The following is a 144179-nucleotide window of genomic DNA, read 5'->3' as shown; positions in this document are numbered from 1 at the left end:
AAATTTTAAATGACATTTTTAACCCAACATTTGGGTTTGTCCATATTTGACCCAAACTTGGTTTGAAACAACCCATCATTTTTTAGAGTGTATATACAAATTCTTTGCTGATCTGAAAAATGATCAGATCCGTGACCATAAATGATCCGAACCGTGAATTTTGTGATCCGTTGCACCACTATTTGTGGAGTGACCTACAAAAAAATTACCATGGCACACATGGGCATTCGGCTATCAATGATATGCCACGGTTTTTGTGACTTGTTGCTTGATTGCGTGACTCTTGTGACATCTGTCTTTGTCTCTGCAGTGCCCACAGTGCCTCCGACTACACCCGCGGCCTCCACCACGCCTTCAGACGAGTGTGACGATGACCAGGCAAACTGCCATAGTGGAACAGGTGATGACTACGACCAGACAGGTGCTAACACTCGCCTGCAGAGACTGCACCCTTGCTTACTGCATCCCGCTCCCTTTGCTATGCTAATCTCACTAGAACCACACTTACCATACTACTCATGCTAGACATGAAGTATACGGTGCATGGGATGCAAATTTTCTGTATGCATCTCATATTGAAACAAAGTACTGCATTTGCCAAATGTGCTCCACTTGACCTTCCATTTCATTATAAAAGCCAGACAGTGATGAATGAACGGCGAGCGATATCAAATGCAATCTCAACATCTACTTTGTGACTTTGTGGTCTGCCAAAAGTTTGCGGTTTTTAATGCAAAATTGGATTAAAAATGCAAATTTACTGCATTTATTTATGAGATGTCCCACAACAGCATACAGTTTAAATGGTTCGTTATCCTTGAATACTACATACCACTTCACATTCATTTAAAAACAGCTGTATACATATTTGTATGTAGAATTCAATACTTACAGTAACTAAATTTACTGTTTGCTTACTACTTTACATAATGCTTTACATAATATTGAGGAATTAGTATGCACTATCCAGTATACAGTAGAGGACGTTATTATTCGATTCCACTTCATTTCATTTCATAACTCATACACTGTAAAAATGAATATGCTTTATCTAAACAATAGAACTGTGGCAACAGATTTAAAGCAATATTATTAATTACATTTAACAAATTCGAATTGAGTATTAATTAATCAAATTATTCCTTAAAAGTTAACCATTTAAAATGAGTAAAGTTTACACCAAAATATTGAACAAAAATATCTTACTAACAGACAGGCGTTAAAGATTAATTAAGAACTCTTTATTTTATAAAGCCTGATGTTAACAAGCAGAATCACTGAAGGAGAAAACCGGCATTTTAAAACAAACACTGATCACCATAATGGTGACTTAAATGTATGTTTTTTTTGGTTGTTGTTGTAAGTTTTACTCATTTTAAATGGTTAACTTTTAAGGAATTAATTTGATTAATTATTACTCAATTCTAATTTGTTCAATTTAATTAATAATATTGCATGTAATCTGTTGCCACAATTTTTTTGATTAGATAAAGCATATTCATTTTTACTTTTACAGTGATATCATAAAGTTACGAGTACCTCACCATATGTAGTATACGGTATGATAGTGTCCATTCACCACAGCCATAGCCTGCACTACTAAATTCTTCTTCTCCTCTTCAGTTGCTAAAACTAACAATAGATTTAACATTCTGCCTCTAATCTTCACATCAGTGCAGTCTCACAGAGTGTGTGTTGCACAGAATTACACTTCCCTCTGTTAAATGCTCAAAGTAAAGGTTCCACATGAAGAAACATGTACTGTATTTGCATGTCTCATCTGGCAAAGCACAGTTAAAAAATGCTAAGCACTCACAAAGAGGGGAATTAGCACAGTCGGATCCGTTCCTCCTGATAATGCCTGAATAAAACATTACCCAGTGTCTCGCTTTAACGTTTCATCTAATGGCCTTCACTATGTCCACACTACAGGAGGAACCACTGCGCCAGAGACGGCCACAGAGATGAGCACCATTCCAGGTGAGAAAGGTACTTATCTTATAATACTTCCCCTCTTTGTGCCCTCGCAATCTGTAATTTCTTTAATCATCTCACTCTCAGAAAAAAAGGTACAAAAGCCGTCACTGGGGCTGTACCTTTTCAAAAGAGAAAACTTTTGTCCATTTTAGGTGCTAATATGTACATTTTAGGTGCTAATATGGACATTAAGGTGCTAATATGGACATTAAGGTGCAAATATGTACATTTTAGGTGCTATTATGTACATTTTAGGTGCTAATATGTACATTTTAGGTGATAATAAGTACATTTTAGGTGCTAATATGGACATTTTAGGTGCTAATATGGACATTAAGGTGCTAATATGTACATTTTAGGTGCTAATATGGACATTTTAGGTGCTAATATGGACATTAAGGTGCTAATATGTACATTTTAGGTGCTATTATGTACAGTTTAGGTGCTAATATGTACATTTTAGGTGATAGTATGTACATTTTAGGTGCTATTATGTACATTTTAGGTGTTATTATGTACATTTTAGGTGTTATTATGTACATTTTAGGTGATAATAAGTACATTTTAGGTGCTAATATATACATTTTAGGTGCTAATATGGGCATTAAGGTGATAATATGTACTTTTTATGTGCTATTATGTACATTTTAGGTGCTATTATGTACATTGTAGGGGCTAATATGAACCATTAAGGTACCAATATGCACCCTTTAGGTACTTTTGAAAAGTACAGTCCCAGTGACAGCTTTTGTACCTTTTTTTTCTGAGAGTGTGGGTGTTGCCAATGCAAACTCTCTTAAAGGTGCGGCGTGCCATTTTTGAATTTGCAGAAACCACTATAAGAAAGCAGATCATCGGTCACTTCCATGAATAATTATTTTAAATAGTGTTTAAAGTAGCCTGTGTATTCATTTAAAAAAGGGATGCTGAATTGATTTGACTTATTTGAGAATTACAGAAATGACACACTGCACCTTTAAGAACGCAAATTCTCATTGTATGTTTTGTGTGTTCAGTTTGGTTGTTTGGGCTATTTAATTATAAGTGAGATGAGTATGTAATCTTGTTTGTGAAGTGTTCTTGTGAAAATCTATAAAGAGCCCCTTTGATTTGCTCATTCAGCATAATGACTGATTAGCCATTCAAGACTGCTCACTAATGGGCAAATGAGAACTGCCCCTCAACTGACCTTGCCTAATTAGCCAGTGTGTGTGTGTGTGTGTGTTTGGCCCTGTCTGAGCTTCGTCACAACATCAAAACAACTGAATAGAGTGACGGTTCTAATAAGTGTGTGTGTGTGTGCGCGCGCGTGTGGTCCTGGTTGGTTAGCATTGAGTAGATGTGTGCGCTTTCTATTATTGGATGTGGTTTACTTGCTATGACAAGCATTCAAAGCTGGTATAGCGTTCTGGACTGCGGTGAAACGGACCCTCGCCCTGTCCTCCACTGCGTCAGACACAATCCACTTCAAGATGGAAAAGAAGAAATACCGTTTAATTGGAAACTGGCATTTTTTGCCAAAGCTGCGGCTTTTAATGGGAAATTCTTTCCTCCGCATTCAGTGAGCAAATACCCTCCGAAACTCGCAGAGAGTCCTGGCATTATTAAGCGAGGCTTTATTAAACTGTCTAGAGAAGAAGCGCTGAGGATATGCAGACACCGGTGTAGCTGACATACTGGACGAGCTCTCTCTCTCTCTCTCTCTCTCTCTCTGGCTCTGTATCTCTCGCTCAATCTAACGTTAAATCCCTCCCTCGTTTTTTTCACGTCAATCTCGATTTCAAAGCTTTATTGTTTTGTACGGTGTGTATTCTCTCTCAAGATCTAGCTATATTTGGTGTATATGTGGATTTGGCTCAGGCATAAAAGAAGTTGGAATGGATTTAGAATGTTGGGATTTTCTAATTGTAAAATAACTCTCTATTGCCATCAAGTGGCCAAAATAAAACATTACGTTGTGGCCTGTGGAGTCGAATCAGCCATATTCAGCCACAAGTTCAGACCGCATTCAAAGATCAAGTTAAGACAGTTTCTTGAAAAATGTTACAGAAATAAAACCAAAGCCTCGTAAATTTCCTGCTCATTCAATTGAGATTTAAAAAAAGAAACCGATCATGACTATTTTTTTTCTGTCATACATAAACCACTGAAATGATTAGCCTACTTTTTTGTTTGAGAGACGCGAGCTAATGCTTACGATAATTTCACAGTGATAAAACAACTTAAAAAAATCATAATGGTATTATATAGGACACAATCGTTCAATATTATTCACATATATTTATATTGTTACAAAAGATTTTCTTTTAATCAAATAATCCTGAAAATTTAAACGTATGAGGGTTTCCTCAAAAATCTGAAGCTGTTTTCAACACTGATAATTTATTGAGTTTCTTGAGCATCAAATCATCATATTAGTGTGATCATGTGACACTGAAGACTGAGTAATGATGCTGAAAATCACAGGAATAAATTACACTTTACCATATATTCACATAGAAAACAGATGATTTACATTAGAATAATATTTCACAGTTTTTACCATATTTTTGATCGACTAAATGCAGCCTTGATGAGCAGGAGACTCTTTCAAAAAATTTAAACGATCTCACCAAACCCTAATTGTACACAAATTGCATCATATTTATTCATATATTATATTTCAGAATAGTAAAATATATTAATATAATTATAAAAAATATTATCATTGATTAACTATAATAAATACAAATAATAGTTATTATGAAATATATTATAAAAAATATTCTGTTAAAAAAAAGAGACTGTTTGAGACCTAAACTGGGTAAACAAACTTATAAATCACACAGAATTATTATTATTATTATTATTTTATGTAGAAATGCAGAATGTTTCCTGTGATGGGCAGGTTTAGGGATAGGGGCAGTGTAAAGGAATAAAATATACAGTTTGTACATTATAAAAACCATTACGTCTATGGAGAAAGTGAACCAGACTGTGTGTGTGTGTGTGTGTGTGTAGCGTTCCTGTGGTTTGCCTGTGACTTCGGCTGGGCCAGCGATCCCTCGTTCTGCGGCTGGAAGTCAGAGGACAGTGGCTTCAGGTGGCAGATCCAGTCCAGCGGCACCCCGACCCTAAACACCGGCCCAAACATGGACCACACAGGTAAGAGAACAAGTCAAGCGGTCTTACAGCACAGAGAGAGTGAATCCTTCAAGCTCACACACTCTCCTGCCTCAGGTGGATCGGGGAACTTCATCTACACGCTGGCGACCGGAGCGCAGGAGACAGAAGTGGCTCGGTTAGTGAGCCCGTCGGTGTCGGGACAGGACTCGGACCTGTGCTTGTCTTTCTGGTACCACATGTTTGGGTCCCACATCGGCACGCTCCACATTAAACAGCGCAGAGAGACGAGCCAGGGCTCAGCGGACGTCCTGCTCTGGACCGTCAGTGGACATCAAGGCCACCGCTGGAGAGAGGGCCGTGTGCTGGTCCCCCACTCCAGCAAACCCTACCAGGTATTCAAGGATATCCAGCAACGATTCCCTCATGTCACGATTCGACACATGTCACCATACTGAACTCACGATCCCATATATTTCAGGTGGTAATTGAAAGCGTAGTGGAGAGGAAAAGTTGGGGAGACATTGCCGTGGACGACATCAAAATCTTAGACAATCTGAAGATGGACGACTGCAAGGGTGAGTCAATACAGAGCAAAACTTTACAGTGTCCTTATTACATGCACTTACCATAGTAATAACTATATTTTCAAGATTTGTTATCACAACATATTTTATTTTGTCAAATCAACTTTATAATAATTTATTTAGTTGAGATAACTTATTATTTTGAGTTTCTGATCTCCTTCGTTGTATTAACTCACTTTTTCCAGTTCAATCAACTTAAAATTTTAAGGCAACCAGGTTACTTACTTTTTTAAGTTAAACCAATATTTTTTTTACAGTGTAATTACAGTACAGGCAACTAACCCTAAACCAAACCCCAATCCATATCTCTAAAGTACATGTTGTTAATTAATATTACTCTGTACTTAAATGTGTAATAAAAGACACCTAAAATAAGTGTAACCCAAAACTGACAAATTTGTCAAAATCTTAAAAAAAAATCTACATTGTTATTTTACTCCTATTATGAACAAGGCAAAAGAAGTTACAACATGTTAAAATATTTAAATAATATGAATTAAATAAATTCAATTAATTAATTTAAAAAAAATCATTTCTAGTCGATTGTGATGTGATTGTTTTGTTATTATTATGTTTACTAATTTATAACTGATTACATCATTTAAACATTGACATAACTAGAATCAAAACATATTATATGGCTAACTTTTCTGGGTCTAGAAATCACACTTTTAAAGTTCACTCATAAATAAAAATGGCAGTTGTTGAGGGAACGTATTAACATAAGAAATATTAAAGGCAAAAACAAGACTTGTTGTAATGTTAATGTTAATTTGGTGCAGCTGAGAGATGACTACATTTGTCTATACATTTCCTGACTGTTTTACGTCGCCCTGTTGCAGACCCAGATGTTCCCGCAGAGCCGATTCAACCCGAGGACACCTTCAATGAAATCAGTAAGTCTTCTTCACAAATGCTGAATCACTGATGATTGGACATCACTGAACCAACCTATATACATTCATTTCAACCACCAAAACTCATTTTTATAGGTTTAATCAGGTAGAAATTACGGAAGCCCTGAACCACAATGTAAAAAAAAAATCCGTAAAAAAAATATTATAGTCGAAATATTTTGAGAATAAAGTCGAAACATTTCGAGATAAGAGTCGAAATATTGCGAGAATAAAGTCGTAGCATTTCAAGATAAAAGTCTAAATATTGTGAGAATAAAGTCTAAACATTGTGAGAATAAAGTTGAAACATTTCGAGAATAAAGTCGAAACATTTCGAGATAAAAGTCTAAATATTGCGAGAATAAAGTCTGAATATTGCGAGAATAAAGTCGAAACATTTCGAGATAAAAGTCTAAATATTGCAAGAATAAAGTCTAAATATTGCGAGAATAAAGTCTAAACATTTAGAGAATAAAGTCTAAACATTTCGAGATAAAAGTCTAAATATTGCGAGAATAAAGTCTAAACATTGTGAGAATGGAGTCGAAACATTTTGAGAATAAAGTCGAAACATTTCCAGATAAAAGTCTAAATATTTCGAGAATAAGGTCGTAGCATTTCAAGATAAAAGTCTAAATATTGCGAGAATAAAGTCTAAACATTGTGAGAATAAAGTTGAAACATTTCGAGAATAAAGTCGAAACATTTCGAGATAAAATTCTAAATATTGCAAGAATAAAGTCTGAATATTGCGAGAATAAAGTCGAAACATTTCGAGATAAAATTCTAAATATTGCGAGAATAAAGTCTAAATATTGCGAGAATAAAGTCTAAACATTGTGAGAATGGAGTCGAAACATTTTGAGAATAAAGTCGAAACATTTCCAGATAAAAGTCTAAATATTGCGAGAATAAAGTCTAAACATTTCGAGATAAAAGTCTAAATATTGCGAGAATAAAGTCTAAACATTGTGAGAATGGAGTCGAAACATTTTGAGAATAAAGTCGAAACATTTCCAGATAAAAGTCTAAATATTGCGAGAATAAAGTCTAAACATTTCGAGATAAAAGTCTAAATATTGCGAGAATAAAGTTTAAATATTGCGAGAATAAAGTCGAAACATTTTGAGATAAAAGTCTAAATATTGCAAGAATAAAGTTTAAAAATTTTGAGAATAAAGTCAAAACAATTCGAGAATAAATATTTATTCTCGAAATATTTCGATTTTAATCTCGAAATGCCACGACTTTATTCTCCGAATTATTATTATTTTTTATGGATCTTATTTTTTTGATACGTTGTGGTTCATGGCTTCTTTAAGAAATAGCTGTTTGCGGTAAAGAATCCAGGTTTGCAGGTACTCTCACAAAGGCTTTGTTTTAACGCCGGTTCTCTTCTAGTTGTGGACATCACTGACTTCCCTGAGATCGTGGAGAACCATGAGATCAGCGGAGCCGGGAACATGCTGAAGACGTTGGACCCCATCCTCATCACCATCATCGCCATGAGCGCGCTGGGAGTGTTTCTCGGCGCCATCTGTGGTGTGGTTCTGTACTGCGCCTGCTCACACAGCGCCATGTCCGACAGGAACTTATCCGCCCTGGAAAACTATAACTTTGAGCTAGTGGACGGTGTCAAGTTAAAGAAGGACAAGCTCAGCTCACAGAACTCGTACTCGGAAGCGTGAGGCATCAACCAATGAGAGGGAACCTCTCCTCAGGGAGGGCGGGGCTAAAACGGACTGCCGATGCCATCCGATTGGAGGAGGACAAGGCTCTGTGGTTCAGTGAACCAATGGGAGGACGAGGGACTGAGCCGTGCTTTTCTCAGGAGCTGCAGTGAACGGAACCTACCAGTAGGGGGACACTGTGTACAAAACATTGAATTCAAGGATTTAAAAGAAACAAACGAAAAAACAAACAAAATGAAAAATAAGAATATGTACAGATGATTGAAATTATTATTTTAATTTTTTATTTTATTGTTTTGTATTATTTTTAGTTGATCATTTTTACAATCGGATGCTGGTGTTGAGACCAATATATAATAATGTTATAAAGTATTTATCTTTTTTTTTTCTAGGAGGAAAAAAAAAAATCATTTATTTTTTATTTTAAAAGATTGTTTCGCGCTTTAAGGAGATGTGTAAAAAAATAAAATAAAAACCCAAATGAACCATATACGACCAAGGGACGGTAATTACCCCATGGTAGGGTAAGGATCAAAGGGGGTGGAAGATCATCCAGCCCTGATGCATTCTGGGTATGGTTCAGTCAGTGCCTTTGGTACATCTTTTTTGGCCTCCTCGGTTGTTGTTGTTTTTTTGGGTGTTTTTAACCCTTTAGTTCTCAAAAAAGGCTGTCGGTCGAATCTGCAAAACAAAACCCGGTGAATTCATAAGCGCTTTAATGTTGAAATCCTGCATATTGTACATAAGTTTTAATATATTTTAATGCCCTTTTCAAAGAAACGAGTAAAAGGACAAAAAAAGAAAGCTGCAGTATCCCTTTTTTCTTGGGTTGTATGTTGTAAATACAATCGTCGGACTGTTTTGTGAAAGTGAAACGTGTGCTTTTTTTCCCCGTCCTGTTGGGTTATTTTGCTACGCTCCCAAAAGATGCAGAACAGATCCAGTGCACATTTCATCACATCCATCATATCAACGTTATAATCACAACAAAAAGAAACAAAAAGCTCATCATTGCCTTGCTTTGTATTGAAGTGAGCACCAAATATCTCATCGAAGTGCTCACTCCAGCATCCGTCGAGCTTGAATCAGCTCTCGCATCAGTATACAGGTGGTGTGTACTGTCACTTTAAGAGTGGTGCTATTAAAGTACTGTTTTTTTCTCACTATTCTCATGCGCGCGCTTGATTGCGTGATGATGTCATAGTGGAGTTCTGTCGTTGGCCTTGTGTCTGTACCAAAGGACTGTTGCCTCAAACTGCAGGGTCCAATCACAACCACCCATCGTCATCATGTGACATCTCCATCTCATCTCATTGGTTCTGAACAGACAGCTGGTTTCGTGGCTCATAGGCCTGTGTCACACGTCCTGCTTCCGGAACGCGGAGTAGGGATTCAGAACTTCCGGTCAACGGTTTCATGCGAAAAAATATCGTAATTCTGAGATAATTAACTCGTTAGTTCAGAAAAAATGATTTTTTTTTCATGAAATAAATATCTCGTAATTCTGAGATAATTAACTGGTTAATTCAGAAAAACAGAGAAAAAATTTTTTTCATGAAATAAATATCTCGTAATTCTGAGATAATTAACTTGTTGATTCAGAAAAACAGACCAAAAACTTTTTTTCATGAAAAAATATCTCGTAATTTTGAGATAATTAACTGGTTAATTTAGAAAAACAGAGAAAAAAAACTTTTTTCATGAAAAAATATCATAATTCTGAGATAATTAACTTGTTAATTCTGAAAAACAGAGCAAAACTTTTTTCATGAAAACATATCTCGTAATTTTGAGATAATTAACTGGTTAATTCAGAAAAACAGAAAAAAAAACTTTTTTCATGAAAAATGATCTCGTAATTCTGAGATAATTAACTTGTTAAATCTGAAAAACAGAGAAAAAATCTTCATGAAAAATGATCTCGTAATTCTGAGATAATTAACTCGTTAATTCATAAAAAAAGAGAAACAAACTTTTTTCATGAAAAATGATCTCGTAATTCTGAGATAATTAATTTGTTAATTCTGAAAAACAGAAAAAAACTTTTTTCATTAAAAAAATGTATTGTAATTATGAGATAATTAACTCGTTAATTCATAAAAAAAGACAAACTTTTTTCATGAAAAATGATTTCGTAATTCTGAGATAATTAATTTGTTAATTCAGAAAAACAGAAAAAAACGTTTTTCATGAAAAAAATATCTTGTAATTCTGAGATAATTAACTCGTTAATTCATAAAAAAAGACAAACTTTTTTCATGAAAAATGATTTCGTAATTCTGAGATAATGAACTTGTTATTTCAGAAAAACAGAGAAAAAAATCATGAAAAAATATCTCGTAATTTTGAGATAATTAACTGGTTAATTCAGAAAACAGAAAAAAAAACTTTTTTCATGAAAAAATATCTCGTAATTCTGAGATAATCAACTCGTTAATTCAGAAAACAGAAAAAACTTTTTTCATGAAAAAAATATCTTGTAATTCTGAGATAATTAACTCGTTAATTCATAAAAAAGAGAAACAAACTTTTTTTTTATGAAAAATTATCTTGTAATTTTGAGATAATGAACTTGTTATTTCAGGAAAAACAGAGAAAAAAAATAATGAAAAATTCTCGTAATTCTGAGATAATTAACTCGTTAATTCAGAAAAACAGAGAAAAATGATCTTGTAATTCTAAAATAATTAACTCATTCATTCAGAAAAACAGAGAAAAAAACTTTTTTTCATGCAAAAAAAATCTCGTAATTCTAAAATAATTAACTCGTTAATTCAGAAAAACAGAGAAAAAAACTTTTTTTCATGAAAAAATATATCTTGTAATTCTGAGATAATTAACTTGTTAATTCAGAAAAACAGAGTAGATTTTTTTTTTCCTCGAGTGAATGCAATACGCTTCCGTATGAAGGACTCAATATTGCGACACTTTTAACTGTCTCTTTTCCAACGAAATTTGCTCCATTGCGCTGAAAGAAGATTAAACCTCACATATGACGACATGTTTAGGATGGTAAATGAAAACTCTCCAGTGGAAGCGTCAAAACTGAGGAAAGAGGACAAGTGTTGTTATCGCCATTGTAAAAAGCTAACCGGAAGAGCCGTATGATCCCTACTAAAAGACGTACTTCCGGTCTTCAGTTTTCCGTGACAGGCCTATATCATTTTCGTCTGCACTGGTGTGTGGATCTGACTTTAGCAATGACATCACATATAGTTTAACCAATAACAGGGCTTCACTGCTGGCAATGTTTTCTACAGGTTTCTTGGTATGTTCATGTAATGTGTTGTATACTGTGGCAAACACTTTATTTTTACTCCCATTTCTTTCGGATGACATGAATCCCGTGCTACATGTGTGTGTTAATGGTGACTGGCTTCAGTCGGGACTCTGTGAGAAAGCAAACTGTAGCATTAACTAAAACGAAACAATGTTGCACTGATCAATATATTTGATGAAGTTTATGTGTTTATAGCATTCATTTGTACAAAAGACAACGGAGATGAAAAAAGACAGTGTTCATTTTTTTTTAAATATAGTTTCAGGATATGTAATACGATCCTGAAATGGTCAATTATCGAGATGTTTTCATTATTGAAAAAGGTATACAGATTTCCTATAGTAAAGTTCACATTTACCTGACCCTGGTTCTCTTTTCGTTTTTGTACTGTTGTTTAAATTTTGTGCCGAATTTCTTTTCTTTTCTTTTTTTACGAGAAGATGCGGAAGCAAAGAAAAAACTTTTATTTTCAATACTGCCTCTGTAATTTGCTGTTGTAGGAAGGAAAAAAATGAATAAAAACAGCAAGGCCTTAAAATGGATTTCAATGTTTTGTATTTGAGCGTCTGCATCTCTGAGTCTCTGATCGAATCAGATCAGCTGACATCCCAAAGATTCAGCTCCAATAAATGTTTCTCAAACTCATTTTATTTTCATTTCTCTCTTTTTGAATGCACTTTTGTTTTAGTTTGAATAATGCATGCAGATGTAGAGAGAGGGCGCTGTTGAGCAACTGTTGAGTTCACGACTGTTTATATGTTTATCAGCACATTCGGCCGGGTGTTTCACCGGCAATAGAATAAGTAATTAAGTTATTAGACTGCAATTAAGTGTCCATAAACATTACATTATTATAATAGCTATATTTTTCCTGTTATAATACTTCAAAGTTTGCTTCGGTCCGTGTTCTGAGGTGATGGCTGCGTCTGAAAGGTACTTATTTTGATTTTCTATATAATATGAATGTGTGTACTGAATGTAGGCTAATCCGCATACTTTATAAGCCATGTTCCTCTTTGTTATGTGACCTATGATGCCAGTTATGTTGCTTTACACCAACTTTATACTGTGAATTCAGGCATACTAGCCTACTTTTGTCACGTTACTGTTTTTATTTCGGACGCAGACAGATGCACTGGCTTGAAAAATGCAGGGTTTTGTCATGATTTTAGAGTTTAGAAACAAAATGTATGAGACAGTTTTTGTCAGATTTTTTTAGTGACTTAAAATATGAAATTTAATCATAAGCTTTGGAGATTTTGATGTTTCCCCATTCTAAGAACTGTATGAGGCGTTTCAAAGATGGCCGCCGACCGAAACGACTTAAAGGGACTTCGGACTTGGACTTTTATGGTAGCCTATACAGTCTTTGTGACAACTATAGTCAAACCTTTGGATTAAGCTCTCAAAACACATTTGGAAACAGACATAAAATATGACGACACTGGTCTTATTTAAAAAGCAAATATATTGTCCTTGTCTGCAGTCTGCAGGGATGTTTGCAGTTCAGCACGAAACACCACGAGAGTAACACAAGCTGTCTTTCATTACTCAACACAGCTCCTCAATGCTTGAGTTTATCGATCAAAATAAAACCAATTGCCGGAATAAACAACATGGAGAGGGTTGAGATGAAAATCAATGCAATATTTCAGTTAAAACAACTTCAATCAACAAAAACACACACGCTATTAGTTCTGCGCTCAATCCGACAGACGCACACAAGCATGGGAAATGTCTGTTTTATAAGACATCTCCTCAAATTATAAGCTGTTTCATGTACAACATTGCACATATAATAATTAGCAAAATAATTATTTTGAAAAGCTGGATTTTGAAGTAAATGACTGTAAGATATCCTGATCTTGTGACAGTGACAAAAAAAAAGTTCAAACTAAAACCGCTGCTCATCACCCTGTTAGCAAGGTTAGCATTAGCATTTAAGGGTCTATCATGTGACTTTTCTATAAATAGTTGAAAAGCTAATGTTGTTTATGTCTATTTTATGTGGTGGGTGTGTTATTTTTGATTATAGGCCATAAAAAGGAAGTACATTTTGTCAAATTTACTCATGTCATTCCAAACCTCTATTATTTATGTGTGTGCATGCATGCATGTGTCTGTGTGTGCATCATAAAATAACATATTTTGATCATTTGATAAGTTGTTTTTTTTTTTTTTTTTTTTTTGTGCTGCTGAGTTCCTCATTCACAGCAGAAATGTTAAATATTTCTATCAATCAAAATAAATGAGTCACAAATGCTACCGGTGTTTTATGACAGATGGCGAAACAAATGATCGGCGCACTCCCGCCACCTACTGGACTGGATGTGGACCATTGATGGCATGGGAAGAAAAATAAATTCAAAAAACATTCTTTAACCTTCTCAATCCTATTAAAAAATATCTATTTAAAGTATCTCATTAATATATATTCTATAAGGATTCAATTAATAGTGTTTTAAGTTTAAGATTTTATCCTCATTTCTCGTTTTTTTTTTTTGTTTGTTTGTTTTTTTGTTTTTGAACAGAAATATACCCTTTCATTTTCATAAGCAGTATAGAGCATGCTCTACAGTGTCTGCTGATCCACATAAACTACAACTACCAGACTCACGTTATTTGTTTTATCAAGGGAACAATTTCGAGCTGTGCTCAGTCATGAAGTATTCAAATGCTCCTCTTGATGGAACACATTATGTAGTTCATATCGATGACCACCAGAGGCCAGTGCTGGACACGCAATGACCTTTGATGACCACCAGAGGGCAGTGCTAGACACGTAATCTCAATCACAATCACAGCAAACTACATGCATCAGCTGAAACTAGGAGAAAGAGCTTTTTTTTAATGATATGAATAAATGTGTGTGTGTGTGTGTATATATATATATATATATATATATATATATATATATATATATATATATATATATATATATATATACTGTATATATCACATTGATCACTGCAATGGGATCTTCCAAATCAGTCCAAATAATAGCCTACACTTAAAACCAGCAAGAGTTTAGTTACTCCTGAATTGTAGAGTTCAGGAATTCGTTGTGAAAGCTGCATTGCCTCTTTTGGCCGTCTCGTTTTCTTGTGCTTATGTAATCATAGCAACCGAGGTTTTCTGGGTCTATTTTTTTTTTTTTTTTTTTTTGTACATGTTTTTCCATCATTCCTCTTTGTAAGGAATCCACCCAAAACTTTCAACATTTAGCCTGGTTCCCCAGAAGAAGAAAAAAACTTTTTTTTTCTGATTTAGTAACAGATCTGATTTCAATATTTTTTTAATCTCTCTCTCTCTCTCTCTCTCTCTCTCTCTCTCTCTCTCTCTCTCTCACTTCTCTTCTGTGTTCCCATTTCTTTGGAATTTACAGTTTAATTAAAGCTATTTTTTTAGATTCCAGGGATCTATAATTACATTTTTCTTCATAACTCCCAGATTACTACAAATCTACTTTTGATCTTTTGCTTCAAGAAACATTCAAATGTGTTCAAACTGTAGCAACAATATCATTATAATGAAAAAACAATATATAATCCTAATACTGAATTAAAAGTGGGCTTGTCAAGAGCCATGGGCAGGGGAAAAAGATATGAATGTAAACTATTCTGCCTATTTTTTTATTATAATAATGACCATTTATGAAAGTTAACACCTTTCTGATAAGATGAACTTAAAATATTGTTGTTTACCCCTATTAAATTAAAGTTGTATCTCCTTTGAAAATAACATAGTTCAAAGATTTACATGCTGCCTTGTTACTTTTAAAGAAAAAAAAAAACAATGTATACCAATCAATCAATAAATAACACATAGAGAGATTGAGCAATAAAATGTAGCCTAAATATTCCAGAAAATAACTTCTAATTCATAATCGTTTTTCCATTGGCTTACATTTCTTTAAAGACAAAATTACTGAGGCAAAACCATCTTTTCTATTTATTGATCGTTTTATTTAGATAGCATAAAACATAACAAGACATCCAACTCACCTGAAAGGACTGAGTTTACAATAGCCTAGGCTACAGGGGAAACGTTACATTGGGGAGGGTACATCCACAAAGACCTCCAAACAAGTTTAAGCATTATTTATTTTACTTTTATGAATATGAAATTTATCCTCCTGATCTATCCAGTGTTGGAGTCAGAGGGCTCGTGACGTCATACGACAGCTGTGGTGACGTTGTGAGTGGGCGGGGCGTTCCGGAGCCTCTGCTGACATCATACTTTTTCGTCCAGCGTCCATCAGCTCTCCGTTCTCTCCGACGCAAACGCGAGTTCGTGGATATCATTTCACAGCGGGCGGGCGGACGCGGGATGGATTGTTTTGTGTGATTTGTTTCGCCTGAAGGATTTAAGAGAAGCTCTTTAAGGGTTAAAGAGAAACAGAAGGATACACGTTGACAAAAGACCCCTATGAGGCTTCGAAAGTGAAGAGAGAAAACTAGTAATAAAAGCCATAAGGTAAAGTTATGCGGACCGCCGAATGAAAATACGCTGTTTTTATCGTGCTTTTATTTAGTTTTGATTATAGCAAATGTGTTTTTAAATCAGGTGTGAGTGCGAAATGTGAGAAAGTCTTGAGTAACGGGTCCTTCTCAGATATTTTGGGTGGTTTATAAAAAGATCGTGTAGCCTATGTTCTTGAGTTGAGTTAGACGCCTCGCTGGCACTTTACGTGTTTGTGTGTGTGATTTCTAGCACATCGACACACTTTTCTGGTGTTTTGTTCCATCTGTTTTCTCTATCATCCAAACTTGTTGCTATTGGGAGAATCTTTTTTCCTAGCATTTTGTCCTCGTGTCCTATATTTATTTATTCGGCTGAGCATTTCGTTTACAGTGATTTATTATTATTACCAGTAATCAAAATATCTGTTTATGTATTATGTTGCACACAGTTGTATTTCAAAATGGAAAAATGGAACGATGACGTATAGAATGTTCGAACGTGTATGATGTCATCATTTGAATTTCAAATGTAGCGAGTATTTCAGGCTGCAGGTTTGCGTGGAACTTGATTTGAACTTTAGAATTGTTCTTCAAGCCATATACTTGAAATCATATACTAGTAAGCAATGGAATAAGAAATAAACAATGCAATTTATTAACTTTACATTTACATTTTAATAACTTACACTAGGTGACATTACAGTGTAATTTTGCATTTATGAACTGAGCATATGAATTAACAACATGTACTTACTATAGACTCGAGTTAAGGACTATTTGGCTGAGGGTTAGTTGCATGTAATATGCATAATTTACTGTTAGTAGTACCTACATATAACATGTTTAACAAGGATATTGTAAAATAAAGTGTTACCCACTTTATTGTATTAGTGCTACTTGCCATAGCAATAACAGTAAACTGTGTATAATTGCATGCAACTATACCTCAACCAAACCCTAATCCTATATTAAGTACATATAGTTAATTAATATTACTCAGTTCATAAATGCATAAATATGCCAGCTTAAAATGAAGTGTAGCTTACGCTAAAGTGTTTTCATAATGAATGTGCTCATCTAGTTAAATGTAACTAACTTCTATCCAATATTTAAACACAGCCGTTGTATTGGTCTGGACTAACTACAGTACAGAAACAGAATGATATGATTCACAGATATTGTACTGTAGCACTAGTTATAGGATTCAGAACATATTGGACACAAATGGAAAACATGAGTGAGAGCAACATAAAAAAAAACATCTGTTATGGTTTCTGTTTACGATCAATTTCTCAAATACGACCAAAGCAAGTCTGCTTCCTAAAGCGGACATGTTCCTTTGAGATGTCAATACTGCAGGACACACTGCATTGATGAACACCCTTGTACCCACTCTAATCTGAAGAGGACGTCCGGCTAACCTTGCGTCTGACAGCAGAGGAGCTTTTCTAATCTAGTAAATGTACGTTGGGTTCCAGTAAATCAGGTGTGTGGTCTGTTGCATGTGTTCGCTGACGACACATGACCTCTGACCTTCACAACAGCTGCTGGACAGAAGAAAACCTTGTTGTTGGACCTTTAATAGTGAATCCTTGTGGATGTGTTTCTGCTTTGTTGGTTACGTTTGAAGGTATCAGTAATGATTATAACTTCTGTTAGAGGTTAGTTTGAAGGTTTTGGGAGTGCAAAGGAAAGTGTTGAAAGAGTTAATTTATCCCATTTATCTCTGGTCCAACACATTAAATTGCATACATATGCTTATGTGTTTCTACTAAAACTAATTTACTTCAAGTGTTTAAGCTTTTAGATCAAAAGCTCTTTAAAGATCATGCAAAACAAAGTCAAGTGTGTCCAAACTTTTCATTGGTACTCCACATGTGCATTAATTACAGAATCATATTAGTGTGATTATTTTTCATGCACTCTTGTCAATAGAAATCTTAGAAAAAGGACTGTTAAGTGAGGACAGTCATTTGACAATTCAATTCTCTGTACTTCTATGCATGCATATGTTCAGAGAAATGCAAATATATATGATCCAGACTAAAAAGCAAAATATTTCATCATTTACTGTACCAAACCCATATGATTTTCCTTTCTTTCTTGTTTTTTTTTATATAAGTTTTTTCATGTTGCTCTACTCCATCCAGTAGAAGTGAATGTTGTTCTGTCAAACTCCCTAAAATGACAAAAAAGTACCTTAAAAGTAGTCCATGTGACCCGTGCACATTATATAAGGTTTTATATAAAAGCTGTGAGTGAGAAACACGCTGAAATGTAAGTATAAGCTACTGGAAATCTTCCCTCCCTTCGTAGCTCATGAATGAATATTATAAATTAATAATAAATTAGTGATGCACAATAAATCGGTATCGGACGATATCGGTTTATTTTTAATGTTATCATTATCGGCCCAATAGAAGAATTTGTCTGATATATTATAGCCGATAAATAGTGTATTATCTCCTTCTGCTGAGACTCTTCAGATGCGAACTGTTCAACATAATGGCTTTGAATTGCTTGAAATATGATTGGAATCACTTCAAAAAAGGAAAATATGCTTCAGTCTTTCATATCGGTTACATAAAATTATAAAATGGTGAGGCTTTTGTTTTTGTAATCAGGCTCTCAAAAATAACACACAAATTTGGATCTATATTTATCGGCCGATATATCGGTTATCGGCTTTCAAAAATAAAGAATTATGGGTTATCGGTATCGGCCAAACTGTTCATATCGGTGCATCCCTGGAATAAATATGTTCATATTCAAATTGGACACTCTACAGCCAGTAATAACACAGTAATCAATGACATTTGGCATTAGTACAGCAATAGTGTTACATTCTTGAAGCTTCTTATTAGAATATAGAAAAACGTGAATGAGATCTGAGAAAAATAGTGGAGAAGATCAGTGATACGCTTCTATAGGTTCACACAATGTCACCTGTGGTCATTTTTGGACATTTCTGACGCTGATGATTACCATGAAGCAAGCGGCTTAGACATTTTGGAGATATTTTAGCATCTCTACCCATATTTTTTTTTCTTGTAGGCCATTATTATGCTTTTTTTTTTTTCTTTTTTCCACATATGTTTCATGTTGTTCTGAGCGTCTGTGTATTTATTATAAGGCTGTTGTGAAGCTTTCAGACTTAAAGGGATAGTTCATTCAAAAATAGTTTATCAAAAAATAATAACAGTCATCGTTTACTCGCCCTAATGTCGATCCAAAGACTTTCGTTCATCTTCAAAACACAAAATTAGAGATCCCCCTGTGGTAAAAATCAAGCTTTTAATTGTTTATATGTCTACATGGTGTTTTTAGTATGCTTTAATAAGTCTCATAAGTCAACAACACCATTGTTGAGTATTTTCTTTGAGCCAAAGATAGTCTCAAGATTGCTTTAAAAAAGATTAACAGATTGAATTGAGGCTTTTATTCACATATAAACATTGATCAATGCACACATGATATATCTCATGCATGAGAACCAATGAGTTCATTACCGTGTGTCACGTGTGTGGTTTGAACCAATGAGGTTTGTTTCTACGCATCAAGTAAGTATGGTTTAATGTTTATTATATGAATAAAAGCATTAATAAAGCGATTGAGTCTCTTCAGAACATTTTTACTAAATCATTTGATCTTGATTTAGTGGATTAATATCTTTATGACCTTTTTAAAGCAGCAACTTTTGACTTTAATGTTTCGAATATGAACGAAAGACGGCGACGTGTAATGTTAAAATTGAGTAAAATGAAACTTTTTTCACCTCAAAATCTCCCAAAAACATTTGTATTTTAGAGAAGTATACTTCAATAGTCCAATTCAGGATTGATAATTTTTTTATGTAATATTTCCCCCCTTAAAAGTTTCTGTTGCGATAAAGAGTGTGTGTAAACAGCTGTTGCACTGGTCATATCTCTTTTATCAATTCAGGATTGATAATTTTTTTATGTAATATTTTCTCCCTTATAAGTTTCCTGTTGCGATAAAGAGTGTGTGTAAACTGCTGTTGCACTGGTCATATCTCTTGTTTGATGCTGGTCTGGAAAACAGACGCCTGTCTAATCTGATCTTCTTTTGTCCCCTCCCTGTTTTCTTCGAACAGTTCTCATTGCTCTTTCTGCCAATAAGATCATTCCTTTTTTTGCCGGTGTACAATATAAGCAGTATCCACGTGAGCCAACAGAGGTCACACAGTAAATTAGCTTGAAATTGACCTGGAATGGCATGTGGTCAATGCAGTATTGTGCAGCTGGTCTCTCGTATGTTTTAACCGTTTTTCTTGCCAATCTGTGCTAGAGGAGCCTTAATAAAAAATGCTGAAAGCAAACAGTTGTTATGCATGCTTTAAAAAAAACTGAGTGGAAAGACAGCTGATCTGTTATACCATTAAAATTCACTTAATATCTACACTAGCCATGAGTCTAATGTATTAAATGCAGATGCAAAGGATTCCTGTTAAAAGCTATGTGTTCTTACTTGAGCATTAGTTCTTTGAAATAAATAGATGGCCTGGTGTTAGTTTGGGAATGTAATGAATCAATGAGAACAGCTGGTGTTTTACAGGGAGAAATGCAGAACTGAACCATCTGTCAAAAAAAAAATTTGAATAATAAAATATTCATATCATTTTACATAGATACAGTAGATTATTTACATTTTAGGCCACATTCACACGAAACTAGAGCTTTCCCTATCCGATCCTCGTTCTAAAATTTTTTTCCATAAACACAGTGTTGTCTGAAGAAATATCTGCATACACATGAAACCGATGTCGTACACATGCCAGGCCAGTATGTGGCGCTGTAATTCTGCCACAGAGATACACTAAACAAGGAGAAGAAGACTTATAGGCGGTATACCGGGGCCTTAGATAATGTCAAATCATCAATATTGTATGTTTTAGTGTCTCCAGCTTTTGGAATATGTTGAACATTGTTCTAAATAAATAAATACAGTTATTGCTGTTGTCCCAGGGAATCAGTTCTAGTTTGTAATCACGTCTTGTATCCTGTTTAGTCATGTTAAAAGATAGAGATCAATGTGTATATAATTCATGTCCCAGTGCAGATCTCCCTGTCTGGATTGTGACCAGCTGACTGCTCCCTTACTTGTTCAGTTTGTTTTCCTGCCCAAAATGGGACCAATCAAGAGACCAACACAAACCATAGATAAAATCATTCATTTCCTCAAAACTATTATAACCCTCCTTTTCTACAGAGACTTCGACAGCTAAAGGTACTTTACAACAAGGGTCTGCACGTTAACATTAATTTTTGCAATAGATAAAAAGAATTAACCTCAACAACAGTGTTGCACTATTTTTTGACCTATTTTACCTAATAAACATTTCAAGTTGGATAAATTAACTGTCAATTTTTGAACCAACATAAACTTCAAACCTTATTGGCGCAGTGAACACAATGGCCAATCAGATACATATATATGTTAAGCGTGTGAACGCAATGGCCAATCAGAGACATATGTGTTGAGCGTGTGAACACAATGGCCAATCAGAGACATATATGTTGAGCGTGTGAACGCAATGGCCAATCAGAGACATATATGTTAAGCGTGTGAACACAATGGCCAATCAGAGACATATATGTTAAGCATGTGAACACTTTAGCCTATCAGAGACATATATGTTGAGCGTGTGAACACAATGGCCAATCAGAGACATATATGTTGAGCATGTGAACACTTTAGCCTATCAGAGACATATATGTTGAGCGTGTGAACACAATGGCCAATCAGAGACATATGTGTTGAGCGTGTGAACGCAATGGCCAATCAGAGACATATGTGTTGAGCGTGTGAACACAATGGCCAATCAGAGACATATATGTTGAGCGTGTGAACACAATGGCCAATCAGAGACATATATGTTGAGCGTGTGAACACAATGGCCAATCAGAGACATATGTGTTGAGCGTGTGAACGCAATGGCCAATCAGAGACATATATGTTGAGCGTGTGAACGCAATGGCCAATCAGAGACATATGTGTTGAGCGTGTGAACGCAATGGCCAATCAGAGACATATATGTTGAGCGTGTGAACACAATGGCCAATCAGAGACATATGTGTTGAGCGTGTGAACGCAATGGCCAATCAGAGACATATGTGTTGAGCGTGTGAACACAATGGCCAATCAGAGACATATTTGTTGAGCGTGTGAACACAATGGCCAATCAGAGACATATATGTTGAGCGTGTGAACACAATGGCCAATCAGAGACATATACCATATACTTTTGACAACACTAGTTGCATTTGGATCTTACTCTTCATGTTCTCTGAATCAAACAGATTTACATTAGCGCTGTAACATATTGGCCTGCCGTTGAGCTGGTTAACCCTTGTGAGACTCCTGTCCTCTGAATCACTTCATTACAGTCGATGAATCACTCGGGTCCAATAATAAAAGTGATAGATGAGCATGAGACTGTGTCATTTTCCTACATCTTAAATCATACGGATGACTTCAGCGATGCGTCAGCCACAGTTACACCAGGGGGAAGATGAGTCAGATCAAGCCTGAAGGGGATTCACTATGAAAGAGATACAGTACATAAAAGTGGAACTCATATTCAGTCAATATGCTCATGAGTGTTATTGAACAATATAATACATAAAAGGCAGCTAGATGTGCAGTGAAAATAATTCTCCAACTCTTAAGTTGGAGTATTTGACATGGTAATGGGTTTTACAATATTGTTATGTTTGGTCTTGTTGGAACAGATCTGCTGCTGTTGTTGGTTATTGCTGTTGCAGAGCAAGTACAGGACCAGCTCCTGCCAATAAATACACGACACACTGCTGTCAGCATGTTAGACGCTGTATGTAAGGCTGATGATGATATAGGGGACATGTATTACCCACAGCAGATCTGTACAGGTGGAGCTGGGGAAGGAGGAGGGTTTCCGAATGCACTCTGCAACTAATACAGCAAATGCTGACCCGTATCTGATGGTTGAGCTGCGAGCTCATTGGCTACTGATACAGCAGGAACCAATCAGAAAATAGCATCATAGTCCAGCTTAAGTTATGATCAGTTATTAATTTAGTTCATTTATTTATAGCAGCAGCTGTGGAGAAAACAGTGATGTCATTGTCCAGCTTAAGTAAGTTCGGTGATGGTTTATTTTTGTTGTAATGAAAGTTATTAATTTAGTTTATTTATAGCCGCTCTGGAGAAAACAGTGATGTCATCGTCCAGTTCAGTTCAGTGTCAATGCAGTGTCAATAATATTAAATGCGTTGACCATTTCGTCATCATCTATATGGTAGGTACAGATAGATAGGCCTTGCGTTGGATGAAGGGGTGGGCTGTGGTTTTATTAGCTTCACAGCGAGGGGTTTCTGGCTGTTCTCCAGACTCAATGTAGGTTTACTGTGAGATTCCTGTAAAGCGAGGGAGTGAAAGCCAACACGGTTAAAAGGGACTAGTCAGGCAGAAACAAGAACATTACAACAGTCTTGAACCCTTTAATGTCAGCCACAGGTCTCAGAAACGTCCTATATCATGCTCAGTGTAGTCTTTGCATTATGTGTGTGTGTGTGTGTGTGTGCGCTAGCTTTCATTGAGGGCTGACTCGCACCCAGCCTTCAGTTTGATTCATTTGCGTTGCATTCAATTGATACCAGTGGAGATGCTGGGAACGGGGAGTAAAAGCCTTTCTTCTGGTCAGGGAAAACACATCTCAGGGATTCCTGGGATGTTTTAATGAGGATGGAGGAGTTTGTGGTTGAGGACAGAGGTTGGAGAAGATGAAATGAAGGGGTTGGGCTCCGGGTGGAACCAAACTAGATGAGTTGAGCCATATATATATAGCAAAACTATATTTAGCCATATATATAGCAACACTTTTTTTCATGCTAATAATGATTACAGGGGCAGAAGACTTGTTTGAATGTAGTTCCTTCCACAATACTATGTTATTATGACCTCAAAACACTTTTTTCATAGTGCATGATTTGTAAAGATTCTTTTTAATGTCTGCATCACATAACCATCTCCATATGTTTGGCTTTTCTGATGGAGTAAACTTGCTCTGTCACTCTCCTGATACAGCATTGCTCTTGTGATGTGAAGCATTCGAGTCCTGTGATACACGAGTCACAATAAAGGAGCTACAACACTAGTTTGCCTGAGCTAATGTGTTTTAATCTTTAATCTAAATCTTTGGTTTTGTTAACACTGGTTTAATGTAGGTGTTTTTTCAAACGCGAGAGAGACGTCACCTATTAGCAACACTCACTGGACATTTCACTTCTGAACTGCCACAAAAACACCCTCGTGACTTAAATCTGACTTTATATCTCACAATTCTGACTTTATATCTCACAATTCTGACTTTATATCTCACAATTCTGACTTTATATCTCACAATTCTGACTTTATATCTCACAATTCTGACTTTATATCTCGCAATTCTGACTTTATATCACACAATTCTGACTTTATATCTCGCAATTCTGACTTTATATCTCACAATTCTGACTTTATATCCCACAATTCTGACTTTATATCTCACAATTCTGACTTTATATCTCACAATTCTGACTTTATATCTCACAATTCTGACTTTATAACTCACAATTCTGACTTTATATCCCACAATTCTGACTTTATATCTCACAATTCTGACTTTATAACACAATTCTGACTTTATATCTCGCAATTCTGACTTTATATCTCACAATTCTGACTTTATATCTCACAATTCTGACTTTATATCTCACAATTCTGACTTTATATCTCGCAATTCTGACTTTATTTCTCACAATTCTGACTTTATATCTCACAATTCTGACTTTATATCTCACAATTCTGACTTTATAACACAATTCTGACTTTATATCTCGCAATTCTGACTTTATATCCCACAATTCTGACTTTATATCTCACAATTCTGACTTTATATCTCGCAATTCTGACTTTATATCTCACAATTCTGACTTTATATCTCACAATTCTGACTTTATATCTCACAATTCTGACTTTATATCTCACAATTCTGACTTTATAACACAATTCTGACTTTATATCTCGCAATTCTGACTTTATTTCTCACAATTCTGACTTTATATCTCACAATTCTGACTTTATATCTCACAATTCTGACTTTATATATATCTCACAATTCTGACTTTATATCTCGCAATTCTGACTTTATATCCCACAATTCTGACTTTATATCTCACAATTCTGACTTTATAACACAATTCTGACTTTATCTCACAATTCTGACTTTATATCTCGCAATTCTGACTTTATCTCACAATTCTGACTTTATATCTCACAATTCTGACTTTATATCTCGCAATTCTGACTTTATATCTCACAATTCTGACTTTATATCCCACAATTCTGACTTTATATCTCGCAATTCTGACTTTATATCTCGCAATTCTGACTTTATATCTCACAATTCTGACTTTATATCTCACAATTCTGACTTTATAACACAATTCTGACTTTATATCTCACAATTCTGACTTTATATCTCACAATTCTGACTTTATATCTCGCAATTCTGACTTTTTATCACACAATTCTGACTTTATATCCCACAATTCTGACTTTATATCTCACAATTCTGACTTTATATCTCGCAATTCTGACTTTATATCTCACAATTCGGACTTTATATCTCACAATTCTGACTTTATATCTCACAATTCGGACTTTATATCTCACAATTCTGACTTTATATCTCACAATTCTGACTTTATATTTCGCAATCCTGACTTTATTATATCACACAATTCTGAGATGTAAACTCACAATTGTGAGTTAAATTGTCAGTATTATCTTTTTGAAATGTTTTATTCTGTGGCGGAAACAAGCTTCCTTACACAAAACATGCAAGAAGAAATGCAATATCATTTTGCAGAAATGTCGCCAAGTGCACATTTTTTCCAGTTGCATATATGATGAATTTTAACATCAAGCCAATTGCTTGAACTATTGCGATATTTTTATATGTTGAGCAGTTTGTGCTACTATTCAGTTATTCCAGGGGTGCTTACAAAGTCAAGATGATAGAATGAGAAAAATCGTATTGATATGCATTATGCACTGAAGGAGGAACCTAAGCCTTATCTAGACACTCGGCAGACTTGTTCCAGAAACACATGAGTAACAACAACATAGAAAATAACTCAGAGCGCTTTTAGCAACGGCATCATGGAGTGACTTTTAAATTAAGTTTTTGCTGAAAATGTAAAAAATCTTTGTTTTCTGTTGCAATGACCGATCTCCATGTGTTTCGTCCACTGGTCTCTTTCTCTCTCTCGCTCTCTCTCTTTTTCTCTCTGTGATTACATACATCTTGCTCTATTTGTGGCGCTGTTGAATTGTGGTTGTCTAAGTAATGTCCAGTACAGCTGAAAGTGGTATTGATCTGGCATGACTGTGAAGGATGGGCTTGAACTCAAGCATTATGCTGGTCAATATTCCTCTAAAGGTCCATTTTATACAAACTCTTTGATATTTAGCCATATTCACAATTTGATTTTGTCACTTGAAATACATTTTTGCAAATGCATTGTCATGCTTTAAAGAAGAGAATTTTAACTGTAAATTGTTATTCGATGTTACACTTAAAGTAAATAAATACATTTACTAAATTGCAAATTTGTGATTAGAAATATATTACAGGTTTCAGTAACACTTTATTTGACAGATTCCTTGTTGCATATGTTACATGGACATAGTAATAACATAAATTATGCATACTTAGAAGCAAATAAGCCTTAACCAAATCCGTACATTAATTAATAGTAATCAGTACTCAAGAACATCTTAAAATGAAAAGTAACTCAAGTTTCTATAGAAATTACATATATTTTAATTTCAGTCAGTACATTCAGGACTACACTTAACCATATTTCAACTAAGTAATACAATTGCATAGATGTACTTAAGTGGTTTAAAAAAGCACTCAAAGTTAATACCTAAGCTATAAAACATTTTTGTTTAATTTCAATGCAATTAAGGGTCTGGAAACATTACATTCAGTTTACACTTAAGTATAATCTTTAAGCATATAATTTCTGTAATAAGTGCTCTTTTAGTGAAGCTATATGTACTTCTTTTTCACAACAGAAAAATATAATCTGTTGCTTTTCAGAACCAGAGATTATGAGTTTTATTCCCTGGACATAAGTAAAAAAAAACAAAAAAAAAAACAACTTCTGATATAAAAAGAGTTTTGAGAGCTTAAGAAATCCAAAAATAGATCTTTAAACGAGCAACAGAAGGAGTGGAGAGAGACTTTCCTCAGATTGTTAAAGCTGGACTTCATTACCTCTCCCCCTTTTAAAGGGATATTATATCATGGTTGTGTTTGGCCTGCGTTTCAGGACGGCGGGTGGGTTTTCTGATCCCTCTTTGCAGTCCAGAATGGAAAAGAGAGCAGAGGAGAAAGAGGGTGGTCTTTAAAGGAAGGGTTTGAAGTTTCTGTCTGGATTCAGTGTCCTGGAGAGAAGGGACGCCCTTTCCTGTTTTTCTCTTTGCTCCTTTTTTCTCTTTTTTTTTTTTGCCTTTGCATTCATCTTTGTGATATCGTAACGTGTCGGAGAAAAACATGTCGTTCACCTTAACATGAACTAAGAATGAACAATACTTTTACAGCAGTTATTAATCTTAGTTAATATTCATAAAAATCAAAGGTTATATTTGTTAACATTAGTTAATGCACTGTGAACTAACATGCACATACATTACATAATGTTAACTAATGAACCTTATTGTTAAGTGGATCAGAAAGTGAGTGAGGATGAAGAACACTTTCATCATTTGCTGAGTGTTGTTGAGACAATATCTGTGTCTCAGAGTTGTACCAGGGTCTATACAGGAATGTGTAGATAGATAGAGATATCATTCCCATGATGCTCTCTGTTCAGTATTCCTGAGTCCAGCTGTGAAACCTCACCAAACAGTGTTTTCAGTTTGAAACCTTAATGGTGTTTCGTTCACACACTTAATTAGGACCTAAAACGTGTTTTTTGTTGTTTGTTTTTTTTGCTGGATGATTTAAAAATGAATGTTGACTAATATTTTAATAAATTTGAAATATTTTAATAATTTTGATTTAAGATTTAAAATGAAGTATTAATTTAGCTTAAGTCTAAATCAAATATTTGGATTAAGTATATGGTCTTTATAATAAATACTTTTGGCTTTGTCTTTGGGAAAATAATTATTTTGATCCATAAATATAATTTGAGAAAAACAAATTAATTTTAAAGTTTTACTCATTTTACTAAAACTACTAGTAAAAGTTCTACTACTAGTACTAAAACAAGTTGTTTTATTGTTGTCACAAAATTGGAGTCGCTGTTTATGGAAGCTGGTTTGGGCATAATGTTTTTTTGAGCTATGAAATATCTTTTTCTTCTGTCACTGTAACGGGAAGATTCAGTGTTTGCTAAACTCTCAGTGACACCCGGGCTAATCTGGTCGCTCTGCCCGACATGCTGTCTGCACTGTGTGTATAAAAGGCACACTGAGAGAAACAGTTTTTAGCGCACACACACACGCTCACTCACTTTCTCACATACTCACACGCAACAACACACACACACTTCTGTTCTCTTAACCTACACATCACACAAAACTTTCTGAATTTTTACATTTAAAAAAAAAATTTAATTAAAACATTTTCTTGTTTCAGTGTATCAGTGTTTCAGTGTTTCAGTGTTTCAGTGTCTCAGTGTTTCAGTGTCTCAGTGTTTCAGTGTATCAGTGTTTCAGTGTATCAGTCTTTCAGTGTATCAGTGTTTCAGTGTATCAGTCTTTCAGTGTATCAATGTTTCAGTGTATCAGTCTTTCAGTGTATCAGTGTTTCAGTGTATCAGTGTATCAGTGTTTCAGTGTATCAGTCTTTCAGTGTATCAATGTTTCAGTGTATCAGTCTTTCAGTGTATCAGTGTTTCAGTGTTTCAGTGTATCAGTGTTTCAGTGTTTCAGTGTTTCAGTGTCTCAGTGTTTCAGTGTATCAGTCTTTCAGTGTATCAATGTTTCAGTGTATCAGTCTTTCAGTGTATCAGTGTTTCAGTGTTTCAGTGTATCAGTGTTTCAGTGTTTCAGTGTTTCAGTGTCTCAGTGTTTCAGTGTCTCAGTGTTTCAGTGTATCAGTGTTTCAGTGTTTCAGTGTTTCAGTGTATCAGTCTTTCAGTGTATCAGTGTTTCAGTGTATCAGTCTTTCAGTGTTTCAGTGTCTCAGTGTTTCAGTGTCTCAGTGTTTCAGTGTATCAGTGTTTCAGTGTATCAGTCTTTCAGTGTATCAGTGTCTCAGTGTTTCAGTGTATCAGTGTTTCAGTGTTTCAGTGTATCAGTGTATCAGTGTTTCTCAATGTTTCAGTGTGTCAGTGTCTTAATGTATCAGTGTTTCAGTGTCTTAGTGTTGTATCAGTGTTTCAGTCTTTCAGTGTCTCAGTGTTTCAGTGTATCAGTGTTTCAGTCTTTCAGTGTCTCAGTGTTTCAGTGTATCAGTGTTTCAGTGTATCAGTGTCTCAGTGTTTCAGTGTCTCAGTGTTTCAGTGTCTCAGTGTTTCAGTGTTTCAGTGTATCAGTGTATCAGTGTTTCAGTGTTTCAGTGTCTCAGTGTTTCAGTTTTTCAGTGTATCAGTGTTTCAGTGTATCAGTGTTTCAGTGTATCAGTGTTTCAGTCTTTCAGTGTCTCAGTGTTTCAGTGTATCAGTGTTTCAGTGTATCAGTGTCTCAGTGTTTCAGTGTCTCAGTGTTTCAGTGTTTCAGTGTCTCAGTGTTTCAGTGTTTCAGTGTATCAGTGTTTCAGTGTTTCAGTCTTTCAGTGTTTCAGTTTTTCAGTGTATCAGTGTTTCAGTGTCTCAGTGTTTCAGTGTATCAGCGTTTCAGTGTATCAGTGTTTCAGTTTTTCAGTGTATCAGTGTTTCAGTGTATCAGTGTTTCAGTTTTTCAGTGTATCAGTGTTTCAGTGTCTCAGTGTATCAGTGTCTCAGTGTTTCAGTGTCTCAGTGTTTCAGTGTCTCAGTGTTTCAGTGTCTCAGTGTTTCAGTGTATCAGTGTTTCAGTGTTTCAGTGTCTCAGTGTTTCAGTTTTTCAGTGTATCAGTGTTTCAGTTTTTCAGTGTATCAGTGTTTCAGTGTCTCAGTGTTTCAGTGTCTCAGTGTTTCAGTGTCTCAGTGTTTCAGTGTCTCAGTGTTTCAGTGTCTCAGTGTTTCAGTGTATCAGCGTTTCAGTGTATCAGTGTTTCAGTGTATCAGTGTTTCAGTGTATCAGTGTTTCAGTTTTTCAGTGTATCAGTGTTTCAGTTTTTCAGTGTATCAGTGTTTCAGTGTCTCAGTGTTTCAGTGTATCAGCGTTTCAGTGTATCAGTTTTTCAGTGTATCAGTGTTTCAGTGTTTCAGTTTTTCAGTGTATCAGTGTTTCAGTGTCTCAGTGTTTCAGTGTCTCAGTGTTTCAGTGTATCAGCGTTTCAGTGTATCAGTGTTTCAGTGTATCAGTGTTTCAGTGTATCAGTGTTTCAGTTTTTCAGTGTATTAGTGTTTCAGTTTTTCAGTGTATCAGTGTTTCAGTGTCTTCAGTGTATCAGCGTTTCAGTGTATCAGCGTTTCAGTGTATCAGTGTTTCAGTGTTTCAGTGTATCAGTGTATCAGTGTTTCAGTGTTTCAGTGTCTCAGTGTTTCAGTGTATCAGTGTTTCAGTGTATCAGTGTTTCAGTGTATCAGTGTTTCAGTGTATCAGTGTATCAGTGTTTCAGTGTATCAGTGTATCAGTGTTTCAGTGTCTCAGTGTTTCAGTGTATCAGTGTTTCAGTGTATCAGTGTTTCAGTGTATCAGTGTTTCAGTGTATCAGTGTATCAGTGTTTCAGTGTATCAGTGTATCAGTGTTTCAGTGTATCAGTGTATCAGTGTTTCAGTGTTTCAGTGTATCAGTGTTTCAGTGTCTCAGTGTTTCAGTGTTTCAGTGTTTCAGTGTCTCATTGTTTCAGTGTTTCAGTGTATCAGTGTTTCAGTGTCTCAGTGTTTCAGTGTTTCAGTGTATCAGTGTTTCAGTGTATCAGTGTTTCAGTGTTTCAGTGTTTCAGTGTCTCAGTGTTTCAGTTTTTCAGTGTATCAGTGTTTCAGTGTCTCAGTGTTTCAGTTTTTCAGTGTATCAGTGTTTCAGTGTCTCAGTGTTTCAGTGTATCAGTGTTTCAGTGTCTCAGTGTTTCAGTGTCTTCAGTGTATCAGCGTTTCAGTGTATCAGCGTTTCAGTGTATCAGTGTTTCAGTGTTTCAGTGTATCAGTGTTTCAGTGTCTCAGTGTTTCAGTGTATCAGCGTTTCAGTGTATCAGTGTTTCAGTGTATCAGTGTCTCAGTGTTTCAGTGTTTCAGTGTATCAGTGTTTCAGTGTTTCAGTGTTTCAGTGTTTCAGTGTCTCAGTGTTTCAGTCTTTCAGTGTCTCAGTGTTTCAGTGTTTCAGTGTTTCAGTGTATCAGTGTCTCAGTGTTTCAGTGTTTCAGTGTTTCAGTCTTTCAGTGTCTCAGTGTTTCAGTGTTTCAGTGTTTCAGTGTTTCAGTGTATCAGTGTTTCAGTGTTTCAGTGTTTCAGTGTCTCAGTGTTTCAGTCTTTCAGTGTCTCAGTGTTTCAGTGTTTCAGTGTTTCAGTGTATCAGTGTCTCAGTGTTTCAGTGTTTCAGTGTTTCAGTCTTTCAGTGTCTCAGTGTTTCAGTGTATCAGTGTCTCAGTGTATCAGTGTATCAGTGTTTCAGTGTATCAGTGTTTCAGTGTATCAGTGTCTCAGTGTATCAGTGTATCAGTGTATCAGTGTCTCAGTGTATCAGTGTATCAGTGTTTCAGTGTTTCAGTGTATCAGTGTTTCAGTGTCTCAGTGTATCAGTGTATCAGTGTTTCAGTGTATCAGTCTTTCAGTGTATCAGTGTCTCAGTGTATCAGTGTATCAGTGTTTCAGTGTTTCAGTGTATCAGTGTTTCAGTGTATCAGTGTATCAGTGTCTCAGTGTTTCAGTGTCTCAGTGTTTCAGTCTTTCAGTGTATCAGTGTTTCAGTGTATCAGTGTTTCAGTGTATCAGTGTCTCAGTGTTTCAGTGTATCAGTGTTTCAGTGTTTCAGTCTTTCAGTGTCTCAGTGTTTCAGTGTATCAGTGTTTCAGTGTATCAGTGTTTCAGTGTATCAGTGTTTCAGTGTATCAGTGTATCAGTGTCTCAGTGTATCAGTGTTTCAGTGTATCAGTGTTTCAGTGTATCAGTGTATCAGTGTTTCAGTGTATCAGTGTTTCAGTGTTTCAGTGTTTCAGTGTATCAGTGTATCAGTGTATCAGTGTCTCAGTGTATCAGTGTTTCAGTGTATCAGTGTTTCAGTCTTTCAGTGTATCAGTGTATCAGTGTATCAGTGTTTCAGTGTTTCAATGTTTCAGTGTCTCAGTGTTTCAGTGTCTCAGTGTTTCAGTGTTTCAGTGTTTCAATGTTTCAGTGTATCAGTGTCTCAGTGTTTCAGTGTATCAGTGTTTCAGTGTTTCAGTGTATCAGTGTTTCAGTGTTTCAGTGTCTCAGTGTTTCAGTGTTTCAGTGTATCAGTGTCACTGTGTTTCAGTGTCTCAGTGTTTCGGTGTTTCAGTCTTTCAGTTTCTCAATGTTTCAGTGTCTCATTGTTTCAGTGTTTCAGTGTATCAGTGTCTCAGTGTTTCAGTGTATCAGTGTTTCAGTGTTTCAGTGTATCAGTGTATCAGTGTCTCAGTGTTTCAGTGTATCAGTGTTTCAGTGTTTCAGTGTCTCAGTGTTTCAGTGTTTCAGTGTATCAGTGTCACTGTGTTTCAGTGTATCAGTGTTTCGGTGTTTCAGTCTTTCAGTTTCTCAATGTTTCAGTGTCTCATTGTTTCAGTGTTTCAGTTTCTTAATGTTTCAGTGTTTCAGTTTCTCAGTGTCTCAGTGTTTTAGTATCTTGTTGTCTCGCAAGTGTTATGTGTTTCGCAAGTGTTCGCCCTCCCAAACCTCAGAGCCTCATCATCTCTGCCCATTGAGTTTAATGGAAACCACATGCATCACATTCAGCTGGGAAGTAAAAGGCTGTTTAGCCTGGACTCTGTTTCTGTTTCCAGTAGCCAGCACTGGTTAATGTGTGTGATTCCTTAAGGACTATCATTGACGTCTGTGTAATTTAGAGGAAGCTCACTTGCAGATTCAGACGTTTCTTACATCGAACCAGTACCATGTAAAGAGTATGTCAACACTTTTGGATAATGATATATTTTTAGATTGTGGTGGCAGATCTTCAAATCATTACACTACAGTTTTGTTATGCTGTGTGTATGTTAAACTATTTTATAAGTCATTTGGTCATTTATTAAAGATCTCATGAAGCTTATTGAGTGTGTTTATACGCTGCACTGTATAAAATTATAGGATCAATAAGTTATGACAACTTGTTTTACATTGCTTTAACTCATTAAAATAAGTTTAGCAATTACATTTTTTATACGTTATTAAAAAGATTCAACTCATTTTTATAAAGGCAGTTCAATGTCATTTATGTTGATATGACTTAAACATTTGATTATAAAAATGAAGGATGCAACTTCATTTTACATAGGATAGCCTACTTCTAAAACCTAAATGATTGAACTTGAGGAATGCATGGGTCAAAAACACTCTAAAGTTGCATTTAATATATATTTAAAATATAATACATTTTTATTTAATTGCAATAAAGTGTTAAATTAAAATCATTGCATTCGGTTCATGCTTAAGCATATTCTTTCTACAATAACTAAAAGTATGCAAAAGTACTTGTTTTTCACAATGTTGGTATTTCAATTAATCATTCTGTTTTGTTAGGAGATATATGTAAGGAAACAGGAAAGAAAACAGAAGCTATTTGTCAAAGCTTCTCACTTCAAATTCAGGAAACTTATTTTAGCACTACTGTAATAATGTTATCCACTTATACTGTACTTTTGAATAGATTTCACTGAAGACATCAGTGCATGCAAAGCGCTTTTTTCAGCCCCTCACTGACACGTGGAGCCAAACAGGGGATCATTTATTAACCAGACGCAACACACACTCTCATGGGACACACTGATCAATAATGCTTTACCTGCAGGACACACAGCTTTCAGCAAAAGTGCTCTGATCTAATGACAGATCAATGTGAGCCAGTGTTACAGGAAATAACCTTACCACATGACCAGTGATTTTTATAATCATATAATGTACTTATAATGGCATTGTGTTGTACCAACTTTGGATAAAATTATGCATGGTTACAAGCAGAATAAATAAATAAATATTAAAAGTTATTTTTGTACTCTTCAGCTATTGCACATTATATAAGATTTGCTTACACTTTATTTTAAGGTGTCATTCACTGTAAAAAATATATTTTCAAGATTTGTTTTTTTTGTCAAAACTAATAATTAAAAAAAATAATTTATTTAGTTCAGATAACTCATTATTTTGAGTTTCTGATGATTAAATCAATCTCCCTCATTGTATTAACTCACTTTTTCCAGTTCAAAATCAACTTCAAATTTTAAGGCAACCAGGTTATGTCATTTTTTAAGTTAAACCAACAATATTTTTTACAGTGTTGTTACAGTAATTGTATATTTAATACTGAGTAATATTAACTACATGTACTTACTATAGGGTTAGGGTTTGGTTGAGGGTTTGTTGCATGTAATAATGCATAATTTATTACTATGGAAAGTAACATATGTAACAAGGACATTTATTTAAAATAAAGAGTTACCTTGGCTGTTTCCTAGTATATTTCTGTACAGTGCACTCCTGTTGAGGATATTGTTTGTCCTCTCGAGTAACGAAAGTCACACTATTTCTGTCCGAGGAAAGAGCCGCTAGGAAACGGTTGGACTGGTGAATTATGGTTCTGAGAGGCTGTATTTAAATCAGCCCTGCAGCGGTTCCTTTTTCAGGAGCTGAGAATAGATGAAGGTTTATGACCTCCCGTGAACTTAAGGTCATCACTTTTTTTTTAAGGTCAACATCTTTTTCAGCATTTCAAGGTTAGAGATGCACTCTTAAAGGGGTGTTAAAGTATGATTTCACTTTTCTAACTTTAGTGTTGCTGTTTGAACATAAACAACATTATCAAAGTTACGACGCTCAAAGTTCAAAGCAAAGGAAGATATTGGCTTTTAAAGAAATCGTTTTTTAAGGACTACAACAAAGGGACTACCCAGTGACATCACCAACCCTAAAGTGTACATAAACCCCGCCCCCGGGAACATGCAGTCCATTTTGAGAAGAGGAAGTGCGGTTGTATAAGAGTACGTTTGTGAGTCTAGTCAAACTTTAGCATCCATCTTTTCACATACAATAGAAAGTCACTCTGTGTGCATTTCACAACAGTTCCTACACAAGCGATTTATAGATGATCATGACAGAATATGCTAATTGAAGATAGTTCACTTCAACTAACCATTCAGAGACGTCCTGTTGTATTCTACATGTTGTCACTTCTTCTTGACTCTCTCCATCTTTGACTGACTCTGTTTTAACATTAAAGGGAGAACAGTTTCTGTCATTTTAGTGTGTCTGCGTGAGGTAATCACAGCCGCTAACACAAACCCCGCCCTCTGCAGCAGCTAATTTGCATTTAAAGGGCCAGGCACAAAACAACCTCTGGAATCTTTATTTTTAATAGTTAAAATTGCAGTTTTTACTCTTTCCAGGCATATTGATTATCATATTCATATGTAGTATGCTATTTTTGTAGTTGTCAAAGTTATTTTAAAGATCCTGGTCACAAAAACTGTCATTGATACGGATCTAACCCTTAAAATAAGATTTTTATTGGCATAGCCCAATGATGTTGGTTTTATTCAGTCAACATCTTAGATGTTACCCCATTCATTGTTTCCCAGAATAAACTGTGCTTGTTTTGAAAGTGAATCCACTGCTTATGTTATGTTTTATGTTTTTGTTCTAGATGGACCTGAAGCTACTTTTCATATCAACGTTATTAGGGATGATTTGTTGCGGCTGTGCACAGCAAGGTAATGTGAACTTTCAGACCACTGAAGCTTGAAATGCTGTAGTGTAACTCATCAGAATGAATAAGCGTTTGGAGGCGGCACAGTTAAATACTGCCTGCTGTCATTACCCAGAGGTCGCCTCACCAGCGTTATCCTCATGGAAAACAGTAGTCGTCTGGCTCCAGTTACTGTATCCCAGAGCCGTGTGAATGAACCGACTCTCGCTCTGTCTCTTGTGTTCTGCAGAGGGCAACGAGTGCATCAAAGCCAACGCGTTATCCTGCGGCGAGTGCATACAAGTGGGGGCTAAATGTGGATGGTGCACTGATCCTGTGAGTAGCGTTACAATGCCACACGCATTCTTTACTTTAACTCTCCATTGCTGAAACACACACATTTTTTGCCCTGATATACTATATATGAAGAGTTCAGATGCAAAAGCCTCTAAATGCCATTTGAAATTTTCTTCTTTAATGATAATTTTTATCAAGCTTGTATATTTAAGTTCAGTAATTTCACTTAAATGACAATGATAATTACCTATTAATTGTTATTTAAGTGAAATTACTGAACTTAAATATACAAGTTTGATCAAAATCATCATTAAAGAAGAAAATTTCAAATGGCATTTAGAGGCTTTTGCATCTGAACTCTTCATATATATAATTCAACTAAAAAGGTGAAACTAGTATATTATATAGACTCATTACATGCAAAGTGAGATATTTCAAGCCTTTATTTGTTCTAATGGGCTCTCGGCGTTTTTTCCGGTGAAGGATTAAGGATGCTCGATAACTTCCGCCGATCGTAGAGTCCAATGCAATACAGAGAATTTATATTGAATTTTATACTCCATGGTTATAATAAAGAAACATTTAAAATTATATTAAATAAACATAACTATATGTAAAATTACATCTAAACGTATGTACGTTTCGTTTCAAAGACGGGAGGACGGTAAATTTTGAAGACTCTGCCATAATCCCGTTTTCCTCGGTTCTCCTCCGCTTAAATCTCCACAACCGGAAATAGACGAGCATTCTTGCGTCAAATGCGGAACTTATGCGTGCATATAGCCCATTGTGATGATTATGGATTACAGATATGAAAACCTTTTCACAATATTCTAATTTTGAATTTGGGGTTTTCATATCTGTAAGCCATAATCATCAACATTAGAACAAATAAAGCCTTGAAATATCTCACTTTGCATGTAATGAGACGAGTCTATATAATATATTAGTTTCACCTTTTAAGTTGAATTACTGAAATAAATGAACTTTTGCACGATTTTCAATTTTTTTGAGTTTCGCCTGTGCTATTTGTGTGCAGCATCACACTCATAATCAATTCAATTCAATTCAAATTGCTTTATTAGCATGACTGTACATATTACAACATTGCCAAAGCTTGTAATACATAGTATTATAGTGAAGACATCAATAAAAACAAAGTATTATAACAACTTAAATTAAAATGTCAAAATTAAATTAATTGCGAAAAATAACCGTGTAACAGATTATAATTTCTATGATCATAATAAAGAATATAATTTAATAGAATATAATTTCTATGAATAATCACAGCTGTACTGTTATTCAGACCAACGGCTTGATTATGATATTGCCTTTATACTTCAGTTTGTGGACCAACAGTATTGTATGATACTGAACAAAGTGACTCAAGACTATTAATAAGTCATTTGATATTAATAGTTATGGCAGATTTGCCAGGAACAGTAATGGCGGATGAGTGTTGCCATTCCATTCATGTTTGGGATCTCGTTCCTCATGGAAAGATCGTGCTGATATCTGCCCTTATAAGGAGTTTCAGGCATCAATGATTATAACAATAGATTATGGAGTCATAGGGGACAGTGATGACGCCATTACTATTGTCTTATTAATTACTAATTAGATTTTACCTTTATTTCCGTTACACATTTGTTTCTTTAGATTAATTAACTACTAAAATTAAATTCTAAAATGTTCTATTTATTATGATTTTTTATATTTTTAGTAGTACTGTATGCTTCATTAAATGTTTTGCATGAGAAACGTACACTAGCATTAAAAAGTTTGTTGTTTTTTAAAGAAATATTCATGCATGACATTGATTAAAACATGTCAGTAAATACACTTACATAATAAATGCTGTTCTTTTGAACTTTCTATTCATCAAAGAATAAATAAAATGTATGATGGTTTCCATATAAATATGAAGCTGTTTCCAACACTGATAATAATCATAAATGTTTGTTGAGCATCAGATCATCATATTAAACTCATTTCGGAAAGATCATGTGACACTGAAGACTGGAGTAATGATCACAGGAATAAAATACACTATACTGTATATTCACATAGAAAACTGTCCGTTTACAAATATTGTAGGGCTGGGCAAAAATTAATTGCAATTAATCGCATCCAAAATAAAAGTCTGTGTTTACATAATATGTTTGTGTGTGCTGTATATAATTATTTTGTATATATAAATACACACACATGCATGTATATATTTAAGAAAATGTGTTATTCAAACATAAAATATTTATATAAGATAGATTATGTATTTATATATATATACAGAATTTAAGCGCAAATAATTCTTAAATATATACATGCATGCATAGGTATTTATATATACAAAATAATTATACACAGCACACACAAATATATTATGTAAACACAGACTTTTATTTTGGAAGCGATTAATCGCAATTAATTTTTGCACAGCCCTAAAATATTGTAATATATTGTACAATATTACTAATAAATTAGACTTCTTTCAAACACATTACCAACCCCAAACTTTTGAACAAATCTAAATAATCTGACACGCTTAACACAATCACAAATAACAGCTGAATATTTTCTCCTCACGCAACAGGAGTTTCTGAAACAGGGAGAGCCGACGTCGGCGCGCTGCGATGAACTGGAGTCGCTCAAGAAAAGGGGCTGTTCGAACACCAAGATCGAAAACCCTCACGGCAGCCAGAGGATCCTGAAGAACAAAGCAGTGACCCACCGCAAGAAAGGAGCGGAGAAACTTCGACCCGAGGACATCACACAGATCCAGCCTCAGAAACTCAGCCTCAAACTCAGATCTGGTGCCTGATCTCTTACAGCCGTTGGATTCATCGATCTGTGCAAGTAATTGTGGCGATACATACGAACACATTTTGTTTTGTGAACGAATTGTTATTTCTGTAGGGGAACCTCAAAATATCAAGCTGAAGTTCAAGAGGGCTGAAGACTATCCCATAGACCTGTACTACCTGATGGACCTGTCCTACTCCATGAAGGACGACCTGGAGAACGTCAAGAACCTCGGGACTAGTTTGATGAAGGAAATGTCCAAGATCACCTCAGATTTCAGGATAGGTGAGAGTTATAAATTTCTTTAAAACCTTGCTTCTGTTAGATAGCAGTTTTAACCCTGTAAAGCTTGATGGAATAACGGTCATACATTGAAAAATAAAGTAGAGCCCGACCGATAAAAGATTTTGAAGGCCGATACCGATACAAATATTTTTGGGTTTTAAAATCCGATATATCGGACGAAATTTTTTTTTATTATTAAATATTGTTGGATTTCACACACGTGAAAAAGAAAAGCTAACTTTTCTGCACAAGATGCGTTTGATACTTTTTCTCTGTCTAAATGTTCACTCCTCGCAAGTATAACTTGCATTTTACAATGCAGGGACTGTAACTAGAGATATGCTAGTTATAAATACAGTAATCATTACTTTATTTAGGCAGAAAAGTTCATTGTGGTTTCCAAGCTCATTAATGTTAACGTTAGCGGTCTTCCACTGATGATAGTGGCATTAGCTAGCTTTAGCTAGTCTATGACGAGCCATAATTTAGCCATAGATAACATCATACTGCAAATTGTAAAACATACATTTTCAATATAACAGGCCAAGGAGAGATGATTGACGTGTTTCGTCCATTTTTTATTTTATAATTTAAATATTAATTTATCGGCCATTATAACTGCCGATACCGATATTATGGAAAATGCCTAATATCGGCCGGCCGATATATCGGTCTGGCCCAAAAATTAAGTAAACATGATTTTCTGGCTCTGGGGTGTGTTTCCCGTACAATGCTGCTTCACTATCGCAGTACGATACATCGTTGAAGAAATCATCTAGCTAGTCTCGACTGTTTCTTGACACCATACTGTCGCTGTCACGAAACCCACACAGGAAACAGTAATCCAATTGCAGTAGTCTTTAATAGGGTAATCCAAACTCGTAGTCTTCCAGGCAGGGGTCAAAATCCAAATAAACAATCTAAACACAAGGGCCCTCATTTATCATTGTTGCGTAGAAACGGGCGTATATTTTGGTGTAAGATTATGCTTATTACACTCCTCTCACCATGTGTTTGTTGTAACGATGGTTTCGGGAAACAGCGACTAGTTGAAATGCTGATAACGACGTAACTCGCGAACATAGTTTGGCTTACGATGCTTTCGGGAAACACCCGTGGATGAGAGCTTATTACTTATGAAACCAATCATTTATTTTTTTGTATTTTAGTTTCATTTAGTTTTTCGTTTTTGTTGAAATTTCTATTTTATTTCAGTTTACGAAAATGTTTTTTGACCAAAAGTCTTGGTTTCGGTTTTACGGAAATAACCTTGTTCCGGACAGGTTTCGGCTCTTTCGTGGAGAAGACGGTGATGCCGTACATCAGCACGACTCCAGCCAAGCTCCTGAACCCCTGCACAGGGGACCAGAACTGCACCAGTCCCTTCAGCTACAAGAACGTGCTGAAACTCACCAGCAACGGCAAGCAGTTCAACAGTCTGGTGGGGCAACAGCAGATATCCGGAAACCTCGACTCGCCCGAGGGAGGGTTTGATGCCATCATGCAGGTTGCCGTCTGTGGAGTGAGTATTAAACAGGACGGTTTGCTCTGTTTGGATGCGTGATATATCAGCCACCAAATCGGTATCATATCGGTTCATTTTTAATGTTATTGTTATCGGCCTGATAAGAAAATTTGGCCGATATATTAAAGGGATACTTCAGGATTTAGCATTAAGCTTGTATTAGTAGGAAACCTGTAGTATTTTCGAATTAGCATGCTTTCCACCCTCATATCCCCCTGAGACGAGAGATTTGTGTATTTTTCTTGTCTGGAAATCATCATTTTGTGTCATCGGAGGATTGTTTATCCAGAGGCTAAAGACTACAGTCAGTAGTCGGGTCTGTCCCGCATGTCCTCAACCCGCCCATAGAGGGCGATCTCACTCACAGAATGAACACATAGTGTCGGCCATCTCTTTTTGGAAGCTAAGCTAGCAGGCTCTTGTTCTGTGGAGAAAGCTGAGTAGTAGCGGTTACCATCCTCTTTTTCCTGGACATGTCCGGCTGTTGATGTCCGGGGTTCAGCTTTTGCTTTCTGCAGTTTCCATTAATTGTTTACATACACAGCTTTTGTTTCAATCGAACTGAATTCATTCCGATTGGTGAATCCGTTCTCCCGCGGCCCTCACTCATCCCGCTCGCCACAGTAAACATGATTCGCGCTGTTTTATCCACTTTTATGATGGACAGATGCACTTTTATGATGGACAGATGCACTTTTATGATGGACAGATGTACTTTTATGATGTACAGATGCACTTTTATGATGGATAGATGCACTTTTATGATGGACAAATGCACTTTTATGATGGATAGATGCACTTTTATGATGGACAGATGCATTTTTATCATGGATAGATGCACTTTTATGATGGACAGATGCACTTTTATGATGGACAGATGCACTTTTATGATGGACAAATGCACTTTTATGATGGATAGATGCACTTTTATGATGGACAGATGCACTTTTATGATGGATAGATGCACTTTTATGATGGACAGATGCACTTTTATGATGGACAGATGTACTTTTATGATGTACAGATGCACTTTTATGATGGATAGATGCACTTTTATGATGGACAGATGCACTTTTATGATGGATAGATGCACTTTTATGATGGACAGATGCATTTTTATCATGGATAGATGCACTTTTATGATGGATAGATGCACTTTTATGATGGATAGATGCACTTTTATGATGGATAGATGCACTTTTATGATGGACAGATGCATTTTTATCATGGATAGATGCACTTTTATGATGGATAGATGCACTTTTATGATGGATAGATGCACTTTTATGATGGACAGATGCACTTTTATGATGGATAGATGCACTTTTATGATGGACAGATGCACTTTTATGATGGACAGATGCACTTTTATGATGGACAGATGCACTTTTATGATGGATAGATGCACTTTTATGATGGACAGATGCACTTTTATGATGGACAGATGCACTTTTATGATGGATAGATGCACTTTTATGATGGACAGATGCACTTTTATGATGGACAGATGCACTTTTATGATGGATAGATGCACTTTTATGATGGACAGATGCACTTTTATGATGGACAGATGCACTTTTATGATGGATAGATGCACTTTTATGATGGATAGATGCACTTTTATGATGGATAGATGCACTTTTATGATGGACAGATGCACTTTTATGATGGACAGATGCACTTTTATGATGGACAGATGCACTTTTATGATGGATAGATGCACTTTTATGATGGACAGATGCACTTTTATGATGGATAGATGCACTTTTATGATGGACAGATGCACTTTTATGATGGATAGATGCACTTTTATGATGGACAGATGCACTTTTATGATGGACAGATGTACTTTTATGATGGACAGATGTACTTTTATGATGGACAGATGCACTTTTATCATAGACAGATGCACTTTTATGATGGACAGATGCACTTTTATGATGGATAGATGCACTTTGATACAGTGCACTATTATTTATCCACTATGCACTATCACTATATATTATAGTAATTTTTTTCATCTTTTCTCTCTCTCTCATTCTCTCTCTCTGTCAGAACCACATTGGCTGGAGAAATGTCACCCGGTTGTTGGTGTTCTCTACTGACGCAGGTTTTCATTTTGCCGGAGATGGCAAACTCGGTGGAATCGTGCTTCCCAATGATGGGAAATGCCATTTACAAGACGGCATGTACACGATGAGCCATTATTATGTATGTATATCACATTTTCCAGCAAGGCCGTTTTACACAAATATTACACGAATCATGTAAATGGCTATTGTCAATCCCTCTCAATGTCTACGGTCCTGTTTTCTGGGGATTTTCAGACCAGATGTATTATATGTTCGACTCACATCTTTCCTGTCCTTCCCTGACTAGGATTACCCCTCCATCGCCCACCTGGTTCAAAAACTGAGCGAAAATAACATCCAGACCATCTTCGCAGTTACAGAAGAGTTTCAGCCGGTTTACAAAGTAAGTCCATAGATGATTATCTTAATGATGTGTGTGTGTGCATGACCGGGAACACTCTCTATTTTTGTCTTCCCCTGGTCATTTGTTCTTGTGCTCGCTCAAAGAGAAGGTCTGCAGTCTCTTTCCACACTATGAAAGTGTGTGTGCTACAGTAGCTGGATTTAATCAAAGCCTCAGTGCTAAGTGTTAAATTTAAGCACATAACATGCAAGTGTTGCATGAGTGATTCCTCAAACCCTGTTGAGAGCAGGCATGCTATTACTTTTCTAAGTGATCAGACTTACAATATTCCCCTTCTGGATGATAAAACCATGCATTGAAAGAGCCATAACTAGAGACAAGACTGTGTGTTACAAATGGATGAGTTATTGTAATGAAATACCATCTCAAATATGTCACTCCCGAGAGCCTGAAACTCTCCTGAATCCAACTTCTCTGTATTTGGAAAGCCACAACCCCAAGATAGTTTCCCGGCTTGGAATGATCCAGACGGCAAAGTCATAATTTAGAGTTCCTGTCTGCTGGTTAAAGCCCTGCTGTAAAACAAACACCCTTTGCTTAAGATTCATGAATGTTTTTCTCTGTGTTTTTTCCACAGGAACTTAAAAACCTGATTCCAAAGTCTGCAGTGGGAACACTTTCAGCAAACTCCAGCAATGTTATCAATCTTATTATTGATGCATACAATGTGAGTAGATAAAGTTTCTTTATACAGTAGTGGCCAAAAATCATAGGTTTTTTAATGACCCTACGGGTCTGATTAAACCATTCAAATAAAAGGGAAATGTTTTTGAGGCAAGAACAAAACACTAAACGTATATAATTGGAGAAAATCCAAACTAAAGCTACTGTGTGGTTTCTGTGTGCATAGAAAAACAAAAAGCTCTCCAGAAAAAGCAAAAGCAGTCGTTTATCATTTCTTTGTATGATAGCCTGGCCAAAAATAATGTTGGACAATTTGGTTTTATTGCACTATTATCACAAATATACGGAGGCGTATTACATTCACTTGAAGAAAAAAAATCTGCTCTGTTTTTCTGAATTAACGAGTTAATTTTTCATGAGAAAAAAAAATTTTGCTCTGTTTTTCTGAATTAACAAGTTAATTTTTCATGAGAAAAAAATAATGTTGCTCTGTTTTTCTGAATTAACGAGTTAATTTTTCATGAGAAAAAACTTTTTGCTCTGTTTTTCTGAATTAATGAGTTAATTTTTAATGGAATTTTTTTTGCTCTGTTTTTCTGAATTAATGAGTTAATTCAGAAAAACAGCAAAAATAAATTTTCTCATGAAAAATTAACTCATTAATTCAGAAAAACAGAGCAAAAACTTTTTTTCTCAAGAAAAACTAACTCATTAATTCAGAAAAACAGAGCAAAAACTTTTTTTCTCATGAAAAATTAACTCATTAATTCAGAAAAATAGAGCAAAATTTTTTTTTTCTCATGAAAAATTAACTCGTTAATTCAGAAAAACAGAGCAAAAAAAATTTTCTCATGAAAAATTAACTCATTAATTCAGAAAAACAGAGTAGATTTTTTTTTCTTCTAGTGAATGCAATACGCCTCCGTACAAATAGGTCTTAAACACATATTTAATAGTATTTGAATGAAGGTTGAAGATGTCAATTTCTCACTTTTACAGTTTTTTACAGTCGCTAGGACACATTTCTCAATGCTTAGGTCACTTTTTCTTCATCCTTCCCTGTGAGCTCAACAGAAGTGTATGTGGGCTAAACTGGGGATCATTTATCATTGCTTTGGCACAAACTGCACTCAAATTACATTAATTCTTTTCTCACTTCGACACAACAACCGACAAAGCTAATTTGCACATGCTTACACACTTCAAAACAATAACATAATGCAAAACTATAATGAAATATATTTCGAATCTAATGGTGTAAGAACGATTGGACAAACCACAGCCGATTCATATTGTGTCTGAACCGGTGGATGGTGTGTATACAAATTGTTGCATTACTCCAAAAACATAAAATATATAAAGTATTGAAGCATCATGTCTACTGTAACTCATTCTAGTCACATATATTGCAGTGAACTCTAAACCGCAGAGAGGTAGAAAAAAGAACGCATTTACACTGTATAAAGTTTCTTGTTGTTAGTGTTTATTAGGTCATTGTTTTGTGGGTGACAAAGTGTGTGTGTGGGCTGTCAACCTTTACTAGTGTTATGGAATAATGTGTTGTTTTAGTGCATTTTGAATGTGAAATGAACTGCTGTGTCGAGCTGAAGTTGGTTAGGAGAACTGCACTCTAAAAAATGCTGGGTTGTTTTAACCCAATTTTGGGTCAAATATGGACAAACTCAAACATTGGGTTAAAAATGCAATTTACAGTTTTTTTTTCCAATTGCTAACACACAATTTTGCAAACTAGTCTGGTTTTATCAAAATACTTAACACAATTCACAAAACCACACACCCAAACTGCAAAATACCTTATATATCTGCAACCGAAACTACACATAGCATTATCGAAATCAAACTTTTGCATGAACTGGCACACTTTTTTTTGAATAGACATGGAAATGCTCATTTCAAACTTAAATGGTTGTAATTCAAGAATGCTTTGGAATATAGACGTAAGATTGGTCTCGTTTTAAAGAAGACATTTGGCAGATTTTTCTCGAAGTGAAATAAATTAAGAAAGTGAAACATAAAAAAAGTTATAGAAGTTTGAGTTTATAGAAATGTACAATGTAAATAAAACAATTATTCATATTTTATATAATATATATATTTTCAAAACCTGGGCTACTCTAAAACTGCAGAAAAATCAAAGCCAAAAATCTGAACAAGTTGTGTTTCAGATTTTAGGTTGAGATCTCAAAAAATGAGCTTTCAGTGAGATTTTGTTTGAGCGCAGTACCAAACTTTTTCACTAGGGCACAACCAGACTCCATTACTGCCCATATAAGGGCGTCTCCATTTCCATATGTGTTTTGAGTGATATGAACCATCATTTTCACACAATTTATGAAGTAGAAATCCTATTCTGAAGTAGTATGGGTAGTTTGGCAGATTTTGATATGAATTCAACCTCTAGGAATCATATACAAAGAACACGTATACGCGTTGTAGCTTATTGCCATAACACAAATGGTGAACCTATTTTTTTTTCGTAATATTTAAAACATTTTCAGACCTTTTTTTCTAAAATAATTGAATGGATGCAATCTTTTGAACTCTTGGCATGAAATCAAACTGAGGTTTCTAACTTTTTTCATGTTTTTTCATGTTCATTGCTATTTCAAAATAAAGGTCTAAACACGCTTTATGAGTATGAAAATATTCTTGTTGCAAATTGATAAATTACGGCTCGTGTGTAAATTATTTTGAGAATGACTCACCAAATATGGAAAGTAGAGATTGTAAGCTTTCAAATGATATATAGTTTGTCAATATTAAGGTCAATTAAGTGGCTAAACATCTACACACTGTTGGGCATAATGAAAAGCATTCATATCTTTAGTATGCTTTGCCATAATACTAAAATATGTATCAGATTGTTCACATGCACAGAAATATTTGCAGACACACACATGCTGTTGAAACTTCATTTTTTTCACTACAGTAAACAAATCAGAGCAACGTATGCACAGCAGAAATATTTACATGGGACTGAAAAAAAAAAATTCTTACAAAAAACGGTAAACTGAAAAAGAAACTTCCAGAAAATATGTGGCAAGAAAAATAATTTTTTAATAGTTTTTATAGTGCTTACATCCTGATTGAAGTGTTAACAATTAACCATTGAGGTGTTTGGCCAGATGGCACATGTAATTGGCCAATTAGCTCATTGTCATGGTAGTGTTTTGAAATGGCAAACATGTGACTTTATGTCAGATTATTGCTTCTTATGCAGAGAACTGTGTTCAGTGCATTTAAAAAGTGGCATTTTGACATGCAAAATGTGTGTAAAGCAGAAAATGTGTTTAGACTTTTGGAAACTTGAGAAGAAGTTTTGCTCTCTGTGTGTCCGTTTAAATAAATAATAAATAATAATATCTTTATTGTCCACCAGGGTGGAAAATTGTCTTTGGCTCAACCAGAATAAATATACAGACATATAAAAACACAGTATTAAAAAACACACAGATCACAAGTTCATTAAAAAAAAAAAAAAAAAAAATAGATGAGTCACATTTCCTACTGTTGGGACAGCCTTGAGACAGCCTAAAGAATTGTGCTGTGCATGTCATTCATTTTAGTGTGTTAGCAACTGGAACAAACTATAAAAATGCAACCCAATGACTGGGTTTGTCCATATTTGACCCAAAATTGGGTTAAAACGACCCTGCATTTTTTTAGAGTTTTTAAAAAGTATTGAGAGATGTGTCCTAGTGACTGTAAAAAACTGTACTATCTCCAGTATCTGAAGGACCTGGACTGTTTTGTGTTTTGTCAGTCTCTTTCCTCAGAGGTGATCCTGGAGAACAGCAAGCTTCCCGAGGGAGTGACGATCAGCTATCAGTCCCACTGTAAGAATGGCCTCGTGAATGAGGGAGAGAACGGCCGCAAGTGCTCCAACATCTCCATCGGAGACGAGGTGAGTTCACGAGCATGATCTGATGTGCTTCGGAAACCTGTAGGCTGTCGTTCCTGAGTCTGTTCCTGTTTCCAATGAATCCTCAGGTGTCCTTCAACATTAATATCACAGCTCAAGGCTGTCCCAAACAAGGCAAACCAGAGACCATTAAGATCAAGCCCTTGGGCTTTACCGAGGAGGTCGAGATCGAACTCAACTTTATTTGCGAGTGTGATTGTCACAAGCACGGCATCAAGAATAGTGAAATGTGCCACAACGGCAATGGGACGTTTGAGTGCGGAGCCTGCAGGTGAGACGGTCCTCAGGTCACTATCCTGGGTTTGCTTAGGCTTATAGAAATGCTTATAGAGTTTTGGTTAAATGCTAAATTACGTGTAATACAGGACTCATGTTTGTCTGCTTTACAGAAAATGCACCCAGAATCCACATTACAATTTAGACTGATCCGTTATCAAAAGTAACTGTCTTAGTTATGTATATCACAAAAGTACAAAATCTAAGTTATTTTTACTATTTTTGTCTTGTTTCCAGGCCAAATATCTAAAGCTTCTTAAATCAACATGCATTTAATGCCATGAGATATTAGGTCTTGTTTTCTAGGGAAATAAATCAAAATTAAGAGAGTTTTTGCTTTAAAAAAAAGCAAAATTGTCTACCAATGGGGTAAGAAAAGTTTAACATTATTTTTCTTACACTATTGACAGATCATTTTTGCTTGTTTCTTTGTTTGCCTGTTTATGCAGAAGCCGCAGATATTAGCCTATTTTTCTTTTTAAAGAAAATCTAGTACATTTTACCCAACAATTCTCATTACATATACAATAAACAATGCAAATAATAATTAACTCTTTCTCCGCCAGTGTTTTTAAAAAAGGTGCCAGCCACCGCCAGCATTTCTGATCATTTTCCCAAAAGTTTCATGGCCCCCGAGAATATTTTGTTGTATGAATATTTAAACATGCAATATATACTGCGTTTAAACAAACAGTTTTTTTCAAGCTTCATGCATTCCTTTTTTTAAGTTTTATAGATTTTAGAATTGAGAAAGCTGAGAAAATCGTGTTTTTTTTCCCAAAGATTTCGTCCAGATCGTATTCATAATGATAATAAACACAGATCTCCATCAACACCTCAAAGCTTCACATTTTATTCTGTAACGTTAGGCAGTTCTGATTTATATGCTGTTTAATGATGGTGATCACGTTATTTTACATCTGCTTACTTATGCTATCGCTTGTTTCTGCTTGTTCTTCGCCTGTGTTTTGATCAGGAAATTTAACCCTCTGGGGTTGTTCGGCCCAAATGGACCCGAAGAATTTAAATAATTTTTTTTTTTAAAAATCGCAGCTTCCTCGGAATGGTCCGAAATTTGGTGACTTTGTTGGTATTTGGTATTTGAACACCCCAAAAAATTGGGGACAGGATGTGAATAGTCTAAGTGGTTGTAAAAAAAAATAGTCACACTTGGGGTGTTCGGGTCCAAATGAACCTGCATGGAAAATGAATGGGAAATTGGCAAAAATGTGAAAATTAGTTTTTTTGTGCGTACAATCTACAAATCAGCCACGATCTTGAAAAAAAGCACACAACAGTGAAGGGGTGAATCTATAAAACAGACACATCCAGACACACACACACACACAAACACACCAAAAAATTCAGATTATACATGTGTTTTGCATTTTTAAAATGCTCAGTTTGTCCACCAGATGGCATCCATCTCATTTCAAAAATTGCTTTTATGAGGCCTAGGCTTGACTCTAAAATGAAATACACCTTTAAAAAATATATATATTTTTGTATGTTCAAGGGGGGGGGGGGGTTGTCATAATTATTGCATTAATACTAATTATATTTTTTTTTTATTTTTGAAATTTTCTCAAAACACCAAAAAAGAAAAGAAAAAATATTATAAAAAACGAGTAAAAAAAAATCACGTTTTTTTTTTTTTTTAAATATGAATCCCGCCCTTTGGGACCCGAACACCCCGAGTGTGACTCTAAAACGAACAACCCCAGAGGGTTAGAAAATGCATTATAGCGCCCCCTATCGTATAACAGTGAAAACACAGAAAGCTGTAAATTTCCATCAATGGCGAGGAACATCTCGTTCACATTATCATAATGCTCAAGATAATTGTATTACTTAGTATCGTTGTAATTCTCATTATAATACCATGATTTATTGCATTACTGTAAAAATATAATACAGTGATTTATTTAAACCAGCATACATGAAATACAATACAAAGTCAAAGAAAATAATAACATTTGCTTTATTGAGAATAAAGATAATTTTAGGGTTAAACATGACACTGAATCTTTGATGTGAGACATCTTTTTGTACCTGTTTGGTGTCAGAATCATGAGTGTGTTGTTTTGTTCAGGTGTAATAAGGGCCGTGTGGGCCGGCAGTGTGAATGCCGGAAAGACGAGGTGTCCACCGAGGACCTGGACAAGAACTGCCGCCGGGACAACGGCACGGATATCTGCAGCAATAACGGCGAGTGTGTGTGCGGGGCCTGCGAGTGCAAGAAGAGGGAAAATCCCGAAGAACGTTACACCGGAAAATTATGCGAGTGTGACAACTTCAACTGCGACCGCTCCAATAATAAACTCTGTGGAGGTACTGAAACGGGAAGCTTTTGCTTTTTTTGGACCACTCAGAAGACTATTAATAGAGGAGAAAAGGAGATGGCTTTTCTTTCCAGGCCAAATATCGAAAGCTTCTTAGATCAAGATGCATTTAATGCCATGAGAGATTATGTCTTGTTTTCTAGGGAAATAAATCAAAATTAAGAGAGTTGTTGGTTATCTACCAACGGGGTCTTGTTTCTGTTTAACATTACACTATTGGCAGATCATTTTGCTTGTTTTAAGCAACACATCTCTTTGTAAATGCATCTTGATTGAAGAATTTTTAGATATTCGGACTTGAAACAAGACAAGGTTTTTTTGGGTTTTTTTTTTTGTTTTTTCAGTGCAGATACATTTAATTCAATTCAATTCACATTTAGTTGTATAGCGCTTTTCACAATACGCATCATTTCAAAGCAACTTTACAGAAAATGCACGAGTCCACATTACAATTTAGACTGATCTGTTATCCAAAGTAACTGTCTTAGTTATGTATTTCAGAAAAGTACAAAATTTAAGTTAGATTTAGTATTTTTGTCTTGTTTCCAGTCCAAATATCTAAAGCTTCTTAAATCAAGATGCATTTAATGTCATGAGATATTAGGTCTTGTTTTCTAGGGAAATAAATCAAAATTAAGAGAGTTTTTGCTTAAAAATGGGGTAAGAAAAATAATCTTTTTTCTGTTTAACATTATTTTTTTTTACACTATTGGCAGATCATTTTGCTTGTTTTAAACAACAAATCTCTTTGTCAATGCATCTTGATTTTAAGAGTAAATGCATCTTGATTTAGGAATTATTAGATATTTGGACTTGAAACAAGACAAGTTTTTTGTTTTGTTTTTCTCAGTGCAGATACATTTAATTCAATTCAATTCACATTTATTTGTATGTTAATGCACGAGTCCACATTACAATTTAGACTGATCTGTTATCAAAAGTAACTGTCTTAGTTATGTATTTCAGAAAAGTACAAAATCGAAGTTATTTTTTAGTATTTTTGTCTTGTTTCCAGGCCAAATATCTAAAGCTTCTTAAATCAAGATGCATTTAATGCCATGAGATATTAGGTCTTGTTTTCTAGGGAAATAAATCAAAATTAAGAGAGTTTTTGCTTATTTTTCTTACACCATTGGCAGATCATTTTTGCTTGTTTTAAGCAACAAATCTCTTAATTTTGATTTCTTTCCCTAGAAAACAACACCTAATATTTCATGACATTAAATGCATCTTGATTTAAGAAGCTTTAGATATTTGGACTTACAAGATATACAAGACAATAATACAAGTAAGAAAAGCATTTTTTGTTGTTGTTTTTTTTCAGTGCAGATATATTTAATTCAATTCAATTCACATTTATTTATAACGCTTTACACAATTAATTCCGAAGCAACTTTACAGAAAATGCACGAGTCCACATTACAATTTAGACTGATCTGTTATCAGAAGTAACTGTCTAAGTTGTGTATTTCAGAAAAGTACATACATACAGTAATTTTAAGGAGCTCATTGATGTAATGAATACTTTCTGATGTTTCTAAAGCTGTAGCATCTGTGCATGTAGATGGGGAGTTAAAGGCGTTCGCTGTGATGTTTCTCCTGTAGGACACGGGCGCTGTGAGTGTAGGGTGTGCATCTGTGACGCTAACTACACCGGGAGCGCGTGCGACTGCTCTCTGGACACCTCCACCTGCTTAGCCTCCAACAAGCAGACCTGCAACGGCAGAGGGTTGTGCGAGTGCGGGACCTGCAGGTGCACCGACCCCAAGTTCCAGGGGCCCACCTGCGAGATCTGCCCCACCTGCCCCGGGGTCTGCACCGAGCACAAGTCAGTCACACACACCACCAATATCGAGCGACGTGTGCAATTTAAACATGCACATATGCTAATCACCAAAAAATAGCAGGTTTCTATACAGAATACATGCTTAGGATATGGTGTAAACAGCGCAGCTTAACAAAATATATTTTTCACATTCAAAATGTATTTGACTGAATGCAAAATATATGTTGGACGATATAAATATTATTGCATTAAAGGAGTAGTTCACTAAAAAAAAAAACTTTTGCTGATAATTTACTGACCCCCATGTCATCCAAGATGTCCATGTCTTTCTTTCTTCTGAAAACATTACAGGATTTTTCTCCATATAATGGACTTCAATGGGAACCAAACGGTTCAAGGTCCAAAAGACAGTTTCAGTGCAAACTGTTCAAAGGGCTTTAAACGATTCCAGACGATGAATAAGGGTCTTATCAAGCGAAACGATCGCTCATTTAATAAATAAATAACAAAGTTTAAGTTTTATAAGCTCAAATGCTCGCCTCGAACTCAAATCATGAACATCAAAATCAACAAATGAGTTCATTCAACGAACGAAATGACTCGAAAAAAGATTCATTCATTTTGAACGAGTTCGAACAGTCTCGAACGCGCTTTACAGAACAGAGCAAGGCGAGCATTTGAGCTTATAAAACTTAAACTTTGTTATTTATTTATTAAATGAGCGATCGTTTCGCTTGATAAGACCCTTATTCATAGTCTGGAATCGTTTAAAACCCCTTTGAAGCAATTTGGACCCCATTGAAGTCCATTATATGGAGAAAATCCTGGAATGTTTTCATCAAAAACCTTAATTTCTTTTCGAATGAAGAAAGAAAGACGTGGACATCTTGGATGACATGGGGGCGAGTAAATTATCAGCAAAAGTTTTTGTAAAAGTAACTAATCTTTTTAAGACTGACACAGTCGGTCACATGGTATCTGCATTATATCTGAGTTTTATTCATACCACACACATTAATACTTTTTTAACAGTCGCTATGTAGTTCAAATGTAGCACAAATGTAGAGATTGTTTGTTTACGCTCTTGTTTCTGGAAGTCAGTCGCTAGTTGCGCCTTCTCAATGACATCACACACATCATTAAAGACGGATATTGATGGAACAACAAGAATTTAGGAATCAACATCACATAACACACAAAAGTGTTATGTAGTCTGAACCCGGCATAAGCAAACGGTAAAGAATGATTGGTTGAACTTTAAAAAAGTATGTATTCTGGTCGCCTTAAAAGTTTGATTTTATTAAAACTATTTTAGTTGATGTAAATCAACCGAAACTCAAAATATTATGTTATATGAACAACGTTAGTTGGTTTGACAAAAGAAAAAAAAGATTGTTTTTTAGTGCGCGTATTAGTATATATTTGGCCAATGTTGTTTTAAAAACTTTTTTGAATGTTTTTGAAAAAAGTTTCTTCTGCTCACCAAGCCTGCATTTACTTGATCAAAAGTACACTAGAAACAATAATATTGTGAAATGTAATTTATTCCTTCCTTTAATTCCAAATTTATTCCTTTGGTGACAAAGTGGAAATTTCAGCTGCCGTGAAAAACTGTACTAACGGCAACTATTGTGGACTTTTTGTCAGAGTTAGTAGACTGTTTGTCAATATCAGCCCTGTTTCTTTGTGAGATTGTAAGCAAAGCAACATGCTACATTTAAACTCTCAGTAATAAATATGTTTGGTTCGGGTCAAAGGTTTCCATCTAAACACGTTCACGACTCTTTTCCCGTGGCAGGGAGTGTGTGCAGTGCCGGGCGTTCGGCACCGGAGAGAAGAAGGACACGTGTGAGCGAGACTGCAGCGACTTTAAGCTGATCGTGGTGAAGGACCGGGATAAGCTCCCTCAGCCGGTGCAGGCCTTCCCTCTCATGCACTGTAAAGAGAGAGACGCCAACGACTGCTGGTTCTACTACACCTACGCCGTCAACAACACCGAGAAGGAGGTGCACGTGGTGGAGACTTTGGGTGAGCTTTCACACACAATTTTTTGGGGGTCAGGGATCAGGGGGGTTAGTGAGCCAAGATCATCCATCCACCTCCATCCAAAAACACAAGTGTTGCGTTTATGCGTTTATAATTTTGTTCAGTGTAGTTTACAATGGTTTTCTTGTATGATCACAATGCCAGAAAAGATGCAAAAGAGTCTCTGGTTGTGAATTACAGAAAGTACATTTCACAGCTATACTTCAATTTTGACGCAAGGAAAGTTTTAACAGGATAATACAGATGAATAAACTTAAAATTAATCTCTTTTACCAATAGATACTTGTTAGGAATCATCCAAACCTTCTTCCTCAAAATATTTTCCACTAAGTTGTTCCATCTTGAAATGTATGGAAGCTTGTTTCTGCCACAGAATGAAAAATAAAAAAGGTAATTGCGACTTTATATCTCACAATTCAGACTTTTTTTCTCACAACTGCGAGTTTACATCTCGCAATTCTGACTTTATTTCTCACAATTGCGAGATATAAAGGCAGAATTGCGAGATATAAAGTCAGAATTGTGAGATATAAAGTCAGATCACTTTATATCTCACAATTCTGACTTTATTTCTCACAATTCTGACTTTATTTCTCACAATTCTGACTTTATATCTCACAATTCTGACTTTATATCTCACAATTCTGACTTTATATCTCGCAATTCTGACTTTATATCTCGCAATTCTGACTTTATATCTCGCAATTCTGACTTTATATCTCACAATTCTGACTTTATATCTCACAATTCTGACTTTATATCCCACAATTCTGACTTTATATCAAGCAATTCTGACTTTATGTCTCACAATTCTGACTTTATATCTCACAATTCTGACTTTATATCTCACAATTCTGACTTTATATCTCACAATTCTGACTTTATATCTCACAATTCTGACTTTATATCTCACAATTCTGACTTTATTTCTCACAATTCTGACTTTATTTCTCACAATTCTGACTTTATATCTCACAATTCAGACTTTATAACACACAACTGCGACTTTATTTCTCACAATTCTGACTTCATATCTAGCTATTGTGAGATAAAAAGTCACAATTATTTATTTCTTTTTTTCATTCAGTGGCGTAAACAAGTTTCCCAAATGACATGAGGAGTGGAAACACAATCATTAAGAAAAAGATAACGAATATCTGTATTATTTTTGTATGTGTTTTGTGTGTCAGAGTGTCCGGCAGGTCCTGACATCATCCCGATCGTGGCGGGTGTGGTGGCAGGGATCGTTCTGATTGGTCTAGCTCTGCTTCTGATCTGGAAACTGCTCATGATCATTCACGACCGCCGCGAGTTCGCCAAGTTTGAGAAAGAGAAGATGAACGCCAAGTGGGACACGGTATGTAAAAAAAAAGAAGAGTTTTAACTTTATTAAAACTGGACCAAGATGCCAAGAAGTTTTTAATCCGTCCAGAATCCCCAGATTGTTTCATCAGGTGTTTAAGAGCATGTTTTTAGGAAAGCTGTCCTGACATTAAGGCAGCCGTGGAACTGCAAGGAAAGGCTTTTGGATTTTCAAGGCCTCGTTGTTCTGGGTGTGTCGTGGCCAGTTGAGGTCGGTGTGGAAGACTCAATGCTGCCCTCTGCTGGCTCACCGGACATGATCACCCTGCTGAAACAGAAGTGTGCTTCAGTGAATAGAGAGTTTAGAATATATATATATATATATATATATATATATATAGAAAAATCTGTACTTGCAGATAATTTAATATTGAATAAATATTGAAACAAAACACGATTTAAAGGGATAGTTCACCCAAAAATGTAAACTCTGTCAGTAATTACTCTCCCTCATGTTGTTTACAGAGATGACTGACTTTAATCAGAGAGTAATTGAGAAATTTGCTGGCCAGAAAGAAAGAAGAGCAAAATTTATGTTCAAGTAGGAAACATGCTTTTTGGTGCTTCTTTACTAGTACGAAATGTGTATATAAAAGAGAGCAAAATTTATGTTCAAGTAGGAAACATGCTTTCTGGTACTTCTTTATTGGTATGAAATGTATATAAAAGAGAGCAAAATTTATATTCAAGTAGGAAACATGCTTTCTGGTACTTCTTTATTAGTATAAAATGTATATAAAAGAGAGCAATATTTATGTTCAAGTAGGAAACATGCTTTCTGGTACTTCTTTATTAGTACGAAATGTATATAAAAGAGAGCAACATTTATGTTCAAGTCGGAAACATGCTTTTTGGTACTTCTTTATTGGTATTAAATGTAAATAAAGATCATAAATTTAAGTAGTCAACATGGTTTTTGGTACTGCTTTGTATTTATTTGCCCTCCTCAATAAAAAAAATACAAAAATACATATCTTAATTTGTGTTCTGAAATTGAACGAAAGTCTTACGGGGTTTAACAACATGAGGGAGCGTGACAGTTTTCATTTTGTGTGAACTAACCCTTTAAGTGCACTTAAATAGAGTACACAATAACACTTTATTTTTTACAGTGTCCTATGTTTTATTCTGTTACCTCATTGCATCTTTATTTATACTTTATTCTGTTGCTGATATCATCATTCAGTCTGCATGCTTTCCTCATTTTCCTTTCTTGCTCATGCAATCATGTGATCACCATCTTTTGTCCATCATTTGTTGTCCATCGTTTCATCTCTTCTGTTGCTTCATCTGTCCTCGATCTGTTATCTGTCCCTTTCCACTCTCAGACAGAGAATCCAATTTACAAGAGTCCTATTAATAAATTCAGCAACCCAAACTATGGACGTAAAGCTGTGGCTCTATAAGTTTGTATATCTCAATCCTCTTTCTGCATGTGTGTGTGTGTGTGTGTGTGTGACAGTTTCTTTACAAGATCACCATTTTTCCACCATTTCCAGCCATTTTTGTATTATTTATGTGCAGTTCAGTCATGAAACTCTAGAGGGCGCTGCTGATCGGTCCATCATTAGCTCATAGCACAAGCTGATTGGCTCTGCTGATCCTGCAGCCAATGAGATCGCTTGCTCAACATTTGAATAGTCTGGTTGAGTGTTTGCTCAACGCTCCACCTGCCTAGATCTGATACACGATTCATGTGTGTGTGTGTGTGTGTGTGTGTGTGTTTATGCAGCAGCCGCAGATCTTACATGATCACAGCAGCAAGTCTGAGGATCTATTAGCAGTAGCAAGTCAATTCTTGCAGATCAAGTCCCCCAAGACCAAATACATTATTAACATTGCCACGTTCAATAACATATTAAAACTATTTTGAGAGTTGCCGTTGCCATCTTGATACAAAAGGTTTAAGCATTGGGTAAAAATCACTAATCGACTACAGCATGAGCATTGTACAGTGTTGTGCAATATTTAATCAGAGTTTGACTTAAAGGAGTTGTTCACTTTTAAAAAAAAAACTTTTGCTGATAATTTACTCGCCCCCATGTCATCCAAGATGTCCATGTCTTTCTTTCTTCAGTCGAAAACAAATTAAGGTTTTTGATGAAAACATTCCAGGATTTTCTCCATATAATGGACTTCAATGGGAACCAAACCAAACCGGTTCAAGATCCAAAACACAGTTTCAGTGCAAACTGTTCAAAGGGCTTTAAACGATTTCAGACGATGAATAAGGGTCTTATCAAGCGAAACGATCGCTCATTTAATAAATAAATAACTAAGTTTAAGTTTTATAAGCTCAAATGCTCGCCTTGCTCTGTTCTGTGATGCACGTTCGTGACTCTCCTGTTCGAACTCGTTTATCAAAATGAACAAATCTTTTTCCGAGTCAATTCGTTCTTTTCGTTCGTTAAATGAACCAAATGACATGAAAAAAGATTTGTTCATTTTGATAAACGAGTTCGAACAGGAGAGTCACGAACACGCGTGCTCTGTTTCTGACGCACTTCACGTTTGCTAGGCGGGGGAAGATTGATGCACCGGACCGGAGTTACGTTTTTGTGGAGTGTTTTAAAAATAGTATTAGTAAAAAAAAAAAATCACTCGTTCGTTCGCCACTCATACCCCAAAAATGTTACCTTTAGAAGCGAGGACCTCTTGGATAGGCCCCTCCTCCTCCTTTGGGTCACGCCAGCCACCAATATTGTTCCTCGTCCAGCCTTTTATTTAGCCACTCTCCCTTTTTCTCTTTCTACTGTCCTCCGACAAAATTTGGCTTCTTGGTTTTGCTCGCTGCTTCAGCCATGACAACATACCGAGGGGGAAAAACGCTCGTTGGGCTCTCGCGTCGGAATTTGAGGAAGTGGGGGAAGTGACGTATGGCGTAAAGCAGTCGAATTTTGTAGTTCTTTCTGTGCTTGGGTTCCTAAGAAAAGGTTCTATCAGCGCTACGTATTTGGAACCCCTAAAAGGTTCTATACACTCTTAAAAAAGGGGTTCATCTGGGTTCTATATAGAACCCTGGGGTTCCGTACCTGTCCAATAGAACCTTTACCAAAAAAAATGGTTCTATATAGAACCATTTTGGAGTTCCATATATGAAGCGGGGGATGGAACCATTTCTGGTTCTAAATAGAACCATTTCTTCTAAGAGTGTACACGCTCCCAGAAGTTACAGAGTGCCAGTAAAAGCGATACAGACACCGTCAGACACCTTCAACCGATTGTAAGTCGATGACCATCTCAAGGGTTTTGGAAAAATATTATAAAGGTTGAAAAAGTTGCATAGTGCTGCTTTAAAAGTGAACTACTCCTTTAATATTTCGCTTTTTCTTCACTGGATGTCAATGTGTTCTGAAATGCTGTATATAAATGTTATATAGCTGCATGTGTTGTTTTATCTGCACTTTCTTCGGGTGTAAATGCATTTTGAGGTTGAACTGTACTGTTACTGTACTTTTGTTGCTTGTTTTTAAAGATATTACTTTTATTGCTTTCGCAGGGAGAGAACCCCATCTACAAGAGCGCTGTCACAACTGTGATCAACCCCAAATATGAAGGAAAATAATGACATTGGTTTCACATGCAAGAGTGTTTTGGAAGGGATGAGTGTGCAGAATTCCCCAGTTTTCCTTTAAATGTTTTTTTTTTTTTTCTCATTGTAACGTCATTCTTTGAGATCAGTATTGTAGCTCTGTTTAAGGAAGTAGTGTTTATGAAGAACTGGCTGCCTCTCGTCCCTTGCAAACGTGTACAGGTTGTATAGTCTTTTTATTTACAACAGTATTTCTTCTTTTTAGCCCTGCGTACATTCACACATCCTCTCTTTTCGGACAGAACAAATCTTTGTGCCTTTGCATAAAGTGTTTAAGGGTTTCACTTTAAATTTGCAAAGATTGCAAAATAACATGATTTTTTGGTTTATATTCTATCTGCATTCAAACTGCTGATGCTGTCAGTCATATGTTGGCATAAGAAAACTATGTGACCAGTGTATATGTGATTTTATTTTGGGGGGTTGATAAAAGTTTGGTTTCATATGCTGATAATCTATGCATATTCATTTACTGTCATGCATTTCATGCCTTTGTTTTTAGAAAGTAAAAAACACAGTTATTTCCCATGTATTCTTGCTCTTAGAGACTCATTATGGCATGTGTTTTGTGGTCAGCTGCAAATGTTTATGTCGTGTGTTATGAAGGATTATATGTTGAACTATTATGTGGCTCTTGACGAGTATCAGTGTATTCAGGTGAAATCCTGTAGTTTGCAGTCAATCGGTGTAGAAAGCCAAATATCCTTAAACGCTCATTAGAAATGAGCATAATTATTGGTACCTACAAATGAAATTTTAAATGTTTTCAGAGAGTATATTTAAAATAGAAAATGGAAGTTGTAATTCACACATTTGAAATCAGAGATAAGCTCTTTGCTATAAAATACATTATGTGGTGAAAATGAAGTTTTTTTTTTTCTAAAGTTCATATATGGTCAAAGGTACAACAACCCTGTATTTGTACTTATTTTATTTGGACACAATAAGCAGACCCAGTCATTTAAAGCTGTTGTAATGCTTGACAAAATAATAAATATCAAGCTGAAGGATGATAACCTGCCGCAACACCCAATGTAGCTTGTTTTTAAGTGCCTTTTTTCTGGTATTCTCAATATTGCAATTTTGAATTTATTTATTAAAACAAAATCTAAATGATTGTTATCTTGTCTTTCTTTCAAAGTGGTAAACGCATTTTTAGCATTATTTAGGGTCACTGATATATAACAATACTATCAAGAATCATAATCTTGATGTCTATTCATGATCAATTAAAACATCACTTCACTGCTATTATGTTGTTTATTATTATTATTATGTTAGTTTATTCTCAAATACAGTATAACTTCAGCACTGTAAACTCTAACGGTCAAAATAATGAATTGGTTTGAGTAGGACAAACTCATCAGGTTTTACAGTGTACCATGGGCCTACTATACTATTTTTGCAGTATGCAAACTGTGCTTATTGTGTAAATTATAAAATTGCATAGAATAGCAAATCAGGATGAGCAACAAGATGCAACAAAACTACTCAGTAAACAAAACTACTGTCCACATGATCTCAACATCGTCTCCCGTGTGATGATCGTCGTCATCATGCGTCGGGTCAGAGGTCACTCTTCCACCGGAACTAGACTCGCGGACGCCCGTTACAGGAGGTCAGTGATAGATAGTTTTTTCTTACAATAACGCATCGTTTCGATTCAGAAGTCCTTTATTAACCCCCCCTGTATCCATATGGGTTACTTAAAAGATAGATGTGCTGTTTGGGGCTTCAGAAATTTGTACTATTCACTCCCATTAGCTTGAAAGAGGAAGATGATTTTTTTTTTAAATAACTTCGATTGTGTTTGGCTGAAAGAAGAGTCATATAGCTACACCTGGCTCGAGGGTGAGTGAATTATGGTATGGTTTTCATTTTCTGCTACACGAACTCTTTAAGTGCAGAAACGGATGTTAACCAACAGAGGGCAGCAACAGATTACAAATACACTCACAAAAGCGATTGCCAATATCTAAATAAAGTGCGTATATTGTTAAGTGAAAAATACATACATACATACCAGACGCATATAGGCCTATTTGTTGATAATCAAGGCATTCGTAGAGAGAAAGAAAAATAAAGAGTCCATATAGGCCTATTTGTTGATAATCAAGGCATTCGTAGAGAGAAAGAAAAATAAAGAGTCCTTTCTCCCAGAAACAACCCGAGACAGTGGACAGTTTTACCACATCGACTCGGAGAGCTGTGGGCTTATTGTACACCACATTCATTCATTATACTCAAGTCTAGACTATGGCCACTCACAGCTAACTTAACGTCCACAACACACTGACAAGGGTACGTGTGTTCTGTTCATTTACAGATGATGGTTTATCATTTATAGATTATTAGGCTACCCTGGAAACAACAACACGCCATCGCATTTATGCTTTACAATAGACTTTAATGAAACACACACACTTGTTTGTTCTTTCTTCTTACCCATCTAAGCAAAGGAAAATGAAGTTATTGCAGTTCAGCTCACGCCTCAAATGACTCAGCTGCAACAACAACCACATATTTACCATCCATCTCGCTGAGTAATTCATCTGAGCTATTTCATGCTCCATTGTTTGTATAGTCATGATTCATGCACTAACAATTGAAATAATTATGATTATGGTTATCATGAGGGTAATGCACATGTGACTCAGCTGTTGATGTTTCTTACTAATGATTCAGATTTGTTGAGGAGGGAAAAATCCAAGAGTCTGAATCTCCTAAAGGTGTATCTCATTCAAATATAGGTCATATCTCAAAAGAAGTGATATAAGACGCCTTCACTGTCCTGGCTAGAAGTGGTTATCTTCTAGATAATCTTACTATCCACACCAGATTTGTTATTTGCATGTGTTACAGGCCTGTCTGTTCACTTTGTCACTGTGATGTTCATTCACAATCACAATTGTTCAGAGATTCAACAAATTACAGAAAACATTTCATTTTAAATAAGTAGCCCTTTATTGAGTGTTTTTAGCAGCTTTCAGAAAATGAAACCTTTACAAATCTCTTGACGAATGCTATCAAATAAAAGACTTAAAGACTTTAAGATCTTGAGACATTGTTCTGTTAATGCCCTTTAAAGTGCAAATGCCCGTATTTTCCCTAGTTTTATTGAACCAAGATGGTCTCTTGAAGTCAGATGTCGATTTTCTGAAGGAGTCTGGGACTATGTAATATTACAAGGACAGTTCACGTTTCTTTCTTCTGTGGAAGCAACCTATGGACGCTTGTTTCTGCCACAGAATAAAACGATTTAAAAGATGATTGTGATATTTTATTACAATTGTAAGTTTATATGTCACAATCCTGACTTTCAATTGCAAATTTATATGATGCAATTCTGACTTTATATCACCAGACATTAATTCTGAGATTCTGAGATAAAAAGTCACAATTGTAAGATGTAAACTCGCAATTACCTTTTTTATTTTTATTCTGTGGTGCAAACAAGTCTTCATAGCAACCAATATATAATTTAAAGTTGTAATGTTTTGAATTTAACCATGTACAATGTACAGACTCTAGACATAGACAACCAGCTAAAGAGCTTTTGTAGAAATCAAAACATAAATCAACCCAAACAAACATCATTCATGAAAACACCAGCTTACCGTTGTACAGTGACAATAATGCATCTCCTTCATGTGATAAATATTATGATAGGCTATATATCATGTAGTTCTTTAATTGACAAGAACATGGTACAGCTCTGTAAGAAGCAACAGGACTCGCCATATGTGTCTCAAAAATTAACTGCCTTTGAATGTCAAAATTGTCAGTCTAATCTAATCTTCACGACACATAGGCGAACTGTTATTGATGTTGTCGCCTATGAAGGCCATTTCAAGGTTGCACTTAGATGTTATGTAGACCAGGCGAGCCCAATCCTGTTCCTGGAGGTCAACTTGCAGGGTTCAGATCCAACAATAAGTGCTCATAATTAGCTGGTTCAGTCAAGTTTGATCTGTACTCTGCAGGAAGGTAGATCTCCAGGTATAGGATTGGGCATCTGATGTAGACCGTTAATGTCAAAACTACTTTTGGAGGGCCTCCATCCTGCAAGTTTTGTTCCAGCACGCTTGCCCTGAAGTTCCTAGTAATCCTGGAGTGCTTTATTAGCTGCTTGAGGTGTATTTAATTAGGGTTTCAGCCCCTTTTCCACCAAAGTATTTTGAGAGCCGGTTTGGAGCCGATGCCTACTAGCAAACCAGTTCTTTGTGTTTCGATGGCCAAAGAACCGGTTCCTCGGCCAGCAAAATTCACCTTTGGCTAAGCCCCGCCCCCCATAGTTACTGTTGCTACATCCGTCAAACTTCGTCTGGGCTCTGGTTTGGTATCAACATGGCTTATGCTGTGACAGCTCTTCCTGCTGAAATGTTATCAAACTTTTACAAAGCAGCAAATAAAGTGTCCTGTCCAATAGACGTTGGCAAAAGGGGCTGCAATAAGCGTTAGAAGGCTATATTCAAGACATACAGGTGAAACGCTAGAAACAACAAGGCATCCAAATAGAGGCAAAAGCATAACGTTACCGGTCACAGTCAAAAAATGAACCACCGCATTTCCTACTAATCGAGACGGAGGCTGGGACTAACAATATCAGGGAGCAACACTGTTCATGCAAAGCTGGGTAGGTCTCTATTCACTTCTATAATCGCTATTACAAAGGAAACTGACTACAAGAGTATAACGTTGTATTTATTAGCATGTGCTAGCGTATCAACTACCGGTATGAGAACCGAAATCATAACCTAAAACACTATAAAACGGTCTAACTAGTATAACTTCACAGTAAGGTTATAAGTAAAAAAAGATGTGCTTGTTGATCTTTGCGGGGTTTAGCTGACTGAGGACGTCCATACAGTTTAATCCAAAGACGACACTTGTCAGGATTTGACTTCGGTTTTGGGAAGGGAAAAAACGGACAACCTCTCTGGGAAACGCGTATCTGTGTTACAAATGCCCGAGGCACAACGTTTAACCATATTTTTGATACAACTACGACGGTAATAGCCTGCCGCGACCAAAAATATGAGACGCCTATGTTGAAAGTCAATGGAGCGCTGTGAAAAATGTCTCCGACCTCTGTGGGAGCTCATTATTGGCTGCGCTGTGATTGATGAATCTGCATTCTAGGGCGTGGCTTAGCCAAAGGTGAATTGGTTGCAAAGTGGCACCAACTCTTTGCTGGACTAGAACCGTTCTTTTACCACGTCATGCTTATTGCTTACAGTGGGAGTGGGGGTTATTGTGACGAACAACACGACGGGAATGGGAAAGCCAAGACGTATGGCGGCATACACAGTGACGTAACAACGTTGTTCGCTGGGCTCTCTAGTCAGTGGTAAAACAAACCGGATCTGAGAAGGTTTCGCAAGTTGCACCAGTTCCAAACCAGTTCTTTTTTGGTGGAAACGAGTTGCTCAAGAATTCCAGTAGACAGCAAGTCAACTCAATGGGAATAAAAAGCAATTTTTTTCTTAAGGTGACCCATTGTACCCTGTTGGTGAAACACGGCTGTATAGACATTGAATCGACTCACTAGGTCAACACTGTTAAGCAAGTTTTAACCTCAACTTTAATTAAACACTCCTGAACCAGCCAATCAAAATATTGAAGCTAAACTCTGCTGGGGTGTGTTTCCCGTACAACACCGTAACCCGCTGCTTCACTACCATAGTACGATAAATCGTTGAAGAAATCTTCTAGCTAATCACGACTATTTCCCGAAACCATACTGTCGCAAAATGGTCGTTCAACCACATTGGTTAATGATGTCATGCACGTGGTGGAGTAAAAACTTATTTTAACGAAACTGTTTGAGATCGAATTAATGCTAGATGTTTTGATATAACTTGCGGACATGCATCTGAGGAATATATTGTTTTGCTTTATTTCCAGATTCAATCATAGGCTCGTTCTTGCGCACTAGTACACGTTCACACATGCGCACTCTCCAAAAACGGTGCTTTAAATCTCTTAGCAAACTAAAAGACGTAATTTACAATTGTATTCTAAATAAAAGATATAGATTGTACTGAATGTCAGCTTGCTTATTTTGCTCAAGATGTGGATCTATTAAGTCCAGATGTCATGAAAACAAGAAACTGCTTCTAACCACAGGCTAACCACACAAATCTGCGACGCTGTTTGCGAATGATGGTTTCGGGAAACATCGACTCGTTGAACTGTTGATAACGACGAAACTTGGGAACATAGTTGGCTAATGATGCTTTTGGGAAACACACCTCAGCCCGGTGGCCCTCCAAGAGCAGGATTAAGCACCTCTGCGCAAGGTTTTGAGACACATCCGCCATGTTGCATCTTTTCAGGCAGTCGTAGGAATGCAGAAAGTATAAACATCTATTTTTCAGAGGTCGACACCCCGTCCCCTCAGTAGAAAGCAGGTATGGTGTGCTCGATTACACAGCGTCTGCAGTGCTGTCGGACGAGTCGAAGCGCCTCAGGTGGCACATCACACTCCTGTACGTTTAGTAGCTGTAGCTCGGGGCATCCCGCCGCTAGCGCCATTAGCCCTCTCCCCGTCAAACTCTCACAACCCCTCAGACTGAGCCTTCGTAGGCCTTCACAACCGCGTGCCAACGCTTCTAGCCCAGCGTCCGACACCAGCGGGCAGCGGCCGACATCGATAGAGCGCAATCGGGGGCAGTTGCGAGCTAAATGGCTCAAACCCTGGTCCGTTAGCCCCTCGCAGCCCCGCGCATTCAGGTAGCGTAGCCGCGGACAGTAGCGTGCTACATAACGCAATCCAACGTCTGTTATGCGCATACAATGTGCTACGCTCAGGTAGCGTAGGCGTCCCTCGAGTCGAGCGACCTCACGCAAGCCGAAGTCTCCCACCAGATGGCAGTCGCTGAGGCTAAGCTCGCGTAAAGCGGAGCAGCGCAGTGCTAGCTGTCTCAGGGACTCGTCTGTTATGCGACTGCAGCGACGCAGGTAAAGGTGTGTGAGATGCGGACAGTGAAATGCGATGGTCCTCAAGCCTTCATCCTCCAGTGAGACACAGTCCGTCATGTCCAGGTGTCTCAGGCCGATCTGCTGTCCGTGAAGAGGAGTGAGCTGGAGGCATGTCTCCTCTGTCAGGCTGATGCACGTCACTTTAGGGCAGCCTGAGGGGAAGGCAGGGAATATCGTTATTATGGTTTATAAAGTTCATCAAGCAAACTTTAAATATCTGGATGTTAAAGGGGAACTTGGCAACTCTAGTCATTTATTCGCTGATTTTCACTTTTGTTTTCGCATGTTTCTCATCAGCTCCCCCTACAGCGGTGAGCCGTATATTTCACAACACTGTCGTAAAAAAAAACTCACTTACGGCACCTCCTCCCCCTTTCTACCACTGCTCATGTGCATTTGTTATTATCGGAGCCGGACAACTTTATCGTGTGGAGCTATGTCTACCGAGGCGGGTAGTACATCATCCACATTGAGTGTATCACTGATGCACATTGAGTGGCGTGTGTCGAATTGCCATTTAGCAGTTTGTGTTTCTAGCTCGGTCTCTTTCTTCTCCATGTTGCAAGGTTGGTTTTCCGCCAGGGAACGTTGGGGAAAGTCACAATTTTCACAGGAACAGGTTATTAAACCAACCAAATGATTTCTAAACCGTTTTATAAAGTTGAAATAGTTGCCAAGTTCCCCTTTAAGACTGGCTTTTCACATAACAGTACAGGGCTGCATTGGGATTAAGTCCCGCGGGACCCAACACAAATCTCGCGGGAGCGGGCGGTTTGAACTTTGCTGCGGACGGGAATGGGCGGCTAAAAAAAAAAACTGCGGGATCGGGAGGTAGCCTAGCGACATGATGGAGATGTCAATAAATGATGTGGAAAAGAACCTCAAACAAGGTATTTACAGCACAAAACCTAAGCAGGGCAAGTCTGACATTTATGTGTGTTTTGTCTTTCTGTGTTCTCCGAGGCTAGCTGCTTTCAGACATGCTTTCTGCACCTTTACTCCTGGACCAATCATAAAGCCTATGACGGAATACTTCAATAGCTAAAATCAAAGTACTTGAAGTCTAAATAAATGCGCGGTAGCCTGCGCGTTTTAGATGTCCCCAATAGCCTAGCCAGGCTACTATTCATCTTCCTGATCAGTGCGCCAGACTACATGCAGGCCAGGGAAACATAACAAACAACCCCATGAATCTCTTCAACAATAGCAATACAAATACGTGTTTTTTCCTGCGGGATGGGAGAAGACACAAAATCAATCTCTATAATTGTGCGGGATTAAATTCTCAGAGTTTTACAGGAGCGGGCGGGCGCGCCATGCCACGTCTAGGACAACTCTAGGTATCGCACACCGGACGCGCACATTCTAATCGCGTGAGCTCAATTTTGAATCAACTCGTGGTAGAAGAGCTGCACAATGTGTGGTTTTTAATTTGATTTATTTTGATTTATTTATTTATTTTTTTATGTTGATTGAATAATATCTGATGTTTGAACATTAATCGAGTAAAAGTGTCTATCGCGTTAAGTCTGGTATTTTGTTGTAACGTTGCAACTATGTCACAAAATACAATAGTATTTATTTAGCTAGCGTTTCGCTAACCCGTGTGAAAACATCACAGGTTGAAGGCATGTACATTAATGACGATTTGAGACAAGTAAATGTAATTTGATTATAAAACTATGCAAATAGGCGCTCTGTGGCGCGGCAGGGTTTTGAACAAGGTCCTGAGCCGTAGCTGGGCGCCGCGGACAGACGCCGAATGCCGCCGCCGGTGTGTGTACACTCATAGAGAATAAAGTGTTCGAATTTTAAAGACATGGCGCTGCACAACGCGGCGCCGTGCTTCTCGTCCGGTGTGCGACCCCCTTAACTCATACGTTGCGAGAAAACAGTCCCGCGCAGGGCTCTACATCACAGATTTAAAGAGTGCTAATATACAATCACTAGTACTAGAGGCAGGCTCCAAAAGAGAGTCAATTGCATGTTAATATGCCCAACTTTACAGCAGAAAAAAAATATATGTTTATTGTTTACAGACTGGAACAAAAAGTGGTTTTGGTCTATATAGCTAATTTTGCACATCATTACAACTGTGAGGGCAACATGACATCATGACTTTTGCGTAAACATACACGCCACTTTCGAGTCAGGTGGCTTGTTATCTCTACGCATTTTGAGCTATCGCTATCTGCGTGTATCCGCGTGTATGCCTACGCCATTAACGTCTGCGTCATTCCGCGTGTCTGTACACGCAGTCAAATCTCCAGTCATAAATGCCATTAACCCCAGTGACGGTTAAGTTTAGGGATGGGGTTGAGGTAAGTCATATCTTTTTTTTCCCTAGGATGGTAAGGGAACAGTCATAAATGCCATTAACCCCAGTGACGGTTAGGTTTAGGGACGGGGTTGAGGTAAGTCATATATTTATATATCGTTAAGTCAACGGCGTTCATAAACACGCTGAAAGGCGATTATGCGTCTTGATAGCACGCCAAAAATGGAAATACGAATTGGCGTGGCATACACACGCTACTTCATGAGATCAGTCTGGTGAGGGGGTGAATTTTTTTTTATAACTCATCCGTTTAAATTATATTAAGCCTTGAAGTTGTGCATACTTAAGGGCGTGGCCACTTGAGTGACAGGTGGATTGCCGGATTGCCTGCTGTCTGTTAGCGTCACGTCAGCTAATCCGCCTCTTTAGCCATTTTCGTTTATCCAGGAATGACGCGCGGCCAAGATGGCGATGGCCGGCTCCGCCCACTTTTGGCTTCGAAAATGCTCTTTAGAAACCTTTGGGTGACGTCATGGACACTATGGCCATTTTTTTTTTTTTTTAAATCTATGGTTGTACATTTTTCTCTATTTTAAGCTCTGTTTTTTTTAAGTGAAACAAGCATGGATGAATAATTCAAAAATATGTATTTTTTAGAGAATAGAATTTCCATTTTATGTCGACTTTAAAGCCATACATTAAATACTTAAATTCTTGATAAGGTGTTAAATGGTATATGTAGCCAGTTATTTGCCATGTGCTAGATATTTCTTGGCAGCTGCTAATGATTTGCGAGGGTGAGTTAGTTATTATAGTAAATGAGTACAAATTATAGCAATATAAGCTATGTTTTGTCCCTATAACTATTCTGACCTTTTTAGACAAGGGGACATTAGTCTTATTATAACTTCCTGTCTAATATAGAAATAAAAAACAGGCCATTTCTTGATATTAAAGATGTCAACGTGAAACTACTTAGAATTACTAAAATCTATACATCAGGTTTTCAGATCGAGGTGAATGAATGAAATAAAGGCCAGAGAAAATAATAGAGAAATAAAATCCAGAAACCTCATATGGAACCAAAACCAGGTAGTATCTGTTTTTGCTCCTATTGCAGTTTTACTACCTGCTTTTAGAAGTAAATGTAACCACAAGAAATTTGGGATACTTTTTGCAACAAAGGGCGTATTACTTGTGGAGAGCAGAACGCATGCTGTGCCCTCTGCATGATGAATAACTGTGTGGGACTCGTACAATGAACTCAGCAGACGGACTCTTACACTTTGGTTGAGGTTAGCAGTCCATCTTTCAAACCGAGCAGACCTCACCTTCCCCCAGAGAAACACTGAGAGACTGGCAGTGATTCCTACATCCCATAATCTTTTCCCCAGCCTTCCCAGAAAAACATCACCACTATGAATTACTCCCTGAATAAATCCACAACCAAACATGCTATTCTGATGCATAATGTCGGCTAATCCATCACAAAAGCTCTTAAAAATAATCAAGACTTGATATGTTTTATTTGTTGACCAGGTCTCACGCATAATGGATGTGTCACAGCCCACCTGTGGCACTTAACGTTACATTTACCTCAAGAAAGATATTCAATGTCCATGAACTCATTAGTAAGCTAGAAAAAAAAAATATATATATATAACTTAACCATTAAAAGCCATGTCACAATTATAATGATGCACTTATTATAATTTAATGTAGCTTATATGACAGACTTATGCTGCACATGTTGCACTGAACTATATTTTCCTTTTTAAAGTGATTTCAATCATATTTCAAGGCAAGCAACTCAAAACCATCATGTTGATGATATCTAGCATGCTAGATATTTTTCTGGGCTCGGCGACGCGGCTGCGTTGTTGGCTCTTTCATACTAACGGATTGGCAAGCGTTCATCGTCAGCCAATCCCCCGCGATTTGCACGCGATAACAACCTGACCTGTCGTCGAGCTCAACGATTTGCAAATCAGGCTTAAATCGGACTTAAAATCATGTAGTGTGAACTAGGCTTAAGGCACACCTGTGCAATAATCAAACTGTCTAGTCGGCATCTTGATGTGCATTCCTGTGAGGTGGTTGGATGATCTCGGCAAAGGAGAAGTGCTCACTAACACCGATTTAGACAGATTTGTGAACAATATTTGAGAGAAATAGGTCTTTTGTGTACATAGAAAAAGTCTTCGATTTTTGAGTTGATTAAAGTGTAGATCAAAGTGTTGTGTTTATAATTTTGTTCAGTGTATATATATATGCATATGTATTAGAGCCCGACCGATAAAGGATTTTGAAGGCCGATACCGATAGAAATATTTTTTGGGTTTTAAAATCTGATATGCCGATATATCGGCCGATATTTTTAACATTTTTTATTTCAGAAAGGCGCAACAAAACATTAACAGATTTCCCTAACATTAGTTATTTGTAGTTATTTATGAGTTTTAACCAAAATAATATGATAATGCCTTTTTTAAAAAGAAACTTTCTAAAAGTTTCTTTTATTGTCACAACAGAACAGACTGATGATAATAGCATTAGCTAGCTTAATGGTTAGCTAGTCTATGATAGAACCATAATTTAGCAATGGATACGTCATACTGCAAATTGTAAAACATACATTTTCAATACAACAGGCCGAGGAAACTTCCGCCGGCCACAAATTTTGTCCTGCTTATTTGAGTTTAGAGAACTGATGGGGATGTTCTTTTAATTGTTATTCAAGCAATGTAGTATGTATCGTGACCAACTCAACGAGTGTTGCCAACAGGAATGGTGTAGAGTGCCCTCTGGTGGACAAACTACACAACACTCATGACATGGTTCAAGCGTGTTTCGTCCGTTTTTATTTTATTGTTGAAATATTCATTTATCGGCCATTATAACTGCCGATACCGATAGTTTGGAAAATGTCTAATATCGGCCTGCCGATATATCGGTCTGGCTCTAATATGTGTATATACTGTATAATATGTGTCAACACTTTTTACAAAGTAATAAGAAATTGAAATACTGAAGGTGGAAGTTTAGTTGTTTCATCATAAATAATTGTCACAATGTAAAAATGTTTCTAAAACCACCTTCATTCTCTTTTAAAATGTAATTTCTCATTTTCTATTTTAAATTGGAGTAAATGTTTATTTGATCACATGTTCTTGACAGGTTTCATGAGATTCACCCAATGGCATCAACATTTTACCTGATACGTCTAAATGCTCCAGATTGGGACACTTGGACACCACATCAAACACCGCGTGATTGGACACATTATAGCAGCCTGCGACCTCCAAACACCTCAGTTCGGGACAGCACCGGGCCATCACACGCAGCCCGCGGTCCGACAGCCTCCGACAGCCACTGGCCACCACCGTCTCCAGCGTCAGACACACGCTGGGAGTGTCCTGACACAACCGATGGGTGAGCACCTTCAGGGCCCGGTCCGCGTTCAGCGACTCTCCGGTCAAACGAATGCAGCTCCAGAGCCGTGGGTCCCAGGACAGGTTATACCAGCGGCGACACACTCGAGCGCAGCGGCACAGGTGAGGCGTGGACAGGTAAGACAAGACGTGGAGTAAAACGGGGTCGGGGAGGATGTCAATGAGGGCGGTGTGAGGGGCTTTTGAAGGCCGTGAGCGAGTGCCTGGAGGCGGGTGAACCATAGCCACAGTTTCCCCCGGGATGGGAAAGGAGGTGGAGGAGGTTTCATGGCCGTTTGGGACTGATTGAGGGGAGACGCGGGAAGGGTTTGGGCTCAGAATGAGGGCCGGACTGGGAGTACTAAGCGTCCTCATGCTAAGGTCTGAATCTGGAACAGAAGAGAGATGCATAGAATTACACAAAGGAAAGAAAGAACAACCGTAACACTTTACATTAAGGTTCATTGGTTAAAAGGGTTAGTTCGGTATTTTACACTTAGAGCCGTGTTTTAAGATTGTTTCTGATGAAATAGAACGGTTAAGATTGAAATTTGGACAATTTTAAATAAAATAAAATAATCAATGATGAAAAGCCTAACATTAACAAAGATTAATAAATACTGTAACAAATTTATTTGCTCATTGTTAGTTCATGTTAGTAAATACATTAACTAATGTTAACTAATGAACCTTATTGTAAAGTGTAAACCCTAACAGTCAAAATAATTAATTGGTTTGAGTAGGACAAACTTAAATTCAATGAATTAGTTCAGTAAAATTAATTTTTATGAGTATTTAGCACTTTCTTTTTCTTTCAAGTTCACAGAACTGATATATTTTAAGTTAACTGAACTGTTTCATTGTTTTGAGTTTTATGAAATTATTTGTTTTAATTTAGACGAACTTAAGTTTAACTGAAACGGCTGGGATATCTATTTCCCAGCATGCTTTGCCAATGGCACAATGCTAAATGCTAAAATTAAGTGCAATATAATGTTTTTTTGTGTACGATTAATGTTAAGTGTGAGATTTAGTAGTGTTTTGTTTTGTTGTGCTAATTTAGAAGAATTTTTGTGCTTGTAAGTGCTTATAACATACTGTTTCTAATATGTTAGCATTTACTATGTCAGCAGATTAGCTTTTAAAGCTAACTAAGTTTATACTAAATGTAATTTGAGTTCTGCCAACTTATTCGGGTTTACAGTGTACCTCATAGATTTAAGTTATAGTAACTAATTAGTACTATTAACTTTATTTACCCAAGTTATAGTAACTAATTAGTACTATTAACTTTATTTACCCAAGTTATCTTAACAATAAGTTATTGAGTTACTTGGAAACAAATCAAATATTTTTTATGCTTAAATTGTTTGAGTTAATAAACTTAAATGATTTAAGGCAATCGGTTTCCTCAAAGGGTTTGAGTTGAACTAACTCATCAGGTTTTACAGTGTACCAAAACGTCCTCAATTATTTCAACTAGACATCAATGAGATTAAGTGGAGCGTCCAGTGACCTTTAAACAAAGCAGCTTCACTGTAATAAACAGGAAAAATAACAGAATCAATGATGAAAAGCATCAAATATGAGACAAATTTAAATTCTGCTGTAAAGCAGCTCTAAAAAGAGTCATTCAGAATAGATCAATTCAATGATGATTCAGTTCAAGTTCATCAATTATGAATTAATGTTTAATTCAGCCTTAAGCGGGTCTACAGAAGACAAGAGTCTCCTCTTAAGTCGGTTCAATGTTGATTCAGTTCAGTTCAATAACAGTGAATTTAAAATAAGAGTCAATTATGAAACAAAGTCTAAAGAAAACATGTATCATTATCAGTTCAAGTTTTGTTCTCATTCAGAGTCAGAGCAGTCAAATCGATGATATTACTGAACGATATTAGCAGTCAAAACGATGATATTAAGCGTCTTTTAAACCTAAGGAGAATCCAGGCTCAGTTTTTAAAATAAAATTTGAACATGTGATTCTACTATAATAGGGAAAGCAAACCTGATTCCCATTTGAAGAGAATCTGATATCAAGAAGCACAAAGGACCTCAAATATGGAAGCCATCAGTTGTTTTAAGAAACACGTTTAGCACAAATGGTGTTAACTCATCCGCCGCTCTTGGGCTCTTTGTTCTCAAGACTGCAGAGATGTGTTTCTGATATCTTGTTATTGGACGCTGATAAAAGTGCTTGCCATGGTTGAGACTCCGTTAATGGCGAAGCTTTTATTCTTCGCAGATGGTTCACTGATTTAGATGAAGGAGTATGGGTGGTACAGTAGAGCGTTTCTCTGCTAGATCTCATCGAAACAGTGGCTTACCCCTATAAGACTCCTCTGTTTTTGTTTTCTATTTGACACACACGCTGGCTCGTAACGGGCTAAAATGTTTAGCTCCAAACTTTTAAGATTTGTTTTAGTAGCTTGACCACGCAAGACACTACCAACACCAAGGTTTGAAACACATAGAGTGAATGTGCTGCAAGTGTCTGCAAGATTTAATATATCCCACAATGCAATATTCCATTTCCAACTTCTTAACTTGGATTGTCAAGAATTCAGGTTGTATACTTTCCATACATAATACGTTTTTACTTATAAGTTGCTAAAAATGATCATTGTTTGGCAAATTTTCATGATAAAATCCAATCATTTCTATAAGGCTTCGCATGATTGAGAATTAACGTTGGTGACAAAATATTTACCCACGCAGACTTTGCAAGTTGTTTTATTCCACTCGGTTTTGAAGAAAGCAATTATACGAATAGAAAAAGAAAATATATTACATAAACTGACTTTAATTCCAATTTTTCTCTTTATGTCAGTGTGTTGATAAACAGTTTTACTCTCTGGATTTCTGTTTAGGAAACGGGGTCATAAGCCAGTCATAAACTGAAAGATAATGAGGAGAAATATTAAGGGGAAAAACAGTTTATAATAAGCTCTTGTCTTCCCTTCCTCTCTATTTCATGTGCTTGTCAAGCCTCCTCCACAAAAATGAGCGCAAAGGAACGAGAGCAAAACATTTCCAAAGTCTGTTGGATTCATCCCTAAGCTCTCGATTAATCGCTCTTTGCTAAGCTTCACACTGAGGAAGTGAGGGTTTATGTGCAACGGTGCTTTCTGTACAGGAAACCTTCTTTAGTAAGGAACTTGGGCGGCTCAGATGCCAGTGACGTGATGGATCAGCTTAGGCAGAATTTTCCTCTGCAAGCAGGTTTGCATTTTTAAAACGCTACATTAACAGTCCTCGGTGTATATTTTTCATTCCAGATGAAGCACGGCAAGAATAATTGAATATACACTATGTGGCCGCAAGTATGTGGACAACCCCGTTTGGCTATTCCAGCTACGTCGATTACCAACAGGTGCATAAAATCTCCTTTCACAAACATTTACCAAAATCAGTGACTATCAATGCAGGAAGCCACCAGCTACCATGGTTTACTTTATAAAATAGCAGCAACAGAAATATGATGAAAGAAACTAGTGTTCAAATATACCTCAAAGCATGCAGCCATTATTGGGGCTCAAGCCCCAATTCACATTCATATAAATATAAAGGTATTTATACTTTTTTATATATACCATTCACATTCATATAAAGGTTTTTTGTTTTAAAGAGTAACTAAACACCAAACCAACTTTTTTTAGTTAATGATCTGTAAGAATGGATCTATTAATACCATTATTATTAATACTATTAAAACTATTATTAATACCAGTCATTGATTCGAGTAACTTTTTTGACATTTGTTTATAAAGTGTTTTATTTCTACAATATATAGTGTAAAAACGTCTTAGTGCTGCCCTCTTCAGGTTGAACGGTGGCTACTGCAGTTGAATTTTCCTATTGGATGTTCCGCACTTCGTGACATACACAGGTTTCAGCTCACCCTTGGCAGTATAAAAACCATCTTGTGTCGTCAAAACCACTGTAGGGAGTCAGGAATTGGAATTGCGAGTATTGAAAACTATCAGGATAGAGTGTTTAACCATCTATTTTCGTCCCCTCTATCTCCGCTGGGGTCTGCCTACTTTTTCAGCATTTTCAAATATTGCCAGTGGGTGGAGTCAGGCTCAGACCAGGGGTTGACTTACCCTTTAAATTAGCAAGCATGTAACCAATTAGATCATAGATTGGATCAAAAGACAATTTACTTTTAATTTTAAGGAAATACAGTAGTTTTAAAGCTTTTTAACTGTTATAAATGTTTTCGTGAAAGTTGGTTTTTGGAATAATCTCCAAAATTTAACGATTGACAGTGGTGGTCCTAGAGGCAAAGTTGCTCAGAATGAGGAGCTTGACCATGTGGTATGAGTGTCTCGCCAATGTGCGAAAAGTTACGCATGTGAAAAACGCGAAGGCGCCCCCTGGTGACAGGTTATTTATTAGGGCCCGGGCACCGATGGTGGCCCCTTTTTAGAGGGCCTAAACATGCTCGAAAACTCATGAAACTTTGCACACACTTCAGAAGTGGTGAAAATTTACGTGTGATATGGTTTTCCAAATTGGATGGGGCAAATTCTTTAAATTATTGCCCCCACATTTTGCCCCGGCTCTACGTTTCACGTACAGGTATGACATTTGGTACATACATACATAATGACCCAATACCTACAAAAAATAGCCCTAAGATTTTGTGCATTTTTCGTAATTTCCTGATGTTGTACTTTAACAAACTCCTCCTACAGTTTTGATCTGATCCTCTTCAAGTTTGGTGAGTGTAATCTTATGGCCTTTGCGACGTTAAATTGCGAAGATCTTGAGTTTTCGTCGAAGGGTGTGCCCTAGGCGGCCTGACAAATGTACACCCAATTTCAGCCTTTTGGGGATTTGTGCATGAATGTGTCATATAGTTCAATATTGCTTGCAGTTCCGATGTTGCTAGGCAACCACAGACAGCCTGCAGTAACTCAGGCATACAGTGTCCGATCTGCCCCAAACTTCACATGTTTGATAAGAGTCCTGTCCTGAACACATGACCATGCTCATATTTGGTTATAGCGATAGCGCCACCTGCTGGTAGCAGGAAGTGTGGCAAATACAAATCCTTTGAAAAAGTCCTCCTTTATTTATTATCATTCCACACTGCCCACCGTGCTCTGTTTTCCTAAAAGCGCCGGGTGGTGGCGGCATGGGTGCGAGGGCCCTTTTCATCACTGCTTGCAGCTTTAATTTATTTTACATTTGTCACAGGCCTCTAGGGCCGGGAGTCAAACAGCCCAGCGAGTTTCGTTCCGATTGGACCCGGTTAACCTTGTCTGACAGTCGCTCGAACGGCCGTGTTTTCAAAATACGCGAATATCCTCATAGATAATCATGGCACCTCGGACCAAGACACTGCATACCAGTTTTCGAGTTAGTCGGACTGACTGTTGCGTATACATTTTTTTTATAGTGCCACCAAGTGGCCACTTACCACGTCCTTTTTTACACAACCACAGACCGAGCCCATTCATAGGTGTATGAGTTTAGCGAAATTATCTCATTCCATTTTAAGAGGAATAGCTGTTTTTGTAAAAGTGTCCACGACCGAACGGTTGGGAATCAAAATTTCAATGATTTTTGGATAATGATTGACATTCAGATCTTTCAGCACTGGTTTGGTTCTGATCGGGTTAAAAACCTAGAACCAAAAAATCCCGAAAATGTATGAGCCAATGCATACTTTTGACCGCTGTAGCGCCACCATCAGGCCGACCGGGGTTTCAAGTCGCTACGACTTACGGTTTGTTCACTTTTGGGGGAGAATGCTGATCCTTAGAAATCCTTACAATCACAATAGGGACAACTCCTAAGAACCATATTTTCAGTTACTTGCATGCAAACAAATGAGTGTACACACATACACACGCGAGTTGATAATTCATCACTGACGCTCATTTTATTTTGTCCAAATTTATTACGTTATTCATTAAAATAAATGTAAAAAAGGTCAATTTCAAGAACAGTAATGGCTTTGGTTCAGCCAATTATATATATATATATGCTATATTAAAATGTTATTGTAGTGCATGGGCTGGTCTTCAGATCAATTACAGTACGACTATGATTCGCTCTATATGCTTTTGCTCCAGACACTGGCTGTCCACATGTCTATCAAACCTTAATCATTCACTGCATAGACACTCTTCTCCATGTGAGAATGAATGACACGCAAATGTTTTTTACGTGTATGTGTGTGTGTGTGTGTGTGTGTGTGTGTGTGTGTGTGTGTGTGTGTATTTGCAAATTCAGCAAGTCAAGGAGATGTGTATTCCAGGCTTGACCTGAGATCTGTTTGACTCATGGTCAGGTCATGATGACATACACAGACACACACACACACACACACACTCCTCTCAAGGGAGCAAAATGTCTTTGCATAACAGTAGACAGCATGAAACCCCATCCGATACGCTCACAGACACACACACACACACTCTACACCGTTACGGGAATGATCCAAGACTAATAAAAACAAATTGGTTAAATGTGAAAGAATAAATCCGGCTCGTCCAGGTTAATGTGTTCTTCTCTGCCAGTCCAACAGCACTGTAAAAATGAATATGCTTTATCTGATCAATAGAATTGTGACAACAGATTACAAACAATAGTATTACAATTACAATTTGTTTAATTTAATCAATTTAATTAATCTGACGGCACAGGCGCTTCGGTCTGCGCATGCGCCGGAAGTGATCTCGCTCACTTGTACGTCACTCATTGTTAAAATTATTCATGCCTTAAAACAGCTTGAATGTAACTCGACACCCTTGCCTCATTTAGTATGTGCGGTTCTATGAATATGCAAATGAGCCCCGCCTCCACTCACTCAGAGATCCACTGGTTGACAATCACACGTTGATCTGATTGGTTACAAGGTCGTTTATGACGTCAGAAACACCAGCGATTTCAAACCGTGTTTTTAAGACTGTCTTGGATTGTCTTATGCTTGTTTCAGATTACATGATTTTAGCCCGATTTTGGCAAGATCCGTTTGACGTAGGGTGTCGTGGGGATTCGTAAATGACAACGGGCGTCGGGACGCAAGATTCGATCGTATCATCTCGTATAGTGTGTCATAGTGGGCGACAACCTACGTCGCGTCTGCGATGCTTCACGACAAAAAGACTAGCATGTTTAAAATTTTTACGGTTCCGTCACATGTGTGAGGCTGACCAATAGGAGCACAATCTTTTCCGTACACAACTTTCAAAAATGCTGAAACGAAAGAGAGACGATGGTGCTAACGTTAAAACTAAAAGTAAAAATATATATATAAAAAAAAAACAATATTTTACCTCAAGTTCTCGTTGGAGGATTGACAGCCCATACTGTCCAGGAACGTGTCCAATATCGGGTTTTCTTTCATTTTTTACTTTTTTCTGAACACAGGACAGCCAATACAACACTCACCGCTTCATCCATTGTTTGTTTACGTTTGTTTCCTGAAGTCACTCGCTACTAGTTTCGCTTCTCGATGACATCACGCCCCTCGTTAAAGACGGCATGCGACGACTGATCAGGAAGTAACGTGTAGTCTGACATGTTTCTCGTCCACGACGCGACAAGATTTTAGGAGTCAAAATCACGTAATCTGACACAATGACTATCGTAAGAGACAAAAAAAATCGTGTAATCTGAACCAGGCATTAAAGCATATTAAAAACACCACACAGGCACATAAACAACATTAAAAGCTTTAAATCCCTAATCTAGTGCCAGCTTTAACATGCAGACTATTGTGATGGAAATCATCGTCTCATCTATTAGTTCATATTAGCATTTCTTTTGGAAAGTCTAATGGTGACTTTAGTATTTGGCACAATGATAGTGATGTATTCATTTCTTATGATTATTATTCCAGTCTGTGACAAACGTGGTATTTGTGGAATGGCTCCCACTTTTGCTCTATAATACAATGTTTGCATAATATCAATATATTGGCCTGTTTTGATTGTAAATTGCTGGCTGGCAAGTTGACAGACCAAGTAAACAAATTTTACAGAAGGGCTTTCTGAGCGGCAGATTCAATCAGCTTCAGGCTTAAAGAGGAAAACACCGTAAGATTAAGGATTCAAGAACGGCACCAAGGGAATTCGCTAGATCCCCTGCTCTGCGCTAAAGCTAGCCTAGCCTAGCCTCGGCAACAAACCCTCAGATAGTGGGTGGTCCGTTCATATTGTGTTTCCCCGAGGACACGTAGCGTGCGATACACTCAGCATCGATGGATTTGGTGCACACAGCTGGAATGAATCCCGGGAGGTTTTTGTTCCCGGCTCATTACCAAACTACCCATCAAATATCACTAAAGCTCAAGGGACTGGGACGCATTTGCAGATCATTGCCTTTCATACTTGAGATTCCTGTGCAAAAAACATGAAGATGACCATTGATCCCGGAGGCGCTTGTGTTTACTCAAGCGCTCCGTAAATAATGGAGCAGACTTTGGCTAATATCCAGTGTTTATGGATGTGTCCTTGGCAATATATCGACCCCTTGACCGTTGATCCTGAATGAAGAAGCGCTTTCATGCCACGGGTCATTTTTGCAATTCAACCACGTCTGTCACGGAAGAGCTTTACATCATGATTCCTCATATATGAGTGAATGTTTTGTTTACTTGACATTTTGGTCTTTAAAGTTGGCTATTGACTTTTAGTTTCAGAGGGTATACTTCTTAAAGTCTCCCTGTGGTAAAAATCCAGCTTTTAATGTTGTTTATGTGTCTATGAGGAGTTTTTAGCCATGTGTAAGTTGATAAGTGGACAGCATTGCTGGGTATTTCCTCCTTAAAACTGCAGTGAACCAACGACAGTCTCAAAAACACGCTTTGAAATCGCTGGCGTTTCTGACGTCACAAACCACCTTGTAACCAATCAGATCAACGTGTGATCGCCAACCAGTGGATCTCTGAGCTGAGTGAGTGAGTGGAGGCGGGGCTCATTTGCATATTCATAGAACCGTGCATACCAAATGAGGCAAGGGTTTCGAGTTACGTTCAAGATATTTGTGTGATCGTCAACCAGTGGATCTCTGAGCTGAGTGAGTGAGTGAGTGAGTGGAGGCGGGGCTCATTTGCATATCCATAGAACTGTGCATACTGAATGAGGCAAGGGTGTCGAGTTACATTCAAGATATTCGTGTGATCGTCAATTAGTGGATCTCTGAGCTGAGTGAGTGAGTGAGTGAGTGGAGGCGGGGCTCAATTGCATATTCATAGAACCGCGCATACTGAATGAGGCAAGGGTATCAAGTTACATTCAAGATATTTTAAGGCATAAAGAAAAAAAATCATTTTCTATTGAAATGCAGTGCAGGGACCTTTAAATGTGGGTGAATCATTGATTCACTTATATGAATCATCTAAAAGAACTGATTCAATTGAATCAACCGGTCTATTCAGAGGCAGAGACAAATGGCTAAGTTAAACTAAAACTTGTAACGCTTAAGTTTTGCAATGTTTCCCACATCTCTTAATGAATACAAGACCCACTGCTAGCTGTTAATTGCCAGTAGCATTTAATAAGCTATAGCTACATGTCATGTGTCACTGATCAAGGCAATGTTCTCTATATAGCAAGAGTTAATTAACTTCCATTTCACAAATGAATTGCAATTGAATCGTGGTCGCCCTTGCATTGTTTTGCCTGTTTGATCCAAGGCCTAGAAACTAAGATCAAATTCACTATCAAAGCTGAACTATCCGATTGTGAACTGTAACCAAACTTTGAACTACAGTAAAACAAATACACACTCGCTAGACAAAACACAGAGGAACAGCCAAAACATATTTCTGGCTTGGAAAAAGCGTCATATATTTAGCCAGTGATTCGCACAGTCAAAACATTACGGGAAGTAAAACACTGTCCGACTATAAACTGTTCATCTGTAGGCGAGTTTTCGGAAGCTTGTGTGATGTTTCAGTTTTGGCGAATTTCTCCGCTTTTTCCAATCTGTTTTTGAATGTATAATTAGACTCGTATCTCTTCCAGCTGCCTGACCTTGACGTGAACTGCCAAAGTCTGCATATGGTGGAGGAATCCACAGGCTTGAGATATCAGAGAAACAGGTTAACCATCTGCTCTTTCGACTTGGACATATGAAAGCAAAGTATGTGCATTTAAAGTGGGAAACCACAGCGAGATGATATTTCCCAGTGATGGACAAAACAGAACTGATCAAAATGTTCATGATCAGTCATTAGCTAATCACTGGATGCAACTCAATGCTTTGACGAAAATGAGATCATGAACATCTGTGCTATTGCGTGTTCTTGAATAGGACATCCACTGGGATAAAGTCCCTGAAACGCCTCCATTGTAGTCTTGAGTGAACAAACACGTCACAACATTCCTCATTTAAATAATTAGTACGCAGAATAAAGGGGCGGGGCCTGGTTGAGTTAGTTAGTATGGCGGTTATGGAAAGGGGCGGGACATTTCCCAAACACACTCGAAACGCTCGACCAATCACAACGCACTGCTCCAGCCGACCAATCAGAGCACAGTGTGCTTTTCAGAAAGAGGGGCTTCATAGAGACAGGAAGTAAACGGGTGTGTTTCCCGTACAGTGACGTTACTCGCTGCTTAACGACCGTAGTACGATTCATCATTGAAGAAACCAACTAGACTAGAGTCACGACTGTTTCCAGTCGTTGGTAAATGATGTCACGCACTTAGTGGAGTAATAACTCCACTAATAATCCATCTTTTTGTGATTGAATTAATGCTGGATGTTTTGCTATAAATTACGGATATGGCAGTTAATTTTGGGCGGTTGCTTGGCTGATCTTAGGTATTTTGGTTGGTTGCTAGGGTGTTCTAAGGAATTTTGGTTGGTTGCTATGGTGTTGCTAGGGTGTTCTAAGGTATTTTGATAGGTTGCTATGGTGTTGCGAAGGTGTTCTAGGGTATTTTCGGCGGTTGCTTGGCTGTTCTTAGGTATTTTGGCTGGTTGCTAGGGTGTTCTAAGGAATTTTGGTTGGTTGCTATGGTGTTGCTAGGGTGTTCTAAGGTATTTTGATAGGTTGCTATGGTGTTGCGAAGGTGTTCTAGGGTATTTTCGGCGGTTGCTTGGCTGTTCTTAGGTATTTTGGCTGGTTGCTAGGGTGTTCTAAGGTATTTTGATAGGTTGCTATGGTGTTGCTAAGGTGTTCTAAGGTATTTTGGGCGGTTGCTTGGTTGTTCTTAGGTATTTTGGTTGGTTGCTAGGGTGTTCTAAGGAATTCTGGTTGGTTGCTATGGTGTTGCTTGGGTGTTCTAAGCCTAAGGTATCTTATTAGCCCGGTTCTTTTCAATGTGGTTTTGGAAAACACAAACTAGTTAAATTATGCTGATAATAACGAAACTTGAGACTATAGTTGGCTAACGATGCTTTCGGGAAACACAGTCCAGAGCGTTACTGACAGACTGGGGAGAAAGGAGGCGCAACAATGGGGAAAATAATCAACATTTAAGCATGTAAGCCTATTCTAGTAAAGCTCAAAAACAACATCAAGACTTTGTGAAAGGGCATAATATGGCATATTTAAGACAAAACAATTAAATGTTCTTATTAAGAACATCTCAAAAACTGTTGGTCTGACTGTTAAGTAAAACAATTGAATACTTTTCCTATCATTGATGTCAGTAACACAAACACTGAGGTTTAATACCTAAGAGTTTAAAACAAACCCCTAACCTTTAATACGAGCAATAATAATATTGATTCTGCCTTTGGAAACACCACTAAATATACTTTCTGTGAAACTTGCTGCACATGCTGTGAGGAAACAGAGGGCAGAAGTGAATGATAGAGCAGGGAATAGAACAAGTCAGAGGTAATTATTAAGAAACGCAGATGATGAAGGAGAACGAGTGGGGGAGAATAAATTTGGCACTACAAAACTAATTTTCCCAAGGTCTAGGCAGCAGTAAAAAATCTGTTAAGTTGTTCTTCAGGGAGTCTGGTGATGAGTTAAAACCTTTCGGGCCAAGATGACTAAATTGTGTGAAGGGCAGTCGGTCTTATTCCTGCCAGTAGCTTTAATGCATGCTTGGCTTCATCAAGTGCCCGTTTGATGAGATCCTTTCCATCCGATCTTTCCACATGTGCAGTGCTGCCAAATGAAAACTGTTGGTAGAATGTGAGAAACACTATTCTTTACTCAATCGAAATTGGCAATGTCACGCCACTTATTCAGAATGTCTGGGACAGAAACGGTTGGTGTCGCCGTGATTGAAAATCTTGGTAATACTTTATTTTAAGGTGACGTAGTTGCACACTACTACATGCACTTATAGTAATAACAGTAAATTATGCATAATTACACGTAACTAACCCTAACTGTAACCATAACTCTATAGTAAGTACATGTAGCTGATTAAATGAGTAGTTCACTTAAAAATGTCTATCGAACACAAATATTTAGAAGAACGTCGGTAACCAAAAAAGGTACAAAAAAGGTACAAAAGCTGTCACTGGGGCTGTATCTTTTCAAAACCTTTTGTACCCAAAGGTTGCATATTGGTACCTTAGTGGTACATATTACCACCTACAATGTACATATTAGGACCTAAAATGGAGATATTAGCTCCTGAAATGTATATATCAGCACCTAAAATGTATATATTAGCACCTAAAATGTACATATTAATCGGTGACAGGCATTGCTTAGCTTACAGAAATATAATATATAAATCTGACATTTGGATATTTGACTTACCAGTGACAAAATGTTAACTCTACACGTGGTGTATTTTTAGTGCATGCTGGGTGTCAGGATCCCCAAAATTTATCCATTCGTTCCAGTTGATGCTTTACATTTTATTGCCTGTATCCACTTTTGTCTCCTTAAACGCTGGTCGACAGCTTTTAAAACTTATTTCTGGGGGTTTTAGCTTGTCTGGTGTACACCTTCGCTGTTTCTATTTGTTATAAGTCAGAAATGACACACTCTCAGAAAAAAAGGTACAAAAGCTGTTTGTATCTTTTCAAAAGGTACACTTTTGTACCCAAAGGCTGCATATTGGTACCTTAGTGGTACATTAGCACCTAAAATGTACATACTGTACAAAATGTACATATTAGCACCTAAAATGTACATATTAACAACTAAAATGTACATATTAGCACATAAAATGTACTTATGAACAACTAAAATGTACATATTAGTACCTAAAATGTAAATATTGCAACCTAAAATTGACATATTAGCTCTTGGAATGTACATATTAGCACCTAAAATGTACATATTATCACCTGAAATGTACATATTAGCACATAAAATGTACTTATGAACAACTAAAATGTACATATAGTACCTAAAATGTACATATTGCAACCTAAAATGGACATTAGCTCATGAAATGGACATATTAGCACATAAAATGTACATATTAGCACCTGAAATGTACAAATTGCCACCTAAAATGTACATATTAGGACCTAAAATGTACATATTAGCTCCTGAAATGTACATATCAGCACCTAAAATGTACATTTTAACACCTAAAATGTACATATTAGTATCTAAAATTTATATATTAACATCTAAAATGTACACATTAACACCTAAAATGTACATATTAGCACCTGAAATGTACACATTAACACCTAAAATGTACATATTAGCACCTGAAATGTACATATTAACACCTAAAATGTACATATTAACACCTAAAATGTATATAACATCTAAAATGTACATATTAGCATCTAAAATGTATATATTAACACCTGAAATGTGCATATTAGCAAAAGGTACAGCCCCAGTGACAGCTTTTGTACCTTTTTTCTGAGAGTGCAAGGAGGCAACTTCATGCCATACAAAGTCAATGAAGACGGTTGGATTGGCATGGTTTTCAGGTTATGTCGCTCTGTCTCTATTGAAGGTTTAGACAATAACATGGAAAAGCATTTTCCCAATTCCCACCCTGAAGCACAATATAGGCGACATCTCCCTTCACATCCTCATGGGAGAAGACTCTTGGGGAAATGGGTCTTTACTGAGCATGTGCGACCCGGGCTTGTCCTCCTTCTGGGGAGTTCAGCAAGAAAACAAAAATACCCAAAGGACTTCCTCCAAGGCCTACAAAATCTGCTACAAGGACATACGATCCGTCCCCGTCTGCTCTCCACAACTCATAGATCTCAACATGCTGCAGAGATATAAGGGCAAAAGCTACAGCACAGGCGAACTATTGTGTTTCATTTCCCTCCCAAACCGTATTTCACCAGTCAAGAGACCCGTTCCCACAGATCTGCTCTGTTTTACACCTAATCATTGGCTTAACACCTCAAACACCATCCGATTTCCATCATGGCACTGCGGTATCGTTTAGCACCTTGAAATACAGGCAATCAAAAGTTCCTTTGGACTCGTGAGCAGCTTGCCTGGAATATCAAAGATTGAAACTTAATGATATCTACCCGGACATGTGCACAGCAGACACGCTCGAACCCTCGCAGATCACACAAATCACAGACAAACAGTCGTAATGTGTTGCGAGATGTTCTGGGAAGGCCCCCCCTGCACTATATAGTTATGACAAGAAGCAAATTGTGGTGACTGCTGTAATGTGGTCATGGACATCTGGAGAGCTGACGGACTAAACCCGATCTGGAAACAGAGCCGTTCATGAGGTAATGTTATACTGTCCAGATTCAGTCCGTAGATTCAGTGCTCCAACATTCCTTGAACTATTATCCCCAAGCACATCGTAAAAGTTTGTTGTTTGGGAACCTCGCGGTTAAAGCTGCGTCCCTCTATGGAGAGGTGTTGGATCATTCGTTGGGAGCTGTGAGGTTTCATCAAGCCCAGCTCCGGGTCGTGTAATGGTTCAGTCAGAGGGTAAGGACCTGCATGTTTTTAATGATTGAGAGGTTCATACCAACAGGGTGCCTCCTTTGAGGAGAGCCCAAACACGACAGGTCTTGGCCAAACTCTGATTCTTGACTCAACCAAAAGAGCCAAAACCACAATTTTGACTGAATGAAGCCTTTACTTTTCCTTGCCCTGCGCATTTATAATACAGATATGTCAAATTTGACGGCTGATGGTAAAATTGTTTGGAGACTCGTAGAATTGTTCACCCAAAAAAAATATATATATATATTTTTAATGGAAGTCAATGGGTTCCAATGTTGTTTGGACCCCAATGTTCCTTAAAATATCTTCTTTTGTGTTCTGCAGAAGAAAGTCTTTTAGGTTTGCGCTGACATGAGGGTGAGGATCCTATAGAAGCTTGTTTCTGCCACAGAATTAAAAATAAAGAAGGTTATTGCGACTTTTTATCTCACAATTCTGACTTTATTTCTCAGAATCGCAAGATATGAAGTCAGAATTGCGTGATATAGTCGCAATTGCATGATATAAAGTCAGAATTGTGAGATATAAAGTCAGAATTGTGAGATATAAAGTCAGAATTGTGAGATATAAAGTCAGAATTGTGAGTTATAAAGTCAGAAATGCATGATATAAAGTCAGAATTGTGAGATATAAAGTCAGAATTGTGAGTTATAAAGTCAGAAATGCATGATATAAAGTCAGAATTGTGAGATATAAAGTCAGAATTGCGAGATATAAAGTAAGAATTGTGAGATATAAAGTCAGAATTATGAGACATAAAGTCAGAATTGTGAGTTATAAAGTCAGAAATGCATGATATAAAGTCAGAATTATGAGATATAAAGTCAGAATTGTGAGATATAAAGTCAGAATTGTGAGATATAAAGTCAGAATTGTGAGATATAAAGTAAGAATTGTGAGATATAAAGTCAGAATTGTGAGTTATAAAGTCAGAAATGCATGATATAAAGTCAGAATTGTGAGATATAAAGTCAGAATTGTGAGATATAAAGTAAGAATTGTGAGATATAAAGTCAGAATTGCGAGATATAAAGTCGCAATTGCGTGTTATAAAGTCAGAAATGCATGATATAAAGTCAGAATTATGAGATATAAAGTCAGAATTGTGAGATATAGTCAGAATTGCGAGATATAAAGTCAGAATTGTGAGATATAAAGTCAGAAATGCATGATATAAAGTCAAAATTGTGAGATATAAAGTCAGAATTGTGAGATATAAAGTCAGAATTGTGAGATATAAAGTAAGAATTGTGAGATATAAAGTCAGAATTGCGAGATATAAAGTCGCAATTGCGTGTTATAAAGTCAGAAATGCATGATATAAAGTCAGAATTATGAGATATAAAGTCAGAATTGTGAGATATAGTCAGAATTGCGAGATATAAAGTCAGAATTGTGAGATATAAAGTCAGAAATGCATGATATAAAGTCAAAATTGTGAGATATAAAGTCAGAATTGTGAGATATAAAGTCAGAATTGTGAGATATAAAGTAAGAATTGTGAGATATAAAGTCAGAATTGCGAGATATAAAGTCGCAATGCATGATGTAAAGTCAGAATTATGAGATATAAAGTCAGAATTGTGAGATATAGTCAGAATTGCGAGATATAAAGTCAGAATTGTGAGATATAAAGTCAGAATTGTGTGATATAAAGTCAGAATTGTGTGATATAGTCAGAATTGCGAGATATATAGTCAGAATTGTGAGATATAAAGTCAGAATTGTGAGATATAAAGTCAGAATTGTGAGATATAAAGTCAGAATTGTGTGATATAAAGTCAGAATTGTGTGATATAGTCAGAATTGCGAGATATATAGTCAGAATTGTGAGATATAAAGTCAGAATTGTGAGATATAAAGTCAGAATTGTGAAATATAAAGTCAGAATTGTGAGATATAAAGTCAGAATTGTGTGATATAAAGTCAGAATTGTGTGATATAAAGTCAGAATTGAGATATATAAAGTCAGAATTGTGAAATATAAAGTCAGAATTGTGAGGTATAAAGTCAGAATTGTGTGATATAAAGTCAGAATTGTGTGATATAAAGTCAGAATTGCGAGATATAAAGTCAGAATTGAGATATATAAAGTCAGAATTGTGAAATATAAAGTCAGAATTGTGAGATATAAAGTCAGAATTGTGTGATATAAAGTCAGAATTGTGTGATATAGTCAGAATTGTGAGATATATAGTCAGAATTGTGGGATATAAAGTCAGAATTGAGATATATAAAGTCAGAATTGTGAAATATAAAGTCAGAATTGCGAGATATAAAGTCAGAGCAAATACTTGACATTGTATAAACATTTTTATATAAAAACAACACAAACTATCTGTGAAATGAGATACTAGTAACACTTCCGCGGATATTCGTATCATAGCAAGCTAAAAAATGCTACGCTGCCAAAACGCTCTCAAGCGCCCACAGCTAGGTGTTTTCAGCAGAGCAACTAGCGCTTTCAGCTGACTAAAGACGCTTTGGTGACCTTAAGTTGTATATTGTTCGGTACAATAAAGCAGAGGATTATCCAGCCCAGGTTCATTGGAAAAACGTGTGTGGTGACATTTCTTCTTGCACATTTCACAACACTTTTTAAAGCGAAATGTCCATTGAGTGGCACTAAAAGCGTGTTCAGGTTGATCCGAAACGGATGAACGTGAATCTGATGTTTTATTACATTGGTTGTTGTACGTATCGCAGCAGTTCTGAATTGCAATGGCTGATGAGTGCTCTATCGGGTTACAAAATAATTTTTGTATGTAATGTATATACTGAATAATAATGTATTATTATTCAGTGTGGTGTTTAAAAATGCTTGATTGTGCAATACTAGGTTTACTCTCTGCACACGTCAGCATCGCCTTGGGAAATGTGAATGGTGAGATATTTTACTAAATAAAATTGAACTTCATCAAGTTTGTATCATCTCAGTGAGCTTTTATGAGGGTTTACACATACGCTGTAAGGGGAATTTAGCATTTTTCTGACGTATACAGTGTGGATGAGAAACTGTTGGAAAAACACGTATGTGGACAGAAAGTGTTTTTTTTTTTTAAACGAAAATCTTCAAATCTATCCGGACTATTAACCGTAATGTAATAGTCATGTAGAAAACGCATTGGTCACGGGTCCGGGTGGAGGACTTCAATCGGCAACAAGAAGCAAATTAAGGAGACTACAGAAGTGGTGCTTAACTGTGGTTTGGTGAGCTAATATTTCTTTAGTAGATGTTTTGCCAGTAACAAAGAATGAAATGGAATATTTCTTCCAGGATAGTCACTGGTGAACGGGTTAGGACTGTGCTGTTAGACAAGCTTTGCTATGATGTCATTCTCCTGCAGAGTAATTTGTCGGCTCATTCCTCCATGCACATGAACACGTGTAGTCTAATATACATACCGCTCACGTCTTACGTAAACATGACTGAAACCTCAATATCTGTTCTCCATCAACTTCAGTGAAGATGATTATAGAATTTGAATTATGCTGTTGAGTTTGTTAGAGGCCGATCTTAAGAATGCAAACATAAGCATTTATAAATCATAATTATACACATTTATAGATAACATCAAAAAGCATATTATTGAATATATGGCTAATTGTTCGTTTTATCTGAACAGATGAGATTTAGTAAGGCACTCCCTTAAAAACCTGATCTTACATTTGACAATATTGGCAGGGTGTTTTACTGTGTTTTTGTTGTGCATGTTATTTTACAGTATAGGTGGGGGCAACTAACGTCTTTATGAATGAATCATGGGATCATTGAATCAACCGTTTTGTTCAAAACCACTGATTCGTTCAGGAATTAAACAAGTGACCGTCTCTGTGAGCAAGTCATTGAATAACTCACTCGATTAGTTTACAAAACACATTCAGATATTAATCAGGACATGCATAACAATTTTGCTTTTGGCTTAGTTTGGTGCAGTAAGTTTCTTTCTCAATATTAACATTTTGTTTATTAATCCGCTGTGTGAACGTTATATCACTCTCACAATCGTTCTAGTCCATTGCAAACCAAACAAATGCATTTGTTTTATGAAAAGACATTTTAGTGGCCATTTAAAGACATTGAAATCATTCATTAGTATTTTGAAAGATAAGCAGTAAACCATCAGAGGGTATTTATGTTTGCATCATCGAACACCCAATGAAATATCATGGAAATGTCAGAAAGAACTGGATATATCAAACTGCACAGGTTCAAGTTATGACATTTGCCTTTGGTATTGTGAAGTTTAATCCATGGCTAAATAAATCTGCCGTTCACTCCCACACTTCTCTATTTACTGAAGCTGGATGTCTTTGGCAATGCAGTCGGGCGGGAGAAGTTGATGAATAGGTTTTACTCGGGCTGAACTGTCCAGTCTGCAGTTATTTAGTGCTCCGCATCAGTAATCAGTTCTGTCACTCGGCCTTATTAAAACCCCATTACTCCTCAGCGCGGGTCTCGGAGGCCGTGTATAACAAACCTCCTCTCATCTTCTGTTATCCGCACAAGATCCACACTCACGCCCCACACGTTGTGCAACGAATCTGATAATGGAAACACATGAAGAGGGAATGCTAGTAATCAGGACGTTTACAAACAACTGTTAATGACAGGAGCACGTGTCCGCCCATGATGAGAGAGAAAGCGTGGGCCGTGAGACAGAAACACCAGTTTACAGGAGGATAATAGATAACTCCTGCTGGGAATTCACCCATGCTTTTGTATAAGGGACACTGTAGAAAATAAAACCGCAATTTTTACGGTAAAAAAAACGGCAGTTGTGGTTTACCGTCAAAAATACGGTAGCAACATTATTGGTTTTACATGCACTGTAAAAAATAATCCTGTAAAAAAACGGTAAATTACTGGCAGCTGTGGTTGACAGCATCATACCGTAAAAATATGGTGCGTTACCTGTTTTAAAATTAACAGCTAAATACCGTTTGTCAGCTACATCTAAATGCTGTTAATTTACAGTTATATACTGTAATTTAACAGCATAATACTGTAGCTGACAATAGCTTACTGTAGCTTATTTTAAAAATGGTAACACCATATTTTTACGGTATGATACTGGCAACCACAGCTGCCACTAATTTACCATTTTTTTTACAGGATTATTTTTTACAGTGTAGTTAACTTAAAATTTACAGTAATACACCATATTTCATTATCTGATATAATGTTAATTTACAAACCTATTGAAGTATTGATCTGTTTTGTACCATTGTAATACACTGATATCCACCAATCACAGCCGTGATGAGTCACATGATCAATCAAAGCTCATCACTGGCCCCTCTTTCACAAAAAAAGTTAATACTTTGATAAAGAAGCTGCATTCACACACATTAAACACCATCATGGTAAAAATGGTAAAAATGGTAAAATGCAATAGACATTAATTTAACAACATTAAATGTAACATAAACCCTAATGTACGTAACTGATTAGAAAAGAAAACTATGAGGAAACGGTTATTTCAACAAAAATACATAAAATGTGAAGTGTCACACAGGGAATGTCAACTTACGTTTTTTCACTGTTCTTTTTCACTTTCGAAAACTGTAAATTTAATGGTATTTTACTGTAAATTACATTAAATGTACCATGAGATCTATCACAGTTATTTTCCGTTCATAGTACGTCTAGTAATATAGATCTATTACCGTTAAAATCACGATAAATTTTTACAGTAGTCCAGATTGATTTTGAGATTTACGCTTTACTCGCTGTGTGTGTAACGGTGGCGCTAATCGTTCAGAATGAGTTGAGTTGATCACTATACGGGACCTTGTAAATGGAAGTAATTCGAACATTATAAAAGATCAGTCAATATTTATTTTACAAAGCTTATAGATTTTATTTTACTATGCATAGAAAAACAAAACGCTCATGGGACAAAACATATATTGTCTACAACATTATCAGTTATTAATATTAATATATAAAACTCTCTTGTTTTTTCATGTGTTCATAATTTCTTTGCTTGACAGCCTGGCCAAAAATTACGTCTCACAATCTGCCATGTTTATTAAATATGGGTGAACATATGGATGTTGTTTGCGACCGCGGAAATACGTCGGTATGTGTTTGCACACTACATTAAACTCTTAATATATATATATATATATATATATATATAAAGTTAAAATTCAATGCAACTCTTTGAAAGAGGTAAAAATATGTGAGAGCTGTTGAATTATTCACGGCTCAATTCCTCACAGAAGAAAACTGAGCAAGTAGTGCCACAAACAGGGTTAATAAACCTCATCATTTGTTATCCGTCCTTGAAGAATCTGAAGTGAAACCACACCTCAAACACATGAGTCGCCAAAAACAACCATCCAGGGACCCGCGTCTCTAGCCCAGGCCTGAACCTATAGTGTATGTTTGAACCACATCCCAAATAAGGGAAGTGAACGTCGGAGACTTGAACTGCTTTAGCTCCTGATATTCTCCCTCATATTGTATGGCCATTTGTAATAATGAGGTACAGCTAAATTTAGCTATTCATAAGCTGAGAAATCGCTCTGTGTTGTATTTGTCTTGAGAACGGGAGATGTGGAGATCGCTTTTAAGATGGCAAATCAGTTCCTTTCAGGCTCCACTTGAAAATGTTTTTTTCCCATAATGGGAAGATATTTGAGATGTTCCATTGAGCATTATCTTTTAGCCTTATAGAGGTTTTATTAGCGTCTTTGAAATAAACTCTGAAATATCCCCTGAGGTTTAAATGAGTGAGGGTGGTCTATCTACTGTTCCCAGCTGAACAACAGATGCCTCGGGATTGTGGGAAAAGAGGAGGGCTGCAGGTGTTGCCAATGTGTGTTTGCTACCAAACCTCCACCGCACTCGATCTGAGAAGCGCTGAGTGTTTCAATGTAGGGCTGGGTAATAAATATCGATTTCTCGATATTAATCGATTCTCATTTTTATGAATCGATATCGATTCTTAAGTCTCAAGAATCGATTAGTCATCCTGTTTCATTTGAATGAATGGGACATTGTGTCGCGGCTGCGCGCATCCAAAAAAATCGCAATAATCTTTGTCCTTTGTTACTATTGATATGAAACAAAGTCTCAATTTTCAAATTATGTGCATTTTCTTTAGAAATTCAAAAACATAAATAGTGTTTTGGCGCAGCTCAAGAGAAGCAGCAGCGCTGATCTCTCTTCCGGCTTAATAATACCAGTCACAGCGCCAAATAAACATGAATGAGCATCTGAAAGTGTGTTAAAAGATAGAGTAAAACTTATCGAAATCCGGATCATGTCACATTGATTCACTCAATCAGCGTTTCAACCGTGGAAAGACGTCAATTAAACAGCTTGTAATCAATGTCATGTGTCGTCATATTTACCTCAGAAAACCCACATAAACTCGTTAGTCAGCTAGAAAAAATAACTCTAGAGAGGAGCATTTTGCTAAATATATACACCATATTACATATGCACTATAATCTTAATGTTCTTCAATATTTAATGCATATTTGAATAAATCTGGCAAGTTTTTATGACAGCCACCGTTTAAATGTTTATATTTCATATATCTTCATATTATAAAAATAAATAAAAGTGTAATTTAAGTGATTCATTCATTATTACCTTCATATTAGGCTAATGAAGTCTATAGGCTACAACTAGACTCCCATAGTTTACAGCATTAGTTAAGAGATTTGATTTCCTTGAGAAAAATTGCCATTTATTGTAACTGATATCCAAAATAATCGATATTGAATCGAATCGTAATCGAAATCGAATCGAATTGCAAGCTTGTGAATCGGAATCGAATTGTGAAACTTGTCTCAATACCCAGCCCTATTTCAAAGCCAACCGATAGGACTACATCGGCCCTCCGGAGCCTCTTTACATTCAGCAACATAGATATATATACACTAGATGTCACCACTAGATGCGTCAAAACCGCCGCCATCTTGGAACAGGGGTCTTGTCATGGGAAGTAGCTCTAGGTAACGCTGCTAACTCCATCGGTACTTCGAATTAATGGATAATGGATTTTTGGACTTTTGTGCTGCGTATGGATGTTCACATGAACGAAAACTGAACTTTGTTTCTGAGAATTTTTAATTTTTTTAATTTTCTCTGGACTCAATGATAAATACATGTCTGACCATTGGAACGAACCAAAAAAACTACAAAATCGCATTCGTGCTCTCTAAACAATGCTGGGTTGTTTGAACCCAAATGAAATTTGGGTAAAATATGGACATGTTGGGTTAAAAATGTAATTTCAAATTTTAACCCAACTTCAACTGTACATTTTTTTAATTGCATTTTTAGCCCAACATTTGGGTTTGTCTATAATGGACCCAAATTTGGGTTGAAACAACCTAGTATTTATTCGAGTGTAACGATTTATAGTGATTGTATTTTTGTTAGACCTTGATGCTGATGCATTAAAGAGGAGGGCTCCCCTGATCCATGATGGCGGCTCTATTGACAAATTCGTAATAAACTGCCGTAGCCAACGCGACATCTAGTGTGTATATCTATGATTCAGCAAGAGGTCAAAGATGATGGATCATGAGTCCAGAATGAAATGAATGGCATTGGAAGGCATTTGGAGCAGTTGAATGGTTGTCTTCGGTCATTTTATGCTTTGAATCAAGACTTTTCCACAGCAGTCAATGTTCAGTGTTAAATGGAGAATCGGTGTTCAAGCCGAACTAATGTTCAGATGTGCCCTGTTAAGCTCAGCACGGGACAATTATCCATCTGTAGGCACGAAGTTGTGTGGTATAGTTGCATTATCATCTCAGTGTACCAATCTCCCTCTGCTCAGCTCATATATGAAGATTACAGGTCAGACGTCTATATAGTCTGTTTTTGTTGTTTTTCTTCTCTTTTCTTTTGTGTATATGAGGAACACACACACAAACACACTCTTACATAGGGTGACCAACTGTCCTGTTTTCCCAGGACATGTCCTGTTTTCAAATAACAATATAACAATTTTATATCCATACAGAGGAGGCATAACCTACTTTAAATGTATTGAAATTAATAAGGTATCTTTGAGTAAACGTCGAGTATCATTTGAGTTGGCCCATGTGTTTGCTGGGCCGTGTGTCCTGGTTTTTGGTAATCAAAATATGGTCACCCTACTGTTACACAAACACATTCACACATGCATGCTATCTCTCTCTCTCTCTCTCTCTCTCTCTCTCACACACACACACACACAGAGAGAGACAGACACACACTCATGCCCCGTCCACACTACTGCGTTTTCGTTTAAAAACGGAGACCTTTTGCTACGTTTGCACCTTCCGTCCACACTAAAACGGGAAAAACGAAGACCTAAAACGGAGAAGTTTAGAAACGCTGCAGCTGCGTTTTGCGTTTTGAATCTCCGGAGGGCGTTTTAGTGTGGACGAGACAAAACGGAGAACTTCAGAAACGCTGACGCAGAGGCTGACGCTTGGCTCTATGATTGGGTGTCATCAGTCATGACGTTTCCTTCCCTGATTCGTCATTCACTGTTTACACCGGCACGCGCATGCCCAGTGTTGGTGAATGGTCACGTGATCCGCGGTTTCAGTCGTTTTAATGTGGACGGAGATCGTTTCTAATACGCAGATAAAACGCTGGTGTGGACGGAGATCGTATTCGTTTTAATTCTCCGTTTTTAAACGAAAACGCAGTAGTGTGGACGGGGCCTCACTCTCACAAACACACAGACAGACTCACACACACACACACACACACGATGTAAAGACCTTGAACTCTCTTTATATTTTGGCCTTCGGGGACAAATGAAATCCACTTGTGTGTGACGGCTCTTCCCAAAGGATAACAAACACATGCGAGTGTGTCTGACATGTCAGGATATTTCATATTGTCAGTCTGGTGAGACTGTTGACCACAGTGATGTGCACTTTCTCCAAGTATGGATATGCCATAAACACACACACACAATGCCTGGAGGACTGACAAAGGCTTGGAATGGGGAATGTCCAATTCTGTGGGAAATCATATACAGTGTGTGTGTGTGTGTGTGTGTGTATAGTGGAGGCAGTTCACCATATTTTTGGGTGTGGTAATTTTAGTAGAACATAAGTCTTCATTAATTGAGACAGGACTTACCCGTATGGGTTTTACATACAAACATAATAAACATAACTCATATGATTGAATTATATTTAAACATGATCCTGTGGTGGTACAGGGTCCAAAATCAACACTAACACGCATAAAAATGTCAATAGCGCTATTTATATGCAAGTAAATAAAATGGAGTATATGAGCAGTTAGTAAAGTAAATAACACTGAGCAGCCGACCCTAAACTGAGGAACCGCCGTATAATCACAACAACATTACACACCTAACCCAAAGAGATACACAGAATACATTAAAAAAATCTATATTGTGTGTGTGTTTGAGAGAGAGAGTGAGTGTGTGTGTGTGTGTTTCTTTGTGTGAGTCTGTCTGTGTGTTTGTGAGAGTTAGTGAGTGTGTGTGTACTACGTATACGTCTTAATATTGTTCTTAAAAATTAATCACTCTGACTGACCATTTTCTGTGACAAAATTGAGATGAAAGGTCCAATTAATCCGAGTTTGCAGATTTACAACCAAAGACAACAACAGATCCGTCACTATGAACACTCTCAGAAAAAAAGGTATGAAAGCTGTCACTGGGGCGGTACCTTTTCAAAAGGTACACTTTGTACCTAAAGGGTGCATATTGGTACCTTATTGGTACCATATTGGTACATATTTGTACAATTATGGTACCAATATGCACCCTTTAGGTACAAAATTGTACCTTTTTGAAAAGGTACAGCCCCAGTGACAGCTTTCGTACCTTTTTTTCTGAGAGTGAATGATCAAAGGCTGAGACTGACTGCTAAATTAATTTATTCTGATCTAAATAAATATGCTGGATATATATTTTCACAATGCTATTAAAAAGGCAACAAGAAATCAAAACTTTAAAAAAAATGAAGGCGGGGCTATAACCTGTCACTCACATGAGATCAGCCAATAGCAAACCAAAGCCATCCAATCAGTTCCACACAGACTCAATCAAGCCCCGCCCACATGTGTTCGTGTTCCAGAAGTGTTTCACTCGTATATACGACACAATAGATAAGAAAAGACGAGCACAACTAGCGTTTCATGACCATTTTAAAGTAGCCTATACAAGTCTTAACACTCATCTTTTTACTTTTTCCCCTTTGAACCTCCAGTTTCACTTGTCAAAACTGGGTTGACTTTAAACAGCAACTAGGGATACTCCACTTTTTTTGGAAATAGGCTCATTTTACCACTCCCCCAGAGTTAAACAGTTGGGTTTTACTATTTCCGAATGTATTCAGCCGATTTTTTGATATTTAGAAAAATAGAAAAATATCAGTAACCAGACAGTTTCTGGTCTCATTGACTTCCATAGTAGGAAAAAAATATACTATGGAAGTCAATGAGACCAGAAAATGTCTGGTTACTGATATTTTTCTAAATATCAAAAAATCGTCTGAATACATTCGGAAATGGTAAAACCTAACTGTTTAACTCTGGGAGAGTGGTAAAATGAGCCTATTTCCAAAAAACTAACTCCCTGACCGGATCTCTGTCATGTACAACGGCCAATACAGTGTGTTTAACATTTAAACTTTTTTATGTGATCACATTATTTCTTTGTTAAATATAGGGGGAAAGAGTTTCCAAGTTTTTCACACAGCTTGCTCTTAATATTAACCTCGTTTTCATTTACCTAGTGTTTTGAGCCACCCTCACTGAACCACACAAACTGGCTGCTTTACACGCACACTATGTTCACCTCATTAATGCTGGGCGTTGCTTAGTGAAACGTCTGTTGATGTTCATTGTTCCCCTCGAATGAGCCAAGAAAACGATGACTACGACCATAATCGCAGGTCACACTCAATTAGCACCTGCCTCACTGTTTTTTACACACACACACTTCTCGTTTTGGGGACAATATGGAGTTGGACCCGACTCTCCTGGCGTGAAGCCCGAGTTGGGTGTGTACCAGTGTAACGAGAACCGTGCCAACCGGGAAAACAGTTCTCCAGGGATCTGTGTTGGTGCCCAAACACTGGCTTTAAACTCAGTCTGATTTAAATATAACAATAAGCTACATGGAATATATTCATATAAATGTATGTACTTTCTACATGACGTATTGCAGAAACCTGTCAGAAGCCTCCAGTCCTCAAGAGGGCGATAGAGATAATTGTGCCATTAAAACACTGTGTTGTTATTATTAAGATCGCTATTTTCAGTTAATCCAACAACCGCTAACTATAAACACTGTTGACATAAATGTGTTGACAGTTGAACAACCATTAAGCCATCGCATGTCAACAGTTAAACTAAGTTTAGCTATAAACAAGCTAGTCTCGCGTAGCCAGACCTGCTAACAAAATAGACAATAACTAACTTCAGGTATAAAAAATCAACATTTGGATAACTTAGCTAAAAAAATCTCAACAGTTTAACTTTAAATATAGACTTGTTGACTGTTGAACTTACTTTAAGTTTCAACATTTGGATAACTAGAGTCCCCCTGTAGTCAATAATTGTATCCCTTAAAACTCATCTTTGATCGCTAAAATGACATTTAAAAGTTTTTTCTTTTGATTGTAACTCGACACCCTTGCCTCATTTAGTATATGCGGTTCTTATGAATATGCAAATGAGCCCCGCCCCCACTCACTCATTTAGAGATCCATTGGTTGACGATCACACGTTGATCTGATTGGTTACAAGGTGGTTTGTGACGTCAGAAACACCAGCGATTACAAAACGTGTTTTTGAGACTGTCTTTGGTTCACTGCAGTTTTAAGGAGGAAATACTCAGCAATGCTGTCCACTTATCAACTTACACATGGTGTGTGTTAAAGCGTATTAAACACACCACATACACACATAAACAACATTAGGAGTTTGACTTTCTCTACAGAAGGGCTTCAACTCTCAACAGTTAACTATAACTAAAACACCTGTTATGTATTTTTCATTGCATTATCAATCAGTCCCTGACACAATTTGTAGTGCAATGATGTAAAATCAATCTCGAGTAGCAAGAACATTCTTGGTCTAAAGCGTTGCATAATCATTTTGTAAACATATGCATGTGGTTGGCGACGAGGTGATGGTGAACTCAGTCCTCAGCACACGGAGATCCCTCGCCAAAAACACAGTAAAAATATTTACAAGCTTTTCGTAGACAAGATTTACAGTAATGAAACCAAAAAGGCTATCGAACCAATAAATGAACAAGTTTGTTTAAACATGCACTGATAAATATAATAAAAAAAGGTCTGCCAGAATGGACGCTGTAAGTGATAGTATCAAGTTATAAAACATCTCTAATATAGAGTAATCTTATAGTGGAGTATGTCTGTTGTGGATCAGCGCAGATTGTAGTAAATTACTATGATGCATGAGCCGAGGGAAACTCACACAGGGATTGAACAGATTTACTGCCTTTGTTTATTAGCTGTTTTTACAGTAGTGTGGGGATGTCCACACCACTGTAATGTCAAAACATCTCCTGAGAACCTCTTGAAGAGGCGCTTGAAGCACTTGAATTTGACTTTTTGAAATTTAAGTCCTGGATAACCCTTGAAAACAGCCATTTTTATGAAGAAGTACTTGAATTATTGATAATATATGGGACATTTATTTTAAATTTTATTGATAAAACAATCTTTTCACAACAACTGAAAGCTGCAGTCCATCTGATATACATATAGAAGCATTTTGCATGGCTATGAGCATGATATTACACATATATATGTAAGTATTGGATACAGCTTTTATTCTTCATGTCAATCATGTATTCATGGGATAAAAAATTTTTGCAATTTATTTGATTTTGTTTTATTAGTTTATTTTTATTTATCTATTTACCTTTTTTAAAATTTAAAAGATAATAAAGAAAGATTTTGTTCGTTAAGATCGCTGATTAATAAAAAATAGTGCTTGAAAAGTCCAGGAATTTCATTTTACAGTATCTGTACAAACCCTGTCTAAGAAAAACAACCACACACACACACACACACACACACAGCGGTCTCACTGTTAGTTATGAGTTTGTTTTCAATCTCCAGGTTATCCTGCAAGCACATGAGTTTGCTCCAACATGTTAAGCATTTCATAAAGAGGGAGAGAGGGCAAAAAGGAAGAGCCAATGGGAGTTAAGCAGGAGTTTTGGCTCATAATGAAGACCAGATGGTTTACCTTCACTGGTAGCCACATTCTTGGGAGCTTTGGTGGGTGTGTGATCCGTGCCGGAGCTCACATCGGAGGAGAGACTGGAGCTTCCCTTCCCTGGGACAAAAGGAAAGAAGGAAACAACAGTGGCCACGTTTACATGTAACCAAATCATCCGCTAGTAATGAGATCCACGGCTCAATCGAACTGAAACGCCTTCATGTAAACACCTTAACCGATCCGACTGAGCTCGATATGAATCGAAATTTCGATCGAAATTTTGAAAGGCGTGGTTTATTAAGTTGGCTTGAGAAAGCCAACTTACTGAAATCCTATTTAAACTTATTAGTGGTGCTTGCTGAAAGCAAGGCAACACTATTACTATTGTGTTTTTTGAGTCGGCCCAAAAGTTTGGCACGCTACTCCTCCCGCAGTTTTTGTCACACACCCATGAATGAGGTCTCAAAACGTGCGGAATATTCGGGAATGGTGTGCTATGACTTTTCTAAGCGATCGGGGGTACGATGTTCGCCCGAAGGGCGAACAAATTTCCCAAAAATCCCATAGACTTAACATTGCGACAAACTTTGACGACTCATAGCTCCGAGCGAGAATTTCACAGAAGCCTGCGATTCACCACATTTGAAGAGGCTGACAGGCTCTGTAAGAACATACCTCACAATGGGGTAAAAGTTGCACCCCTGGGGGGCAGGAGCTGCCCAAATTTTCCCCATAGACCCCAATGTTATTAGTGGTGCTTGCAAAGCAACACTATTGTTATCCTCCATACTTATTATATATTATTCTTATTATTCTGCCCTTTTTTTGACGCGCTACTCCTCCCGCAGTTTTCGTCACAGACCCATGAATGAGGTGTCAAAACGTGCGGCTTGTTCGGGAATGGTGTGCTATGACTTTTCTAAGAGATCGGGCGTACGATGTTCGCACAGCGGACGAAAAAGCGGCCAAAAAAGTCCCATTGACTTACATTGGGGAATTTTCAAAAATTCAAATCCCAACTGTCACTTTCTCACAGACACAAAAGGGCCTGACAGCCCTGCTGTCAGGCAGATGTCTCTCTCTCCCTAGGAGGATTTAATTTATCAAGCAGCCAATGAGTAATGGCCTAAAATCTTCATAGCCACACCATAGCAACCAGTTACAGCACCCTAGCAACCCTGGGCAATAGGCACGAGGCCACAGGCCTCGTGCCATACTAAATAACTCTATAAAAACTCTATAAAAACTCATTTTAGAGACTAAATAGTAATCATCTGTTAAAAAATACACGACTTTTTTACCCAATGATTTGCCCCTGGGGCGAACACCGTACCCCCGATCGCTACGAAAAGTCACAGCACACCTCTCCTCAATAATCCGCAAAATTTGACGCCTCAATCAGGGGTCTGTGATGTCGGCGTGTATTTTTTAACAGATGATCAAGCAGCCAATGAGTAATGGCCTAAAATCTTCATAGCCACACCATAGCAACCAGTTACAGCACCCTAGCAACCGTGGGCAATAGGCACGAGGCCGCAGGCCTCGTGCCATACTAAATAACTCTATAAAAACTCTATAAAAACTCATTTTAGAGACTAAATAGTAATCATCTGTTAAAAAATACACGCCGACATCACAGACCCCTGATTGAGGCGTCAAATTTTGCGGATTATTGAGGAGAGGTGTGCTGTGACTTTTCGTAGCGATCGGGGGTACGGTGTTCGCCCCAGGGGCAAATCATTGGGTAAAAAAGTCCCATAGACTTTTAGTGTTTTTCCTACTATGGTAAATTGCATAGGGATTTTGTATTGAACATAGCTCTGGATCAGAGTGTCATAGAGACAAGGGGGCGGGCTCATTTTACTCAGACGACCAATCAGTCTCTCAGCATCATTGTGAAGCTATTAAGCCACGCCCTAGCAACCATTTAGAGCACCTTAGCAACAACTCCCATAGACTTCCATTAAAAGAGATCAAAGGGATATCTCAGGATATAAGTGTCATAGAAACATGAGGGTGGGCTCGTTTGACTTGGGCCAGCAAACAGCCAATCATGAATCACCTCAACAATTTCTGGCCATGCCCTAGCAACCATTGTAGAGCACCTTAGCAACCAAAATCCAAAGAGGGATATCTTCCATTCTGAATGTCATAGAGGCATGGGAGTTGGTTTATATCATTCATACTGACAAGCAGCCTTTGGAGTTTCATGATTGGCAGCTACCAAGCCACTCCCTAGCAACCAAACAGAGTACCCTAGCAACCATTTTGCAAGACTTTATCTCTGCATCAAAACATCGTATAGAGATGGGGGTTGGTTCATACATTCACATTGACTTTGGAGCTTCATGATTGGCAGCTGCCAAGCCACTCCCTAGCAACCAAACAGAGTACCCTAGCAACCATTTTGTAAGACCTACATCTCTGCAACAAAACATCGTATAGAGATGGGGGTTTGCCTTCTGTCAACTAGTGTTTAAATATAATCTCATACACTGTATAATCACACCATAGCAACCATATAGAGTACCCTAGTAACCACCTGAACACATGAATAAGCCATTTCTCCGCTGAATAAGCCATTTCTCATCACACAAACATTGTACAGACATGTTTGGTGTCTCGTATGCAATCATGTACCACACTCTAGCAACCGGGTGGTGAGTTTTGCCACTGCAAGCACCACTTCACATTTTCCTCTGGAAATGTACATTCTAGTTTATTATTAGTGGTGCTTGCAAAGCAACACTATTGTTATCCTCCATACTTATTATTCTTATTCAACTTCCGCCCTTTTTTTGGCACGCTACTCCTCCCGCAGCTTTTGTCACAGACCCATGGGTGAGGCGTCAAATCGACCGGCTCATTTAGGAGAGGTGTGCTATGACTTTTCTAAGAGATCGGGTGTACGATGTTCGCCCCAGGGGCAAAAAACCGGCCGAAAAAATCCCATAGACTTAACATTGCATCAAACTTTGACGAATCGTAGCTCAAAACGAGGATGTCGCAGAAACGTGTAATTTACCACATTTGAAGAGGCTGACAGGCTCTGTAAGAACATACCTCACAATGGGGTAAAAGTTGCACCCCTGGGGTACAGGAGGGGCCCAAAGTTGCCCCATTGACTTACTATGGTGAAGGACGTCCCATCAAATGCATGTGTTTTTCCTACTATGGTAAATTGCATAGGGATTTTGTATTGAACATAGCTCTGGATCACAGTGTCATAGAGACAAGGGGGCGGGCTCATTTTACTCAAACGACCAATCATTCTCTCAAGATCATTGTGAAGCTATTAAGCCACGCCCTAGCAACCATTTAGCACACCTTAGCAACAACTCCCATAGACTTCCATTAAAAAAGATCAAAGGGATATCTCAGGATATAAGTGTCATAGAAACATAAGGGTGGTCTCGTTTGATTTGGGCTGGCAAACAGCCAATCCTGAATCACCTCAACACTTACTGGCCACGCCCTAGCAACCATTATCGAGGACCTTAGCAACCAAATTTTAAAGAGGGATATCTTCCATTCTGAATGTCACAGAGGCATGGGAGTTGTATTATATCAATCAAACTGACAAGCAGCCTTTGGAGATTCATGATTGGCAGCTGCCAAGCCACTCCCTAGCAACCAAACAGAGTACCCTAGCAACCATTTTGCAAGGCCTACATCTCTGCATCAGAACATCGTATAGAGATGGGGGTTGGTTTATACATTCACTTTGACTTTGGAGCTTCATGATTGGCAGCTGCCAAGCCACTCCCTAGCAACCAAGCAGAGTACCCTAGCAACCATTTTGTAAGACCTATATCTCTGCATTAAAACATTCTATAGAAATGGGGGTTGGTTTATACATTCACTTTGACTTTGGAGCTTCATGTTTGGCAGCTGCCAAGCCACTCCTTAGCAACCAAACAGAGTACCCTAGCAACCGTTTTGCAAGACCTATATCTCTGCATCAAAACATCATATAGAGATGGGGTTTGGCTCTTTTTACTTATGCTAGCAAACAGGACTTGCTACATGCTACACATGCTAGCAGTGAATAGCTACATGCTAATATTGATTAGCTAAGTGTTAAATCATGCCATGAACATTATAAAAACTCTATAGTAACCATATATGAACACTACCAAACACTTAGTAACACCATAGCAACCACCCAAAATACCATAGCAACCACCTAAAACACCCTAGCAACCACCTAGCAACACCATAGCAACCACCCAGAACACCCTAGCAACCGCCTAGCAACACCCTAGCAACCGCCTAGCAACCATCCAGAACACCTTAGCAACACCCTAGCAACCACCTAGCAACACCCTAGCAACCACCCAGAATACCCTAGCAACCACCTAGCAACACCCTAGCAACCACCCAGAACACCCTAGAAACCACCTAGAACACCCTAGCAACCATGTAGAAACACCCTACCAACCACCCAGAACACCCTATCAACCACCTATCAACACCCTAGCAACCACCTAGAACACCCTAGCAACCGCCGAGCAACACCCTAGCAACCACCCATAACACCCTAGCAAACACCTAGCAACACCCTAGCAACCACCCAGAACACCCTAGCAACCACCTAGCAACACCCTAGCAACCACTCAGAACACCATAGAAACCACCCAGAACACCCTAGCAACCGGGTGGTGAGTTTTGCCACTGCAAGCACCACTTCACATTTTCCTCTGGAAATGTACATTCTAGTTCTTATTCTTATTCTTATTGTTCCGCCGTTTTTCTGTTCGCTACTCCTCCCGCAGCTTTTGTCAGAGACCCATGGGTGAGGCGTCAAATCGACCGGCTTATTTAGGAGAGGTGTGCTATGACTTTTATAAGCGATCGGGGGTACGATGTTCGCCCCAGGGGCGAAAAACGGCCCAAAAAATCCCATAGACTTAACATTACGACAAATTTTGGCGACTCATAGCTCTGAGCGAGAATTTCGCAGAAATGTGTAATTTACCACATTTGAAGAGGCTAACAGGTTCTTTAAGAAAATACCTCACAATGGGGTAAAAGTTGCACCCCTGGGGGGCAGGAGCTCCCCAAATTTTTCCCATTGAAAATTTTCTAGTATAGCATTTTACTATTCCAGGAAAAAGTTTGGAGCACTCCTACGTCCACAGTTTTTGTCACAGACCCATGAATGAGGCATCAAATCGTGCGGCCTATTGAGGAGAAGTGTCATATCACTTTTATCAGAGATCGGGGGTACGGTGTTCGACCCAGGGGCGAACAAATTTCCAAAAAATCCCATAGACTTAACATTGAGACAAACTTTGACGACTCGTAGCTCCAAACAAGGATATCGGACAAACGTGAGATTTGCCACATTTGAAGAGGCTGGCAGGCTCTTTAAGAACATACCACACAATGGGGTAAAAGTTGCACCCCTGGGGGGCAGGAGCTGCCCAAAGTTTCCCCATTGACTTACTATGGTGAAGGACGTCCCATCAAATGCATGTGTTTTTCCTACTATGGTAAATTGCATAGGGATTTTGTATTGAACATAGCTCTGGATCACAGTGTCATAGAGACAAGGGGGCGGGCTCATTTTACTCAGACGACCAATCAGTCTCTCAGGATCATTATGAAGCTATTAAGCCACGCCCTAGCAACCATTTAGAGCACATTAGCAACAACTCCCATAGACTTCCATTGAATTAGATCAAAGGGATATCTCAGGATATAAGTGTCATAGAAACATGAGGGTGGGCTCGTTTGACTTGGGCCAGCAAACAGCCAATCCTGAATCACCTCAACACTTACTGTCAACGCCCTAGCAACCATTGTAGAGCACCTTAGCAACCAAAATCCAAAGAGGGATATCTTCCATTCTGAATGTCATAGAGGCATGGGAGTTGGTTTATATCATTCATACTGACAAGCATCCTGTGGAGATTCATGTTTGGCAGCTGCCAAGCCACTCCCTAGCAACCAAACAGAGTACCCTAGCAACCATTTTGCACAACCTATATCTCTACATCAGAACATCGTATAGAGATGGGGGTTGGTTTATATCATTCATACTGACAAGCAGCCTTTGGAGTTTCATGATTGGCAGCTGCCAAGCCACTCCCTAGCAACCAAAAACAGTACCCTAGAAACCATTTTGTAAGACTTATATCTCTGCACCAAAACATCGTATAGAGATGGGGGTTGGTTTATACATTCACATTGACTTTTGAGCTTCATGATTGGCAGCTGCCAAGCCACTCCCTAGCAACCAAACAGAGTACCCTAGCAACCATTTTGTAAGACCTACATCTCTGCATCAAAACATCGTATAGAGATGGGGGTTGGCTCTTTTTACTCATGCTAGCAAACATGACTTGCTACATGCTACACATGCTAGCAGAGAATAGCTACATGCTAATATTGATTAGCTAAGTGCTAAATCATGCCAAGAAAATGCTACAAATTTCATAGTAACCATCTGTGACAACTACCAACCACCTATACCAGAACATCCAAGCAACCTCCTAGCAACACCCTAGCAACCACCTAGCAACCACCCAGAACACCCTAGCAACCACCAAGAACACCCTAGCAACCACCCAGAATATCCTAGCAACTGCCTAACAACACCATAGCAACCACCCAGAACACCCTAGCAACCACCTAGCAACACCCTAGCAACCACACAGAACACCCTAGCAACCACCTAGCAACACCCTAGCAACCACCTAGCAACCACCCAGAACACCCTAGCAACCGGGTGGTGAGTTTTGCCACTGCAAGCACCACTTCACATTTTCCTCTGGAAATGTACATTCTAGTTAGTGGTGCTTGCAAAGCAACACTATTGTTATCCTGCATACTTATTATTCTTATTCAACTTCCGCCCTTTTTTTGGCACGCTACTCCTCCCGCAGCTTTTGTCACAGACCCATGGGTGAGGCGTCAAATCGACCGGCTCATTTAGGAGAGGTGTGCTATGACTTTTCTAAGAGATCGGGTGTACGATGTTCGCCCCAGGGGCAAAAAACCGGCCGAAAAAATCCCATAGACTTAACATTGCGTCAAACTTTGACGAATCGTAGCTCAAAACGAGGATGTCGCAGAAACGTGTAATTTACCACATTTGAAGAGGCTGACAGGCTCTGTAAGAACATACCTCACAATGGGGTAAAAGTTGCACCCCTGGGGTACAGGAGGGGCCCAAAGTTGCCCCATTGACTTACTATGGTGAAGGACGTCCCATCAAATGCATGTGTTTTTCCTACTATGGTAAATTGCATAGGGATTTTGTATTGAACATAGCTCTGGATCACAGTGTCATAGAGACAAGGGGGCGGGCTCATTTTACTCAAACGACCAATCATTCTCTCAAGATCATTGTGAAGCTATTAAGCCACGCCCTAGCAACCATTTAGCACACCTTAGCAACAACTCCCATAGACTTCCATTAAAAAAGATCAAAGGGATATCTCAGGATATAAGTGTCATAGAAACATAAGGGTGGGCTCGTTTGATTTGGGCTGGCAAACAGCCAATCCTGAATCACCTCAACACTTACTGGCCACGCCCTAGCAACCATTATCGAGGACCTTAGCAACCAAATTTTAAAGAGGGATATCTTCCATTCTGAATGTCACAGAGGCATGGGAGTTGTATTATATCAATCAAACTGACAAGCAGCCTTTGGAGATTCATGATTGGCAGCTGCCAAGCCACTCCCTAGCAACCAAACAGAGTACCCTAGCAACCATTTTGCAAGGCCTACATCTCTGCATCAGAACATTGTATAGAGATGGGGGTTGGTTTATACATTCACTTTGACTTTGGAGCTTCATGATTGGCAGCTGCCAAGCCACTCCCTAGCAACCAAACAGAGTACCCTAGCAACCGTTTTGCAAGACCTATATCTCTGCATCAAAACATCGTATAGAGATGGGGGTTGGTTTATCCATTCACATTGACTTTGGAGCTTCATGATTGGCAGCTGCCAAGCCACTCCCTAGCAACCAAACAGAGTACCCTAGCAACCATTTTGTAACAGCTATATCTCAGCATCAGAACATTGTATCGCGATGGGGGTTGGGTCTTTTGACTCATGCTAGCAAACATGACTTGCTACATGCTACACATGCTAACAGTGAATAGCTACATGCTAATATTGATTAGCTAAGTGCTAAATCATGCCATGAACATTATAAAAACTCTATAGTAACCATATATGAACACTAACAACCACCTAGTAACACCATAGCAACCACCCAAAATACCATAGCAACCACCTAAAACACCCTAGCAACCACCTAGCAACACCATAGCAACCACCCAGAACACCCTAGCAACCACCTAGCAACACCCTAGCAACCACCTAGCAACCATCCAGAACACCTTAGCAACACCCTAGTAACCACCTAGCAACACCCTAGCAACCACCCAGAACACCCTAGCAACCGCCTAGCAACACCCTAGCAACCAACCAGAACACCCTAGCAACCACCTAGCAACACCCTAGCAACCACCCAGAACACCCTAGCAACCACCTATCAACACCCTAGCAACCACCCAGAACACCATAGCAACCACCTAGCAACACTCTAGCAACCACCTAGAACACCGTAGCAACCACCCAGAACACCATAGCAACAAGCTAGCAACACCTAGCAACACCGTAGCAACCACCCAGAACACCCTAGCAACCGGGTGGTGAGTTTTGCCACTGCAAGCACCACTTCACATTTTCCTCTGGAAATGTACATTCTAGTTAGTGGTGCTTGCTGAAAGCAAGGCAACACTATTACTATTGTGTTTTTTGAGCCGGCCCAAAAGTTTGGCACGCTACTCCTCCCGCAGTTTTTGTCACACACCCATGAATGAGGTCTCAAAACGTGCGGAATATTCGGGAATGGTGTGCTATGACTTTTCTAAGCGATCGGGGGTACGATGTTCGCCCGAAGGGCGAACAAATTTTCCAAAAATCCCATAGACTTAACATTGCGACAAACTTTGACGACTCATAGCTCCGAGCGAGAATTTCACAGAAGCCTGCGATTTACCACATTTGAAGAGGCTGATAGGCTCTGTAAGAACATACCTCACAATGGGGTAAAAGTTGCACCCCTGGGGGGCAGGAGCTGCCCAAATTTTCCCCCATTGACTCCCATGTTATTTATTATTCTTCTTATTATTATTCTGGCCACTTTTTGGTTCGCTACTCCTCCCGCAGATTTTGTCACAGACCCATGGGTGAGGTGTCAAATCGACCGGCTGATTTAGGAGAGGTGTGCTATGACTTTTCTAAGAGATCGGGGGTACGATGTTCGCCCCAGGGGCGAAAAACAGCCAAAAAAAAACCCATAGACTTAACATGGCGAAAAAATTTGACGAGTCATAGCTCTGAGCGAGGATTTCGCAGAAACTTGCAATTTACCACATTTGAAGAGGCTGACAGGCTCTTTAAGAAAATACCTCACAATGGGGTAAAGGTTGCACCCCTGGGGGGCAGGAGCTCCCCAAATATTTTTCCCATTGAAATTTTCTAGTATAGCATTTTACTATTCCAGGAAAAAGTTTGGAGCACTCCTACGTCCACATTTTTTGTCACAGACCCATGAATGAGGCATCAAATCGTGCGGCCTATTGAGGAGAAGTGTCAAATGGATTTTATAAGAGATCAGGGGTACGGTGCTCGCCCCAGGGGCGAACAAATTTCCAAAAAATCCCATAGACTTAACATTGAGACAAACTTTGACGACTCATAGCTCCGAACAACGATTTCGGAAAAATGTGTGATTTTCCACATTTGAAGAGGCTTGCAGGCTCTGTAAGAATATACCTCACAATGGGGTAAAAGTTGCACCCCTGGGGGGCAGGAGCTGCCCAAAATTTTTCCCCATTGACTTCCTATGGTGAAGGACGTCCCATCAAATGCATGTGTTTTTCCTACTATGGTAAATTGCATAGGGATTTTGTATTGAACATAGCTCTGGATCACAGTGTCATAGAGACAAGGGGGCGGGCTCATTTTACTCAGACGACCAATCAGTCTCTCAGGATCATTGTGATGCTATCAAGCCACGCCCTAGCAACCATATAGAGCACCTTAGCAACAACTCCCATAGACTTCCATTGAAAGAGATCAAAGGGATATCTCCGGATAGAAGTGTCATAGAAACACAAGGGTGGTCTTGTTTGACTCGGGGTAGCAAACAGCCAATCATGAATCACCTCAACAATTTCTGGCCACACCCTAGCAACCATTATCGAGCACCTTAGCAACCAAATTTTAAAGAGGGATATCTTCCATTCTGAATGTCATACAGGCTTGGGAGTTGTATTATATCAATTATACTGACAAGCAGCCTTTGGAGATTCATGATTGGCAGCTGCCAAGCCACTCCCTAGCAACCAAAAAGAGTACCCTAGCAACCATTTTGCAAGGCCTACATCTCTGCATCAGAACATCGTATAGAGATGGGGGTTGGTTTATACATTCACATTGACTTTGGAGCTTCATGATTGGAAGCTGCCAAGCCACTCCCTAGCAACCAAACAGAGTACCCTAGCAACCGTTTTGCAAGACCTATATCTCTGCATCAAAACATCGTATAGAGATGGGGGTTGGTTTATCCATTCACATTGACTTTGGAGCTTCATGATTGGCAGCTGCCAAGCCACTCCCTAGCAACCAAACAGAGTACCCTAGCAACCATTTTGTAACAGCTATATCTCAGCATCAGAACATTGTATCGCGATGGGGGTTGGGTCTTTTGACTCATGCTAGCACATAGAACTTTCAAAATGTTAAACATGCTAGCTGTGAATAGCTACATGCTAATATTGATTAGCTAAGTGCTAAATCATGCCATGAACATTATAAAAACTCTATAGTAACCATATGTGAACAATACCAACCACCTAGTAACACCATAGCAACCACCCAGAACACCCTAGCAACCACCTAGCAACACCATAGCAACCAACCAGAACACCCTAGCAACCGCCTAGCAACACCCTAGCAACCGCCTAGCAACCATCCAGAACACCTTAGCAACACCCTAGCAACCACCTAGCAACACCTTAGCAACCACCTAGCAACACCCTAGAAACCACCCAGAACACCCTAGCAACCGCCTAGCAACACCCTAGCAACCACCTAGAACATCCTAGCAACACCCTAGCAACAACCCAGGACACCCTAGCAACCACCCAGAACACCCTAGCAACCACCTAGAAACACCCTAGCAACCACTCAGAACACCCTAGCAACTGCCTAGCAACACCCTAGCAACCACCCAGAACACCCTAGCAACAACCTAGCAACACCCTAGCAACCACCCAAAACACCCTAGCAACCACCTAGCAACACCCTAGCAACCACCCAGAACACCCTAGCAACCACCTAGCAACACCCTAGCAACCACCCAGAATACCCTAGCAACCACATAGCAACCACCTAGCAACACCCAGAACAACTTAGCAACCAACAATAATACCCTAGCAACCGCCTAGCAACCACCCAGAACACCATAGCAACCAGCCATAACACCCTAGCAACCGGGTGGTGAGTTTTGCCACTGCAAGCACCACTTCACATTTTCCTCTGGAAATGTACATTCTAGTGTTGTGAATACTATTCTCCAAGACAAAACTTTGGCACGCTACTCCTCCCGCATTTATTGTCGTAGATCCATGAATGTGGTGTCAAATCGACCCAGTCATTGAGGAGAGGTGTGCTATGACTTTTCTAAGCGATCGGTTGTACGATGTTTGTCTGGCGGGCGATAAATCGGACAGAAAAAGTCCCATAGACTTAACATTGGCACAAAATTGGTGAGATCATATCTTTTGAACAGAAGGTCATAGAGACATGGGGTTGGGCTCTTTTTACTCGGCCTATCATGCAGCCAACAAGTAGAGACATAATAACTTCATATTTACGCCCTAGCAATCACTTAGGGCAGCCTAGCAACCATAAATCAACATATTCAAGTCATTTCTCAGCTTCAGAAAATAGAAGAAACATGAATTTTGACTTTTTTGACTTAGACTGTCAACTAGTGTTTAAATATAATCTCATACACTGTATAATCACACCATAGCAACCATATAGAGTACCCTAGTAACCACCTGAACACATGAATAAGCCATTTCTCAGCTGAATAAGCCATTTCTCATCACACAAACATTGTACAGACATGTTTGGTGTCTCGTATGCAATCATGTGCCACACTCTAGCAACCGGGTGGTGAGTTTTGCCACTGCAAGCACCACTTCACATTTTCCTCTGGAAATGTACATTCTAGTTATTATTATTATTATTATTCTTCTTACTCAAAATTTTCTGACTCTAACTCCTCCTAGAGCTTTAACTCTACAAACTCCAAACTCGGGTCAGACCTTCAGACTGTTCTGACTTAGTGTGCTATATCTTTTTAGACTGATTCGACTTTCAGATTTCTTAAAAATTAATATTAAAAATCATAAAAATCCCATTGACTTTCATTGCAGCATGGTCAAATTGAGCCAAGACTACGGTGGCCCAATAGCGTACAACAAAAACTCAAATCTAAATTCCCTGAAGCCCTAGACTCAATTAAACTACCATTCTATATGTACTAATGATCTATCTATCTATCTATCTATCTATCTATCTATCTATCTATCTATCTATCTATCTATCTATCTATCTATCTATCTATCTATCTATCTATCTTTCTAACTAATCTATCCATCTTTCTTTCTAACAAATCTATCCATCTTTCTTTCTAACTAATCTATCCATCTTTCTTTCTACCTAATCTATCCATCTTTCTTTCTAGCAAATCTATCCATCTTTCTTTCTAACAAATCTATCCATCTTTCTTTCTAACTAATCTATCCATCTTTCTTTCTACCTAATCTATCCATCTTTCTTTCTAGCAAATCTATCAATCTTTCTTTCTACCTAATCTATCCATCTTTCTTTCTAGCAAATCTATCAATCTTTCTTTCTAACTAATCTATCCATCTTTCTTTCTAACAAATCTATCCATCTTTCTTTCTACCTAATCTATCCATCTTTCTTTCTAACTAATCTATCCATCTTTCTTTCTAACAAATCTATCCATCTTTCTTTCTAACTAATCTATCCATCTTTCTTTCTAACTAATCTATCCATCTTTCTTTCTACCTAATCTATCCATCTTTCTTTCTAACTAATCTATCCATCTTTCTTTCTAACTAATCTATCCATCTTTCTTTCTAACAAATCTATCCATCTTTCTTTCTAACTAATCTATCCATCTTTCTTTCTAACTAATCTATCCATCTTTCTAACAAATCTATCCATCTTTCTTTCTAACAAATCTATCCATCTTTCTTTCTAACTAATCTATCCATCTTTCTTTCTAACTAATCTATCCATCTTTCTTTCTAACAAATCTATCCATCTTTCTTTCTAACAAATCTATCCATCTTTCTTTCTAACAAATCTATCCATCTTTCTTTCTAACAAATCTATCCATCTTTCTTTCTAACTAATCTATCCATCTTTCTTTCTAACAAATCTATCCATCTTTCTTTCTAACTAATCTATCCATCTTTCTAACAAATCTATCCATCTTTCTTTCTAACAAATCTATCCATCTTTCTTTCTAACTAATCTATCCATCTTTCTTTCTAACTAATCTATCCATCTTTCTTTCTACCTAATCTATCCATCTTTCTTTCTACCTAATCTATCCATCTTTCTTTCTACCTAACTAATCTATCCATCTTTCTTTCTAACAAATCTATCCATCTTTCTTTCTACCTAATCTATCCATCTTTCTTTCTACCTAACTAATCTATCCATCTTTCTTTCTAACAAATCTATCCATCTTTCTTTCTAACAAATCTATCCATCTTTCTTTCTAACAAATCTATCCATCTTTCTTTCTAACTAATCTATCCATCTTTCTTTCTAACAAATCTATCCATCTTTCTTTCTACCTAATCTATCCATCTTTCTTTCTACCTAATCTATCCATCTTTCTTTCTAACAAATCTATCCATCTTTCTTTCTACGTAATCTATCCATCTTTCTTTCTACCTAACTAATCTATCCATTTTTCTTTCTAACTAATCTATCCATCTTTCTTTCTAACAAATCTATCCATCTTTCTTTCTACCTAATCTATCCATCTTTCTTTCTACCTAACTAATCTATCCATTTTTCTTTCTAACTAATCTATCCATCTTTCTTTCTAACAAATCTATCCATCTTTCTTTCTACCTAATCTATCCATCTTTCTTTCTAACAAATCTATCCATTTTTCTTTCTAACTAATCTATCCATCTTTCTTTCTAACAAATCTATCCATCTTTCTTTCTACATAATCTATCCATCTTTCTTTCTACCTAACTAATCTATCCATTTTTCTTTCTAACTAATCTATCCATCTTTCTTTCTAACAAATCTATCCATCTTTCTTTCTACCTAACTAATCTATCCATCTTTCTTTCTAACAAATCTATCCATCTTTCTTTCTAACAAATCTATCCATCTTTCTTTCTAGCAAATCTATCCATCTTTTTTTCTAACTAATCTATCCATCTTTCTTTCTAACTAATCTATCCATCTTTCTTTCTAACTAATCTATCCATCTTTCTTTCTAACTAATCTATCCATCTTTCTTTCTAAATAATCTATCGTTCTTTCTTTCTAACAAATCTATCGTTCTTTCTTTCTACCTAACTAATCTATCCATCTTTCTTTCTAACAAATCTATACATCTTTCTTTCTAACTAATCTATCCATCTTTCTTTCTAACAAATCTATCGTTCTTTATTTCTACCCAAGTAATCTATCCATCTTTCTTTCTAACAATACTTTCTTTCTCTTTCTTTCTTTCTTTCTTTCTTTCTTTCTTTCTTTCTTTCTTTCTTTCTTTCTTTCTTTCTTTCTTTCTTTCTTTCTAACAAATCTATCCATGTTTCTTTCTAACTAATCTATCCAGCTTTCTTTCTAACAAATCTATCCATCTTTCTTTCTAACTAATCTATGCATCTTTCTTTCTAAAAATTCTTTCTTTCTCTTTCGTTCTTTCTTTCTTTCTTGATGCTAATAACATGCTAATCATGTTAGCTTTCTGCTAATCATGTTAGCTTCTTGTTAAAAACATGCTAGCATGATGCTAGCTACATGCTAATCATGCTAGCATGATGCTAGCTACATGCTAATCATGCTAGCTTCTTGCTAAAAACATGCTAGCATGATGCTAGCTACATGCTAATCATGCTAGCATGATGCTAGCTACATGCTAATCATGCTAGCTTCTTGCTAAAAACATGCTAGCATGATGCTAGCAACATGCTAATCATGTTATTATGATGCTAGCTACATGCTAATCATGCTAGCATGATGCTAGCTACATGCTAATCCTGCTAGCCTCTTGCTAAAAACATGCTAGCATGATGCTAGCAACATGCTAATCATGTTATTATGATGCTAGCTACATGCTAATCATGCTAGCATGATGCTAGCTACATGTTAATCATGCTAGCTTCTTGCTAGCAACATGCTAATCATGCTAGCATGATGCTAGCTACATGCTAATCATGCTAGCTTCTTCCTAAAAACATGTTAGCATGATGCTAGCAACATGCTAATCATGCTATTATGATGTTAGCTACATGCTAGTCATGCTAGCTTCTTGCTAAAAACATGCTAATCATGCTAGCTTGATGCTAGCTACATGCTAATCATGTTAGCTTCTTGCTAAAAACATGCTAGCATAATGCTAGCAACATGCTAATCATGCTATTATGATGTTAGCTACATGCTAATCATGCTAGCTTCTTGCTAAAAACATGCTAGCATGATGCTAGCAACATGCTAATCATGCTATTATGATGTTAGCTACATGCTAGTCATGCTAGCTTCTTGCTAAAAACATGCTTATCATGCTAGCTTGATGCTAGCTACATGCTAATGATGTTAGCTTCTTGCTAAAAACATGTTAGCATGATGCTAACAACATGCTAATAATGTTATTATGATGCTAGCTACATGCTAATCATGGTAGCATGATGCTAGCTACATGCTAATCATGCTAGCTTCTTGCTAAAAACATGCTAACATGATGCTAGCAACATGCTAATCATGCTAGCATGATGCTAGCTACATGCTAATCATTCTAGCTTCTTGCTAAAACATGCTAGCATGATGATAGCAACATGCTAATCAGGTTAGCATGATGCTAGCTACATGCTAGTCATGCTAGCTTCTTGATAAAAACACGTTAGCATGATGCTAGCAACATGCTAATCATGCTATTATGATGCTAGCTACATGCTAATCATGCTAACAACATGCTAATCATCTTAACTACATGCTAATCAAATTAGCATCAAGCTAGCTACATGCTAATCATGTTAGATTCTTGCCGAAAACATCTATCTATCTATCTATCTATCTATCTATCTATCTATCTATCTATCTATCTATCTATCTATCTATCTATCTATATTTCTTTCTAACTAATCTATCCATCTTTCTTTCTTTCTTTCTAATCTATCTTTAAAACTTCATTCAAACTTCAAAACTTCAAACGCTCTGGTCCGGCTTTCTCAAGCCAACTTAAAGTTTGTCATCAAACTTTTTTTTCTAGTTCCTTTTCTAATCCGATCGATAGAACATGTAAACACTGGATTGTATTGAAATGGAAACAAAGGACTGCACATATGCAATGATGTTGAAATATCGTAATGATGTTGAAATAGCACAATGACGTAGAAATAGTGTAATGATGTTAAAATATTGTAATGACGTTGAAATAGCATAATGACGTTAAAATACCGTTATGACATTGAAATAGCGTAATGACATACGTTGAAATAGCGTAATGATGTTGAAATAACGTAATGATGTAGAAATAGCGTAATGATGTTGAAATAGTGCAATGATGTTGAAATAGTGCAATGATATTGAAATAGCGTAATGATGTTGAAATAGTGCAATGATATTGAAATAGCGTAATGATGTTGAAATAGTGCAATGATGTTGAAATAGCGTAATGATGTAGAAATAGCGTAATGATGTTGAAATAGCGTAATAACATACGTTGAAATAGCGTAATGACGTGAAAATAGCGAAATGATGTTGAAATAGCGAAATGATGTTGAAATAGAGTAATGATGTAGAAATAGTGTAATGGCGTAAATAGTGTAATGGCATAGAAACAGCGTAATGACGTAGAAATAGCGTAATGACGTTGAAACATCGTAATGACATACGTTGAAATATCGTAATGACGTAGTAATAGCGTAATGACGTAGAAAAAGCGTAATGATGTAGAAATCGCGTAATGACATAGAAATAGCGTAATGATGTAGAAATAGCGTAATGACATACGTTGAAATAGCGTAATGCCTTTGAAATAGCGTAATGACGTAGAAAAAGCGTAATGACGTAGAAATAGCGTAATGACGTAGAAATAGCGTAATGACGTAGAAAAAGCGTAATGACGTAGAAATAGCGTAATGACGTAGAAATAGCGTAATGACATACGTTGAAATAGCGTAATGCCTTTGAAATAGCGTAATGACGTAGAAAAAGCGTAATGACGTAGAAATAGCGTAATGACGTAGAAAAAGTGTAATGACGTAGAAAAAGCGTAATGACGTAGAAATAGCGTAATGACGTAGAAATAGCGTAATGACGTAGAAAAAGTGTAATGACGTAGAAAAAGCGTAATGACGTAGAAAAAGCGTAATGACGTAGAAATAGCGTAATGACGTAGAAATAGCGTAATGACATACGTTGAAATAGCGTAATGCCTTTGAAATAGCGTAATGACGTAGAAAAAGCGTAATGACGTAGAAATAGCGTAATGACGTAGAAATAGCGTAATGACGTAGAAAAAGCGTAATGACGTAGAAATAGCGTAATGACGTAGAAATAGCGTAATGACATACGTTGAAATAGCGTAATGCCTTTGAAATAGCGTAATGACGTAGAAAAAGCGTAATGACGTAGAAATAGCGTAATGACGTAGAAATAGCGTAATGACGTAGAAAAAGCGTAATGACGTAGAAATAGCGTAATGACGTAGAAAAAGCGTAATGACGTAGAAAAAGTGTAATGACGTAGAAATAGCGTAATGATGTTGAAATAGCGTAATGATGTTGAAATAGCGAAATGACGTAGAAAAAGCGTAATGACGTAGAAATAGCGTAATGATGTTGAAATAGCGTAATGATGTTGAAATAGCGTAATGACGTAGAAAAAGCGTAATGACGTAGAAAAAGTGTAATGACGTAGAAAAAGCGTAATGACGTAGAAAAAGCGTAATGACGTAGAAAAAGCGTAATGACGTAGAAATAGCGTAATGACGTAGAAAAAGTGTAATGACGTAGAAAAAGCGTAATGACGTAGAAATAGCGTAATGACGTAGAAAAAGCGTAATGACGTAGAAATAGCGTAATGACGTAGAAAAAGCGTAATGACGTAGAAATAGCGTAATGATGTAGAAATCGCGTAATGACGTAGAAATAGCGTAATGATGTAGAAATAGCGTAATGACATACGTTGAAATAGCGTAATGCCTTTGAAATAGCGTAATGACGTAGAAAAAGCGTAATGACGTAGAAATAGCGTAATGACGTAGAAATAGCGTAATGACGTAGAAAAAGCGTAATGACGTAGAAATAGCGTAATGACGTAGAAAAAGCGTAATGACGTAGAAAAAGTGTAATGACGTAGAAATAGCGTAATGATGTTGAAATAGCGTAATGATGTTGAAATAGCGAAATGACGTAGAAATAGTGTAATGATGTTGAAATAGCGTAATGCCATTGAAATAACATAATGATGTAGAAATAGCGTAATGATGTAGAAATAGCGTAATGATGTAGAAATAGCGTAATGATGTTGAAATAGCGAAATGATGTAGAAATAGTGTAATGCCGTAGAAATAGCGTAATGTGTGTTAATGTATGTAATATTAATCATATAAAGAACCGATGTAGGAGATGACATTTAAACGCACACCTCGACCCGATCACATGTTCAGTGTTCATGTAAACACTACATTCAGATTCATCAGTCGGAATGAATTCAGTCCGATTGAAAGAAAGGTTGTGCACAGCCATTGTGTGCTTGTTTTTGAGGTCATAGCATTCAGTCCCATTGGCAGCAGTGGGAACGCTGGTGTGAAGGGTGGGGTGCAGCGCTTCCCACTGTAAGTCAATATTATAACAGATGCAATAAAAGTACCATCGGACATTTTGGGCCCCATCACTCATTCACTCACTGAAACTCCTCTTGTTCCTAATCCAGAGTGAGGGCTGAGGTTTTCATGATTAAAGATTTGGAGAGGAACTCATTACCCAAAACTCATCAGGAATGCGCCAAAGCTGAGCAAAACCCTTCGTTTCTTTCTGCCAAGTAAAGAAAAAGGCAATATCCGTGACTGGAACAATAGATGGAAGAAGTTACTTTAGTATCTCGAATACTGGCAGAGTTTGCAGTTTCGCAGTGATCCTCCAAGACGGATTTATCTATCGTACATTAGGACATATTTGGCCACTGTGCAAAAACCGTTCATGATGGCTTGTTACTTGCATTTGGTTGAGGTTTAAGAGGGGGAATAAGTTCAATACATGCACATTAGTTCACATTTGTGTATTTGAATGTTGGATTGGTGTTGTAATAAAAATGTGGTCATTCATAGCCTGGAACGGAGAGGCTTCAGACATAAATCAAAAACACTTCCACCATCCTCAAGGTTATTGTCCCCCTGTCGCAGGGACAAGCCAGTGTTAAGAGCCTGAGTTTCCATGCTTAGTTGGTATATGACCATAGCCATGCTAACCAGTAAAGCTAACCAACCAGGGGTGCATTTCCCAAAAGCATCGTTAACCATTAACCGTTAATAGGTTACAACTTAATTTAACGGTCACTGAAATTCCCAAACAGAATCTCAACAGATCTTGACCTGTGAGCAGCATAGTTTGTTGTTAGTAGACGTTGATTTTAAGTCTCTCTGTGGTGAAAATTAAGCTTTTAATGTTGTTTATGTGTCTATGAGGAGTTTTTAGCCGTGTGTAAGTTGATAAGTGGACAGCATTGCTGAGTATTTCCTCCTTAAAACTGCAGTGAACCAAAGACAGTCTCAAAAACACACTTTGAAATCGCTGGTGTTTCTGACGTCACAAACTACCTTGTAACCAATCAGATCAACGAGTGATCGTCAACCAGTGGATCTCTGAGTGAGTGAGTGAGTGAGTGAGTGAGTGAGTGAGTGGGGGCGGGGCTTATTTGCATATTCATAGAACCGCACATACTAAATGAGGCAAGGGTGTCGAGTTACAGTCAAGATATTTTAACTCGTGAAGAAATTTCAAGGATAGATGACATTACTGACTACTTTAAAAGAACCATTGTTTTCTCAGTGTGAAGGACATATTAATGATCTAAAGAATGGAAAGGCTCCATGGATGTTAAATGTTCACCATCCCAGACTCTGTGGCCCCCAAAGATTATTTAGACAAACTCACCTGCACCATTACTATCGTTTGCTTTGCAGATGCTACTCGGGTTTGATTGATATTCTTACAGTTTTAAGATTCTCTAAAAGGAGTAGTTCACTTAAAAAAAAAAACTTTTGCTGATAATTTACTCGCCCCCATGTCATCCAAGATGTCCATGTCTTTCTTTCTTCAGTCGAAAAGAAATTAAGGTTTTTGCAGCATTTTTCTCCATATAATGGACTTCAATGGGAACCAAACGGTTCAAGGTCCAAAAGACAGTTTCAGTGCAAACTGTTCAAAGGGCTTTAAACGATTCCAGACGATGAATAAGGGTCTTCTCAAGCGAAATCGGAATCTTTTTCCGAGTCATTTGGTTCATTCAACGAACAAAATGGACGAATTGACTCGGAAAAAGATTTGTTCATTTTGATAAACGAGTTCGAACAGGAGAGTCACGAACGCACATCACAGAACAGAGCAAGGCGATCATTTGAGCTTATAAAACTTAAACTTTGTTAATTATTTATTAAACGAGCGATCGTTTCGCTTGATAAGACCCTTGTTCATCGTCTGGTGTCGTTTAAAGCCCTTTGAACAGTTTGCACTGAAACTGTCTTTTAGACCTTGAACCGTTTGGTTCCCATTGAAGTCCATTATATGAAGAAAATCCTGGAATGTTTTCATCAAAAACCTTAATTTCTTTTCGACTGAAGGAAGAAAGACATGGACATCTTGGATGACATGGGGGTGAGTAAATTATCAGCAAAAGTTTATTCAAAAGTGAACTACTCCTTTAAGAGTCCGAATATGTTTTGTGGCCACTGGGAAGATCGTCTTTTATAAATGTGGAGTGTGTATAAATCAAGGCAAATGTGGGAATGTGTGCTCAATAGTCCTACTCATTCAGTCTCCATCTGGAATATTTTTTTTTTTTTAAATCTCCATAAAGGTGGAAAAGAGCTCTTATATGACTTATGGATTAGGGTCATCGGATCAGGAGCAGGAATGGCCACTCCGGTTGTGAAATTCGAAGGAAATCTCCTTTGCAGTCTTTTGTAATTTCTCCTTTTTCGTGATGGGATTGGCTGCGTTCGGGATGGCAAAAGACTGACAGCTTAATGACTCAAATTTATTTTCAAAGTCCAGCAGAGCACTTTCCTTCCTCGTTTAGTAGGAGAGAATGGAGACTTTTGGATTTTCCAGTCGTTATTTTTACAGGTCAGAGTTCAGTTGTAGTTCAGATCTCAAATCAATGATCTATTCTTCTACATCAGGCACTCTTAAATACGTTCACTGTATCAGGAGAAGGATCACGTAAACCTTAAAGGAGTAGTTCACTTTTTTTTTTTTAATTTGGTGATAATTTACTCGCCCCCATGTCATCCAAGATGTCCATGTCTTTCTTTCTTCAGTCGAAAAGAAATTAAGGTTTTTGATGAAAACATTCCAGGATTTTCTCCATATAATGGACTTCAATGGGAACCAAACGGTTCTAGGTCCAAAAGACTGTTTCAGTGCAAACTGTTCAAAGGGCTTTAAACGACACCAGACGACGAATAAGGGTCTTATCAAGCGAAACGATCGCTCATTTAATAAATAAATAACAAAGTTTAAGTTTTATAAGCACAAATGCTCGCCTTGCTCTGTTCTGTGGTGTGCGTTCGTGACTCTCCTGTTTGAACTCGATCATCAAAATGAACGAATCTTTTTCCAAGTCAACTCGTTCGTTTCGTTCGTTGAATGAACCAAACGACTCGGAAAAAGATTCGAGCAGGAGAGTCACGAACGTTTAAAGAATAAAGATAAACATTTGTACATTTATGAACGTTTATAAACTGTTCACACAAATTAGGTGGCTCATCCTCAAAATATAGAGATAATTGTGCCGTGATATTATAGTCATAAAAAATCCATATAAATGGCACAGTTCCATAATTTTAAAAACAACATACAACAAGTGATATGAAATGGTATAATATGCACTTCTGTAATTCTTTATTCATTTATAATTTTGTTTTCAAAGGTATATGTAAAAAAGTATGCGAAAAATACTTATTTAATATGATGTGAATTTGTCAAATTGTCCTTCATGGTTAGAAATATTATCAAAATGTTTGAAATACTCATCACCATCAGCTTTTTTGGGAGAATACATAAGCTTAGTTCAAAAGTTTAACAATTTTGTAAATCTTAAAATCAGCATCTTGAGAATGACCCATCTCTGTTTTTACGCCTGTTTTAAACCTGATTTCTGTGCATCATCAGGCTTATATCATACATTTTAGGTCACATACGTCATTATTTGGTATTGAGTTGAGAAAATCATCTGTAAAACCGTACGCTAGCAGCTCTTTCAGCAAATCTCAGCGGTTTTAGCTCTCGATTCTGGATAAGCGTGCAGCGTCTCTTTTAGCAGCAAAGCAATACAGTTTCCTCATCCATTTTGATTAAGCTGAAAACTTTAAGCTTTGTGAAAGCTTTGCTTAGCAACATAACAATAACAGCGCCGGTCTCTGGCCGTGACTCGAGGCGCGCGAAACACGTGGGGTCCAGTTGAGTCACGTTCTGCTCACTACAACAGGAACCCAAGCAGATGTTCTGGATCAGCGATGTCACCGCAACATGTCGTCAACAACGTGTTCAGTGTGGGTCACGTCATTCGGCTTTAGAAATCCTAGTTTTCCCGTTATGGCAGAGGTGAGAAGAGTTCATTGAGTCATTCAATGCATCAGCGCTAATCTGACAGCTAGTTTGAAAGGTCTTCACACAACAGCTTTCCCGCGACGTATGTTGGCAACGTTTCACCAAAGGCATATAGCAGCACACGACCAACAACTGTGAACAGCGTTTCTCAGTGTTTATCCTGCATGGATGCTTGATAAGAGGAACTTGTTTACAGAGACATCAGTGTTTGTGGGATGAATGCTGAGCTGTACTCATATGGAGCCACTTGTGGTTCAAGTTTATGACCTGACAGAGGATGAAGAGCCATAAACCAACCCTTGTAAATTAAAGGGATAGTTCACTTAGAAATTAATTTTTGGTATGTTTTATCTTACCTCAAGGGCATCCAAGATGTAGGTGTCTTTGTTTCCGCAGTATTTTCAATTTTGATATTTTTAGGTCAAACCGTTGTTGTCTGTTAGTCATATAATGGAGGTCTATGGTCACCACCTCAAAGAGCATGCACAGAGAAGTCCAAATTAAACATGATTTAATGACTCATAAATGTAAGTACACACTGATGGCCTAAGACACGAAACGAGCGGTTTGTGTGAGAAAACGAACAGTATATCGTTTTTACCTCTTGTAACCACAGCCACGTCGAACTCATCTGAGGGCGCGGGCGCTTCGGTCTGTGCAAGCGGCGGAAGTGATCTCTCACGCGATTGCGAATTTTTTTTAACGTTGTCTATCGAAATCGTCTTCCATTGCGATTTCCTGCATATCTAAATATGTTTAGATCTTCACAGTGAAGGATAACACTTCTGAAATCTCTGTGTAAACAATGAGTGACGTACACACGCGAGAGCACTCCCGGCGAACCATGCGCATTGTATTTATCGTGCAATTTATATGCGAAAATTTGTTTTTACATACGCACTGTAAACCCCATGGGATTAGTGATGTGGGGCGTGTGCGTATTACATGCCATAAAGTGCATTTCATGTGAAAACTAGTTTTCACGTATAAATTGCGCGATAAATACAATTTATCATTCGTGCGTAGAAACGGGCGTATATGTTGCCGTAAGATTATGCTTACTCTCCTCTCACCGCCTTATTAATGAAGCTGTGCGTACCTGTGAAATCCAAGCGTGCCGCACAAGCCCTCAAAAGTGAAGCCAAAACGTCTCGATCGATGTAATTTCAAGTGTTCGTTTTTAAAATAAGTTTGTTTTTAGTTAGTTATGTGAAGAAAACGGTGCTCTGACATCATGATTGACAGCTGTGATTGACAGGTTTTCTGTGCGAGGTAGTCACTGAAGCACCAGCGGACTTTTTAAAAAAAATGTTGATTATGTGGTTAGTAGTTGTATTTACCTTATTTTAACGAAGTTCTGCAATCAGCAGACATCATTGGAGAAGAACAAAGCAGACAGAGGACACTTTGGCTGCATTTACACTGCAGGTCTTGATGCCCAAATCCGATTTTCTGACTATATCCGTTTTTTTTTTGACGACCTGCTTACATCATCTTTTAAAAGTGACCCTTATCCGATTTTTGCATTTACACTATACACTGCTGAAACTACCAAAATGCAGACGTTCTGACGGTTCTAAACCGGGAAATTAAGCAAAACAGCACGAAATTCAATTGATGCAGATGCGAATAAAATTATCCAGTGTTTTCTTTCCACAATATTTCAATAAGTCATCAAAACATTGGTCTCGTACGGCGGAGAAAAAAGAGGAGCGGCTCTGGCCATGAGCACTTAAAACGATGCCTCATATCTCGTGAAATGTATTCAAAAACGGATTTATTTCTGTAACAACCCTGCATTTTTGCCTGCACTCTTCACCCCAAACACTCAAAAGACATGAAACCTCCGCATTGCTCCACTGTGTGTATCCTTTCTTCCATCGCACGGCTCGCGCCTATATTCGCGCACTTTTTAATGACGCATGACTCGCATTTACTGGGGAATATCCGATTTATCTGCTTACATGGCACCCGCAAATGCACGTATCTGATTCATTTCTAGGGTTGGGTATCGTTTGAATTTGAAAAATTCTGATTCCGATTCCGATTCCTTGTTTCGATTCCGTTTCCTAACGATTCTCGATTGCGATTCTTTTAAGAGGCAGGGTCAAAAAGGTTTAGCTAACCTTGCTAACCAACAGTCTTTCTGAAGGAAATACTCCTTTCTGAAGGAAATACTCCTTCTGTCACAAATACTTGTCACAAATTTAGCATTTTGCAGAGATTTCGTTAATTTTTAGAAAAGTGAAGCCACACTTTGGACCGCCGACGTAAGCTACTCATGTTCGACTCGCGCGGTTATGCAAACACTTCCGGTAGACGCTTCTTCGTTGGTGTTGTTCAGCGGTTTCTTCTTCTGCTCGGCGGACTGTGAATATCGAAAGTAGGAATTGAAATTTTAACTTTTAAACGATTCCGGGAAAAACGAAAAGTTAGTCGCGGTTCCAATCGATACTCGATTCTCGATACCCAACCCTATTCATATCTGATTTATTACTACATACAGTATGAATGAGGCCTGAATCCGATCTGAGAAAATCGCAATCCATGCGTTTTTTTCCTGCTTACACATTCACCGGTCATATCCGATCTGTGCCACATGAGAGGAAAAAATCGGATTTGGGTCACTTGAACCATGCAGTGGGGCGTGTGCTTGCGTTTGATTCAGCGAGAATGAGGGCGCGGCCTTGATTTCGCGGCTTTACTTCCTGCTCGCGACTGCGCATGACTGGTCCCGAAACACGCAAGTGCGCAGACTCAAGGCCAATTTATACTTCTGCGTAGGGTGCGCGCAGTAGGTACGGCGTAGCATACGCACAGACGCGTCCCATACCGCGTACCCTTCCGCGTTGCCTGACGCGCACCTCTACAAAAATGTAACTACACGTCGCGACGACGCGGACCGCAAGATCGGTGATTGGTCGGCTTGGTAGCGTCGTATTTCCTCCTATGCATTTCCGCACGTACCATCTCCTCCGACGTCTTCTCTCATTTCTGGCTTTCAGTTTTAGTAATTTCACTAAAATGAACTGTTTTTCCACCCCAATAAGCTCCAACTCCAACATGATCCGCTCTCGTTCAGTCGCTATTGCTTGTAGTAACCTAGCCGCAAGGAATCTAAACACAGTGGAACATTAAAACCCTCTGCCGCCTACTAGCGTTTCGGAGCAGTACTGCAGAGCAACCAATACCTGAACGCAGAAGTATAAATGCTCACAACGGCATCGCCGACGCGCGAAGCCAACGCCGTACACTACGGCGTACCCTCGACGCAGAAGTATAAATTGGTTCAAGATGTCAGCGTCATATGGAGACACTGGCGGCTTCAGTTCTCTCTGATGGAAAAGAGCGAAGGGGCGTCGTCCATCTTTTTTTACAGTCTATGGTGAAATCCAGGTGTCATTGTCATTAGAATAACACGCCCCTACATATTCACATCTCCGCTTCCCCCACGCCCTCAGGGCCAATGCGTGTATTCATTTAGCATGCGCAGTTCTATGAATATGCAAATGAGCCCCGCCTCCACTCACTCACTCACTCAGCTCACCACTGGTTGACGATCACACGTTGATCTGATTGGTTACAAGGTGGTTTGTGACGTCAGAAACACCAGCGATTTCAAAGCGTGTTTTCGGTTCACTGCAGTTTTAAGGAGGAAATACTCAGCAATGCTGTCCACTTATCAACTCACACATGGTGTGTGTTAAAGCACGTAAAAAACACCACATAGACACATAAACAACATTAAAAGCTGGATTTAGGATGTACTTAAGAACTGTTCACTGAAAGGTTATTCAGGGAAATAAAAATGATCCATTACTGTAGAAAAAAACAAGCTTTTGGAACCCAAACCCGGTAGAAAGAGTCAAAGAACAGTTTGATTCTTGTTTTTACTGTTTTAAATTGCTAACTGTTTGGAACGGCTGCAACTGGGTCCAGGTTTATATAGACAGATGTTTTATTTCATTGTCCTCGAAGTTCAGATGTGAAGCTCATCCGTGTCCTCTACATGAGCAACACGAGGGCAGGGAGTTCAACACTACACTGGACCCTCTCGAGCCTCGGTAGAAATTGAGTTATCAAAAGAGCCAAGGCTGAGGGGAGAGACATAATTGTTTTCTGGTCTGGAAAACAACTTCTCAAAAGCTTTCATATGTTTCCTGTCCTGTGCTTGCGCACAAAACACAAGGAGAAATGCACCAGGCCTGAAGAGAAATGCAAAATCAGGGGTCCAGAGATGCAAATATATGAACTTTTATATGCAGTAAATAGAGTTACAGAGCCAGAATGTTTCATTTGCCATTGTTTAGCAATTCAATCACATTTGTGCACTAAATACCATATTATAGGACGAGGAGTTACTGCGTTTAAACAGTTGCAATGAGCGAGAAGTGAACTCCAAGTAACTTTGTGTTTCTAACATCTGTTTTACAAAAATACTTCGCACCTGCTTAGATCACGGTGGTCCGAAGGAAAAACATTTTTTGTAATTGTTGGATGAACACACAAGCACTTGCATAGTGGACCAGGAGTAGAGAAAAAGACAGCTGTATTATTTATTATTGAATTGAAATCCTCCCCTATAGATCCAATCACAGGTGTTGACTGGAGACGCATTGACACACATGATCAGGTAAAGCACTGATCGAGTCACTCCAGACAGATGTTGATGCCAGATGTAAACAAGCCCACATGTGTTGAGTTTAAAGCTGCATCTGCACACACCATCATAAAACCCCTCTGTTTGTAAATATACGCTGTTAAAGTTATCTTCAGGGGCGTTTAGACGACACCACTTTCAGCTAAAAACGTCATTTACACAACAACATTTTGGGAGCCCGAAAACGCAAACTTTTGAAAGCAGGTTTCAAAGTGCAAGTTTTAGAAATGTGTGAAAATTATGTTTCTTTACAAAGAGACATCGCCATCTACTGGCCTGGCGGCAGAATACAGAGATGTTTGTCGTGGATCCTCTGTGAACCGGGATAGTTTTGACAACATTGAAATAATTGAATAAATTGAAATAAAATATCTGATCATAATCTTGATGCCAACAGTTCTCATTTTCATTTTGTTTCATTTCATTTAGGCTACTAAAATAACTAAAACTGAAAAAAAATAGTAAAAAATAGTAAAAATTACAATCAAAATAAAAATTAGTACAAAATGAAAATGGAGAAAATAAAATAAAAACGATCCAATCTCAATGATACTAAAATATCACTGCCTATACCTTTAGCAAACTTCAGGATATGCCATTTACAAATAAGATATAGTTGTTGAAAGAACAATGTTTGAGAGGTTCGACAAGTACTGAGATGTAAGTTTTAAGAAGGAGGGAATCCTGTGTCGCGCTTGTATTTGATGTAATAGTGGGCGTGCTGTGTACGTTCTTTACAGTGGGGTGGGCGTGGTTGGTAGATTGTTGTGGGCGTGGGCGTGGCGCAGTCCTGACGCAGACACGTTTACCAGGTAACCACGCCCCCTAAAGCAGCCTTTCTATTCATAACAAGCGTGCGATCGAGTTACAGGCTGTTTTAGAGGCAGGTGTCTCAGGATGACTTTGACAGTATCTCTCAGGTATTATTTTTTGTAAAATACCACGTTTTATGTGTGTAACTAAAATTACATATGCAGCTTCAATCACTAGCCACATCTAATCAATTTAGCCGTGTTTTAATACACTTTGAATGTACCATTTCCTCATTAATTTAACTTTTTAGCTACTATTAGCTACAAAATAAAAATAATTTTAAACCATTTTAACAAAGCTGCACAACCCCCCTCCTTTTTAGCTGAGATACTGGCTTAATTTATTCAAATTTATTAAAACTCATCAGAAGCGGTATCATTCCGCTTTAATTTCCCGCTGGAATATTTTCTATTAGCCTACTGTACTTATTATTACCACACCAAAAGACACCAGTGCATGACAGTTGCTAAAAAAAAAATAGAAAATCAGAAAGCATCGCATAAAAGTTCTCAGGGAAAATATCGCATACCTTCACTTCCATACTGTTTGCCATTGTTCGCACCCATCCTGAAGAACACATAGTCTCTCCACACAGTGAAGCATTAATGTGACACGGGGAAAGTCCTCGAGCTGACACGATACACATCCATGAGTAAAAGTCTTCTTTAAACCAGAGAGCAGAGCCGAATCCAGATGTTCTTCTGTCTGAGGAAAATGCCCATTATCGAGGAGAAGCTGATGTGGAGCGGGCGGACCCGACGTGTGTGTGTGCGTGTGTGTGTGTGTGTGTGTGTGTGTGAAGAGAAGCTGAACCACAATAACTCACTTACACTGAGACTGTGATGGAGGGCTGGACCAGCCTTAAAGAGACCCTCGGTTTAAAACCACAGATCATCTAAAGTAGCCTATAGTGTTTGGGGACATCATAGCTCATTAATATAATATAATAGGCTAAATAATATAATATATTCCTATATAAAAATGGTTAAAATAATAAAATTAGTGCTGCACAGTTAGGCTATTAATCGCATCTAAAATAAAGGTTTGTGTTTACTGTACTGTGTATAATTATTTTATATTAATAATACACACATACAGTATGCATGTATATAGTCTATATATATTTAAGAAATATTTGCATGTTGTATATACATTTATACATAATTTATATTATATACTGTATAGATTTTTTTATAAGAATTTTAAATATTTTTTTCTATATACAAGAGAATTATATACACATGTACTGTAACACATATAAACACAAACTTTGAGATTTATCATTGCCCTGCACTAAATAAAATATAATATAGTCTAATATAATGTAATATAATATAATAAAAGAGTATTGGTCTCTTAAGAAGCACTTTAAAATGTATGAATGCCATTGCATTATTATAACCACTTAGTGGTTTTCAAATTTGAGTGGATCGTGTTCATATTTCCTATAGTGGTAACGTGTGTGATCGTGTGGGAAACTGATTCATGTCCTCCAATAATCACAGACACACTGAAGTCAGTACTGAAACAGTGTATAGATGAGATAAACAAACACTGCGATGTACAGCAGATGCATCTGAACATGTGGACCATTAATTAAATAAATATTAACACCAGTGAAGGAAATGAACCAAGTCTGCATCCTTACTGTGTGCTTCTATTGTTAGTTAGAGACTTCCTGCGCAGAATGAAGGCATTCGGGACTATCAGCGGAAGCCTTTTACTCTCAACAACAGGAATCATACACACACAAGGGTATTTTTGTCTAGGAATTACTTCCATGAAACTCCCTTAAATCAGTAATTGCCCTTGACCTTTATGTTGTAGAAACAATACAAAGTTCCTTATTTTTTTAAGTGCCGATGGACTTTTATTGTCTAAGAATTAAACATCTCTCTCTCTTTAATTTCATATTATGACAAAGGTGAATAGACTCATGCCAAATTAACACAAGATCTTACTACTTTATTCCTGGACCACACGGTTTTAAAAAGGTCTTTCTAAATACCAATGGCTGTTGTTAATTATGTATTCATTTATTATCCATCTATCAAACACAGATCTGAGCAGAGTCTGTAAAACATGTTGAGTTGCACAAATGTTATTTTTCTTGGAAGTGAGTTTGAGAAAAAGTTTAGCGTCTGCTTTTGACTGGTGTGTGTTGGCTTGCATGACCAGAGTCTGTTGGCTGTGTGTGTGTGTGTGTGTGTGTGTGCGAGAGTTAAACGCCAAGCCGGAGAGTTTCTCTCTCTCTCTCTCACACACACACCCTCTCAAACGCCAAGGTCAAACGCCAAGCCAGAGAAAGCCTTTACAGCCAAACACTCTGCAGCCCAAGAACACTATCTACTTCCTGTCTCTGGGGCTCTATTGATGGAGGCTGGCACACACACACACACACACACACACACACACATATGCAGATGTGATAGCAGAGCAGCAGGAAGAAAACCTTAAGCAGCTGCTCAGTATGTGGTTTTGAAAAGATGTGAAACCTGAGACCTGGAGAGAAGTTGCAGCGATTAAAGTTTTAAAATGTGAGGTTGAGTTATATGAAATATTTGTTCCTTTTGTAGGATGAGGCGCAAAACATTGCAGTCAACAAAAACACACTTTTGAGGAGGCGCTTCCACTATAGAAAACCAAACACTTCCACTAGAGGAAACTCTCACATTCATTTCCAATGCGCTCATTTCTGACGCCGAGAGGCAACAAGTGTGACTATTTTATTCAGCACCATTCAACCTGTTCGAATCATGTTCCAAAACCTTAACCAAGTTTCGTAACAGTCAGATGAAGGAAAAAAAAAAAAAAAAGTAAAATTTTTCAGTCAAAAATGACTGAGGAGCACCGGAAGTAATTTGGGCATTTAAGGTCATGTGATCAGGCGGCCAGCACATGGAAATAAGCACTCATATGGAATACCAGACTGATCTCATGAAGTAGCGTGTGTATGACACGCCAATTCGTATTTCCATTTTTGGCATGCTATCAAGACGCATAATCGCTTTTCAGCGTGTTTATGAACACCGTTGACTTAACGTTATTACTCTATATAAATATATGACTTACCTCAACCCCGTCCCTAAACCTACCCGTCACTGGGGTTAATGGCATTTATGAGTGTTCCTTTACCATCCTAGGAAAAAAAAGATCGCTCACCAGATGTAGATCTCTATTTTGCTTCGTTTCGCGCGGACATTTGATGGCGTGTGTACAGACGCGCGGAATCACTCGGACGTTAATGGCGTAGACATGTACGCATGCACGCGGATAGCTTAAAATGCGTAGAGATAACACGCCACTTGACTCGAAAGTGCCGTGTATGTTTACGCAAAAGTCATGATGTCATGTTGGGAATACAGAGTGGCGAGAGGTTTTGAGCGAGAGGTACTTTAAATACACAGAATCTAACGGTTCAAAGGGATATGTTTTCAGGGCCTCGAGGACCAAAGAAAGATCCCACATAGGAACCGATGGGGGCCGTTGGGAATTCATTCTTCTGGCTCCTCTAAGGAAGCGGATAGCCATAGACATATACACTAGACCTCACCTGGGGGTTCTAAGCATGCGTCAAAACCGCCGCCATCTTGGAACAGGGGTCTTGTCATAGGAAGTAGCTAGGTAACGCTGCTATCTCTGCCTTTATTTCGAATTCATTGATGGTGGCGGACTTTTGTGCAGGGTATGAAGTTCACGGATGAAATCTGAACTAGGAAGAATGTTTAAAAAATTAAAAAAAAAATTTTTTCTTTCTGGAATCAATGATGCATACATGTCTGACCGTTGGAACAAACCAAAAAAACAAGAAAAATCGCATTCATGATGATTTATGGTGATTTTATTTGCGTTAGACCTGTGTCTACTACATTGACGCTGATGCATTAAAGTGGAGGGGCTCCCCTGTTTCAAGATGGCGGCTCTATTGACGCATTCGTTCTAATGAACTGCCGTATCCAAGGTGAGGTCTAGTGTATATGTCTATGGCGGATAGCAAGTTCGTTCCTTCTTATTGACTGGCTGCAGCGGCCACCACTTAGACTTTAAGCGTGGAGGGGGACCTGCCCTTATCCAACAGCTCCTGAAGGAACCTAAGCAACCGCGAGACCCCACACGTTCATGGGTCCAGATTTCTGTCGGTGCACCATTTGGAGAACACAGACCAAGCCTTCTCGTAGAGGGAGCTCTAGACTGCGTAATCGTGTTCATCACTTCTGGAAGGACAATGGGTATCCATTGATCACCCATACGTGCAGAGACCAGCGCTCTGGATGGGGATGCCTGATCGAGCCGTGAGCTTGAGGGAGGATATCTTTCCTCACCAAAATCACCCAAGGGGCTGTTTGTGACAGCCAACTCCGGGAACCAGATTTGGGAACCCATCGCAGGGCTATAAGGAGCACCGAGTGGCACGTTTCCCTGATCCTCTTGATCACCTGTGGCAAAAACGAGATCGGAGGGAACGCATACAGTGGGCGGGTGGGCCATATTTGGGTCAGCGCGTCCTCATTCTTTGAAAAGAACATTGGACAATAAGTACGGTTGGGTATCGGTTGGGTTTTATCCGATACCAGTACCTACTCGGTATTTTTTACACGGTTCCGGTGCCTAAACGGTTCTTGAAAGGGTACTTTAGAAGGGTAGTTTAAAGGGTACTTTTTTAACAAAACCGCACACACTTTGTCAAATAAATAATACCCCTTTATTTACAGGGCCAAACTGGACACAATATTAACATACAATATAAATACAAGTAACATATGGTAATAATAAATACACCAATATAAAATAAAAGTTCATATTTACATAATATCAGATAAAACAATATTATATCAAACAATGGAATAATACTGTAGATTAATAGAGATTATTACCAGGGTAATATAATATCGACATGGCTACATGTTCCCATGTTTTGTCTGCTTTAACTAGTCATGTAAGTTATCTTGTCATTTACTAGTTAAGCTCTTAGCCAGTTTGATATTTCGTTCCCACTGCGTCTTAGCTACGCAGCTTTGAGTAAACATATGAAAGAGAACGTCTCTGTGTAACCCGGAACGAGGCGCTGCGTTCGCTGCCAATACCTCGCGCTGCTGACAAGTTTCCTTTTTCGGCAGAGAACTCTGAGGAGCAGATGATGAATGTTTGAATGTTTATATTGTTACGGTTGTGATGTAATGCAGCTATGTTGGTTCTGCTGTTGTTGCTGCTGTCTCCTTCTCCTTTAGGATTGGTCCTGGATCTAACAACACGCTGATGGTGATTGGATCAGAGGAGAGGCCTGGACCATAAATTCCCTGGAATACCACTAGAGGGGGCCCTCTGCCATTGATTGCAACTGGGGTTGTACTGTGTGTTTGCTCTCTGTGAAAATGTAGCACAATCGTGTGATTAATTTGCTCTTGTATGGTTTCTTTGATCCTGAGTGATTTGTGTTAAAACGCCAGTGTTGATGATCTCATCTGTATGTGTATGATTATTTGAGAAGCCGTAGGGGGTGAGTACCTTGTTTCTTTTGTAGGCTGAAAGGCCTTTGTTTTTCTCCTGTTTATTGGTAGTTAAGTAGTTTTATTTTAATTCATAGGTAAGGTAGTTTCTTTGGGGAAAGTTAGTTCTGTTTGGTTTATTATTTTGACATTAGCTCACCCCTGAAGATCTTGCTTCTAATCTTTTTCATTCATTAATTGATTTATGTCCCTTGTTTAAGTAATCCCAAAAAAAATAAAATAAAAAATAACCCCGATTAGGGGGCCCCCTGGTGGCCCCTAAGCGGCCGCTTAGTTCGCTTATGCCTCGGGCCGGCTCTGGTGTGTGTTCAGAGCCTCATTGGTCTGTCACCGCTCGTCAATGTCAGAATATTTGAGATGGCCAATCAAATCAAAGTAGGCGGGCTTTATGTTCACAGACGCTGAGCGCGAATTTTAACAGTGCAACTCGATGCTTCAGTGTACGGTCAAGTGCGAGATAAGATGTAAGTATATATTTGACAGTTTTTTTGGTCATAAATGTTAAACGAATGACAAAAAATAATTAGGCAAGCTAATATAGTTTTGTCTAATTTGGCCGTTTTTAACTGAAAGACCTATGTAACATGTAGCCTAGTTTAGGCTACATGTCTATGTAACATGTAGCCTATAGCTAACCTGTAGCTATAGTTTAGGCTACTGTCATTGTGACGGGACAAGCAACATGAACAAAGCCTTTTTCATCATGTTAGGCACAGGATAATGAATGTGTGTGTACATATTGAGAATAAAATACAAATTGTTGCCTTTAGTAAATTAAAAAATTAATTTAATTATTAATTTTTTAGGGGGAGGGGATGGGGGGGCTCGAATCGACGGCGTACCCCCGCAGACCCCTATCCGTCGACGCGAACCCCTCTCCGACCCCTCTGCCGTAGCTCGACGTGCACCTCCAAAAATTTGCAACTACGCGTCGAGGCGACGCAGACAGCAAGGGCTTTGATTGGTCAGATTATACATCAATTCAGGAGTTTAGCTTTTCCGATTTCCCCCTCCCGCTATTAGCGCTATTTTTAACATTTGCACCCTTGTTCTGATAATTATAATACTCTTATAAAGAAAGTAAATAAAGAATTAATTTAAAATAAACTGTTTTTTTATTTCATTGTTAATATATATGTCTATATTCTTTTCTTTCTTTTTTGCTCGCAATAAACTTCAATCAATCAATAAATCAACGTTTGTTTTGAAACACAGTTTGTTGTTTATTTTCAATACAATGTTCACGGTTACATAATTGATAATACAGTACTAACCAAGTCTGCCACTGGACACATTATATCCTGCCATAGCACAGTTCCACGTGGAGACTGAAAAAATCCTTTAAGTCATTCCGAACAGGTATCGTTATGGCAGCTCGGGTGGAACCTTTATTTTATTGTCTATGGGTGGAACGGGCCCTGGACATCCGTGTTGATTCTGTGGGGATAAAGTTTGTGTCGTCTTGTTATTCAACGTCGATTAGCTCCAGCTGGCAGCTGCTAAAACAACATTCTCTCTCTTTTGCTCGCGGCGCACGGAACCAAAGAGATTCGCGAACCCCCCTAGCGTTCTGGTGGCGAAATGCACCACAACCTCACGCAGAAGTATAAAACGGCCACGACGCCGTAGCAGTGACGACGTAGCTACGCCGTGGAGTTGACGCAGAAGCATAATGAGGCCTTTACTCTGCTTTCTCGGGTTTGATATACCCCCCTTTCTGAAACGCAAAACCGGAGTTTCCCTCATTTCAGGGTTAACATACTCAGAGATTTCACTTAACCTCCTTTCTGAAACAGGCCCCTGCTGACTAGGTTGTTGTCAACCTTTTCATTGTTGTCATGACAGCGCACCTTCTCGTTCCGTGAACCTTCTCGTTCCGTGAAGTTGTGAGTTTAGACTTTTCCTTTTTTTTAAACCACTATCAGTGAGTCTGCCCATGGGGTGGGGGCAACGCCGCGCCAAGCAGTGTCCCACATTGTCCCTCAGAAGCATACCCCTTGTCCCCCCTTGGGCTTATTACCAGGTGGTCACCCTATTGCTGGTGTACAATAGACTGGATGTCAATGTCAATGTTAGTGCAGCCAATCCTCATGAGCTGAAACAGAACGTCATTGCTGATCCTGTTTCTCTCTTTCGACTTGATATGTTTCATTTACCTTTGAATTCTGTAAATAGGTTGTCTGTTTCCCATCTTGTCTGAAAAGTGCGATTTTCTTGGTTCAGTTTTCTTTTTTTCCCGCTCATGGTTCTCTTTGTAGTGACGCTGGTCAGAGTTGTCCAACTAAGCATGTTTTGCACGATGGCGCCCTCTATCGGTATACTTTATCATTACATTTGGAATTGGTTCAGATGCGCAACCCGTTTTCACGCGATAAAACATATAAAACCAACATTTCGATGGTATTTGAAAATTAACCCGCGGGCCACACTGAGTGAGGAGACAGGCCACATGCGGCCCGCGGGCCACCAGTTGCCCATCCCTGCTCTAGACCCTTCCGGAGCTGAGATATTGAGATCCCACGTAGCATTTATGCCATTGTAAAACTCTCAATACCTCAGCTCTGGAAGGGTCTAGAGCCTCAATTTTGGCACTCAGGTCTAAGTCCCATGGCCCTCTATCAGAATCCAGAATTTTAAGAAGATTGGAGAAACTTATTTTTTCGCACCGAAAAAAAACGACAGGGGTACCAGAAGAGTCTAGAGCCTCAATTTTTGCACTGTCGTTTTTTTTTTCGGGTCGAATTTTTGAGTTTCGATATCTCAACTCTGGAAGGGTCTAGAGCCTCAATTTTTGCACTCAGGTCTAAGTCTCATGGCCCTCTATCAGAATCCAGAGTTTTGAGAAGATTGGAGAAATTTAATTTTTCGCCCCAAAAAAAAAAAACACGTAAGGGGTACCACTGTCGTTTTGTTTTAGGGTCGAATTTTTGAGTTTCGATATCTCAGCTCAGGAAGGGTCTAGAGCCTCCATTTTTGCACTCAGGTTTAAGTCTCATGGCCCTATGTCAGAATCCAGAGTTTTGAGAACATTGGAGAAACGTAATTTTTCACCTGAAAAAAAAACCCGAAAGGGGTACCACTGTTGGTTTTTTTGGGGTCGAATTTTTGAGTTTCGATATCTCAGCTCTGGAAGGGTCTAGAGCCTCAATTTTTGCACTCAGGTCTAAGTCTCATGGCCCTCTATCAGAATCCAGAGTTTTGAGAAGATTGGAGAAATTAAATTTTTCGCACGAAAAAAAAAACACGAAAGGGGTACCACTGTCGTTTTGTTTTAGGGTCGAATTTTTGAGTTTCGATATCTCAGCTCAGGAAGGGTCTAGAGCCTCCATTTTTGCACTCATGTTTAAGTCTCATGGCCATCTATCAGAATCCAGAGTTTTGAGAAGATTTGAGAAACTTAATTTTTCGCCCGAAAAAAAAAAAAACGATAGGGGTACCACTGTCGTTTTTTTTTTCGGGCCGAATTTTTGAGTTTCGATATCTCAGTTCTGGAAGGGTGTAGAGCCTCCATTTTTGCACTCAGGTCTAAGTCTCATGGCCCTCTATCAGAATCCAGAGTTTTGAGAAGATTGGAGAAACTTAATTTTTCGCCTGAAAAAAAAAAACGAAAGGGGTACCACTGTCGTTTTTTGTTTTGTTTTTTCGGGTCGAATTTTTGAGTTTCGATATCTCAGCTCTGGAAGGGTCTAGAGCCTCCATTTTTGCACTCAGGTTTAAGTCTCCTGGCCCTCTATCAGAATCCAGAGTTTTGAGAAGATTGGAGAAACTTAATTTTTCGCCCGAAAAAAAAAACGAAAGGGGTACCACTGTCTTTTTTTTTTTTTCGGGTCGAATTTTTGACTTTCGATATCTCGGCTCTGGAAGGGTGTAGAGCCTCTATTTTTGCACTCAGGTCTAAGTCTCATGGCCCTCTATCAGAATCCAGAGTTTTGAGAAGATTGGAGAAACTTAATTTTTCGCCACTGTCGTTTTTTTTTCGGGTCGAATTTTTGAGTTTTGATATCTCAGCTCTTGAAGGGTCTAGAGCATCCATTTTTTCACTCAGGTCTAAGTTTCATGGCCCTCTATCAGAATCCAGAGTTTTGGGAAGATTGGAGAAACTTAATTTTTCGCCTGAAAAAAAAAAACCGAAAGGGGTACCACTGTCGTTTTTTTTTTTCGGGTTGAATTTTTGAGTTTCGATATCTCAACTCTGGAACGGTCTAGAGCCACCGTTTTTGCACTCAGGTCGAATTTTTGAATTTCGATATCTCAGCTCTGGAAGGGGCTAGAGCCTCCATTTTTGCACTCAGGTCTAAGTCTCATGGCCCTCTATCAGAATCCAGAGTTTTGGGAAGATTGGAGAAACTTAATTTTTCGCCCGAAAAAAAAAAACGAAAGGGGTACCACTGTCGTTTTTTTTTTCGGGTCGAATTTTTGAGTTTCGATATCTCAGCTCTGGAAGGGTCTAGAGCCTCCATTTTTGCACTCAGGTCGAATTTTTGAATTTCGATATCTCAGCTCTGGAAGGGGCTAGAGCCTCCATTTTTGCACTCAGGTCTAAGTCTCATGGCCCTCTATCAGAATCCAGAGTTTTGGGAAGATTGGAGAAACTTAATTTTTCGCCCGAAAAAAAACCCGTAAGGGGTACCACTGTCGTTTTTTTTTCGGGCCGAATTTTTGAATTTCGATATCTCAGCTCTGGAAGGGGCTAGAGCCTCTATTTTTGCACTCAGGTCTAAGTCTCATGGCCCTCTATCAGAATCCAGAGTTTTGGGAAGATTGGATAAACTTAATTTTTCGTCCGAAAAAAAAAAAACGTAAGGGGTACCACTGTCGTTTTTTTTTCGGGCCGAATTTTTGAGTTTCGATATCTCAGCTCTGGAAGGGGCTAGAGCCTCCATTTTTGCACTCAGGTCTAAGTCTCATGGCCCTCTATCAGAATCCAGAGTTTTGAGAAGATTGGAGAAACTTAATTTTTCGCCCCCCAAAAAAAAACATAAGGGGTACCACTGTCGTTTTTTTTTTCGGGCCGAATTTTTGAGTTTCGATATCTCAGCTCTGGAAGGGGCTAGAGCCTCCATTTTTGCACTCAGGTCTAAGTCTCATGGCCCTCTATCAGAATCCAGAGTTTTGAGAAGATTGGGGAAACTTAATTTTTCGCCCCCCAAAAAAAAACATAAGGGGTACCACTGTCGTTTTTTTTTCGGACCGAATTTTTGAGTTTCGATATCTCAGCTCTGGAAGGGGCTAGAGCCTCCATTTTTGCACTCAGGTCTAAGTCTCATGGCCTTCTATCAGAATCCAGAGTTTTGAGAAGATTGGGGAAACTTAATATTTCACCCCAAACAAAACGTAAGGGGTAACACTGTCGTTCTTTTTTCTGGTCGAAATTTTGATTTTCGATATCTCAGCACTGGAAGGGTCTAGAGCCTCCATTTTTGCACTCAGGTCTAAGTCTCATGGCCCTCTATCAGAATCCAGAGTTTTAGGAAGATTGGATAAACGTAATTTTTCGCCCGAAAAAAAAAACGTAAGGGGTACCACTGTCGTTTTTTTTTCGGGCCGAATTTTTGAGTTTCGATATCTCAGCTCTGGAAGGGGCTAGAGCCTCCATTTTTGCACTCAGGTCTAAGTCTCATGGTCCTCTATCAGAATCCAGAGTTTTGGGGAGATTGGAGAAACTTAATTTTTCGCCCGAAAAAAAAAAACGTAAGGGGTACCACTGTCGTTTTTTTTTCGGGCCGAATTTTTGAGTTTTGATATCTCAGCTCTGGAAGGGGCTAGAGCCTCCATTTTTGCACTCAGGTCTAAGTCTCATGGCCCTCTATCAGAATCCAGAGTTTTGAGAAGATTGGAGAAACGTAATTTTTCGCCCCAAAAAAAAAACGTAAGGGGTACCACTGTCGTTTTTTTTTCGGGCCGAATTTTTGAGTTTCGATATCTCAGCTCTTGAAGGGGCTAGAGCCTCCATTTTTGCATTTAGGTCTAAGTCTCATGGCCTTCTATCAGAATCCAGAGTTTTGAGAAGATTGGGGAAACTTAATATTTCACCCCAAAAAAAACGTAAGGGGTAACACTGTCGTTCTTTTTTCTGGTCGAAATTTTGATTTTCGATATCTCAGCTCTGGAAGGGTCTAAGAGCCTCCATTTTTGCACTCAGGTCTAAGTCTCATGGCCCTCTATCAGAATCCAGAGTTTTGGGAAGATTGGAGAAACTTAATTTTTCGCCCGAAAAAAAAAAAACGTAAGGGGTACCACTGTCGTTTTTTTTTTTGGGCCGAATTTTTGAGTTTCGATATCTCAGCTCTGGAAGGGGCTAGAGCCTCCATTTTCGCACTCAGGTCTAAGTCTCATGGCCCTCTATCAGAATCCAGAGTTTTGGGAAGATTGGAGAAACTTAATTTTTTGCCCGAAAAAAAAAACGTAAGGGGTACCACTGTCGTTTTTTTTTTTTGGGCCGAATTTTTGAGTTTCGATATCTCAGCTCTGGGAGGGGCTAGAGCCTCCATTTTTGCACTCAGGTCTAAGTCTCACGGCCCTCTAACAGAATCCAGAGTTTTGGGAAGATTGGAGAAACTTAATTTTTTGCCCGAAAAAAAATAAACGTAAGGGGTACCACTGTCGTTTTTTTTTTTGGGCCGAATTTTTGAGTTTCGATATCTCAGCTCTGGGAGGGGCTAGAGCCTCCATTTTTGCACTCAGGTCTAAGTCTCACAGCCCTCTAACAGAATCCAGAGTTTTGGGAAGATTGGAGAAACTTAATTTTTCGCCCGAAAAAAAATAAACGTAAGGGGTACCACTATCGTTTTTTTTTTCGGGCCGAATTTTTGAGTTTCGATATCTCAGCTCTGAAAGGGGCTAGAGCCTCTATTTTTGCACTCAGGTCTAAGTCTCATGGCCCTCTATCAGAATCCAGAGTTTTGGGAAGATTGGAGAAACTTAATTTTTCGTCCGAAAAAAAAAATGTAAGGGGTACCACTGTCGTTTTTTTTTTCGGGCCGAATTTTTGAGTTTCGATATCTCAGCTCTGGAAGGGGCTAGAGCCTCCATTTTTGTACTCATGTCTAAGTCTCATGGCCCTCTATCAGAATCCAGAGTTTTGGGAAGATTGGAGAAACTTAATTTTTCGCCCGAAAAAAAAAACCTAAGGGGTACCACTGTCGGGTTTTTTTTCGGGCCGAATTTTTGAGTTTCGATATCTCAGCTCTAGAAGGGGCTAGAGCCTCCATTTTTGCACTCAGGTCTAAGTCTCATGGCCCTCTATCAGAATCCAGAGTTTTGAGAAGATTGGAGAAACTTAATTTTTCGCCCCCCCCAAAAAAAACGTAAGGGGTACCACTGTCGTTTTTTTTTTGGGCCGAATTTTTGAGTTTCGATATCTCAGCTCTGGAAGGGGCTAGAGCCTCCATTTTTGCACTCAGGTCTAAGTCTCATGGCCCTCTATCAGAATCCAGAGTTTTGGGAAGATTGGAGAAACTTAATTTTTCGCCCGAAAAAAAAAAAACGTAAGGGGTACCACTGTCGTTTTTTTTTTCGGGCCGAATTTTTGAGTTTCGATATCTCAGCTCTGGAAGGGGCTAGAGCCTCCATTTTTGCACTCAGGTCTAAGTCTCATGGCCCTCTATCAGAATCCAGAGATTTGAGAAGATTGGAGAAACTTAATTTTTCGCCCCCCCAAAAAAAAACATAAGGGGTACCACTGTCGTTTTTTTTTTCGGGCCGAATTTTTGAGTTTCGATATCTCAGCTCTGGAAGGGGCTAGAGCCTCCATTTTTGCATTTAGGTCTAAGTCTCATGGCCTTCTATCAGAATCCAGAGTTTTGAGAAGATTGGGGAAACTTAATATTTCACCCCAAAAAAAACGTAAGGGGTAACACTGTCGTTATTTTTTCTGGTCGAAATTTTGGTTTTCGATATCTCAGCTCTGGAAGGGTCTAGAGCCTCTATTTTTGCACTCAGGTCTAAGTCGCATGGCCCTCTATCAGAATCCAGAGTTTTGGGAAGATTGGATAAACCTAATTTTTCGCCCGAAAAAAAAACGTAAGGGGTACCACTGTCGTTTTTTTTTTCGGGCCGAATTTTTGAGTTTCGATATCTCAGCTCTGGAAGGGGCTAGAGCCTCCATTTTTGCACTCAGGTCTAAGTCTCATGGCCCTCTATCAGAATCCAGAGTTTTTAGAAGATTGGAGAAACTTAATTTTTCGCCCGAAAAAAAAAATGTAAGGGGTACCAGTGTCGTTTTTTTTTTTTTGCGCCAAATTTTTGAGTTTTGATATCTCAGCTCTGGGAGGGGCTAGAGCCTCCTATTTTGCACTCAGGTCTAAGTCTCACGGCCCTCTAACAGAATCCAGAGTTTTGGGAAGATTGGAGAAACTTAATTTTTCGCCTGAAAAAAAAAAACGTAAGGGGTACCACTGTCGTTTTTTTTTTCGGGTCGAATTTTTGAGTTTCGATATCTCAGCTCTGGAAGGGGCTAGAGCCTCCATTTTTGCACTCAGGTCTAAGTCTCATGGCCCTCTATCAGAATCCAGAGTTTTGGGAAGATTGGAGAAACTTAATTTTTCGCCCGAAAAAAAAAAACCTAAGGGGTACCACTGTCGGGTTTTTTTTCGGGCCGAATTTTTGAGTTTCGATATCTCAGCTCTGGAAGGGGCTAGAGCCTCCATTTTTGCACTCAGGTCTAAGTCTCATGGCCCTCTGTCAGAATCCAGAGTTTTGAGAAGATTGGAGAAACTTAATTTTTCGCCCCCCCAAAAAAAACGTAAGGGGTACCCCTGTCGTTTTTTTTTCGGGCCGAATTTTTGAGTTTCGATATCTCAGCTCTGGAAGGGGCTAGAGCCTCTATTTTTGCACTCAGGTCTAAGTCTCATGGCCCTCTAACAGAATCCAGAGTTTTGGGAAGATTGGAGAAACTTAATTTTTCGCCCGAAAAAAAA

The 144179-nt window shown here is 38.0% G+C and overlaps 3 protein-coding genes across 6 annotated transcripts in view; 2 read left to right on the top strand and 1 right to left on the bottom strand.

Annotated features, from left to right (window-relative positions):
- Positions 1-9350, top strand: part of nrp1a (neuropilin 1a) — a 79630-nt gene extending 70280 nt beyond the window's left edge. The window contains exons 11-17 of one of the 4 annotated variants that reach the window (XM_039690521.2): positions 311-400; positions 1933-1989; positions 4978-5121; positions 5197-5474; positions 5561-5657; positions 6509-6562; positions 7964-9350. In XM_039690521.2, coding sequence (XP_039546455.1) covers positions 311-400; positions 1933-1989; positions 4978-5121; positions 5197-5474; positions 5561-5657; positions 6509-6562; positions 7964-8250 — 1007 coding nt within the window. In that variant the 3' untranslated portion in view covers positions 8251-9350. Of the gene's footprint in view, positions 1-310; positions 422-1932; positions 1990-4977; positions 5122-5196; positions 5475-5560; positions 5658-6508; positions 6563-7963 lie in introns of all 4 variants that reach the window. The other 3 variants (XM_039690519.2, XM_039690518.2, XM_039690522.2) reach the window with 3 other exon arrangements.
- A 6398-nt stretch (positions 9351-15748) lies between these two features.
- On the top strand, positions 15749-59749 carry itgb1a (integrin, beta 1a). Its single transcript, XM_039690533.2, has 16 exons — positions 15749-16009; positions 35951-36017; positions 36243-36328; positions 38886-39105; positions 39209-39379; positions 40663-40901; positions 42960-43115; positions 43284-43379; positions 43978-44067; positions 47809-47949; positions 48036-48238; positions 50336-50574; positions 52191-52413; positions 54170-54399; positions 55608-55774; positions 59279-59749. The coding sequence occupies exons 2-16, from the start codon at positions 35951-35953 to the stop codon at positions 59342-59344; spliced, it is 2394 nt and encodes a 797-aa protein (XP_039546467.1). The 5' UTR covers positions 15749-16009; the 3' UTR covers positions 59345-59749.
- Positions 59750-64494: 4745 nt separating this feature from the next.
- LOC120492411 (F-box/LRR-repeat protein 7) lies at positions 64495-130555 on the bottom strand. The gene is made up of 4 exons (XM_039690668.2): positions 130284-130555; positions 101143-101232; positions 71848-72453; positions 64495-66507 (listed from the first exon to the last, which is right to left on the bottom strand). Exons 1-4 carry the CDS (start codon positions 130318-130320, stop codon positions 65771-65773), a joined length of 1470 nt encoding a protein of 489 aa, XP_039546602.1. The 5' UTR covers positions 130321-130555; the 3' UTR covers positions 64495-65770.
- Between the last annotated feature and the right edge of the window lie 13624 nt (positions 130556-144179).

Source organism: Pimephales promelas, chromosome 22 (assembly GCF_988280905.1).
Source record: "Pimephales promelas chromosome 22, fPimPro1.hap1.1, whole genome shotgun sequence".
Taxonomy (NCBI): domain Eukaryota; kingdom Metazoa; phylum Chordata; class Actinopteri; order Cypriniformes; family Leuciscidae; genus Pimephales; species Pimephales promelas.
Note: the sequence above shows the minus strand (reverse complement) of the source record. Positions and strands in the feature narration are given on the sequence as shown.

Excerpts from the sequence above, each read along its gene's own strand:
- itgb1a (XM_039690533.2), top strand. The coding sequence starts at position 35,951 with ATGGACCTGAAGCTACTTTTCATATCAACGTTATTAGGGATGATTTGT. Across the intron at positions 36,018-36,242 it reads TTGCGGCTGTGCACAGCAAG|AGGGCAACGAGTGCATCAAA; the intron begins GTAATGTGAACT and ends TGTGTTCTGCAG. Across the intron at positions 36,329-38,885 it reads GTGGATGGTGCACTGATCCT|GAGTTTCTGAAACAGGGAGA; the intron begins GTGAGTAGCGTT and ends CTCACGCAACAG.
- LOC120492411 (XM_039690668.2), bottom strand. The coding sequence starts at position 130,320 with ATGGGTGCGAACAATGGCAAACAGTATGGAAGTGAAG. Across the intron at positions 101,233-130,283 it reads CAAACAGTATGGAAGTGAAG|GGAAGGGAAGCTCCAGTCTC; the intron begins GTATGCGATATT and ends CTTTTGTCCCAG. Across the intron at positions 72,454-101,142 it reads GAATGTGGCTACCAGTGAAG|ATTCAGACCTTAGCATGAGG; the intron begins GTAAACCATCTG and ends CTTCTGTTCCAG.